General features: G+C 45.3%; 3 protein-coding genes, 1 long non-coding RNA gene and 1 pseudogene across 5 annotated transcripts; 1 reads left to right on the forward strand and 4 right to left on the reverse strand.

Annotated features, from left to right (window-relative positions):
• Positions 1 to 5,170: 5,170 nt before the first annotated feature.
• On the reverse strand, positions 5,171 to 10,067 carry LOC111765624 (uncharacterized). The gene is made up of 2 exons (XR_002797920.3): positions 9,752 to 10,067; positions 5,171 to 6,213 (listed from the first exon to the last, which is right to left on the reverse strand). It is a non-coding gene; the product is annotated as an uncharacterized lncRNA (long non-coding RNA).
• On the forward strand, positions 7,700 to 26,219 carry HNF1A (HNF1 homeobox A). 2 transcript variants are annotated; one of them, XM_004464637.5, is made up of 10 exons: positions 7,910 to 8,271; positions 15,634 to 15,833; positions 19,250 to 19,436; positions 19,911 to 20,152; positions 21,175 to 21,326; positions 21,444 to 21,645; positions 22,315 to 22,506; positions 23,560 to 23,678; positions 23,757 to 23,901; positions 24,826 to 26,219. In XM_004464637.5, exons 1-10 carry the CDS (start codon positions 7,943 to 7,945, stop codon positions 24,951 to 24,953), a joined length of 1,896 nt encoding a protein of 631 aa, XP_004464694.2. In that variant the 5' UTR covers positions 7,910 to 7,942; the 3' UTR covers positions 24,954 to 26,219. The 2 variants fall into 2 exon arrangements, with proteins under 2 accessions (XP_004464693.2, XP_004464694.2); XM_004464636.5 differs by having other exon boundaries at positions 7,700 to 8,271; positions 23,560 to 23,901.
• A 384-nt stretch (positions 26,220 to 26,603) lies between these two features.
• On the reverse strand, positions 26,604 to 36,486 carry C19H12orf43 (chromosome 19 C12orf43 homolog). Its single transcript, XM_004464638.4, has 6 exons — positions 36,309 to 36,486; positions 31,504 to 31,546; positions 31,290 to 31,388; positions 28,780 to 28,853; positions 28,117 to 28,207; positions 26,604 to 27,583 (listed from the first exon to the last, which is right to left on the reverse strand). The coding sequence occupies exons 1-6, from the start codon at positions 36,451 to 36,453 to the stop codon at positions 27,247 to 27,249; spliced, it is 789 nt and encodes a 262-aa protein (XP_004464695.1). The 5' UTR covers positions 36,454 to 36,486; the 3' UTR covers positions 26,604 to 27,246.
• A 9,722-nt stretch (positions 36,487 to 46,208) lies between these two features.
• On the reverse strand, positions 46,209 to 83,259 carry OASL (2'-5'-oligoadenylate synthetase like). Its single transcript, XM_058281001.2, has 12 exons — positions 82,830 to 83,259; positions 78,928 to 79,213; positions 77,649 to 77,824; positions 74,091 to 74,332; positions 73,474 to 73,615; positions 70,111 to 70,578; positions 62,427 to 62,861; positions 58,790 to 59,072; positions 57,369 to 57,544; positions 52,396 to 52,637; positions 49,389 to 49,536; positions 46,209 to 47,832 (listed from the first exon to the last, which is right to left on the reverse strand). The coding sequence occupies exons 1-12, from the start codon at positions 83,160 to 83,162 to the stop codon at positions 47,329 to 47,331; spliced, it is 3,435 nt and encodes a 1,144-aa protein (XP_058136984.1). The 5' UTR covers positions 83,163 to 83,259; the 3' UTR covers positions 46,209 to 47,328.
• Positions 83,260 to 94,871: 11,612 nt separating this feature from the next.
• On the reverse strand, positions 94,872 to 95,855 carry LOC131274442 (motile sperm domain-containing protein 1 pseudogene; annotated as a pseudogene).
• Between the last annotated feature and the right edge of the window lie 47,103 nt (positions 95,856 to 142,958).

A 142,958-nucleotide genomic window follows, 5' to 3' on the forward strand; every position in this document is an offset into this window, starting at 1 on the left:
TGACTTAGCAAGACCAAGGCATGGCACTTCCTGGTCCCATACTTCAGGTATGTGGAAGGCAATCCATGAAAACTCCATGGAATCCCGCCGGGCTGGCAGGCTGCATTTGGCCCTTCAGCTACTTTTTGGACCCACTCAACTGGGTGGGTGGTCTGCCTTTTCCAAAGGAAGCCAAGTGGCAACTTCCACAATTCCCGACAAGACGTTGGAGGTTCATTCCCGTGAGACTGTTTCCTCGTAGGGCTTGAAGTCAGGGTTCCTGGTTTCAAATCCCAGCTCTATCATTTCCCAGCTGTGAGAACTTGGGCAAATTGCTTAACCTCTCTGCCTCAGTTTCCTCATCCGTGAAATGGGGGTAATAATTGAACCTACCTCATAGGTTGTTGTAGGCACTAAGAAGTGAATAAATATAAAGCACTTAGCACCAGGCTGCATAGTAGGTGCTAAAAAGCATGAGCTGGTGGTGGACTTGGCCCAGTGGTTAGGGCGTCCGTCTACCACATGGGAGGTCCAAGGTTCAAACCCCGGGCCTCCTTGACCCGTGTGGAGCTGGCCCACGTGCAGTGCTGATGCTCACAAGGAGTGTTCTGCCACGCAGGGGTGTCCCCCGCGTACGGGAGCCCCACGTGCAAGAAGTGCGCCCCGTAAGGAGAGCCGCCCAGCACGAAAGAAAGTGCAGCCTGCCCAGGAATGGTGCCGGACACACGGAGAGCTGACACAACAAGATGTCGCAACAAAAAGAAACACAGATTCCCGTGCTGCTGACAACAACAGAAGCAGACAAAGAAGATGCAGCAAATAGACACAGAGAACAGACAACCGGGGAAGAGGGGAAGGGGAGAGAAATAAATAAATAAATAAATAAATATCTTTTAAAAACAAACCAAAAAAGCATGAGCTATTTTTAGCAGGATGAAAACATTCAAATACCTGCTTGCTATCTATACACATACCTGGTTGCCATATACTCAATTTCTATTTGAAAAATTAAAAAAATAATCATGGCAACATATATACAACACAAAATTTCCCATTTTAATCACTTTCATGTGTACAGTTCAGTGGTATTAATTGCATTCGCAGTTATTGTGCCACCCTCACCACCATCCATTACCATTACTTTTTTTTTCCCAAAACTTTTTTATCATCCCAAACAGCAAGTCTGTACCCATTAAGCAACAACTCCCTCCCTCCCCACTGGCCCCTGGTAACCTATAATCTATTTCTGTTTCTATGCATTTGGTTATTCCCTAGGTAATTCATAAATGTGAAATTTCACATCTGTTCTTTTGTGTCTGGCTTGTTTCGCTCAACATGATGTCTTCAAGGCTCATCCACGTTGTCGCCTGTATTTTGTCTCCTGTGTCGGACTTGTCTCTGGGCACCCAGTTACCCTTTGAAGACCAGATGCCACCTCTGAACTGGACCGAGCTGCCCTCCAAACAGATGTTTTCCCGGGAGGAAGGAGGACAGCCCACAGAAACCCCTGAGGCCAGCGGGGCTCAGGCAAGGCCCTGACCCATCCTCAGGTTCCAAGCATATAGACAAACAGTGCGGCAAGGTCCTGGGGACAGACCCCTCTCTGTCCTGCAGGAACCCTGACATCACGACAAGTGAGCCGCCTTCTCCCCTCAGTGAAAACGTTAGTGAAGAGGCCACCCTGGCAACTGGATGACTTCTGAAACCCAGAGGACGAGTGTGGGAGCAGGGCCAGGATCTCGGCAAGGAGAATCAGCTCTTTCCCTTAGCAGAGAACTGGGTGCTGCTTGGCCTCGGCCCCAGGTCCCCCTGACCTAGTGATGCTTCGTGCCTTCTTACCTTTCTTTCCTTGGGAGACTGAGGAAAAGCTTGTTTTCTTTGAGTCCCCCTAAACTCTCAACTCTGAGACTGAGAGCTTGATTGTGTCTTGTGTGTTTCTTGTGTATTAAGGAAGTAGTCGTAAAACAAAACAAAAACTCACAACAACCACGTGGGAGTTAGGCCCCACATTATCCCCACTTCAAGATGGGGAAACTGAGGCTCTGAGTGGTTACAGGACGTGTACAAGGTCACCCAGCTAGTACCTGGTGCAGCTTGCAACGATTTGCTCTGTGGGCAGTGACTTCAGCTAATCCTGAGACTGAAAGTGTGAAGTCCCACCTAATTTCTTTATTTGCTCATTTTGATTGGCGTCCTTGTGGTATCATAGTATGTCTCTCTAGGCTTTTGCTTGTTGCAACCAGGTTATTCGCCTATGCTTATAAATGTCCTGAGGGATCCAAGCTTCAAAAACTCATTTGATCATAAGAATTGCCTGAGGGTCTTGTTAAAAAAAGCAAAAAGAGATTATTTGGCATTTCCTTTGGAGAGTCCGATTCAGGAGCAATAGGGGTGGGGCCTTGGAATCTGAATTTTTTTACCCTGTGACTAGGGGAATTCTTAGGATAACGCAAGGTTAGAAACTTTTGCTGTGTGGAAGTGGAGCGCCCTCTGCTGCCAATGAAGAGGATGACAATAAAACAGACATACTTCCCTGCTCTTGCCCCTTCCCACCCGGCTTTTCCCTTTCTGAGCCTCAGTTTCCTCATGCTAAGTGGGGATAAAATCCCCTGTAAATGGGGATAAAAGTACCTACCTCATGAGTTTGTTGAGGGCTGGGATTAGATCATGCATAAAAGTATTCTGTATGATACCGTAATGGTGGTTTTAATTTGTCAAAACCCACAGAGCTGTACAACATAGAGTGAATCCTAATATAAACTGAAGACTTTGCTTATAATAGATCAATACTGGTTCATCAGTTGGAACAAATGTACCACACTAATGCAAGATGTCAACAATAGGAGAAACTGTGTGGGCAGGGGAGAGGGGGCTCTATGGGTGCTCTGTAGTTTCTGCACAATTTTTTCTGTAAACCTAAAATTGCTCTAAAAATTGAAGTGTATGTTTAAAAATTTATTTTTTTAATTTGTTTCAACCCCCCTCCCCCCATTGTTGTTTGCACTCACTGTCTGCTCGTCTTCTTTTTAGGAGGCACCAGGAATCAAATCCAGGACCTCTCGTGTGGTAGGCGGGTGCCCAACGTCTTGAGTCACATCCGCTTCCCAAGTGTATTTTAAAAATTGCTCATTAAAGGGTAAGGGGTGGAAATGGGGACAGAAGGGAGAATTATCCAAGTAGGAGTTTAGGAGGGTCCTGTAGCATTGTCTGGATTGAGAGCAACAGCCAGGATGGGGGCAGTACAGCTGAATGCCTGGAGAGTCTGCGACTGGCTGAAGGGGTACCCCTCTTATTCTGGCTCTCAAGGTCAAGGAGAAGTCTTGTGCCCTGCCTGGACCTCAAAATCTTCAGTCTTGCAGACAGCTACTCGCCCAGGAGAAGAGGATAGTTATAAAGCTCACAGCTACCATTTATTGAATACCTCTTATGTTCAAGGAGTCACCGTTAGATCCACGACCTACCGTCCTCAAGCCGAATGCTGAAATGGCTCAAGGCACCGCAGAATATGTTAGAGGATTTTTTGAAGGAAACGCAGCGACATCTGTTGGACATCTTGCAAACTACCAGCTCAAGGTAGATCACGATTTCGTTGTTAGATGGAGCCACATTCCTGCCAAAGATGCCATAGCTTTGTGAAGCGGTGTTTATGGCAATTGCTGTGTTTAAAAGGCAAGTATCTTGCAAAAATCAGCGCAGAGCAGGAAAGGAGGCTGTTTGGGTCCAATGTGATTCCAAGGTTTGAAAAGCAATGCACGCGTATCCCATTAGTGTGTTCTTAGGTTATTTAAAAATAAACTGAAACAATTATTTTTTTTTTCTATTTATGTGCATTATTTTTCTCAGGTGACTACACAATTGTTCAACCATGAATACTTATTGTTTTGAGCTAACCATATACTAAACATAACTTAATTTTCTTAGTGGGGTAGAGAGGGGTTAGGGATATTGTGAAAAAGCTACTGAGACGCTAAGGGCCTCTCGAACCAAGCAAGTCTGGGATCTCTTTATTATGCTTTTTACAAAATTTGTCTTCTAGCAATCCTATGAGATCCATATCTTTATTTTAGGGTAGAGTCAGTAGAGACTAATTGAGCGGGGGTGAGGGGGTGTGTGGTGGGTGTCCATGTGAAATTTAAACCTGGTCCTGTGTGATTGTCAACCCGAAGTTATGCCCTAGGGGGCTGGAACCAGACCTTTCTGCTGGTAGGGTCTCAGGATCTGCTGAGAAGCAGGGTCAGGTTTCATTCACCGGGAGAACCCCAGCTCAGTGGACCCAGGACAAAGGCCTCTGTGTGTGTTGGGAGCTGAAAGGCCCCAGGGAGCCCTCTCCAACCAAACTCGCTTTCAGTGCTAGAGTCACCAGTCCCGCTGCCTGGTGTCCAGCATTTTGTGAGCTCAAAAGTCGTGCAAAGGGGGGAAGCAGATGTGGCTCAGGCAGGTGAGCACCACCTACCACGTGGGAGGTCCTGGGTTTGGTTTCCAGTGCCTCCTGAAAAAAAAAAGAAGACGAGTACGCAATGAACGAACACAGAGAGCAGACAGCGAACACAAACAACGAGGAGGAGGAGAAATAAATAAAATAAATCTTTTTTAAAAAAGTTGTACAAAGGGGGAGTGGATGTAGCTCAAGTAGTTGAGCACCTGCTTCCCATGTACGAGGTCCTGGGTTCAATCCCCAGTACCTCCTAAAAAAAAAAAAAGGTTGTGCAAAGCATCCATCCCACCCCCCCTTGCTCCTTCCCTCCTGTTCCCTGTTCTAGATGAATAGTCCCTGAGGGACAAAGATCAACTGCAGGTGGCAAGCTGCCTCCTGGCAGGGGGTAGTAAACAGGAGAATCATGAAGCAGGAGAATCAGGAAGGGACAACACACAGTTTCATGTCTGTCCTTCAGACCAGGCCAGAATTCCTGGGCTTGAGAATTCTGTCCCCAGCAGCAAGCTACCCGGCCCCAAAGCACCCTTGCCACTGATCACACTGCACGGTCACACTGCCCAGGCTTAAACCCTGGTGTTGCGAGACTGGGAGTGAGCCATTTATTTCCTCGGAGCCTCTGTTTCCTTCCCTGCAGACTGGGAATAATAACAGTATGTACTTCATAGAGTTGTTCTGAGGATCAAATACATTACTAAAAGTTAGCACAGAGTTTAGGTATATATCGTCAGTGCATAATAATGAGCTTGAGCTACTCACTCATTCATTCAACACATTTTTATTGAGCATCTACCATGCACTATGGGGATTGGGGATTCAGCAGTGAACAAGACAGACAAAAGCCCTGCCCTCATTGGGCTGCCATGTCAGCCCAGGGACATGGGCCATAAGCAATAAAATAATACATACGTAAATGAGAGAGCAGTGCTGTCCGATAGAAATATAATGTGAACTACATAAGCCATTTAACATTTTCCAGCGGCACCATTAAAAAAAAAAGTAAAACAAAAACTTAGGTGAAAATATTTTTTTTAATTTTTAAAATATTTTAAATTAAACCTTGTACTTTTTTTTTCTTATTTTTAAATTTAATTTCTAAAAATTTAACGCAATATCACCAGAATATTATCTTAAGTGACATTAGCCATATTGCCAAGTGTTCATTAGCCACACCAGTTGTCGAGATACTCGGAGATCATGAGAGCTATGCAAAGACGAAGAAGGAAAGCAGGGAAAGGGGCTGCAGCGCCACTGTGTTGGGGGCCCAGACGGAGAAGGTGGATCTGAGCGGCCTTGAGGGCAGGGCGCTGGAGGACCGTCGTGAGCCGGCGCCCTGTGCGCTGGGCCGCCCTGGCCCTCGGGGAGGACGCCCGGGCCAACGGCTCCTTCTCTCATCTTCCTTTGCCAAGCGTGGCCCTGACTCCGCAGACGCCTGCAAGATGCTCATGGGCTGCCTGGAAATGCCCCAGCCCGGGGACAGCCCCTCTGCTCCACGCTGCCTACTCCAGGAATGCTGTCAAGGCGGAAGGGGTGTGAGGGGTGTGGGAAGGACGAGCCCTTACCCAGGGTTGGCATCAGGGTGAGGTGAGCGAGGCAGGTCGTGCAAGTGCAGGGTCGGAACCCGGCTTTGTTTAAAATGTGCACGTTTTGTTCATCGTGGATTTTTTTTTTTGCATTCGTGTGCTGGTGTACAATTCACCACCATAAAACTCATCCTTGGGAAGCACACAGCCCCGTGGTGTTTAGCATCTTGAGAGTGGCACAACCATCACTGCAATCAACTTGAGAACATTGTCATCATCCTAAAAGGAACCCCAGGGAAACGGACTTGGCCCAGTGGTTAGGGCGTCCGCCTACCACATGGGAGGTCCGCGGTTCAAACCCCGGGCCTCCTTGACCCGTGTGGAGCTGGCCATGCACAGTGCTGATGCGCGCAAGGAGTGCCACGCCACGCAGGGGTGTCCCCCGCGTAGGGGAGCCCCAGGCCAAGGAGTGTGCCCCGTGAGGAAAGCCGCCCAGCGTGATAGAAAGTGCAGCCTGCCCAGGAATGGCGCCGCCCACACTTCCCGTGCCGCTGACGACAACAGAAATGGACAAAAGAAACAAGACTCAGCAAATAGACACATAGAACAGACAACCCGGGGAAGGGGGAATTAAATAAATAAATAAATCTTTAAAAAAATAAAAAGGAACCCCATGCCCATTAGCAGCAGCCCCCTTCTCCCCCTGCCGCCAGCCCCTGCCAACCACTATTCTACTTTCTGTCTTTATAGATTCCCCTTTTCTAGACGTTTCATGTAAATGGAATCATGTAACATGTAGCCTTTGTGACTGGCTTCTTTCACTTAACAGCATGTTTCCAGGTCCATCCATGTAGTAGCAGGGATTGGTGCTTCGTTCCTTTTTATTTGCCCATTCATCACTTAATGGACATTTGAGTTTTTTCCACCTATTATGAATAATTCTGCTACGAACATTCATATACCAGTTTTTGTGTGGACAGGTTGTTAATTCTCTTGAGGGTTACGGTAATTGTGAGTTTCTAAGACATTGCATTAAGATATTTACCTTGATTACTGAGTTGGTTTTTTTGGTTTGTTTTTTAAGGAGGTATTGGGAGTTGGACCCAGTACCTCGTACTTGGGAAGCAGGCACTCAACCAAGGAGCTACACCTGCTCCCCTGAGGTTTTTGGTGTGGCTGAGAGGACTGCCTCAGTTGCCTCACCCTATTCCTGGCCCTGTGAGCCTTGTCTCTTGAGGGCCGTGTGACCTTGGGCAAGTTGCTCACCCTCTCTGAACCTCAGTCTCCTTCTCTCGATAAAGGGGATGACCCCTATAGCTTCTCGCTGTATCAGGCAGGCACAACGAAGCAATACGCCACGTCACAGACCCAGCAAAGGCCCTTGACTGCAGTAGCTCAAGGCCACAGGCTTTTCCCACGGGAGGCCTGGTGTTGCGCTTGGGGGAGGGTCCCCAAAATGGAAGTGACTCAGCCCTGCCCTTGGGGGCTGCTGGTATCCCCAAACGGAACCTGGTTTTCTGCCCTCCTGGCTCACTCCGACCCCCTAGGAGGTCCTTGGGGTGGGGCCCAGCGCGGCTCCCCCCACCCCCACCGGCCTCCCCGGCTGCCCCGGCGCCCTCCCCCCCCCTCCCCCGCCCTCCTCCCTGCCCTCTCCCAGGAAGGCCCAGGCGCCCCGCGCCTCCGAGCTGCCATGAGGCCCGCAGCCTGCGCGCGCGGCAGGGCTGAAGTCCAAAGTTCAGTGCCTTCCCTAAGCACACGGATAAATATGAACCTTGGAGAATTTCCCCAGCTCCAATGTAAACAGAGCGGGCAGGGGCCCTGATTCACCGGCCGCTGGGGCCAGGGTTGGGGGTTGGGGGCGCCCACAGGCCTTGGCCAGCGGGGTTTGGGGGCGCAGGAAGCCGGGCCTGCGCCCCTCGGCCGGCGGGTGGCCGGTGCCCGCGGCGGGGGAGGCGGCGCGCGCGCGTGGGGCCGCGGCCGCGTGGCCCCGGGGCCGGTGGCGCCAGCCATGGTGTCTAAACTGAGCCAGCTGCAGACGGAGCTCCTGGCGGCCCTGCTGGAGTCGGGCCTGAGCAAAGAGGCGCTGATCCAGGCGCTGGGGGAGCCGGCGCCCTACCTGCTGGCCGGCGGCGACGGCCCCCCGGACAAGGGCGAGTCGTGCGGCGGGGGCCGAGCCGAGCTGGCCGAGCTGCCCAATGGGCTGGGGGAGACGCGGGGCTCCGAGGACGAGACGGACGACGACGGGGAGGACTTCATGCCGCCCATCCTCAAGGAGCTGGAGAACCTCAGCCCCGAGGAGGCGGCCCACCAGAAAGCCGTGGTGGAGACCCTGCTGCAGTAAGGACCCCTCCCCTGCGCCCCGCTCCCAGAGGGACCTGCCCCCCCCCGGCCCCTCTTCGGGGTTCAGCATCCCCATGAGTCGTGGCCTTTATTGGGAAGGGGGACAGGGCCCATCAGAGCTGGGAGGGGTCCTGCCCCAGGGGCCGGAGCCCCCAGCCTCTGAGCAGCCCCTCTGCAGAGCCCTGCATGCCCTTGAACCCAGGCCCTGGGCCCGGCAAGTGGGGACCTGCCGCAGGAAGGGGGAAAAGCAGCAGAGCCCACAGCTCAGACGCCCAGAGAAGCAGAGGCTGGTAGACATTTCTAGCCACCACGGCCACGGCCATTTCAATTCCCCCCCCTCCCTGCCAGCTCCTCCGAGCCTGGCTGGGGAAGGCTGAGGCTGGAGTTTTGGGGCGTTCCCTGGTCATCTCGGGATTCAAGCCCCAGTCTTTCTTACCTGAGGGAGCTGGAACCCCGGGTCAGGAGCTGCTCCCCTTCCCGCTCGGCCGCAGGCCCCCTGCCCTGCCAGCAGGCGCCATTAGCGGCCTCCCCGTCTGTACCCCCATCTGGCGGCTGGCTCCCCATCTCCTGGAGAACTGGGTGGGTCCTGTGCTCAATGCCTCCCCTCTCCTCAGCAGAGCTGACCTGGTTACTAATTACCCAGGGGCTTTATTATTTCTCTTTTGTTTTATAAATTTATAAACGGCAAAAGGCCCTGATAAGGCCTGTGATCATTAACTTGGAGGCACGGTGGCCTGCGGAGGCCGGAGTGGACCAACCTCCCCCACGGGAGGGGGTGGGGATGGGGGCGTGGGGGTGGAGGAAGGGTGGCCTGGGGACCCGCAGGGACCTCTCCTCACGGCCTGCCTCCTAACAGCCACCTGTTTGCTGAAGGTGACCACTGGCCCGGGCCCTGAGCTGAGGTTTCCCATTTATCATTTCGGTTAAAACGTTGAGATTAACCCCTTAAGGAAGCTATTGGTAACTCTGCTTCACAGCTGGGGAAACTGAGGCTTAGGGGGGAGTAGCTTGATTAAGGACACCCGGTTGGGACTCCAAACCCAGACTATCTGGTGCTTTGGATCCTGGGGGGCCAGGGGCAGGCCAGGGGGTGGCCAGGGAGCCCAGAGCGCCAGCCCCAAAGCGTCTCAGCAGGGCCGGGTGTCTTTTCTGTCCAAGGTCCTGATCCTAGCTTGGGGTGGGGGAGGGTGGTGGATCCTGGCCTCCCCAGCGACCTCACGTAGCTCTCGGGGTCTGCCAAGACGCATGAGGGCCCCGGCTGGGGTCAGGAGAACAATCAGGGGCCCCGGACTTGGCAGGAAGAGGAGGGCAAAGGGCGGCCGGGCGGCAGGGAGGAGCGAGCACCAGGCACTGCAGGACCCAGCGCGAGGGCGAGCTGGGTGGGGTGGGGCAGGGCCGGGCCTGCCCAGGGCCCCGGGCGGGCCTGGGGGCTCTGGGGTGGGAGTGGGGGGCAGCGGGTGCCAAGGGCCCTTCTTACCTGGCTGGGTGGGGCCTCTCGATCGGCAGCCCCTTTGGTGGGACGGTGGGGGGAAGGCCAGATCCACGGCTCTTGAGGAAGGAACAGAGGTCAAAGTGCTCCCTGGGGACCAGCGGGGACCTGGGGCATTTCCAGGAAGCTGAGGGAGAGAGGGGACGTCGGGGGAGATGGAGAGAGCGGCCCGGGGAGCTAGAGCAGAGCAAAAGCCAAGAGGCCTGCGGGAGCGAGGGGCCCAGCTGGCAGAAGGGGTTGAGGCAGAGTGAGGCGCCCCAGGCTGAGAGGAGGCTGGAGTGCTTTCCCGCCTGCCCATTGGGTTTTCTTTAATGCTAACAGCATGCTATTTACTTACCATTTAAATTTGAGATGTTGCTATAAATTATCAACCAGCTCCTTGTTCCTGCGGAGTTTATAACTAACTACCTGGGTTACTTATTGTTCAGGTAACAAAAGGGAGCTGAAAACGCCCTGAGGGAAAAAAGTGGGGCCTTCTAGCCTCCGGCCAGGAGAAGGAGCCAGAGGGAGAGGTGGGGGACCCCCATAGAGGCCAAGGTGGTGGGGGAGGTCGAGGCTGGACAAGATGGCGCAGCGGCGGGACTTTCAGTGGAAGCTGTTTCTCTCGAGGGGACAAGGCAGGGGCGGGTGCTGCGTGCCAGGCCGCCTTTGGGGTGCCCTGTTTCTGAAGACACAGCACGAACCTGTGCACTTACCTTCATTCTCCACTCTTCGTTCACTGTGTGACCTTGCGCAAGACTCCTTCTCACCTTCTGCCTCAGTTTCCCTACTTGGACAACAAATAAAAGCCAAACGCCTTGCCTTGCTCCTCCTGCCAACCTCCCTGGCCTCTTAACACCTCTCTCTCCCTCACTCACTTTGCTCCAGGTACACGGAGATTGCTGTCCCTCAACACACCAAGCTGCTTCCCACCTCAGGGCCTTGGCACGTGCCGTCCTTTCAGCCTGGAGCTCTTTTTCCAGATCTTACCATGACTGATTCCTTCTTCTTCAGCTCAAACACCTTGCCAGGGAGGTCCCCCCTTGATCGCCCCATCCAAATGTGGGCCCTGCCCTTCACTGTCTTCCACTACCCTCTTTTTCCTTCTCCTACTGCATGTCGTATCTCACACCTGTGATTACCTTGTGCGTCTGTTTTCTATTTCCTGCTGTGAACACAGCAGAGGGCCTGCGTTGCCTTGTTCACCACTCAGACGCCCTACGCCGAGGGCAGTGGCCGACAAACAGTGTGAATGAATGGGGGACTGAACTCTCTGAGGTCCTGGGGACATCTGCTGCCCGTTGGCCAGGGTCCAGCCCAAGAGAGGGATCTAGACCCAGAGCTCCTCCCCGGGTGTCCTCCTAGGTCCTCCCTGTCCCTGAGCATCTCAAACCCCAACCATCAAACTCTCTGTTCCTCTCTATTGGACAGTGCCAGGGCTCATAGTAGGGCCGAGACCCAGGAAGCCAGTAGCCATGGTGGGCCAGAGGCTCTGATATCCCTGACTGAAGCCACTAGACCTGGGTTCAAATCCCAGCGCTGCCCCTTTCTAGTGTGGGCTGGTGATTGCACCTTTCTGAGCCTCAGTTTCCTCCTTAAGGTGGAGACGACACTTACCCACGGGATTAAGTAGCACGACTCTGTAGAGTAGACATATAGTAAGTACAACTAAAGGCAGCTATTACTAGTGGCCCTATTTTACAGGTGAGCAACTTAGGCTCAGAGAGGCAAAGTGCCTTGCCAAGTATCCCTTACAAAGTGGTCAAGCCAGGGCTTGGACGCAGGACCTCCTACCGCATACTCTTCCCAGGGCCCTTGAGGTTCCATGCCTTTCCTTGGCAGGTTCCCCTCCTTTTTCTCTTTCCCCAGGCATTTGCCCTGTTCAGCTTTGCCCCATTCATAGCACCATCGGCTCATTTCCCCATGGTGCATTAACTCATTTCCTCCTCTTGAGAACCCTCTGAAATAGGAAATATTATTAGCACCATAACACAGGTGAGGAAACTGAGGCACAGGAAGTTAAGCAACTTTCTCAAGGTCACACGGGTAGTAAGTGGCAGAGTAGGGATTCAAATCCAGGCCTGTAGGGCCCCACACTGATTTCCCCCTTGGGGTGAGTGGCCCTACGGGCTGGGCCTCCAGTTCCATGACCTTAGATGCACTGGACTCCCAGGGGCCAGAGAGGAAAAGGTCCAAAGGCTTGGACATCTGGTTGACCTCAGAAGAGGTGGGAGGGAGGCGAGAGGAGGGAGATGTGGGCAGACCTTCACCGCTCCTTGGCCCTCTTCCCTCTGTTGTGGGGGCAGGGGCCCCTGGACCACATCCTCGATGATGATGATGATGATGAGAACACTATTGTCCCACCTATTATTTAAATAAGGCATGGATCTGAGGTAGACGTGGGTTGATCGCATGCTTCAGAAGGGATGTGGGTCATGCAAGTTCACACAGGTGATCAGTGGCAGTGGTGGGATTTGAACCCAGGCTGGGTTGACTCCCAGCCCCCTTGGAATCAAAGCAGGAAATGCCTGGAATTTGGCATCTTTGTTGTGAGTGGGGAGAGTTGGGGAAGATGTCCTGATAAAAGCCAGGTCTTGGGGAGTGAGTGGGAGAGCAGGGATGACGGGAAGGGAGAAGGATGGGAGAAAGATGAGAGAGAGAGAGACAGACAGACAGAAACTAAGAGAGAGAGAAAGAGAGAGACTGAGATGGAAGGAGAAAGATGGGGAGGTGGGGAGAGAGAGAGAGACCAAGATGGTAGGAGTCAGAGAGAGAGAGTCACAGGAAGAGGAGAAAGACAAAGAAAGACATATATTTTGATTCAGTGGGTTCTAGAAAAAAAGGGGAAGGCAGGTTCTCTTGGCCCTCTGTCTTCTGACTGGCATTTTAAATTCACTTTTTGTTCTGTGGATTTGTTGTCCAACTCTACTAGGGATTGTTTAAAAACTGAAAGTTCACATTCATGCTCTTGAATGTTTCTGGGTCCCATTTGCACATCCAAATACCTGTCCTCTGTCTGCAGGTGCTGCTTACTTACTTGGAAAGGTGGCTGGCCTTAGCTTTATCAAGTTCAGCTTAAATGGGACCTAGGGGGAGGGCTGAGGGGGGGTGGGCAGTCAAACAGAAGAGAGACAGAAAGGGAAAGGAAGGTGAGAGAGGGAGTCAAAGACACACAGACACACCGCGAGGCCGTGGAGTCAGACGGACAGCAGTGGGTGATCATCCCTTCAGCTGAGCCCAGGAGAGACCCCGGCAAGAGGAAGCCTGAGCCTGTGCCCTCCAAGGAGAGGGGAGGCAGCTGGGGTGCAGAGGGGAGAGTGGAGGAGGGCGACGGCTGGAGTCGGGGCGGGGAGGCGGGCAGGTGGCTCAGTCCCGGAGATCTGATAAACGTGTTTGCCTCCAGGCACGCGGCTGGACTTTGTGCTGCCACCTTTGCTTCCCAGCTCTGACTGGCACCTGTGGTTGGGGCGGGAGGGAGGAGAGGATCCCAGGGGCCCCTGAAAGCAGGGGGAGAGAGGGGCCGGGAAGAGGGCTAGGGGATCGGGGGCAGTGTGAAATAGAGTCCTCTGCACAAGTGACTTCACCTTTTCGAGCCTCACTTTTCTCATGTGTGAAATGGGCAGGAGAGCAGTACCTACTTCCTTGGCTTAGTGTAAGATTTAAACGACCAGCTGTTAGCACAGTGCCAGGCTTCTAACAAACACTCGAGTTACTCAAGAAACATTCCTTCTCAGGAAGCGGATGTGGCTCAAGTGATAGAGCTTCCGCCTACCACATGGGAGGCCCAGGTTCTATCTCTGGAGCCTCCTGGTGGGGGAAAAAAAGCGTGCCCGCGATGGCAAGCCAAGTGTCTGAGCAGCAAGCCGAGTGCCCATGCCGTCAGCCAGTGCCCGCGCAAGTGAGTCATGCAGGAAGATGATAACACACCAAAAGAGAGATGAAGGGGAGAGTCAAGGTGAGGTACAGCAGAAACCAGGAACTGAGGTGGCGCAAGTGACAGGGAACCTCTTTCCATGTCAGAGGTCCCCAGGATCGAATCCTGGTGGATCTTAGAGGAGAAAAATGAGAAGAGAAGACAAAAAGACAAATAGATGCAGAAGGTCACACAATGAATGACAGACAGGAAAAAAAAAGAGCAGGGTGGTGGAGCAGGGGGAGGGGAAAAAGAAGCAACATAGCTTCTCGTGGCAGACCTTTTTACATGACTGGGACTTTGCTGTACCCACTGATGACTGAGTTAAATGTAACCGTCTTCCCTTTCCTCCCTGCCTGTCTGGGATCCACTGATAAAAAAGGAGGAAGTCAGCGGACTGAGTCTAAAACAGCCCCGTGCCCTGACATCTGAGGAGAACGTTGCCCAGATGTCAGGGCAAGGGCTGCTTCTTTAAGGAAGGAGAGATGGGCTAGGAGAGAAGGCGTGTGTGCACAGGCTTCAGAGCCCTGGGTGGTTTATTTGCTTTTTGTTTTACACAATTCAGTTTTAAATATGAAACTACTTTTTATTATTTTTATTTTGAAATTATTGATACATATTTAAAAAGATTTATTTACTTATCGCCCCCCCCCATTGTTGGTGCTCGCTGTCTACTCTCTCTTTGTTGTGTGCTCCTTGTGTGCTCTCTGTATCTGTGTCGTCTTCTTTTTAGGAGGCACCAGAAACGGTACCTGGGACCTCACACGTGGGAGAGAGGTGCCCAATCACTTGAGCCACATCTGCTCCCCTCTTGATATGTCTCTCATTGTGTTTCCTCATTGTGTCTCCTTATTGCATTATTTTATTGTGTCATCTTGTGCCAGCCCATCACACCAGCCCATCATGTCAGCTTGCTGTCTTACTCATCTTCTTTAGGAGGCACTGGGAACCAAACCTGGGACCTCCCATGTGGTAGGCGGGCACCCAACGGCTTGAGTCCCATCCGCTTCCCTGATATTTTATATAATAGTTATATAAACCACTATATATGATTACATATGATAAATAAAATATTATATGTTACATAATTTAAATGTACTGAAGAGAAATAGAGAAGATACTCTCATCTCCATTCCCTCTGGAGGAAACCAGTGTTGCCAGATGCTTGCATAGTTCTCACATATTCAAGGAAATATGTACAAATATTCTTTGCCCCACTTTTTATTTTACACAGATAGCAGCCCAGCAGATGAACCAGACAAACCATTCTGTCTTAGGGGCTGTTCCCTTTGTTTATATAGAGGAGTTGTAGGTTGATAGAAAAATCATGCACAAGATACAAAGTTCCTGTAGATGGCCCTATTATTAACACCTTGCATTAATGTGGAACATTTTGTTATAATACATTAAAGAACATTTCTATAATTTGTGGTTGCATTAAATGGGTGCACCACAATTTAGTTCATCAGTGTCCTTTCCCTGGAAGTTTAGGTTGCTTCCAACTTCCCCCCTCTGCCCCCGAAATGGCTCCCTTGTCTGTCTGCTTGTTGTCTGCTTGCTGTGTCTGCACATTTGTCAGCTCGTTGTATCAGCTCATTTTCTTTAGGAGGCACTGGGAACCAAACCCAGGACCTTCTATGAGGGAGGTGGGCACCCAACTGCTTGAGCCACATCTGCTCCCTGTTTCTAATCTTTTACTAGGGTAAATAACATGGCAATGAATCGCCTTCTACACATGCTATTTGTCACAGAAGTCTCAAAACCCAGAAGCAGAATTGCTGAATCAAGGGGGTGAGGGTGCAGGGTTCAAATCCCAGTTCTGCTAGTCTGGGCTTTGTTGTACTGAGCTGTATTTATCTACACACATTTGTAATATAAGCTCAGGAGCGGGCGAGAGATAGAAAGGGGGTATGTATTGACCCAGAAGAAGAGGCAGAGAAAAAAAAGAGAATTCCAAGCCCTCCCTTCCCTGCCCCAGGGAGGACCCGTGGCGCGTGGCGAAGATGGTGAAGTCCTACCTGCAGCAGCACAACATCCCGCAGCGGGAGGTGGTGGACACCACCGGCCTCAACCAGTCCCACCTGTCCCAGCACCTCAACAAGGGCACCCCCATGAAGACGCAGAAGCGAGCTGCCCTGTACACCTGGTACGTCCGCAAGCAGCGAGAGGTGGCCCAGCGTAAGTAATCACCGTGGCCGCGTCCTCCCCGGCGGGGCCCGGGGATGCGCCGCAGCCTTTGGGTGGGGGCCGCACGCTTCACCGCCCCCATTACACAGACAGGGAGACGGAGAGGAGGCCCGTGGGTGGCATTTATGATCTATTCCGTGCGAGGCTCTCTGGGTAGTAGGGTTGGGTGAACTGCGTTTATCCGAGAGCTCCCTGTCTAGAGGGGGAGCAGGAGACAAGGTGATTGTGGTGGAGTGACACAGGCATTACGGAACGTGATAACAAAACAGCGATGATAGCTGGGGCTCACCCGGCATTCGCTGTGCCAGACCCCCTGCAGGGAGTGACCGCCAGTGTTTCAAAACGCTGGGCAGGCTGCAGCGAGAGAGTCATCTGCCATTCCGCAGGGAGGCAGGTCCACACTGCGGCATGCCCTTTCAACTAGGTCTTAGAGGGTGAGTCGGATTTTGACCCACAGAAGAGCAGGGAAGAGTGTTCCATGTAGAGGGAACAGCCCACATAAAGGCTCAGAGGTGAGGGACATGCTCCGGGGATCCTCCGCTCAAACCCTGGAAGACTGTGCATGCTAGCATTCAAGGAAGGGCTGAGCGCCCTCACCCGGTCCCTCCACGCTGCCCCGGAATCCGAGTACATGTTCACACTTCGGAGCCTCCACCTGTCTATGTGTAATTACCTGACATTTCTTTTATTCATTATCTAGGTTTAAAAAAATGCGATACACACTTGGAAAAAAAAAGATTTAGAGTAACGATAAAGGTTTATAATAAAATTAGGTGCCCTTCCCTTAAGGCAGCCGCTGGCATTCCCAGTCTTGTGTATCCTTCTGGAGATATTTTTATGCATACTCTCCCCGCCTCCCCACTCTTTTACTGGTAAATGGGAGCACAGCCCACCGCTGTATGGCACCTTGCTGTTCTCTTAGCACTAAGCCTTGGACACCTTTTCATATCACCTCCAAGAGATTGATTTCATTAAAAAAAAATGGCTGCTGGCTATTCACAGTTCAGTTATTTGAAGGTGTTATTATCTGTTTAACTGCCCCCCACCCCGCCTGAAGGACTTTTAAGGGTTTTTCTGAGCTTTCGCTATCACAACGTACTGCTGCCAAGCACATTCTTTTTTTTTTTTTTTTTTAAAGATTTATTTATTTATTTAATTCCCCCCCTCCCCCGGTTGTCTGTTTTCTGTGTCTATTTGCTGCGTCTTGTTTCTTTGTCCGCTTCTGTTGTCGTCAGCGGCTCGGAAAGTGTGGGCAGCGCCATTCCTGGGCAGGCTGCTCTTTCTTTCGCACTGGGCGGCTTTCCTCACGGGCGCACTCCTTGCGCGTGGGGCTCCCCTACGCGGGGGACACCCCTGCGTGGCGTGGCACTCCTTGCGCGCATCAGCGCTGCGCATGGCCAGCTCCACACGGGTCAAGGAGGCCCGGGGTTTGAACCGCGGACCTCCCATGTGGTAGACGGACGCCCTAACCACCGGGCCAAGTCCGTTTCCCCCCAGGATTTCTTTTAAAATCTGTTAGAATAAGTGTTCGTTTCTGAGGGGATCTGAGTGTCTTCTCCCAAAAGCATTATTGGAAAGAATTTTCCAGTATTAAATGAAATGCATTTACATTATTGAGAGAACTGTTAGAAATGTAACCAAGGATTTCAGCCTAGAGGATTTGAGATGTGGAGCATTTAAGAATGACTGAACTGCGGGGGGGGGGGGGGGGCGGTAAAAATAAATCTTAAAAAAAAAATATGACTGGAGTATTTGGACTCTTCTTTTGTTGGCAAGGGACAGACCCCCTAATCAAACTGACTTAAGTAAAATAGGGACTGTCGGCTCATAGACATGACAAGGTCACCGCAGCTTCAGGCATGGCTAGATCCAGGGGCTCTCACAGTGTCGTCAGCTCAGCATCTTTTGGCTCTTTTATACGCTGGATTATTTTCAGGTTCTCCTCACTTAGGCAAAGCTCTGGCTGCATCCTACCAGTTTAGCACCTTCAGAGGGGAAAGAGTATCTCTTTTCAGCTACTTCCAGCTGAATGACTCTTTCATTGTTTAAAATAATGTCAACTTTTAAATGAAGTCTAACATAAAAGGTGCACAAATCCTAAGTGTACAGCTCAAAAAATTTCACAAAGCGAACATACCATTGTAACTACCAACCAGATTAGGAAAAAAAATAGAATTTACTAGCTCCCCACAAGCCCTTTTTTCCCTAGCAAGAGTAACCGCTATTCTGAATTCTATCGCCATCAGCTAATTATAGCTGTTTTTTGAAGTTTATGTACATTGAATCATACACTACAGTGGCTTCTTTCACTCAGCCTTACGCCAAGCAGGATCAGGATGATGTTTCCTGAAGAAGGAGGCAACGATACTTTGCAGGCAACAGCAGGTGCCTGCCAAGGGTGACTTCTCAGAGAATGAATAGACACTTGTCTGGATGATGGGGTCCCTACCGGAGAAGCAGCAACTTAACAAAGCTGCCCGAGTTATGAGAGGCAGCATGGCAGAGTGGCTCTGGAGCTGGACTGCCTTGGTTCAAATCCTGGTTCTGGCGCTTGTGAGGAGTGTGGTGCTTAGCAAGTTGTTTAGCCTTCCTGTAGCATGTAATGGGGATAAAAATAGTGTCTACCTCTTAGGGCTGTCCTGAGGATGAGATTTGTAGACGTGCCTGGCATTACAGAAAGCAGACGTGTTAGCTGACCAGAGCTGTCTGAGTCTCTTCACTCCTGGCTAACATTTGCATTTTAAGCCTGATTTCCAAGTCTGTAATGCTTATATGGACCTTGCATTAAGGATTGTGAGATTAAATCTTTTTTTTTTTTGAGATGTATTTAGTTAATTTGTTTCTCCCCACCCCCTCACTGTTTGTGCTTGCTGTGTCTGTTCGCCTTCCTTGTTTCTTTAGGAGGCACCCGGAACTGAACCCGGGACCTCCACTATGGGAGGGAGGCACCTAATTGCTTGAGCCCCTCTGTTCCCTGCTTTGTTGTGTCTCTCATCGTGTTTTTTTTGGTGTGTGTGTCTCTTGTTGCGTCAGCTTGCCATGCCTGTCATGCCAGCTTGCTGTCTTCTTTAGGAGGCACTGGGAACTGAACCAGGGCCCTCCCGTGTGGTAGGCAGGAGCTCAATCACTTGAGCCACATCCACTTCCCATGAGATTAAATCTTGGCTCAGTAGGAAAAGTGGGCAGGGATTGATTAGCGATGTCTGCCCTGGACACAGGTTAAGAGAGTAATTGCACATGTGCTGTGTTTGTCCTCATTGGATTAGATGATATCTCAGTTCTAGCTGTAAGCAACTCTGGCTCAGCACCCTGGGGATGGGAAAGACCCAGGGGCCTTGTGGTCAGGGGAACTGACATGGGAAGGTAGGAGTGGCCAAGGCCTTGCTCATGGCTCTCTGTGCCTACAGAGTTCACCCATGCAGGGCAAGGTGGGCTGATTGAAGAGCCTACAGGTGACGAGCTGCCAACCAAGAAGGGGCGGAGGAACAGATTCAAGTGGGGTCCGGCATCCCAGCAGATCCTGTTCCAGGCCTATGAGAGGCAGAAGAACCCCAGCAAGGAGGAGCGAGAGACGTTGGTGGAAGAGTGCAATAGGTAGTATGGTGGGCGAGTTAGTGGTGCTCATGTGGTCTGGGCTGGGGCAAGGCTGGGGAAGGGGAGAGTGGCTCTGGGCAGCAAGGGACGCTCCCTAGTCCCTGAGAGTTCCTGTTGTTGGCTTAGCCTGGCTCAGAGTTGAAAGTACTCAACTCCTACTCTGTGTCTTGGACCTAGCTCCATGCCTAGGGTTTACCATCCAACCCACCCAAACAACCCCTTGGGTGGCTGCTCATCTCATTTCATCCCCCCCCCCCACCCTATGGCTACTTTGTTCCCTTTATGAATGATGAGACCGAGCTCAGACAGGCAAAGTCATTTTCTCAAGGTCACACAGCAGAACTGGGATTGGAATCCAGATCTGCCAGCCTCAAACACTCAGGTAGAGCCTGACTTTTCAGAACTCTACCTGACCCCCAAAAGAGGGCTCCTCTGAGCGTGACCTGGGAGACTCACGGGTGGCCGTTTCTGCAGGGCAGAGTGCATCCAGAGGGGGGTGTCACCATCTCAGGCGCAAGGGCTGGGCTCCAACCTGGTCACAGAGGTGCGCGTCTACAACTGGTTTGCCAACCGGCGCAAGGAAGAAGCCTTTCGGCACAAGCTGGCCATGGACACGTACAGTGGGCCCCCGCCGGGGCCAGGCCCGGGGCCCGCCCTGTCCGCCCACAGCTCCCCAGGCCTGCCCCCACCTGCCCTCTCTCCCAGTAAGGTCCACGGTGAGTGCTGTGAGGGCAGAGGGCTGGGGGTAGGGGTACAGGGCATGTGGGGGGAGGGCAGAGGGCTGGGGGTAGGGGTACAGGGCATGTGGGGGGAGGGCAAGGGCTGGGGGTAGGGGTACAGGGCATACTGGGGGAGGGCAGAGGGCTGGGGGTAGGGGTACAGGGCATGTGGGGGGAGGCTGGGGAGGTGGGGAGGTCTGCCCCAGTGGCCATCCGAACCTCTTAGCGTTTTTTCCGCTTCACTCTATCCACCCCACTCATCTACTCCACATCATTCCAATCCATCCACTCCCTCCAATCCAATCCAATCCATTCAATTCTGTCCTTGGGTTACTTCAGTTCAATCCATTCGTTTCAGATAAAATCAATCCAATTCATGTCCGTTCAACTCAATTTCAGTTAAATGCCATTTAATACTGTTCAACTCAACATCATCCAGTTTAGTTCGTTTAAATTGGGTAGTTTAATGCAACCCAATTACCATTCAACTGATTCAGCTTAACTAAATGTAATTCAATTAAATTCAGTTAATTTAAATTTTGTAGCGCTCAGTTCAATTAAATCCAGTCTGAGTCTCTTCCTTTTGCTTTGCTTTGATTCCATTCAGCACAATTGAACTCAATCTAGCTCAATTCATTTCGGGTTCAAATCAGCTAGATTCAGTTCAATTCAACTAATTTCAGGTGTTTCTCTTCAACTCGGTTCACTTCAGTTTGACTTCAGCAGCTTCAGTTCAGTTGAGTCCAGTTGTCTTTGTTGCGCACCTACTGCGTGTTATGGTAGCACTTGGCCGTGGGGGCCTGGAGCTAATGAATGCAGTGCTTGCCTTCAGGGAGGTGGCAGCAGCCAGCACAGGCTCTGGCACCTGGTGGATGGTCAGACAAAGTTTGCTGACTGCATAAAGAAAGAAGGGGCAACGGGCCTATGCAGATGGAAGTGGTTTGGAGAGACGAGGGCCACGGAGGTGGATGGGGACACAGAAGTGGGGTGCTGAGGCTCGACAATGAACCCCATTCCAGGTGTGCGCTACGGACAGCCTGCAACGAGTGAGGAGGCAGAGGTGCCCGCAAGCAGTGGCGGTCCCTTGGTGACAGTGTCTGCACCCCTGCACCAAGTGTCCCCCACGGGCCTGGAGCCCAGCCACAGCCTGCTGAGCACGGAGGCCAAGCTGGTGAGTGTCCCCTGGCTGTGGGGAACCCGCCCCCTCCCTGGGCAGGGAGATCCTGGAGGGATCCCCAGGGAGGCAGTGTGGGGGCCCCACCTGACTCTGCTTGGCCTCCCCTTGAAGGTCTCAGCCTCCGGGGGCTCCCTGCCCCCCGTCAGCACCCTGACAGCGCTGCACAGCCTGGAGCAGACCTCCCCAGGCCTCAACCAGCCGCCCCAGAACCTCATCATGGCCTCGCTGCCCGGGGTCATGGCCATCGGGCCCGGCGAGCCCGCCTCCCTGGGCCCCACGTTCACCAACACGGGGGCCTCCACCCTGGTCATCGGTGAGCCGGCGGGCCGGGCGGGGCGCCGCGGGGGCTGACGGAGCGGGGCGAGCCCCTGGGCCTCCTTGGCTAGCGCCTACCGTGGGTTGAGTGAGCGCCTACTCTGCGCCCGGCCCTGTGCTGCCTCAGTGATGCGCCCGGGGGCAAAAGGGAAACAAAAGGGACCTCAACCTCAGCCCTCAGGGAGAGGCGGCCCGAGTGGGGAGGCAGGCCACGAACATAATACATAAATGATACAGGACCCGAACAGGCAAACGTCTACGGGAAAATGGAGCAGCAAAGGGGGGTTCTGGTTTTTGTAGCCCAGAAAGTCTGTATTTGTGGGAACCGTTAGGCGGACACGCGACACTTAAGCAGGGCGCTGCTGAGAGAGGGCTGCTAGCTCAGCCGAGGACCCTTGCCCGTCGGTGGAACCCCAGGGCTCCAGGGAACCTGGTTTGACAACCTCTGAGCCAGTCAGTGCCTGATAAGGAGCTAGAGGTGCGGAGAGAGGGAGTGACTTGCCAGAGCCAGCCCATAAGTTGGTGGCAAGTTGGTTTGAGCTGGGCCGGTTCCTGACCGCTCCCCTCCCCCACCCCATGGAGGAAGGGCCGGCGCCCCCAAGGTCCCTGCGCCGGGGAGGCAGTGGGGGCGGTGGGGGCCCGGCTGACTCCTGTCCCTCTGCCCCAGGTCTGGCCTCCACGCAGGCCCAGAGCGTGCCCGTCATCAACAGCATGGGCAGCAGCCTGGCCACCCTGCAGCCGGTGCAGTTCTCCCAGCCGCTGCACCCGTCCTACCAGCAGCCACTCATGCCCCCCGTGCAGAGCCACGTGGCCCAGAGCCCCTTCATGGCCACCATGGCCCAGCTGCAGAGCCCCCACGGTGAGCGCCCCTCACCCCCCCACCCCGTCCTGGGCAGCAACGCGGGTGCCAGGGTGTCTGCGTGTGCCTGGGACAAATGAGTGCTCCCGTGATCGAGGGTGTCTGTGGGTGCTCGGAGAGCACCTGGGGCCCAGGCTACGTTTCAGAGGGTGACTCCGATCAGCTGCACGTGTGTATTTCGATGCATGTTTGTGTGTGCACACCCGTGTGTGGCACCTTAGGTCACGGTCCCTTCTCTGAAACCCCGGGAACCATACATATTTCAGGATTCACTCATGATTTTAGATTTTAGAATGGTAATATGGCGAGTGTACCCTATATGACATTAACACTCCCAGCAGGCAGAATTCGTTATCTTTTAGATTTTAGAAAGGTAAAATGGCAAGTACACTCTGTATTACATAACACACCCAGCAGGGCTTGGGGCCACACTGTCGTCAAATCACTGCTCTTTCTGCAGCCTGAGGTGTGAGTTCCAGGCAGTAGGCTCAACGGCCACTCACATAACCTCATGTCAGGTCAGGTTTTGCCACCGAGTGAGCTCTGCTGCCAGCTTTGGAAAAATCAGAATTGGATTTGGGGATTTGGGGGAAGGAACCGTGGACCTGTAACTGTCTCCCTGTGTTCACGCTGAAAGTGTGGGTCCTTCTGTGTGCACGTGTGTGATGAGGCTTTCATCCAAGTCAGTGTGCGCACGTGTCGCTTACGTGTGCTCTCCGGCAGCATCTGCGTGCTAGGGTGGGAGAGGAGCGGAAGTGGGCGCACTTTGGAGGGCTGGCCTGGAGCTGGAGAGGTGGCTGCCCTCTGCCGGGCTCGCGCCCTTCTCAGGGGCCACCTGCCTTTCCTTCTGAGGGCCCAGCTTTCCCAGGCGGTGCCCCCACTTTTGTAAATCAGCTTTGGATCCCCAACCGGCCTTCCCTCGCAATTCTGCCGGGCCGTTTCCCCGGCAGAGCCCCCGCCCCAGCACCCGGCCTGGAAGCCTCCCGGGAGGGATCGGGGCCGGCCCAGGGAGCCGTGTCTGCATCACGCTCCCTCCGTCTCGCCTCCGGCCAGCCCTCTACAGCCACAAGCCTGAGGTGGCCCAGTACACCCACACGGGCCTGCTCCCCCAGACCATGCTCATCACCGACACCAACCTGAGCGCCCTGGCCAGCCTCACGCCCACCAAGCAGGTAAGGCCCTGCCCTGGCCCCGCCCCTGGGCGCCGCCCCCCGCCCCTGGGGGCTCAGGGCGCTGCTCTGTTGCCCCAGGTCTTCGCCTCAGACACTGAGGCCTCCAGCGAGTCCGGGCTTCACACGCCGGCGTCTCAGGCCACCACCATCCCCATCCCCAGCCAGGACCCTGCGGGCATCCAGCACCTGCAGCCTGCCCACCGGCTCAGCGCCAGCCCCACGGGTGAGCCGCCCTCCCCCCGCCTCGGGAGGGGGGGGTAGGGGGGCGGTGAGAGGAGGGGGTGCGCCAGGCACTGGGGGGCGCTCTTGGTGCCAAGGGAGGCGAGGACCGCAGGAACAAGGGGGCCTCTCTGACGGGGACAACTCATTGGACTTGGCCGAGGAAAGTTAAATGAGAGGCAGGAGAGGGTGATGCTGAGTTAAGACGGCTGGTGCCGGCCAGAAGTGACCCGGATGTGTTGCGTTTGGCTCAATGTTTAATATTCTTTGAATGAGGGGCCAGTATTTAAAACTCCGGGTTTCCGGCTGCTCTTGGAAAATTGGAAGGACTCCTGGACCCACGATGCAGCAGCGGGGTGTGGGCTCTCCAGCCCTCCACGTCCCACCTGACCCACCCATTTCCCTCATTCCCATTACCGGGTCCCAGTAGGCACCCGAGGAGGCCCCCTATGGTGCAGGGTTAAGAGTAGGCGCTTTGGAGTCGGGCTGCCTGGCTCCGAGGGCTGGTGTGGCCACTCCGTGTGTGGCTTTAGTTAAGGTGCTTGCCCTCCGGGAGCCTCAGCTCCCTCCATCCAGCACTGGTGGCAGCAGTGACATCCTGAGGGCGCGCCACGTTCCCGGAGGCTCTGTGCTTTAGCCACAGCCCTCCCCACGGCTGTGAGCCGCCTGTGTTATCACCCCATTTTACAGATGAGAAGGCTGACACTGTTTTTCCTACTAAAATGCCCTGAGGCAGCCACTCCCAGGGTGGCCCCGGAGCTTGGCTAGGCTACCCAGGGCAGAGACTGACTTTGGGGCTCCTGTTACCTGCTGTAGATTCAGGAGGGGGGTCCAGGCTCCCCCCTCCCAAGGACCCCTGGGGAAAGGCGGGTGGGTGGGGTGAGGGTGGGTTTGGTGGGGCAACCAGGAACCTCCTTTGCCCCTGCAGTGTCCTCTAGCAGCCTGGTGCTGTACCAGAGCTCTGATGCCACCAATGGCCACAGCCACCTGCTGCCATCCAACCACAGCGTCATCGAGACCTTCATCTCCACGCAGATGGCCTCTTCCTCCCAGTAACCAAGGCAACCGCCTCCCAGGGGCTTGGCCCTGGAGCCTGCACTGCCTGCCTGGGGGGTGACGAGGGCAGCGGCTGCCTTAGGGACACCTGAGTCTGCCAAACTTTGGTTGCTGCAGGGCTGCTGCCCTTCCCTGGAAAACCGCCTTGTCCTCACCCTGCTCTGCCAGCCTGAGGCTGCTTCAGTCACCAGGCACACACGAGGGGACGATGGAGAGCTGGGAGGGCAGAGCTTGTTCCTGGCAGGGCATGCGAGGGCCTGTCCCTACTGCTCAGGGTAAAATCTTGTCCTTTGGAGCAGAATGGGGCAGGCTTTGGCCCTATTCCCCCCGCCTGGGCCTGTGGAGACCCTGGGGCCCAGAAGGGAACTGTGGCAGCCACGTTCCTCAGCACACAGGCTGGTGTGGCTGTGACCTGTGGAGCTCCTCGAGGCCCTTGGGGTGAATGCAACGAGGTCTCCTTCCGTCACCCACACCACCAGGCCACCCCACCCCTGCCCTGTCCCCCACCTTCCAGCGACTGATCCACACGCCCATTTGTATCTACTGCTGGCATTCACTCACATGGGCATTTCCTGAGTAGCTTCTCTGGGCCAGGCCTGGGGCTCAGATGCTCAAGACACGGGGGAGCGAGAGCTAAGAGGGAAGGTCTGCAGGACTCTCCCAGCTTCCCTTGTCCTGAGCCACCACTTCCCTGACCCCCTTCGCCTCCAGTTTTTTGAACACTCGTGCCCCTGAGCATCACACCTTCTGATGTCAGCCTGGCATCTTACCTTGACCGGAAGCCCACCTCTGGGCTGGGAAGCCCACCTTGCTCCCATGGGAACCTTCTTGGCAGGTGACGCATGCAGGTCCCTGGGCAGCAGCTCTGGGGCCCTGCAGAGCCTTCCCTTGTTTAGGGCAGAAGCTGCTGAAAAAGGCGGCGAGGCCTGAGCAGCTGGCAGAGCTGAGGTGCCCAGAGGGAGGAGATGTGAAATCAGTGAGAAGAGCCATGTGTGGACGGGACTGATGCCTGGAGCCTGGCTGGCTGCAGGACGGGGAGACCCAGGCAGTCCCGAGCACCACTGGGAGGGACAAAGCAGCTGGGGACCCAGGGCACACGTGCTCATCTCCTGGGGACGGAGGCAGATAACCTGGCCCTCAGGGGACCAACCCCACGCTGGGATTAAGGAAGGGGTCTGGGGAGAACCAGCACCCTCTGCAGCTTGTAACCAGCTAAGGGCGCACCTGTACATTTATTTAACTTTTAGTAAAGCCAATGAGAATGTATTGGAAACCTCTCATTTTTCCACATATCACCCTGCTGGAGGCTGGGCGGGCAGGCAGGGAGCTTGCGGTGGGCCAGGGCCTGAGGAGAGATGGGCTCGAGCGTGCAGACACTCGCACAGCTGGAAACTGTTTCTTGCTCTGCTGAATCACTGGGTGAGGCCACCAGAATTTCACCTTGACCCTGACCTTCTGCTCCTTCCTGCAGAATACTCCTGTCATTATGAAACCCAATCCACAGGCTCCGGGAGGCCTGCCGTCTTGAAGCTCTGAAGTGAAACCCATCTCCTGGGGTGTAGGCAGGGAATCCCACATGTGTGATGCTTAGGTGAATGGCCTCAGCAGGACTCAGTGTTGACCGGGAGGCAGCACCCAAAGCGCTTGAAGTTTGGGGTCCCACAGTTTATTTTTGACAAGTTGGTTGACTCAGAGACAACGATGGCACATGGTATATTCACAAATGTGGAGAAAGAAAATTCTGGAAAATGAGGGGGGCAGGGAGAATCTCTGTCCTCCTTTTCCAGACGCATTTGTTATCCAAGTGATGTGGCCTGCGGGGAGAAGTACAAAGCTTGTTCTGGGCTTCGGCATCTCAGGGGCTACTTCCTTCCTTTTCTAAAGACTGTCTCTCACACTGGAGCTGAGGTGACAGGGAAGGAGAAAGGTCTTCCTTTACTTGCCCACCTCAGATAGCACCAGGGAGGTGGAAGCTTTACCACTGGACAACCAGTCTTGAATAACCGGAAGGCTCCTTCTTCCCAAGGTCATGGAATGTTCTAGTCCCACAGGTCTGCCCCAGCCCTCAGTGGGAGCAGAGAGGCAGGGCCGGCCTGCTTAAGCTTCCATCCCCAACAATTCCATCCCCTCGGCCCCTGGGCAAGCCCCAGTCCTGCCAAGGGTCTCCTGGGCAGCAGGAACTTGCCAGCCAAGTCCCTGAACTCAGAGGGGGAGGGAGGGGCTTGGAAATGGCTTGTCCCCAGTGGGCACCTCATCCTCGGAGCTAGCTGGGCCCTGTGCCCCCAGGCGGGGGTCAGTTTACAGGCACGGCTGCTGCCGTCTTTGCTCGTGGGAAGGCAGAAGCTTCACTGTCCTTCTTGACCTTTTTCTTCCTTTTCTTCTTTTTGATCCCAAGTGATGTCTGGTCCCCATTAAGCTTGGTTGCTTCCTTTTCCTGCTCCTGGACTCTGCCTGTGGCGGTGGTGGCTGTGGCCGAGGTGGTACTGGCCTCCTTCTTGGCTTTCTTTTTCTGCTTCTTTTCCTCTTTAATCACCTTGACAGGGCCGTGGATGGCTGACTCCTGGAGAATGTCGGAAGCTGACACGGCTGCCTCCTGGCACCGCTTCCACTCCTCGTCGCTGTTGTCGCTGCTGCAAAGGGAGGATAGTCTGGATCAGTTGGAGTCGGGACGGGGTCCCAAAGCTGGGGCCCACAGCCTCTCATGGCTCCCCCCAGTCTAAGCCATCAGAAAGAGGACACAGAGGGAGGCAGTGAAAGAGCTCAGGCTTGTGAGTGAGGCAGACCAGCATTCAAGCACTGGCTTCCCTCGTCGCAAGCCGTGTGACCTCATTAAGTGACTTAACCTCTCTGAGCCTCTGTGTTCTCTAAAATGGGGTTCTTAACACAGCCCAGGCCTCACGGGGATGTTCCAGGAGGCTAATAGGATAGAGTGCTATGTGAGGTGTTTGGCCCAAGACGGGTGCTTAAAACGCAGTAAACACCCAACCCAGACCCCAGCAGAAGCTCTTTGTCCTCCCTCCTGAATGCAGTACTTCTCCAGCTACCACATATGGCCCCTTCCTTGGCCTGGCCCTGACCGTAGTCTGCTGGGCTATTCTCAGCGACCAGCTGAGAAAGTGGGAGCTAAAAGTTGGGAATGTGAGGAAAGGGTATGAAATCTCACCTGGAGCTGGAGGGGAGTCGCTTTCGGCAGGGCTGGGGAGAAGCTTCCTTCTCAGGGCCTTCAGGGATGGATGTGAAGAAGAGGCGGAAGCCTAAAACCAAAGGGGCCACGGTCAACACCCCACATGCCGACCCTCCTCCTGGATGCCGAGGCTGCCCCGTCTCTGCATTCAAGTTGCTCCTACTCCAGCAGCAAAGTCCCAGGAATCATGGTCGCCTGACTACAAAAGGACACGCTGATGACCAGAGGCACAGTAACGCTTATTGTAGCCAGAGGATGATTTGCTCGAGGGGGATTCAGCTGCCAAATCAGGTCAGTGAAGTGCCCAGAAGCTTCTGGAAGCAGAGTTCCAGAAGCAGGTAGCTGGGCCCCTTACCCCAGGCAGCCTCCAAAGCGGTAAATGACCTGGGCGTGGGGCAGTGGCATGTGGTGGTAAAGAGTTCCTGCTCAGAGTTAGACAGGTGAAGTCACTTCAGGCAAGTGACTTCACTTTTCAGAGCCTCCGTTTCCCTGTTTGTAACTCAGGGTATCATCGTAAAACTGGCCTTACAGCTGGAGCTAAGCAAATGAAAACGCTAATATAACAAAACCGTATCGCCCAGCTCCAGGCATGTGGTAGTTGTTTAACAGTTTAACAACTGTTATAATAATATACCTACTCACCATCGTCCTCTGAGTGAGCTTTCTGTACCTCAGCCTTTGTTGGTTCCTTCTCTACTTCTGAGATGGTAATGGAGCTAAGGAGGGAGGAGATGTCAATTTAAGATGAGATTTAAAATAATTTTTCTTTATCATCTTTTTAAAAAATGATATAGATTACACAAAAGAGATTTTAAAAAATTTAACAAAAATTTTTTAAATTAAAAATAAGTGGGCGGATTATGTGATCTTTTTAAAATTTTTATTTTTCACATTTCTCAATTAGATGTACTGGGTACATATACATGTGATCTTAAAGAAAAAAGCAGAGAGATCCACTGGCCTGATAAGAATGCTCATACCTACACCTATAACCTAGTGAATAGCTCCTGCCAGCTCAACCTACAATGTTTCATTTGTTCAAACTCCATTTTATTCCAGAAAGGATTGAAAGAAAGTTGTAAAGATATTCACATTATAACAAAATGAATATAACTTAAAATAGGGCAAAGAGAAAATAAGGACAGGATGGACAGAAAGAGCCAGAAATGTCAGGAGGTCCTATATACTTGCTAGAGAAGGCACACATTTGTTCTGAGCTTTCCAGCAGCAAGCAAGAAAAAAGAAACGACTTCTCCCTAGAGGCAGAGAAGGACCAGGGAGAACTGCTGAGACCAGGAGCATGTCTCTGGTGAATGGTGATGGACGTGTTACTGAGCAGTGCAGAGACCAACGTTCTCAGCAGTGTCCCTGCCGCAAACACAATGCCCTGGGCTCTTTCTCCAAACTCCTTCCATATAGGCCAAGGGCACCCCCAAAGCCTGTATAGGAAAAGCAATCTGGGGAGAGGCAATGGAGAACAACTCAGTGGTTTTCAAGCCAGGGTGACACTGCCCCATGGGGGACATGTGGCAATGTCACACCTTGCCGGGAGGGGGTGCTGTTGGCATCTAGTGCATAGTGGCCAGGGGATGCTGTTAATTATCCTCGAAAGCACAGCACAGCTCCACCACAAAGAATAATCCAGTTCCCAGTGTCACCAGTGCCAAGGTAAAGAAACCTGCTCTAATGCAAGGGATCAACTGGGGCATTCTGCTGTCCACCTGGGAAGTGTCCCACTGTGGCTCACTGCAATGGCAAGCAGGCCTTGCTCACCCTGAGGCCAGTCAGGAGGGAAAGACTATGGTCCTGCAGATCAAGATGAGGGACTTCCACCCATGCCTGCCAGCATCTGCCCAACATTCTGTTCTCAGGAGAGTGCTTGGTTTACTCTATGGGAGGGCTTGCCTGTCTTTTGAGAGGACTGCTTCAAATTGTGGGAAGGTGGCCCCAACTTCCTGGCCTCCCTCTTAAAACCTGCTAGGGCTCCGCCAATCAGGAAGGGATCTAGACCAGCAGAGCCCACACGGGTTCCATGGTATGCCGATCTGTCTTCCACGAAACAAAGGCACTGTGGTCAAGTGCGTTTGGAAAATGAAGTTACAAAAGTCCCTTAATGCAGGAATTCTCAACACCTGAATATACTATTAGAAATCTAAATCTCCGAGGGTGTAGAGTGCAAATGGATGAGTATTTCTCAAACTGCTTTGCTACTGGACGCTCTTTGGGTGTTTTTTTTTTTTTTTATTTCTCTCCCCCTCCCCCACCCCAGTTGTCTGTTCTCCGTGTTCATTCGCTGTGTGTTCTTCTGTGACCGCTTCTATCCTTATCAGCGGCACTGGGAATCTGTGTTGCTTTTTGTTGAATCATCTTGTGTCAGCTCTCCGTGTGTGCCGTGCTATTCTTGGGCAAGCTGCACTTTCTTTTGCGCTGGGTGGCTCTCCTTAAGGGGCGCACTCCTTGCGCGTGGGGCTCCCCTATGCGGGCGACATCCTTGCATGTAACGGCACTCCTTCCGCGGATCAGCACTGCACGTGGGCCAGCTCCACATGGGTCAAGGAGGCCCGGGGTTTGAACCGCGGACCTCCCATGTGGTAGGCAGATGCACTATCCATTGGGCCAAGTCCACTTCCCCTTTGGGTGTTTTTTGGCACCTACATTAGGAAGGTCGACTTGTATCTTCACAGACTGTATTTTCAATGTGTGCTAGAAATGTAAGAAAGGTAACTGGCAGAAGTGCTTGGCACACAGAAAATACCCGAGAAACATTAATTCCATGTGTTTTTTGCCCTCTCCTGGAGAGAATGAGCTCTTGCTCCTCGGGGTTCCTCTCTTATTCTGGTAGCAGGATAATGCAGTGGCTAAGAGCAGGGGCTTTGCAGACAGACACACCTGGGTTCGAGTCCCAGCTGTGCCCCTTACTTCCTGTGACTTCAGGCAAACATTTCCCCTTGCTGAAAGCCTCTGTTTCCCCCAAAGGAGAAAAAGGATAATAAGAGAACCTCTCTGGTGGGGTAATTACATGAATGCAGTGAGATAAGGTAGGTCAAGGGCTTGTCACAATGCCTGCTGGCACAACAGGGGCCCAGGGCCAACGTGCGCCTTTACTGGTCCTATTACTGAGGGCAGGGAGAGAGGGGGGACGCTTTGGTTACCTGTCCAGCAGGGCTCCCAGCTTCTTGGCTACGTGGGCTCGGAATTCGGGGGTGGTCTGAAGCTCGTTCCCATCCTGTTCATGCTCATCCACCTTACACCTACAACGCACACAAAAGGACCTCACCGCCTGCCAGCTCAGGGGCTGCCGCATGCGGCCAGGGATCAGTATGTGGTGAATGGATGAATGATCCTTGAACTCAAGGTGCACAGTACCTGAGGCTTGGCTGGGTGGTTGGCAGCTGGTTATTTGTAGCATCTGCGGAAACAATGAACAGAGGCATTTATAGAGGAAACAATGACAAAAACAACAGCTGTTGTGTGCAAGGCAGAAGTTTAAGTGATTTATGTGTACAACTCACTGAAACTTCCCAACAACCCCATGCAAGGGGAAACAGAGGCAAGGAAATGTAAAATAACTTGGACAGAGTCCAATAGCTAGTCAGTGGAAGAGCTGGGATGAGGAAACACCCTCTTTACCACCATGCTGAACAGGTAAGTCTAACTGCAGTTAAAATAAATTAATTTTCAAATAGTTTTAAACCCACAGGACAGTTGCAAAAATAACACAAAATCAAGAGAGAATTCCAATATACTCCCTAGCCGATACCAATTTTTAACATTTTGCCACATTTTGTCTTTCCTTCATTCCTCCCTCCTTACCTCTCTCTCTTTTTCTAAACATTTCAGAGTAGGTTGCATACATCACTTAATACTTCCACCTATATTTCCTAAGAACTAGGATATTCACTTAATGTAACCACATTAAGTGCAGTTATCAAGTTTCTGACTTTAATTTGATTCCAGAATCAAATTACTGACTGCCTACTATATGCCTGCTGTGTGCTAATGCTGTGGAAGACAGAGAGGGTGGTTCAGTCATGTTGACCAAAATGACGTTGGGGACGCTTGGCCAGATGGCTGTCACTCAACCAAGGACTTACTGCCTATTATTACTCAGGTATTTTGTTTGCTGAACAAACTAGACAAATACCCCTGCAGTCATGGATATTCCAACTAGTTGGTAAAGACAGATAACAAACGCACAAAATACAAAATTAGATAAAGATAAGTGTATGGGGAAAAAAAAAGGCAGGGAGTTCTGGGGGGGTATCATTTTAAGGGAGGGCTTTGCTGATAAGGTAACATTTGAATGGAGATTGCGGTTGTGAGTCAAGTGTATACCTGGGGAAGAACTTTCTAGGCAGAGGACAGCTGTGTATACCTGGGGAAGAACTTTCTAGGCAGAGGACAGAGCACCTGCAGAGGCCCTGAGGCAGGATTTTAGGCCCAGCAAGGAAGCTGGTGGGGCTGGTGGGGCTGGAGCCCAGTGAGCTGGGGGAGCAGCTGAGGTGGAGAACTCAAGGCAGTCAGACCACGAAGGGCCTGGTAGACCAAAGTGAGGACCTGGACTTTAAGGGAGATGAGGATTCCGAGCAGAGGAGAAGCAGGAATTAAGGTTTTTCAACAGAATCCCTCTAGCTGCTGTGTGGAGACAGACCGCAGTGGGACAAGGGCAGAAGCCGGGAGACTGCTGCAGGCATGGAGGTAGGCAGAAGTGGTTGCAGCCTGGATACATGTATTTTGAAGACCGAGGCAAAAGGATTTGTCAATGGCCTGGAAAGAGTATAAAAAGATGAATGAAAGATACTCTGAGGTTTCAGACTTGAATAACTGGATAAAAGGTATATATAAGGGGCCAATTGAACAAAATGGCACTGGGTAACTCTGGGCCCAACTCCAGGGGGCATTATTCACACTGTGTTCTATGTCAGTGTGTGCGGGAGAACAACAACACAGAACGCAGAGTGCCCGATGCCCGGGGAGTTGGGGAACACCAGGTCCTTCTTTTTTTTTTTTTTAAGATTTATTTTATTTATTTCTCTCCCTTTCCCCCCCTTGTCTGCTCTCTTGTGCCCATTTGCTGTGTGTTCTTCTGCGTCTGCTTGCATTGTCAGGTGGCAGTGGGAAATTGCGTCTCTTTTTTGTTGTATCACCTTGCTGCGTCAGCTCTCCGTGTGTGTGGTGCCACTCCTGGGCGAGCTGCGCTTTTTTCACATGGGGCGGCTCTCTTTGCGGGGTACACTCCTTGCACATGGGGCTCCCCTACACGGGGGCGTCCCTGTGTGGCACAGCATTCCTTGTGCGTGGCAGCACTGTGCATGGGCCAGCTTACCATACGGGTCAGGAGGCCCTGGGTATTGAACCCTGGACCCTCCATATGGTAGACGGATGCTCTATCAGTTGAGCCACGTCCACTTCCCAGGTCCTTCTTCTTGAGCACATAACCACATGGAAGAGGAGTACCTCCTCTGTCATGACCATCGAGCAATGGCTGTGAGGTATTGTCATGGTACAGAAACAGTATTAGACCCCAGAGGGAGGCAAACTTCAGTTGAGTCCTGGCTCAGTCACCAACAAGCAGTGTGACCTTGGGCAAGTCACTTTCCCTCCCTTAGGCTTTCTATTCCTCATCTGTAAAATCGTGTTGGAAATAATTTCCAGAGTTATTGTGAGGACTTATTGAAGTTTTATATTGCTGTGAACACTTTGTTTGCAGGTCCATCTTCTACTTGGATTTGTAAGCTATTCCAGTATATGGTCCGCCTTGTTCATCTTTGTATCCTTAGCTTCCTGGCATAGTGCCTTAATGTGAAATAAATGTCGCATAAATGAATCAAAGTGTATGTTGGCCTCAGATGAAAGGACAAGTGGTTTCAAGGTCTGGGTAACTGGATCTTCATTGCTGGATTTAAAAGCTGTATCTGGAGGTTACCTTAATAAAACAGTGGTTGATACTTTCACCCAGTCAGGGACCAAAGTGTGGGAGCTTTGGCCCTAACAGGCACTTGTCTGCGGTGGGGACTGCTGCAGCAGTAGTTAATGGGATGGGTCTGGAGTCAGACGGATCTGGAATAGACATCTGGTCTGTCACTAACAGGCCAGATAACCTTGGCCAAGTCACTTCACCTTTATGAGCATCAGCTTTCCTATGTGTACAATGGGGCTAAAAATTCCCTCTTAGTGATACAGCTGGAAAGGTCAACCAGCAATGAATACACATATTTAGAACAGAGACATGGTGAGCGCTCAGCTCATGGTGGCTGTTATGATCAGAATTATCCAAGAATGTACATCAAGTGTCCAGCATCTTGCATGGCACATAGTAGGAACTCAGTAAGTGACAGCACTTATTACAGCAGCTGCATCTACTTTGAACAGAAGGGGATTTCTGACAGTGGGGGGAAAAAAAGTAAGTTGTAAAGCTGGTGCTTTGGGTGCCACTTGTCATTGTACATCTCTTTATATGCTGTTCAAAACAAGTTCATGTTTGAGCCTCACAATAACCGTAGGGGTCAGGCATTTTACAGATGAGCCAACTGGAGCTCCCAGAAGTTAGGTTACTTGTCCAGGACCAGCATCAGAACTGGAACTTCCTACCAAATTCTCCTTCCCCTGCCACATAGGAATCCATTCTGTCAAAGCTGAAGCCACTGGGATTCCAGCTTTCATGAAGCTTACATCACATACCTGTCATGTCATAAACATTGGTGGAGTCAGCACAGGCCAGGGTTGACTCAAGGTGTTGGGGATGCAGAGATGAAAGAAAAAAAGGGAAACAAGACAAGAGGCAATTGTAGAAGAAAAGAAAGTACCATCTATGAAGGGAATCATAGAAAGTTTGATGGTGACACAAAGAAGGTATCTAACCCATACGTGGAGGATTGAGAAAGCTTCACCAGAGGTGGGGTCTGAGCTGTATTAAAGGATGAGTGGGAGGGGGAAAGCAGTCTACACTGAAAGAACCACCACATTATTGCCACCATTTATTGGCCTTTATTTAATATGCCTCAAGCACTCTAGATGCTTCATCTCAGTTACTTCTCAACCTTATGGGATGGGTACTACAGATGAGGAAACTTAGGTACAGTGAGATTTAAGTACCTTGCCCAAGTTCTCATTGCTGGTGAGCAGTGGATGAGATGGAAAGGCAGGTCTGTAGAAAAAGCATGCAAAGAACACTGCAGAGTTATGGTAACTAGAGGTGAGCAGGTATAGTGTGGCAGACGTACAGGAAAGGAGAGAAAGGCAAGAGAATGGATCACCAAGGAGTTTATAAATTCTTTTAAACAAATGCAGGGATTCTTAACGTTGCTTTGTCATGGCCTCTTTGGGCAGCCTGAAACCTGGATCCCCTTCTCAGAATAATTTCTTCAAATGCATAAAATACAACACATAGCATTTCAAAGAAAACAAATGATACTGAAACTCAGTTATCATTATATAAGAAAGCAAAATTTGTGATATTAATATATGCGATTTTGCATTAATGCATTCAATCAGATCTAGAGGTGGGTGTAAAAACTGTTATGTCAAAGCAGAGATAAGTGTACATGATTTTTTCCCAACATTTTAGTCTGATTAAAATGCTATTTTGATATATGTGCCACGACTGTAATGAGATAAGAAAAATCTGTTAGGACAAAGTAACAGGTATTGCCAAAACTACGGTGGTTTGTCGTCGACATGCAGGACGGAAGGCGATGTTAAATTTCAGTTGGAGGTTAATAAAAGCAAAGATTCCTTTTTTTTTCACTTTCCAAATTCACGAACCCCTGGATTCTATAGGATTCGCTCCTATACTGGGGGGCTGGGGGTTTATTCCTAGGGCAACAAGCCGAAGAATAACAGGCTCAGAGACCTGCGTGTCAGAAACAGCTCAGGGTCAGCCGCAGGGTGGACAACGTGCTGGAGGCGGGGAAAACCTGGATGTGAGAGTCCAGGAAGGGGGATCATCCCGGAGAGGTGATGGCGGCCTTCCTACGGTACGGTAGTGAGGACGGAGCGAAGGAAGCAGACTTAAGAAACACTTTGACCCCTCAGTTTCCCGGCTGGATAATGGAACAACATTCGCAGCTTTACCTGCCTGCGCTTTAAATCAGAACTCCAACCAGTCCCAGGAATTCTCTAGGTGAAAACCCCAGGCCCCTCGGCCACTCTCCCCGAGCACAGCTCCCTACCGGCTTTTGGCATTTTCGGCTTTGCGGGTCGCTGCTCCAAGCCCCAAGCCGGCATCGCCGCTTCACGGCAACGCGCCAACTCCTCCGCGTCGCTACTACTGCTGCTGCTTTCGGAATCGCTCATGGCGCCAGTGGGAGCCGCCATCTTGGCCCACCGCTAAGGGTTGTGGGAAGCTCCGCCATTAACCACTCTCTTTTACGACGCTACGTGAGAGTGGAGCAGCATAGAGAATTGTGGGGATTGTAGTTCATGGCCCCCGTGAACTATCCCGGCGGGGTGCGTTGTGGGGGTGGTCTCAGAACGGGAGAGGTGGAAGGTACTAAGAGAGCAACGTCTGCATCCTTGACTCTCCTTGTGAACCCACGTACATATAATTTGTTTTCATAAATGAATTTGTAGTGTATATATTACACTGAAACGTGTTTGTTTTATTTTTAACTAAAGACAATATAGTGGAAATCTTTCTATGTAAACAGTATAGAAGGGCATAAAGCAAAGTTGAAGTTCCTCCAACTGGTCTCCTGTCTTCCCATTTCCGTTCTCCAGAAGCAGTTACTAACAAATTCTTATGTATACTTTTGGAAATTTTTTTGCATATTGACAAACATCTTTATCTTTTTTATCTTTAAGGACATGGATGATACTAAACAAATCATTACAGACCTTGCTTTTATGTCTAGCACTGTATCTTTTTAAAAAATTTTTATGTATTTTTAAGAGAGACATTAAAAAATTTTTACACACAAAAAATTAAGGGATTCCCATATGCCGCAGTCCTCACACCTTCCACCCCTCCCCACATTAACAACTTCTTTTCATTCGTGTGTTACATTCATTGCAAATGATGAACACATTTGGAGCATTGCCACTAAGCATGGATTATAGTTTACACTCACTCCCACCCAATTCTGTTAACACTATTTTAAAGGTTCTGAGGTCGTACATATACCTCTACTTCATTCTTTCTAATACCTACTAAGCATTACATTGTATAAATGTACCATAATTTATACATAATTTCCTCTAATGATGGAAATTGAGATCAACACCAGTTGTTGTTTTTTTTTCTATTTATTTCTTTTATTGTTTCTTAAATTTAAATTTTTATAAACACTTCTCTCTCCCCAGCCTGGTAACCCCAATCTGCTTTCTCTTGTGGAAAACTTGTTATTCTAATCATCTAAAGGATATACAATTTTTGTTCATATGTGTCTTGCTTGTTTCTCTGAGCATAATGTTTTCAAGCTTCTTCCATGCTACATCATGTCTCACATCTTCATTCTTTCTTATGACTGAATCATATTCCATTGTGTGTATATACCACATTTTGTTTATCCATTCATTTATTGATGGGCATTTGGATTGTTTCTAGTTTTTAGCTATTGTGAATAATGCTTCTATAAGCATGGGTGTACAAATAATCTGTTTACAACCCTGTTTACATTCTATTTGGGTATATACCTAGATGTGGGAATGCTGGGTCAAATGATAATTCTATATTTAACTTTTAGAGGAACTGTCATATTGCTTTCCACAGTGTGGCACCATTTTACATTTCCAACAACAATGCACTAGAGCTCCAATTTTTCCAAATCCTTTCCAACACTTGTTATTTTCTATTTTTTAAATAATAACCATCCTTGTGAGTGTGAAGTGGCATCTCATTGTGGTTTTAATTTGGATTTCTCTAAAGGCTAGTGATGTTGAGCATCTTTTCGTGTGTTTATTGGCCATCTGTATATCACCTTTGAAGAAATGTCTATTCAAGGCCTTTGTTCCTTTTTTAAAATTGGGTTGTTTGTCTTTTAGTTGTTGAATTATAGGAGTTTTAAAAATATATTCTGGATATTAAATCCTTAACTGATATATGGTGTGAAACTGTTTTCTCCTATTCTGTAGGCTGTCTTTCATTTCTTGATAATTTTAACTCTTATATCTAGATCCTTGAGCTGTTTTGAGTTTATTTTTGTATATGGTGTGAGGTAGGGGGTCTATCTTCATTTTTTGCATTTGTGTGTCCAGTTATCTCAACACCATTTGTTGAAGAGAGTATTCTTTCCCACTACATATACTAGATACCCTTGTAAAAAAAATCAATTTGCCATAGATGTATGGGTCTATTTCTGGATTTTGAATTCTGTTCCACTGATCCATTTACCTATCTTTATGCCAGTATGACATTCTTTTGATTACTGTTGCTTTGTATACAATCTGAAATCAGGAAGTGTGAATCCTCCAACTCTGTTTTTCTTTTAAAGATTGTTTTGGTTATTAAGGGCCCCTTGTATTTCCATACTAATTTTGAGGATCGTTTCTCCATTTCTGCAAAAAAAAAAAAAACTCCTGGAATTTTAATAGGGATGGTATTGACTTTGTATTTTAACAATATTAACTCTTCCAATTCACAAACCTGGGATATTTATCCATTTACTTAGGTCTACTTTACTTCTTTTTTTTTTTCTTTTGTTTATTCAGGAGGCACCGGGAACCGAACCTGGGACCTCCCATGTGGGAGGTGGGTGCTCAAATGCTTGAGCCACATCTGCTCCCAACTTTGGTCTACTTTAATTTCTTTCAGCAGTGATTTGTAGTTTTCAATATACAAGTCTTTTGTATCCTTAAATTTTTTTCCTCTGGTAAATAGAATTATTTCCTTAATTTCCCCTTTGGATTGTTTATTGCTAATGTGTAAGAAACAATTTTTTTTTTATGTGTTGTTCTTTGTACCCTGCCACTTTGCTGAATTTATTTAGTATCTCGTAGTTTTCATGTGGATCCCTTTGGGTTTTTTATATATAAGATCATGTCATCTGCAAAAAGAGATAGTTTTACTTCTTCTTTTAAATTTTGCATACCTTTTATTTCTTGTCTTCATGTAATTTCTCTGGCAAGAACTTCTAGTATGATATTGAATAGCAGTGGTGAAAGTGGGTGTCCTTGTCTCATTCCCCATCTTAGGACAAAGCTTTAAGTCTTTCACCATGGAGTATGATGTTAGCTGTGGGTCTTTCATAATTGGCCTTTATCATGTTGAGAAAGTTCCCTTCTATTCTTATTTTTCTGAGTGTTTTTTTTTAAGGTTTATTTAATTTATTTATTCCTCCCCTCCCTGCCCCATTGTTTGCGCTCATTGTTTGCTCTCTGTGTCTGGTAGTCTTCTCTTTAGGAGGCTCCAGGAACTGAACCTGGGACCTCCCATGTGGGAAAGAGGTGCTCAATTGCACGAGCCACCTCAGCTCCCTGCTTTGTTGTGTCTCATTGTCTTTCCTTTTCATGTTTCCTTGTTCTGTCATCTTGATTCAACAACTCATCACACTTGCCCATCACACCAGCTCACTGTCTTGCTCTTCTTCTCCAGGAGGCACCGGGAACCAAACCCAGGACCTCCCATGTGGTAGGTGGGAGCTTAATCACTTGAGTAACATCTGCTTCCCGAGTGTGTTTTTTTTTCTTCTTGTTTTAAAATTAAAGTTAATAGATCACAAGGGATGTTATATTAAAAAACATAAAAAAATAAAAAACATAAGAGGTTCCCCAATATAACCCACTCCCCACCCCCCACCACATCATTTTTGTAAATTGTATTTTTTTGGAGATATATTCATCACACAAAAAAGTTACACTAAAAAATATAAGAGGTTCCTCTAAACCCCTCACTCCCCCATCCCACTCCTCCCACACCAACAACCTCCCTCATCATTGTGGCACATTCATCGCACTCGGTGAACACATTTTGGGGCACTGCCGCACTACACAGATAATAGTTTACCCTGTAGTTTGCACTCTCCCCCAGTACATTCAGTGGGTTATGGTAGGATATATAAAGTCCAGCATCTGACCCTGTAGTATCATTAAGGACAACTCAAAATCCCAAGAATGCCCCCACATCACATCTCTTCTACCCTCTCCCTGCCCTCAGCATCTACTGTGGACACTTTCTCCACCTTGATGCTAAACTGTCTGCTATTACTCATCACAATAGTTTTATAGTAGAATATCAGTAAGTCCGCTCTAGTCCATATTTTATTTCTCCATTCTGTGGACCCTGGGATGGTGATGTACTCTCCACCTCTAGATCAAGAGGGGCTTAGATTCCATGTGGATGATGGATGCAATTCCTCTACTTATAGTTGTAGGCACTCTTGATTCCCTGGTATGGTGGTTGACCATCCTCACCTCCCTGTTAGCTGACCTGGGTAAGATCAACGAACCAGAGAGTAGGAGTCACCACTCTGCTGAGGCTCAGGGCCCAGCTGGTACATGGACTGTCCAGAGATTCAAGTTTCCTGAGTATGGATCATCCCTAGTGCCAACCACAGGTTCAGTAAAAGTGACAGAAGAGGCATGTGTAGAAAAGTCACATCTGAGTCTAGCTCTGTCACACTCAGGAGCACACATTCCAAAGTAGGGCCCTCTGACATGGCACTGAGTGTTTTTTAAGCTCCAGAAAGGGTGCTGGGTTTTGTTGAATGCCTTTTCTACATCCATTGAGATAATTATGCACTTACCCCCTTCATTCTATTTATGTATTTTATTCCACAGATTGATTTCCATATGTTGAATCACCCTTGCATTCCTGGGATGAATCTCACTAGGTCATGGTAAATAATCTTTTTACTATGTCATTGGATCAAGCTTGCTAGCATTTTGTTAGGGATTTTTACATCAATATTCATAAGGGAAATTGGCCTGTAATTTTCATTTCTTGTGATGTCATCACCAGGCTTTGGTTTCAAAATAATGCTAGTCTCATAATGAATTAAGAAGTATTCCCTCCTGTTGAATTCTTTGGAAGAGTATGTGAAGGATTGGTATTAATTCCTCTTTAAATGTTTGGTAGAATTCACCAGTGAAGCCATATGGTCCTGGATTTTTCTTTGGTTGCATGTACCCCTTTCCCCCCCTCCCAGATGGCCCCCTTATCAATTTTGCTCATTTTTTTGGGAAGATTTATTTATTTATTTATTTCTCTCCCCTTCTCCCCCACCCCGGTTGTCTGTTCTCTGTGTCTGTTTGTTGCGTCTTCTTCTTTGTTCGCTTCTGTTGTTGTCAGCAGCACGGGAATCTGTGTTTCCTTTTGTTGTGTCATCTTGTGTCAGCTCTCTGTGTGTGCGGCACCATTCCTGGACAGGCTGCACTTTCTTTTGTGCTGGGTGGCTCTCCTTATGGGGTGCACTCCTTGCACATGGGGCTCCCCTATGCGGGAGACACCCCTGCGTGGCATGGCACTCCCTGCACACATCAGCACTGCGCATGGGCCAGCTCCACATGGGTCAAGGAGGCCCGGGGTTTGAACTGTGGACCTCCCATGTGCTAGATGGACGCCCTAACCACTGGGCAAAGTCCGCCGCCAATTTTGCTCATTGTTTATGCTTGTTGTCTGTCTCTTCTTTAGGAGACACTGGGACCCAAACCCGGGACTTCCTATGTGGCAGATAGGTGCCCAACTGCTTGAGCCACATCCACTCTTGTTTTTGTTTTTTTTGCTTGCTGTCTTCTCATTGTCTTGCTCATTGTTTTTTGCTCAATGTCTGCTCTTTGCTATTACTTGTTGCTTTCTCACTGTTTTTTACTCATTGTCTGCCCATTGTTTTTGGTTGGTCTGCTTGTTGTTTGCTTGTCTTCTTTAGAAGGCACCAGGAACTGAAACTGGGACCTCCCATGTGGGAGGCAGGTGCCTAACTGCCTGAGTCACATCCACTCTCCCTTTAGGAAGGTTTTTGATTATTGATTCCATCTCTGTACTTGTTATATATTTATTGATTCCATCTCTGTACTTGTTTTCTATTTATTCTTTTGTTAATTTGGGTAATTGATGTATTTCTAGGAATTTTTCCATTTCTTCTAGATTATCTAGTTTGTTGGCACACAATTGTTCATATTTTCTTATAATCCTTTTTTATTTCTGTAAGGTCACTAGTGCTATCACCATTTTCCTTTCTGATTTTAGCTATTTGCGTCTTTTCTCTTTTTCTCTTTGTCAATCTAGCTAAAAGTTTGTCACTTTTATTGATTTTTTTCAAAGAACCAACTTTTGTTTTGTTTATATTCTTAATTGTTTTTCTGTTCCCCATTTTATTTACCTCTAATCTTAATTATTTCCTTTCTTCTACCAACTTTCAGCTTACTTTGCTCTTGTTTTTCTAGTTCCTAAAGATGTAAAGTTAGGCTATTGATTTGAGATCTTTCTTTTTTAATATAAGCATTTATAGCTATAAATTTCCCTCTGAGCACCGCCTTCTCTGCTGTTTTCAACATACTATCTTTATCCTTGGCATTGGACAGTTTGATCATAACATGTCTCAGTGTAGATCTGTTTGGGTTTATCCTGCTTGGAGGTCATTGAGCATCTTGGATTTTTATATTCATAAATTTCATCAGATTTGGGAAGTTTTCTGCCATTATTTCTTCAAATTTTTTTTGCTGGCCCTTTATCCCTCTCTTCTCCTTCCGGGAGATGTATATTGGTATTTGCTTGATGGTGTCCCACAGTGTCCTCAGTCCCTGTTCATTTTCTTTTTCATTCTTTTTTCTTTCTATCCTTAACCTGGACAATATCAGTTTTTTTGTCTTTGACTTTGCTGATCCTTTCTTCTGCCTCCTCCAATCTGCTCTTGAACCCCTCTATCAAATTTTCACTTCAGTTATTATACTTTTCAATGCAAGAATATCCTTTTGCTTCTTCCTTTTAATTTCTATCTTTTTTTCTCTCCTCCTCCCCACCCCCCTGATTTCTATCTTTTTATTGAAATTATCATTCTGTTCATATAATGTTTTCCTGATTTCCTTTAGTTCTTTTTCCATGTTTTCCTTTCATTCTATTCATTGATCCTATTTATGAACATTGTTCTAAGAACTTTGATTAGTAATTCCAGAGACTGCCTTTGCTCTAGAAAATTTTCTGTTGAATTCTTCTTTGTTTTCCTCTGTAACTGGGTCATACTTTCCTATCTCCTTGGATGTTTTGTAGTTTTTTTGGTTGAGAGCTGGAAATTCTATTACGTTGTAGTTATTCTGGGAATCTAATTCTCTCACTCATCAGTCCACAGTCCACCAGACTAAGAAAAAGAAGTATTAAAAAAAAAAAAAAAGGAAGGAAGGAAAGAAAGAAATAGAGAAATGGTGTGGCCACTGTGAAAGACAGTTTGGCAGTTCCTTAGAAAGCTACATATAGAATTACCAAAAGACCTGGCAATCCCACTATTAGGCATATACCTGAAAGAATTGAAAGGAGGGACTCCAACAGATATTTGCATACTGATGTTCATAGGGGCATTATTCATAATTGTCAAAGGATGTAAGCAACCCAAGAGTCCATCAATTGATGAATGGACAAACAAAAATGTGGTATATACATACAATGGAATATTATTCAGCATTAAAAAAGAATGATCTTCCGATTCATGTGACCATATGGATGAACCTTAAAGATACCATGTTGACTGAAATAAGCCACACACAAAAGGACAAGTATTATATGATCTCATTGATATGAACTAATTAGAATAAACAAACTCACAGAGTCAGAATCTACAATGTAGGTTACCAGGGCCTGGGTTGAGGGTAGGGTAGGGAGTTCATGCTTAAAGTGTATAGAATTTCTATTTAGGGTGATTGCAAAGTTTTGGTAATGGATGGTGTGGTGATAGTAGCACAACATTGTGAATGTAATTAACAGTATTGAATTATATATGTGAATGTGGTTAAAAGTGGAAATTTTAGCTTGTATATATGTTACTAGAGTGAAAATTAAAAGGAAAAAAATAGGACTATACAACACAATGTACCCTACTGTATATGATAGGCCATAGTTAATAGTACAATTATAAAAATGATCTTTCCTGAATATAACAAATGTACCTCACTATAGCAAGGTGTTAATAATAGAGCTGTATATAGGAGATCTGTATTTTATATATTTTATGCATGATATTACTATAAACCTAAACTTCTTTAACAAAAAATTATTAATATTAATTTTAAAAAGTGGAACCAACCCAAACATCCATTAACTAATGAATGGATAAATAAAGTATAGCCATACAATGGTATATTAGTAAGGGTTCTCTGGGGAAACAGAACTGACAGGATACACACACATACACATATATACATACAATGTAAACATTGAGCTTTATTATAGGAATTGGCTCACGCCACTGTGGGGAAGGGCAAGTCCAAATTCTGTAGGCCAGGTTGCAAAGTGGAAACTCCCGATGAAGGTTTTCTTTACACTTTAGACGGATTGTATGGTATGTGAATATATCTCAATAAACTTGCTTTAAGAAAAGAAAAAAGAGAAATAGAGGAAAAGAAGAAAAGTAAAAAAAGAAAATACTAATAAGGACAAACCTCCCCACCCACCCACCCAAAATCATGGGGGAAAACACGAGGAAAAAAAATTAATGAAGTGCACTGCTTCTCCAAGTCTCTCGTTATGCGCTGGTGGGAAGCCAGAAGCTGCTGCTTTCAAGGCTGAAACCCAAAACCCAAGGCAGCATTTCTTTTCTGCTCGTCCCTCAGGGATCCGCCAGGCCCAAATTAATAAAAGAGAGAAAGAAAAGAAAAAACAACAACCAAAAAACACAACACAAGAGAGAGAGAGAGAAGTGGTGCACCAGCTCTCTACGTCCTTGTAGCTGCTGGCATAAAGCCAGAAAATGCTGTTTCTGAGAGAAACTGAGGCTAGAGTCTGCCTTCTATGGACCAAACAACACAAAAAAGAGAAAGAAACTCACCCAATGAAAAAGTGCACTGGGTTTTTAAGACTGGTAGATGCTGGTATGAGACCAGAAGCCGCTGCTGCAGAGAGGGTCAAAACCAAGGCCAGAAAAAAAACAACAAAAAACAAAACCAAGGCCAGAGTTGATGCTGTGCGGTGCGTTTTCCAGAGCAGGAGCCACACACACACTGAAGGAAAAAAACCCAAATTCTAGCTCTTACATCCAGGTGGGTGCTGGGTGGGAGGCTGGAAGCACTGCTTCCTATAGGGCCCAAACTGAGGCCAGCCCCTGTGCTGGGGTCCTTCATGGGTCCCTCAGTCAGACCTCACCTCTTACAGGCCTTCCACTTTTAGAGGAGGAGGTTTCCTCTGTCAGCCCGGCCCTGGTCGGCCACTGCCAGAATCTTGGCCTTGTTGCCATGGCTACTGAGCAAAGAGGGCCGGTCTCTGGTTCGTGATTTTGCTTATAAAAGCTGAACTCCCAGCAGCCTCCTGCTTCTTCTGGCACTGCTGTAGTTGTTCTAATTGTCCATTCTGGTTTCAGGGTGACCATCTAGTTTATCCAGTCTCTTCCAGGGCTTTCATTTTTCTAATGCAGGAAGTGATTTGTAAAAACTTCCTTCTCTCGCGTTTTGCACTGGTGCCTTCCCTTTTCTAGCTGAGAAAAATGAGAACCAGGGAGGGAAAGGGAATTGCCTAAGGCCACACAGGATTTAGGGACAGAACAATATCCATTTATTCCAGTAATTCCCAAATCCAGTGGTGCCTCAGAAACACTTTAGGGAACTTGTTATTTGGGTCTCACTAAAAATGTAACTGAATCGGAACCTCTGAGGTAGGACCCAGGAATCTGTATTTCTGCTAATATCCTAGGACTTTGCTACTCAGACTGTACATATTTTACATATGTACATACTGTACATATTTTACATATCTTGTAAAATGCATATTTTACAAGATCTCCAGGTGATTTGTGTACACGTTAAGCTTTGAGAGGCACTGACCTAGGTGATTCTGATGCACAGTTGGATTTGGGAAACACTGTATTTTTCTAGCCCAGGACTTTCCTGTCTGTAGGTTGGAAAAATCTGGGGAGCTTAAAATACTGATTCCCAGGACCCTCCCAAGACCAACAAATTAGAATCTCCGCCATTAAGATACTCCACAACGAAGGATGAACAAAATCACCTTTATTGGTCTTTGGAATACTTTTTTTCATTTTTCCAAGACTTTATTAAATTAAGTTAACTGGCTTCAGACTTTTCTATTCCAAAGGAGAGGAAGGAGATTTAGTCATTCCTTATTAAACAAGAATTTTCCCACTGCCTAAAATGGGGGCTGGACTGGGTATGAAGAAAGATACAAAGATGTGGGCTGGCCTAGCCTGTCTACCCAATGGAAAGGAGGTGCTCTTTTTGCCCCCAAGGTCAAAAGAGGTGGGAAATATGCAGATTACTATTGCTTAATTGCCCAGAGGTTGTTGAGAACCAATGATAAAGTGCATTTTATACACTATGGTAAGTGATGAATCCACCAGAAAGCAGGGCAAAAGGGAAAGGAAAAGGAAAATTGTTACTGGTTGGTTGGGGTCAAAGTGATCACATGATACACTTTGATAATGAGGATGCGGTTATTTTCCTAAAATCCCCAGACTATCAGGTACTGTTTGTGCTTGTTTCAGGAGTTGAGGGTGTCTTAAACTGTGCCATCCTCACTCTCTCAGACTTTGCCTTTTTTCACCTCATTTTCCCTACAGTCCTCCCTTCCCAGAGTTTAGAGGTTCAAACAATTAAGCAACATCCACTAGGACAGCATTATCAACTAAGGAAATAAACTAAGCCCACCCAAATGAGGACAAGCGAGGACTATTTATTCAAGTTTCTCTAGCAAGGGAGTGAGCCACCCACCTTGTGTTTGGCAGAGACTCAAAGGTGGGCAGCAGGGTGGGAAAGCGCGATAGTGGAGAAAGGGGAGGCGTCAGGTGTGCTCTGCCTGGAGACTGTAGGCTGGGGAAGCTGGAGGTGGGCTAGCTAGAACCGGGGCGTCCTGTCTGATCGGTTAGGGGAGCATATTTGGCTTTCTGTGGTTGCTCTTATGTTGGGAGTGGGGGCAAAATTAGGAAAGGTGGCATTGCTGACCAAGTCCTGGCTGTTGGGGGCCGATGACCGAAGGGGTTGGGGTTTGACATCCTGGACTTTTTGCTGCAGTGGTTCTGGGTCAGGAACCGGAAGGAGTGGCTGCCAGGATGAGTTCCGGATTACATGGAGGAAATGCGCAGAGAGGTTTCCCAGAGGCAGCTAGCTCGGTGGAAATGGAACCCCTTTGGCTTTCTTCATGGAGAGGGTGAGGGTGTCGCTGTCTTGGATGCCATAGCTCCCTAAATCCACCCAGTCCTGCAGGACTTGGCCTCGGAACTCGAGCTGCAGCTGCTGCTGCCTGAGCAGCCCCTGCTTGTTTTCAATCTGCTGTTTCAGGCTCAGGATGAAGCTGCTGGGGTCGATGGCATAGGCCTGGCTCCCACCGCGGGGATCCTTCACAAAGACCTGGATCTCTGGGGGGAAGGTTTCCAGCAGACAGATGCGGATGTCAGAGAAGACCCCGTAATAGGCCAAGGAGCAGTGGCTGCTGAGGAGTTGCCGCTCACCGCTGGGCTCCTGGAAGGACAGACGCTGCAGGCCCGAGTAGCCCCGGCTGCGCTGGATTTTCTCCTTAATCTTCCGTATGGACTCATAAGGATGCGTCCTGAGGATCAAATCTGAGTGACCCCACTGCTCCACGGTCACCTGGATGTCCCGTGTCCCCTGGAAGAGAGATGGGGAGAGGTCGAGTTAAACCCAGATGTCCCTGTCAGACAAAAGCTCCCTTTACCTGGCCTCATCTTTTCCACAGCAGCAGCAAACATTCAGAGTGCTAACCCCTTCCGGGCCCAGTGCCGGATGTCTTTCCTCCTCTTACTGAGCTGGGTTCTACTATTATCCCCATTTTACAGCCGAGGAAATTGGGGTTCAGCAGGGTTAATTTACCAAGCATCTAGTAAGGAGCAGAGCAAGGATTTGAACTGAGGTCAGTCAGACCCCAACGCCTGCACACCCCACCGCCACCAGAGGCCACACTCAAGTGCCCGTGAGTCCCAGGCAGCTGAAGAATGCTACCTGGATGCTGGGGAGAGCCTGGCCTCTGGCAGATCCTTTTCAGCAATAACTATGCGTACAGCCCTGCCAACTCTTCTGATTTTTCAAGACAAAAATCTTCATACGGTGTTTTTTTATATACAGGAAAAATCCAGATGCATATATTTTTCAGCCTATCTTTGGGTTTCATTTGGCTGGTGGGGCCTCAGTTTATAATTTCTGCACCATATTATAGAGCCTCCAATGAAGCTTCTGCCTTCGCTCCAGGTAGTTCAGCCTGTTCTGCACGCGTGTTGCCACCCTGCCATCCTCCTCCTCACCAGCCCTTTGCTCTGAGATTTTGTGGCTCTCCCCAGCCTTTGAGGCCCAGCTTAAGCCCCAACTGCTTCTTGGAATCTTCTCTGATGACTTCAGTTAACATTGGTTCTCCATTCCCAGGGTCCCACAAAGACCTAGGTTGAATCCTAGCTCTGCTGCCTCTTAGCAATATGACCCCAGTTAATTAGCTTCACCTCTCTGATCCTCAGCTTCCTCATCTGTAAATGGGGATGAGGAGGAGGAGGAGGAGGAGGAGGAGGATGATATTTGGCCTCTCAGCTTTATAGATTTGCTGTGAGGATCAACTGAGATGGTCCCTGGGCAAGCACTTCCCAAACTGTAAAATGAATTGTGAATGTAATGGGTGATGTTGATTTTTGCCTGGACCATAGGTTTGGCATCACATTATAATACAGTGTAGCATGTTCTGTTCACTGAGTAGCACGTCTTCTCTGGCAATTCTTTCTAGCTATTCTGTGCAAGTTTATTCCATAGACTTGCTTCCTAATAAAATATGGCAAGTTCTATGAGGGCAGAGGCCATGTCTCTTTCTGTACCACTGCTGCCCTCTTGCCCCCACCCTCCCCTGGCCCCAAGCCCAGTGCTGGCACAAAGCAACCAAGTGGACTCAGCTGGACTCAGCTCATTCATTGAATTATTGGGAGCCTGGAACGGATTCTTGGGTAAGCTATGGGAAGGACAAAAAGAAAAGGAGAAAAGAATTAAAAAATAAGGAACTTGAAGCTCAGAATGTCAAATAATATTCCCAGTTTCACAGAGCTAGTAAGTGGTGCAGTCAGGTCCAAACTCAGCCTGACTGTAAAGCCCTGTTGGCTCCACTGACATGGAAGTAAATAAGTAAATACCCTGCAGGTGCCTCATTCCGAGCTTCAAGGCCCTGACCTTACCTTCACATTCCAGCTGGGGATCGGGCTCTCTGCACTGTCATAGCAACAGTCCTGTTTCAAGCACTGGCAGGCCCTCTGAGCGACTATGTCCCATCTGTACCCTTCTGCCACATTGTGGGTGGGGTCAGCTGGATCCAGGATGATAGGCCTGCAACACAGGATGAGGAAGCCCAGGCTCTTTCTGGTCTGGAAACAAACCCACAAGCCAGAAAGAGACCTTCTCAGCAATCCTTTATTCAAGCCATTGAGCATTTGCTATGTCCAGAGGCAGAGCCCAGGGGGGTCAGTCCAAAAGGGCCCCAAAACTTCACTGAAACTAACAGGATGGAGATGATTATATTTCCAAGAATTTCTTTAGGGGAGACTATTCTAGGGGTTTGCTAGGAATATTTGGGTGTGGGGGAACGAGGCCCCCAAAATGTACGCTGGAGCAATAATAGATGTCCATGCAGGCAAGTGGGCCTCTTAGGTTCAGAGCTTTTGTTTTGTTGATCAAGCTTTATAAGCTTGAGGCTACAACTGCTGAATTGCTTTGGGTAACAACACCAACAACAATTACTGATATTTATTGAGGCACTGGGCCAAACCCTATGTGAATTAACCTACTTTAAGTCTCACAACAATTCTATAAGGAGGGGATTATTATTAGCCCATTTTACAGATGAGGCTCAGACCTCCCTGTGACAGTTTGATATTATTTATGAATTCCAAAAAGACGTATTGATTATGTTTGTAAACTGGTCTGTTCCTCTGGGCATGGCACCTTTTTAATTTTATTAAATTCAGAGGTATCACTTTTACTTTACTAAATCGAGATTAGGGCTTTGCTTTGACCATGTCATTAGGGCGATTCAGCTTGAGTCCCTGCCCCCTTGGTGGGCTACATAAATGGACAGTCACATGGAAGTAGACACACACAGACGGAGCACACAGAGGAAGAGAGACAGCTCCAGAGACACGGCAGAGGCCCCAGAAAGAGAGAGAGCCTGAGAGTTTGAGGCTGAAGAGAACAGAGCAGCCGAGAAGCCCTGAGAGACAAGCCTTATGCCAGCCTACAGCTGAGATCAGAAGCTGGCCCCATGGAGGCTTAAGAGGAAGAAGGACGGCTGAACCCTCACAGACATCGCCGGCATCTTGCTTTAACATGTGGCAAATGACTTTGGGTGAGAAAGTACCTCTTATGGTACCTTGAACTGGACTCTTCAGGGCCTTGTGACTGTAAGCTTCTACCCCAAATAAATACCCTTTGTAAAAGCCAATAAGTTCTGGTACTTTGCATCTGCACCCTTTTGGCAGACTAATACACTCCCTAAGTTCTCAGAGCCAGCAGGTGAGATTCTTATCTACTGCCTCAACAGAGGAGAGGTGGTCTCTCTTCTATACAAATGTTGAATGAATGTTTTAAAGAAGATTGGCTGAAAGGGGGTCTCATAGTCTGATTGTGTTGGTTTCCAAGCTCCAGATGAAGAACTGGCCCTTGCACTACAAGAGCTTTTCTGTCTATGACTTTAGGGTGACAGAATGTGATAGCAGGCTACCAGAGTAGACTAGACAATTTAGGCTCCATGCTTGCTACTCCTAATTTCCCCTGCTCTCTGAAACAGTCCTGCCCAAAACAGTCAGGGGAGCAGCACTAGGCTGTCCTATGGGATGGGGTCATTTGACCCAAAGTGCCTCATACTGTTGACTGGCTGGTGACCCATGACGTGACCTCACATTCAGGACCTTTGCCCAGTGCTCAGACCGGTTCCTTCTGGAGTTTGGACCAGAGGTGATGGTGGGCCTTCACCAGCTTGGAGTCAAAAGGGCACAGGGCAGGTGTGGACAGAGAAACAGAGACAATGAGGGGGAAGAGCATGTGTGGCCAATGAGAGAGAGTGACAGAGAAGGTGGTCTCCAGGTCTGCCTTAGGCCCTGACAGTTTTCCAGTCTCATTTTTCTGGGCATCCTTATAATCAACCCTCTTTTCATAAGGAAGACTGATATTTCTTCCTTGCCAAAAAAAAAAAAAAAAAAAGACCCAATACTCACATAAGAGTACAGTAAACATTAGTGTGATGTTGCTTGCACTGGTCTAGAGCTTCTAATATAAAGAGTTGTTTTAGGCTGGGTTCCCCCAGAAGTTGACCCTGAGATAAGGATGTGAGTGCAAGTGGTTTATCTGGAAGGAGATCCTGGGAAGCAGGAATAAGGGAGTGAGGGAAGTGAGAATGGAAAGGGGAGGAAGCCAGTGGAGGGTATGTGCCAAGGTAATTCTACCGTGGGCAACCGGAGGTTAGTTCCACTGGGGAACTCTGGGAGACAGTGTAGAGTATGTGGTCCAGAGTCAGTCCATCTGGGATGCAAGGGAGCTGGGGTATTTATTTGCCATCCCCCACAAGTCATTGCGTAAGGGCTATTGGTGAGAGGAAAAGTCCAGGCAGGGGGATAGAGGTGCTGAGGGTCAGAAACTGAGCCAGCCTTTACTGAGCTGGTAAAAGACAAGGGGACGTGGGTAAGGCAACGACAGCATCTGTTACAATAGTGAACATCATCCAGCATCTCCCACGCGCTGGTTTCTGCAGACCATTTACCTATATTTTCTCCGACTGTCACAAAGTCCTGCATTATAGGTGCCAGTTTACTTGTTTTATGGATGAGGAACTGAGGCTCTTAGAGGCAAGAAAATGACAGAGCTGGGATTTAAACTTGGATCTCCGTGATTCTTTCTACTTTATCATGCCGTCTCTGAAATGCACTGAAATGGTCTTCTGAGGGCAAGAGGGCTAATGTAGGATAGAGGGGGTAGCTTGAGGAGAAAGGAAAAGGCTTATGGCCCCCAAGACCCTTGTGATTCTGACCCAGTCAGCTTGAGATAAAGGAATCCTGTGTCCATGTGAGATTTCAGGGCTCAGCTAACAAGGCAGCTTTACTATTGAATAAAGCCCACCCATAAAACTGTACCACCTTTCGCTCAATTCTCTTTCTTTTCTCTAGGAGACTTGGTGGACAAGCAGTGGCTCAGTACCTCTCTCTTTTGAGCTGTTTTCTGACAAAGTTCCCGATGATTGTGTTCTCGAACGTGTAGTACTTGGTCCAGTAGATGCAGATGAATTCGTATTCTTGGAGCAGTACCATCACAGTAACAAGGCCTTCATCCAAACTGAAATTCTCATTCTCCTGAGTACCCATTTCCCAGGCGTAGATGGTCAGTAGCTCGAGGGCATAAAGAGGGGGCAGAGTGGCCTTGGGGCACTTGGCTTTCACGTACTGTTGAACGAGATCAGAAGAGAGAGAGAGATCCAAGATTCTGTAAAAGGATGGATTGCACTGGACTAGAAGCCAGAAAAGTTCTAGTGCCAGTTCTGCCACTGAATGGCCAAATAATCTTGGCCAAGTCACTTTTCCTCTCTGGGCCTTGGTTTCCCCATTTGAGAATTAAGAATTTGGGTTAGTCTCATGGGTTTCAAACTGTGTTTGAGAGACGTAACTCCTGGAATGGAGCTACGAAGAAGAGCTTCAAGGGCTGAGCAGGTTGGGCATCTCCACCAGCATCCCAGCCTAAACAGCTCCATTTCTATTTAAATGTGCATATTTTATGAAAATAACTTCACGATAAGGGGAAAATTCTATTGACTACTCAGACATGCATGTCTTGTTTCAGTTTTAATAGTTGTGTTTGTTTCCTTAGTTGATTTTGCTAATATCCTAATACAGGTTAGGGAGAAATGGCACAATGTATTGCATTATATACATTTATCACTGATTTGCTTAATGTTAAGATATAGATAAACACTATTAAATAAGCAGTAATACTTGAAAAAGGAGCACTTATACCATAAGACTTAGGAAGTAATGCTTGTAATAAACTTAATTATGTTACATAAAAAAAATAAATAAATAAATGTGTTCTGTTTCTGAGAATGGTTTCCTTTAAAGAAAGGGCTTAGCTAAAGGGAAAAAAAAAAAAAGGAAACTGCAGGAGTAGACAACAACTGAGGATTCAGTGGTGAATATTAGGGTTGCCTCTCTGGCAGGCATTCCTTCCTTCCTCATTGTACAGTAGCCATGCTCTTTGGATGGCATTGACCCTCCTGACTGGCACAGGCCCATCAGCATAAAACTATTCCCCTTGTCAAATGACTGGTCCAAGGGCAGGCATGCGATCAAGTTGGCTTGATTTGAGTAAAGCCTAGCTATTTTGTTCAGTGGTTGAAGGAAGAGTTTTCTCCTGTGTGCAGATGTGAGGTCAGAAACAAATGTGGCCATTTTGCCATCATGAGGGAAACCAACCTGAGGACCAAGCTGATGTATAAAAGAGAGAGAAGCTGAGAAAACTGTAGAGAAATGGAGTCAGAGTCCTGACCAAACAGTGCCTGAAGCCCCATCTCTACTGTTATATGTTCTCAGACATGAACTAAGAATTCTCCTTTTGATTGAAGCCAATTTGAGTTAGTTTTTCTGTTTTTCCTTTAATTGCAAAAGAAAGCATCTTAACTGACACAGGTCACTTTCTGTCTTAAGAACCTCTCCAATATTCATCTAGAAAGTGAGTATTTCTGTCAAATATCTAGGTATTTGGGTTGTGGAAGCAAAACTGACATCTTGTCTCGTGCCATTGTAAATAAGTGTTACATCACTTCCCACAGTCAGAGAAAAAAACAAAACACTTGGACTTTGAAACAAACAAAAAAGATCATCTTGTCTAGCTCTAGTCTCCAAGATAAATGAAACCTTGTGCCTTTCCTGTAGTCACTGACTCCCTAACAAGAACAACTTATCCCTAGTTTTTTTAAAAAAAGTTTTAATTGAATTCATATTTAATGAATTTGTTTTGTAACTTTTGTGAATTTACACTTAACACTCAAAATAGTAAATCTTAACTAATAAGATCATAATTTGTTAAGAATATAAACCCATAGCAATATAATGTATTTTCTACAAGACTAGTGAGATTTTTACATTCTTAAAACTTAGATGATAAACTGCAGATTTTTGTAATCATAAATGTAAGCCTTGGGGAAAATGAGCTCTTCACTTCTTTTAGGATCTTTGATAGATTATTTCATGAGGGGTTCTTAACCTTTTTTGTTCCACAGACCCCTGTGCCAGTCAGTTACTAAGTCCACATTATACTGTATATTATTTAATAAATATATCACACCCATACCAACACATCCCCACAAAAACGATGTTTTTTTAAAATTTCAGTTCAAGCTCACAGACCCCTTGTTAAGAACCCCTGATTTAGTGGGACATAAAAACTAAACTGAAACAAAAGATCTATGTTCCCTTCCAAAGCTGATGTTCAGTGATGCTGTGTTGTTTTCTTGTTTTGGATATTCTGACATTTGCAACTTTGCTTTCTGAAGATATGTCATGACTTTTGTAGATATGATAAACGTGAGAAAATTTCTATTTTCCCACCATAAGCAGAGACTAACTGTAAACAGAGTAATCTTGGTAATGTTATTTCTTTAAATTTTGTATTGGATAAGTCTTTCTTTCTGCAATAATCAGATGAAGAAACAGAATCTTGACTATTGAGTTGGCATCTGTCCATACCCTACCCCTGGCATTTGAGTTGGTGAATGTACCTCCAGTGCTCCACACCTCTCTCTAACCTATCACCTAAACTGGGTCTGAATCAAACTTACTGAAACCCCTGTGATCTGCAGCAAATGGTGTGTTTCCACTTGACAGCAGCTCCAAAGGTCCCTCCATACATCCCACCTTCTAGCTCAGATGCCAGTGACTTAAGACCAGTCCAAATTCCTCCTGTGTCCTCATGCCAAGCATGGGCCCATTATAGGATCCCTGGAACCTCAAACTCAAGCCTGTGTACTTCATCCTGCCAGAGCAGGAGGGAAGAGGTGGGCAGGGGTTAGGGAGGGAGGGTCCAGGGACCACCAGACCACGTCCTCAGCACCAGTGCCTGCTGGAGCACCGACTTCTCCCCCCCAAGTGTCACATGAGTCAAGTTCCTTTACTTTTCATGACTGTGTAAGATTTACAAATGTTCAATGACAATTTGTCCTCTTTCCTGCCAGGATGTAATTAGATAAATTGAATTTGTATCTCTGCCAGAAATCTCATTCAATTAAGTACGATAAAGCCATTATCAAGAATCAAAGACAGAATCTTCATATGTAGAAATGAAGCTTATGAAATCCTTCCTGAAAACTGGCCTCATATTTGCTTTAAGGTTTATGAAAATCCAGTATTATAAATGGTAAAAATAACTCTTTTTTGGCAGGCCAGGAGCATTCACAAAATTGGGGATTACTGGAAAATAGGATATCCTTATGGTTCAGAGTCTACAGATGAAACCTACAGGAGGTAAACTGGAGGTTCCTTGATTCCTGGCCTCAGGAGATGAGCTGCAATGATAACACTTCTGACCCATAAAAGTAAATTATAACTTCAGGGACTATACAAAACTTTCAGGCAAAAATTAACTGTTAATCTTTTTAGGACTAGAGTCATAGGATTCTTGTGTTCACTACACAATATGAGCTCTTTGTGTCTTTATGTATTGATCAACATATCTTATAACAATTATGTAAAGAAAACTTATCAAATAAAACAACACATCACATTAAAATACTGAGTAAACGATGTTGTTAACAGATGTGCTGTCATCCAGGCTTTGTTGTTCATTTACAGAGCACAGGCAGAGTAGATTTAGCATACTTCTTCAAGGCCCTAGGATTTTCAGAATGGTAAATAAGCAATGGCTTCAATTTAAAGTCTCCAGCTGCATTAGCCCCTAACAAGAGAGTCAGCCTGTCCTTAAAAGCTTTGAAGCCAGGCATTGACCTCTCCTCTCTAGGTACCCAAGTCCTAGGTGGCATCTTCCAAGTAGAAGGCTGTTTTGTCTACGTTGAAAATCTGTTGTTTAGTGTGGCTATCTTCACCAATGGTCTTAGATCTTTAGAAAAAACGGCACTGACAGACTTGCTAGATGCAGGGTTGTCACAAACCTTCAATATGTAAAAAATGCAACATGTGCTAAGCATGATAAAGTAAAGCTCAATGAAATGTCTATTATTCTGTGGGCATTGCAAATAAATGTGCATAGCACTTTCATGAAGAAAAACACTGCATGCTGAAACAATCAAAAGCAGGGTCATCCTGTTTAGAGCTAGTTCTCCAACTGTACAAAACCTTGAGGATTTCCTGTAAGTTTCTGGCTTACAAACAAAAACAATTTCATCCTTGGCTTTTCCAATGCTAATGACTGAAGATATGTCCCAATCTTGGTGGGTATCATAATCATGTGAGAAAATTGCTGTTTTTCCACCATGAATAGACTAGCTATAAACTTACTAACCTTGGTAATTTTGTAATTTTTATTCCTGTAAATACGTGTTGCATTAAAAAAAAAATGGAGTTGGTCCTTCTAAAATCTGACTTTTATCACTTCTTTACAAATGAGTTTTTCCCTCCCTCCCTCCATCCCTCCCTCATCTTTTTTTTTCTGAGACTTCCTTTCAAAAGTTTAGATGACTGCATCTAGATATTTTGAAATATACTTGGTACCAAGCAAACATCATATGTGAAGTCTAAATAGTAGCTACTGTGAATAAATTCACTCAATAAAAATAACGATACTCAAGAATGCCATCATTTGGAGGGAGCCAACTCAGGGTGGAATTAAATGAATCATTTAGTCCTTAGCCAACTGTGATTAATGTCGAGAATACTCAGTTAAGTTGCTATTTGCCGCTATTAGACTGCAGCTAAGCATTCCAAGCACTTGCTGACTGAAATGCTGTGCTTTATTTTTCCCCTTCCTTCTCCATTTCTCTTTCCCTCCTAAAACCCACACCTACTTCTCCGTCTTCTTCATCAATGGCCTCCCTTTTCAGTTCAAGAGTCTAGTATTCCCTTGCTCTCTTTCTCCCTTCCAGTTCTCCTTGATGCAGTTTCCTGAGATGATATGACTGGCCACTGTCTTTTCTTCTCCCTCCTGCCTCCCCATCCTGGCAGCCCTCTCACCTGCAGGTACCAGTGTTTTATCAGCCTCAGGAAGCTTTTCAACTTGGTTGGTCGATGCTTCACGAAATTTCTCTGCAGCTCACTGAAGGATGGGGAGAAATTTCCAGGGTAGCCATTGGCCTCAATCAGACTCTCATAGATCTCAGGGGGTGGCTGAGAGTTGGGAAGAGAAGGTCCTGAAGAGAGTGGAAGTAAAGGGAGCTATTGGAGGTTTAAGAAATTCCAGGGTAATAAGTAGTCCTTGTGGGGGAAAGGCCTGCTAATTCATTGGAATTCCCTCTCCAGAGAAACCTGAGACTTCGTATCCTCAGAGACCAACGGTTTGCCTTGCTTAATCGTCCTTGTGAGATTCTTACTCTGGAGAACCAAAATTGGACTTTCCATTCCTCAGGCCACCCAAGGATTGCTGCCCTCCTTCGATGTCCTCAGTACCCCTAGTTCTTAATGTCTAGTTTGGATCTCTTTCCTGTGATTCAATGGACCCTTCCATCACCTGTAGGGGAGAACCAATTTGGAATTAGAAAGCTTGGCTCAGAGAGAGCACTTGTTGAAGGATGTGTTTCCGGCACACATAGCTAATCCCTCCCACACTCTTTCTTGCTAATGTTGGATGCCATTTCCTTCACCTTCTCGACATGGTAACTCCAGGCAGCCACTACTGTTGATAGAAGCTGGTGCCTGAGATGCAACCTATTTATCAACTGTGCTTGTGACAGATGCTAATTACATCAAACACCTAATGCCAGTGATTTGATGGCCCAGATAGCAGCCCTCAAGCCAATGACTGATGGGGAGCTGGAACTGCAGATCCCTCGACCCTTACTTGTAGGGTTATTAAGTGGCCTAAATTCTAAATTAGGGGCAGCACTATTCTGTTACCTGGAGTTCACATGGGCCAGGAAGCCCACTTGCTCAGAGGGGGTTCTTGATAATGCATGCTTTCTTGGCCTCTTTTTCTGTTGGAATTCCTCACTTCTCTATCAGTTTCCCTGGATCACCCCTCAAATCCTTGTTTTAGGGTTTGCTTCTGGAACAGTGCAAACAAGTACAGGGTCCCGCCCGAAGTAAGCTCTGCAGAAGCACCCACCTTTCCTGCTTCAACTCCTTCCCCTCCTCAGGTCCCTGCTCCCCCTGAATGTCCTTTCCACAGAAGGCCCTTCCTGTTCCCACCCAGGGCACCTCCGTGTTCTCCTCTGGGCACTCACCACCCGCTGTAATCACATACAGCTGTGTGGTTCTTTGACAGATTTCCGTTTCCCCAGTTGATCTCTAGGACAGCCGGGGCTGGGCCAGTGCTGTGTGTTGCGGTACCCCGCGTTGAAGTGGGGTGAATGAATGAATGAGTGAGTCCCAGGGAAGGGCTGAGGGAGTTGCCAGGGGAGGGCAGGTGTGTGAGGCGAGTGGGCTTCCTCTCCCCTTACCCAAGGCTCTGTAGGCGGGCACGATGGCAACGGAGACGGGCTCTGCGGTCTGCCTGGTCTGGACGGTGAGGACGAGGGCATCGGGGACTCCCTGGGCCACATATGTGTCCTCGGGCTCGAGGGCCAGCAGGTCCTGACAACGCCACGCTTTTTTCAGAATCTGGCTCAGAATGGCTTTGTGGTACTTGGCCTCCTCCTGAAAGCTGTGGAAGCAGTTCAGAAACACCACCAGCTCCACCTCTGCGGTGCCCTTGAGCGCCGTGCCGTTCCCGAAGGAGCCCACCTGTGAAACACAGAGCCCGTCACCGCGCGCACGCCTGTGGGCCAGGCGCTCCCCTCAGGGCTTCCCGCGCCTTCGCCACAACTCGGAGGGGTGAGTGGGTACTTTTATGAAACGTCACAAGGGGCACGTATATACTCCCAGTCTTAAAATAAATGCCCAATTGAAAGCAAATGGCTAATAGTGAAGTATATAAAAGTCTATCATCTCCAAGAAATGGTATAATCTCTTTTTGCTGGATTATTTTTATTTTACTTTTTACTTTTTACGAAGACTAAGAGTTGCTGCTAGTATTTTGTAAGGGTTTCACGAGTATTTCATTTTCACATAATTCTGATGCATAGTTTTGAGTGTTCCTAGATCATCTGAACTATTTCTTTTTGGCTCCCAGGTTCCATTTTAGCTTGGACAGTCTAATTTAGCGTGGGTTTGCTGGAGGTCATTCATGTTACTTGTACAGTGCCGTCACTGTGTGACATCCATATGGATTTTGGCATATATCACGTTGCATTCAAACAGCTGTGATTACGCTTACAGGGACTATAGTAACTAGATGCAGTGTGATTTTTCCCCAATAACAGTAAGTCAGTGGTTTCAATGTGATGATAGTCCTGCAAGGTGATACCTGCTAAAAGAGCTAACCTTTCTCGGCTGTAACTAAATTAAACTTATAACGCTGGGAATGAAAAAAAAAGGGGGTGGGGGTTCCGCAGGGTGACCTTGGCTGGCTGTGGAATGGGGAAGCCCGAGTTTGCCTGTGACTCCTGCCCTTGTTTGTTAGCTGTGTAAAATGAGGGTGGAACCCGGTGACTCAGGGAGGATTCAACGAGATGACATAAACCAAGCGCCTTGGTAGGGTGCCTGGCACACAGGAAATCAGCAATATATTTTTCTCCTTCCTCTTTACCTAGTTTTATCACCAACTTTCTCTGTGACTTGGGCAATCCCTTCCCCTGCTAGGCCTTGGCTTCCCCAGATGCAATGGAAGGAAGCTGAGCCGGATGATTTTGAAGGTGTCTGTCGGATGTTTTCAGAGTCTAGACTTGCTCTCCCGCCCCTGTTGCCTGCGGACTACGAGGCCCATCACGCTCTGGCTATCCATTTTTCTCACTCCAGACCCCGGAAGTGGGTTTGCTAAGGCCTCAGGCCTCTGGGGAGCCGCTTCTTCCGGTGGGCGGGGCCACTAAGAACCCCCGCTCTGAGGGGTTGAGCGCTGTCCTGTGTCAGGGTCCACTGAAAGTCCTTCCCGCACGTTATCCCTTTTAACCTGACATCCACCCATGGAAGTAGGAGCTATTAGAATTATCCCCAGTTTATAATGAGAAAACGAAGGAAGTGCGAGGATAATCAACTTGCGGATGTCTCGTGGGCTGCGGAGTCAGGGTCAGACTGGGAACGCAGGGCGTGCCTTTCTGTGGCTCCGGGCGGGGAGGGACCTGCCATCTTTCCCCCCTTTCCTTTTCATTCTTTCTCCACTTGGTCAGCTTGAGCATTTCTGCCCACCTGAGACCCTTGGGGATGGCGGCCTGTGTCGGGGGAGGGCAGGGCCCTTCCCCCTGAAGGTCGTGTCTGGACTGCCCTTTCTACCTTTCCCAGTGGGAAGATCTAGGCAGAGAGGAAAGAACCAACTAGAATAGGCTTATGACTTGCTTTGGTTTGCCTCTATTTAAGCCCAGCTCACCTGAGGACAAGCATTCACTCCCGTGGACCAGCCCAGATCACCGGATTTTCTGTGCTGGGGTTTAGAGTCCGAATAAAGGATTATTTCTCATTGGCCATTGCTCTTGGGGTATCTCTATCATTTACGGGTCTGGAGGACAGACGTGACCATGGTCTGTGAGCCGGATGTGATGGCCGGGTACACACCACTCCTGCCATCAAAATTCATTCTGTTTTTAGTGTCCTCCTCTCCCCAGTCTACCCCCATTCCATCCACTTCATTCTCAGGGTTGTCAGGAAGGGACTGGGAGGGTCTGTCTGAGTTTGAGTGGAGCCCAGGCCGGGAAGAAAGCTTGGGCAAGAATTAAAACAATGCTTCTGTTTTTGAGCATTTACCATGTGCTAATCATTTAACCTGCGTTGCCCTGTTTGTGCCGATGATGATGCCTCAGTTTCAGATGAGGAGCCTGAGAGTCTGAGAGATAAGGTGGTACATTCAAGATCACACAGCTGCTGAGTGAAGCAGCCGAGAGGCAAACCCAGCTCCCTGATGTCAGCACCCCTGGTTTCTCACCTCTAAACCATATGGCTGTAGGCCCCGGATGTTGCCCCTGTATGCAAAACAGGGATGGGTGCCTGAAGCTTCTGAAGTCTTCTCCGGGGTAGCTTCCCCTCTAGAGAGAACTAGATCCCTGGACTGGGAGTCAGGAGTCCCAGTTCAGGTCTTAACCTTTGCCACCAACTTGCTGTGTGATCTTGGATTGTCTCTCACCTTCTCTGCCTCAATTTCATTATTGGTTAAATGAGGGATTTCCTAAACCTGTCTGATTCTCCAGGGCTTTTGTAGATCTGACCTTTTGAATTTGGATCCTATCTAGGACAGGATTGGGGGCAGCTAGGAGGGCTTGGAAAATCAGATAGACCCTGGTTCAAATTCCAGTTCTGCCACTAGCTGTGTGACCTTGGGCAACTCACCTCACCTCTCTGAGCCTACAGTAAAAAATCATTTCCTTTTCAAAAATTAAAAACACATAACAAAATAGAACCAAAATATAATAAATAGCCATATACCAACCAGTTAGATGCAACAAGTCTAAATTCCTTGCCACGTTTGCTTTGTCTAACCTTCTTAAAAGTAGATTACAGATATCAAGGCACTTTATCTCCAAGTACTTCTGTATTTATCTCCAGAAAAAAGAGAACAGTCTCTCCCCTAACCACAAAACTATCCCACCTAACAAAATCAGCAACGAATTCCCTTGTATTATCTAACACCGGCCATGTTAGAATTTTACCAATTGTCCCCAACGTGTGTTTTTTGACTTGACCAAACCAGGATGCACTCAAAGACCTTGTGTTATATTCGATTGTTGCAAATCGTAAGTCTCTGGGTCTCCGTTTTGCCCCTCTGTGAAATGGGAAAGAGTAGTATCTACCTTACAGGGTGCACGAATTAGAGATTCCTTAAGAGGTTAGGCCAGTGCACCCAAAATGTGAGCTATTACGATGTGATCTCTTACTGCTTCTAGTTCTGCTCAAAGCAGTAGTGTGGTGGGGTGCAGGCAGCTAGGAGGGGGGTCATGACATGTGAGCAGTGTGGGCTGGGGCTAATGAGGCAAAGAGTCCCAGCATCCCCAGGGATGTGGCTATTCACACTGGAGTTTTCCCTGGCCTGGGGATGGAGCGGACGAGTCTCACCTTGACCACCTTCAGCACCCGAATTTCCTGGTCCGGTCCATGCTTCCCTTGGAAGTGCTCCTCTCTCAGGAACTGCTCGACGGTCCACACAGCCTCCAGCACCTCCTCCTTCCACTCCCGGCTGGGCTGCAGCCACCGAGCCACGAAGGAGTCCAGCCTGGAGGCAGGGGTGTTGTAAAGCTCCTGGGCCAGTGCCATCGCTGCCCTGCCCGCGAGTTCCACTGCAGGACAGATATAGCCACGCAGCTGCCTGCCTCCTGGCACACACCCACTTTTTAAGGGGACCCTCCTCAGCTCACCTCCAGCAGCCAATGGGATGGAGGACCGGAGGGGAGAGGAAGGAAGCCAGTGCCGCCTGGACTGCCCTGGGCTCCCCTCCTCGGGGGCCCCGCACTGTGGCAGGGCTGTTGGGGGACACCGGGCTGAGGCGGCCCACTTGTTTCCACCTTAAAGGGCCTGGCTTCTAGCCAGACCTTCAACTATTGGTTTCGATTCTCCACTCTTGAGTTTCCCTTTCCTAATGTCGTCGGGAAACTGAAATTGGCTTGAGTGTGACCTCAGAGGAGGCAACTGTCCTAGTAGGTCAGAGTAGGATGGCTTCAGAAAATCTACCTGGAAATAAGGAAACTGAGGCTCAGAAAAAGAAGGGACTTTCTCAGGGTTGGGGTAAAAACTGGGACCTCTAGAGTCAGACAGAAGAGTTTGAATTTAGTCAGCCTTTTACCAGACTCTTTTTAAAAAAGACTTATTTTCTTTCTTTCTTTCTTTCTACCCCCCACCCCCACCCCTTGTTTGTGCTTGCTGTCTGCTCTCTGTGTCTATTCATTGTGTGCTTTTTGTGTCTGCTCGTCTTCTTTTTAGGAGGAGGCACCAGAAACTGAACCAGGGGCCTCCCATGTGGGAGAGAGGCATTTTCAATTGCTTGAGCCACCTCTGCTCCTTGCTTTGTTGCCTCTCATTGTGTTTCCTCATTGTGTCCCCTTGTTGCATCATCTTGTGGCATCAGCTTGCTGCACCAGCCCATTGTGCCAGCCCGTTGGGTCAGCTTGCTGTCTTTTTAAAAAAGATTTATTTTTTAATTTATTTCTTTCCCCTTCCCCTCCCCCCACTTGTCTGCTCTCTGTGTCCATTTGCTGTGTGTTCTTCTGTGTCTGCTTGTATTCTTGTCAGCGGCACCGGGCATCTGTTTCTCTTTTTGTTGCGTCATCTTGCTGCGTCAGCTCTCCGTGTGTGCGGTGCCACTCCTGGGCAGGCTGCACTTTTTTCACGGGGGGCGGCTCTCCTTATGGGGTGCACTCCTTGAGTGTGGGGCTGCCCTATGCAGGGGACACCCCTGCGTGGCAGGGCACTCCTTGTGCACATCAGCACTGCACATGGGCCAGCTCCACACGGGTCAGGAGGCCCGGGGTTTGAACCCTGAACCTCCCATGTGGTAGGCGGATGCTCTATCAGTTGAGCCAAATCTGCTCCCAGCTCGCTGTCTTGCTTGTCTTTAGGAGGCACCAGCAACTGAACCTGGGACCTCCTGTGTGTTAGGCAGGTTCCCAACTTCTTGAGTCACATCTGCTTCCCCTACCAGACTCTTAATTTCTCTGACCCTCATGTTCTTTATCTATAAAATGGGTTTAATAATAGTACCCACCCATAGGGTTGTTGTGCAGATTAAGCATGATAAGGAAGTGGAACATTGAAAAGAGAAAGCCCTCAGTACATGTGAATATATTATTTTTCATTCACCACATCTTTACTGAGTGCCTGTTAGGTGGCAGGCTTTGTGGTAGGAAGACAAAACAAGATGTGTTTCCTGCTTGGCGGAGTTCCCAGAGCAGAGGGGGAGAAAGACAAGGAGAGAGATTCTGAGAGTCCAGTGTGATGTGGGCTTGGGTAGAAAAAGGGCACAGGAACCTGGTGGAAAGCAGGGCAGAAGAGTTTTCTACAGTCACATGTGCTGTTAATGGATACCTGCTTAAGGTGAGTCTTAAAGAATGGGGATCTGCCACAAGAGGAACATGGCATGGGCAGAAGTCTGGAAGCAGGAAGAAGCCTGGTATGTGCCAGACGCAGTGGCCAAATATGACTTGAACTTGGAGGGCGGGGAGGGGAAGGATCAGAGAGGCACCTGGACAGGTGGGCAGGGGTCAGATCTAAATGCCATTCATTCATTCATCCATCCATCCAGTAACTACTTACTGAGTGCCTGCTATGTTCCAGGCAGGTGCTGGGGAGACAGCAGTAAACAAGACAGACAAAAATGTCTGCCTGCGGGAGTTTATGTTCTAGTGTTGGAGAGAGACAGCAAACAGGACAAGTGAGTAGGTGTTCAGTCTTAAAAAAGGTGATTAGGGAAGGCCTATCATCTGAGCAAAGACACGAAGGAGGCAAGGTGTTATCCATGTGTATGTGGGGAGTGGGGAGAGGAGAAGATTCAAGGCAGAAGGAATGGCATGCGCTATGGTCTTGGGGTGGGAATGTGCCTGGTGGATTTTGGGAAGAGCAGTGTGGCTGGAATGGAATGCTCAAGGGTAAGAGTGGAAGGAGATGATGTTTAAACAGTAAAGCATGGGGTTCAGATGGTATAGGATCTTGAAATAGGGAGCCATTGGAGAGTTTTGAGCAGAGGAGGGACATGATCTGATCTGATTTTTTTTTCCTAAGAAAGTCCTTTATTTAAAAAAATTTAAAATTTTTTTTTAAGATTTAAAAATTATTTATTTCTCTCCCCTCTCCCCCCTCCCCTTGTTGTCTGCTCTCTCTATCCATTTGCTGTGTGTTCTTCTGCATCCGCTTGTATTACCATGTGGCACTGGGAAACTGCATCTCTTTTTTGTTGCGTCATCTTGCTGCGTCAGCTCTCTGTGTGTGCAGCACCACTTCTGGGTGGGCTGTGCTTTTTTCATGCGGGGAAGCTCTCCTTGCAGGGTGAACTCCTTGCACATGGGACCCCCCTATGTGGGGGTGCCCCTGTGTGATATGGCACTCCTTGAGTGCGGCAGCACTGAGCATGGGCCAGCTCACCACATAGGTCAGGAGACCCTGGGTATAGAACCCTGGACCCTCTACATGGTAGGTGGATGCTCTATCAGTTGAGCCACCTCCGATTCCCTTATCTGATTTTTAACAGGACTGATAACTTTGGCTTCTGAGGGGAGATTAGATTGAAATCAGAGAGGGCCAGGAGTGAGATGAAGTAGTAGCCTAGTAAGGAAGCTAAAATAACAGTTCAGGTGAGAGATATGGTAGCTTGAGTCAGGGTGATAGCAGTGAAGGTAGTGAGAAGTAGTACAATTTAAGTCTTTTTTTTTTTAAGATTTATTTTTATTTATTCCCCCCCAGCCCCCCTTTTGTCTGCTCTCTGTGTCCATTTGCTGTGTGTTCTTCTGTGTCTGCTTGTATTCTCATTAGGCGGCTCCAGGAACTGATCCTGGGACCTTCTGGAATGGGAGAGAGGTGATTACTCTCTTGCACCACCTCAGCTCCCTATTCTGCTACGTCTTCTTATTTTCTCTCCTTTGTGTTTCTTGTTGTGTCATCCTGCTGCGCCAGCTCTCTGCATCAGCTGGCACTCCTGCGTGGGGGCGGCATTTCCATGCAGGGCAGCACTCCTGCGTGGGGTGACATTCCCGTGTGGGCTGGCACTCTGCATGGGCCAGCTTGCCCTCATCAGGAGGCCCTGGGCGTCGACCCTGGACCTCCTATATTGTAGACAGGAGCCCAATTAGTTGAGCTACATCCATTTCCCACGATTTAAGTCTTTTATTATGAAAAGTTTCAAACATAAACGTAAAAGAATAATATCATGAACCTCCACGTCCCATCGCCCAGCTTCAACACTTACCAGCCTGTAGACTATCTTGTTTCAATTATACCCCCACCCACATCTTCCCTCCTGTGTTAGTTCAAAGTGAATCTAGACACGGTATTATTTCACTGGGTGTATTGTGAATGTAACGCTGATAAATCTTGCTAACAGAGGATGGTGTGAGAGAGTAAGGAGTCAAGGACAACTCCAAGGCTTTTGGCCTTAGCCACTAGAAGGCGGGGATTACCCTTACCTGAGATGGGAAAGCCTGGGGAAGGGTCATGTTTTGGGCATGAAGATCAGGAGCTCAGTTTTGGACTTGTGAAGGTGAAGGTGCCTATTAGAGATCCAAGTGGAGATGTGGAATGGGTCATTGACTCTACGAATCTGGCTTTCAGGGAAGAGGTCTGGGCTTGGGACACAAATTTGGGAGTCATCACCGGATAGATACGTAAAACCCGGAAACTGGATGAGATTATCAGTGAAATGAATGTAGTGAGGAAAGTAAAGGACCAAGGACTGAGCCCTCAGGCACTTAATATTAAGAGTCCGGAGAGTTGCAAGAGTCTAGCAAAGAAGACTGAGAAGTAGCCGGTGAGAAAGAAGAAAAACCCAGAGTGGAGTTTTGGAAGCCAAGTGAATATGTCATTTGAAGGAAGAAGAATGATCCACTGGGTCATATGCCAGGTGAATGGGCTCTGACATAGTGTGAGGGCAGCGGCAAGTCAAGGGAGTGACAAGAAGTGAGTTAGCATTCTGATTCCCACAGCAAACTCGTGAGGCGCGCGTTATAATCCCACTGTAGACTTGAGGAAGTCGAGGTCAGGGGGTCTGCATGACCTGCCCAAGGACCCTCTGCTAGGAAGTAGCAGATCCAAAGTGGGCATGAAAGGCAGAAGGAAAAACACAGCAAGGGCTCAGAGGTGGGAAACAGTTGATCTATTTGAGGCACTGCAGGCTGTTCATTATAAAAGTGAGAATTGAAGTGTAGAGTTTTGGGGTGGTGGGGAGAAGTGGGGCCCACTAAGGGAGACAGGATGACAAAGTGGTTAAGTGCAGAGTCTCTGGTCAGAAAGACACTAGCTTGAATCTCAACTCTGCTGCTTATTAGCTGTGTGACCTTGATCAACACTCATTACCTGCCTGAGCTTCAGTTTCCTCACGTGTAAATGGGGGCTATGGTTATCGCTCTAGGCTTGTTGTGAGAATAAAAGGATTGCCATTTGCTGTGCTATGCCTGGCACATAGAAAATGCTCAAGCACTAATAGTTCCCAATCTCCTAAATCTGACTGGCTTAGCACAGCCAATGGATGGGTCTATCCAGAGTCAGGGGACCATCCCTGATGCAATCAGCTGTGGCCAAAGGGGTGACATTACTTGATGTGACAATATCGTTGAAGGGATTGGAGAAGGCTAGCATAGGATGAGTATAGCGCTCGGATGTGCCTCTGGGAGAAGCCCAGAGAAGGTGGGAGGGAAACGGGTTCCTTCCAGATGATGTGTTACTCCAGGTGTCCCCACTGAAATGTCACGGTTCCTCTTCCACAGAAGCTGCCCTCTGAACCTCATTCCTTATCCTCTAAGCCTCAGGATTCTTATCTGTGAAAAGGAGTATTAATTGTTTATCTAACTTCCAGGATAGCTGTGAGGAGAAGAATCAAATGGCATCGTATCTACAGAGTCTCTTGGTGTAAATGTCATGTAATTACATAGAATTATTAATTTACTCAGGAAGAGAAAAAACCAGTTTTGCTGAGCTGCCGAAGCAAATCTTAGTCAACGGACAGAAAAGGACATCCGCTTTGACTCCCTCAGTGAATGGCAGCTTACTCAATTTACTTTGCTGAAAAGATACAGGGGGAATCTGATTGAAAAGGGCAGGATGAACAGCATCCTGCAGCTTCTCTTCCTCTGGGGCTGTGTGAGGGCGATGGGGTCTGTGTCCTGCTGTGTGTGGCTCGTTTCCCACTGCTGATGGCCTTCTTGCTTTGCTAACCTGTAGGCTTGGCTGGGCTTCTCACCCCGTCAAGTCCTGCCTGCACTTCTGCTCGGATATTTGCCCTCTTTTAACTGTAAGAGGAGCTCACTGTACCCATTCCCACTCTGCAGAACTCAAACTCTGGTTGGCAAAGTCCGGCCAATGGAAATATTCTATTCTGTGTCAGGTGATCACCTTTAGTCCAATTAGCTGTGGCCAGAGGAATGAAGGTATTGGGTATGAACTTGGGAACCAGGTCTACCACTCCATTATGGGGCTTGAGTGGGTGAGTATGGGTAATTTCAAAGAATGAGACATAGGCTGGAGGGCGCCCCAAACAATGGGTATTCAAAGTCATTCCTTGACTTTGAATCAACAAAATGTGCCAAGCATTTACTATTCAATGAATAAGGCACAGTTCTTATAAAGTCTTGTTAGACCAGGGAGATAGATGATTCAACAAAGGACGACAATGAGGCGTCCTGGGTGCTCTCATAGAAGTCTGACCTGGTTCTGCTCTGGGTACTGTTCTTTGAGAACTACTGTCTTAGAGGCTGAGTGTTGAAAGATGAAAACATCGAGGGGGGAAAGGGGGGATGGATAGTTTACTCAGTCTTGGAGCAGTGACTTGACATTCAGCTGGAGTATAGGGTAAGCAAGAGCTAGATTCTCAGAGACACTGAATGCCAAGCACAGGGTCTTGAACTCTATTTTGTGCAGGTAATGGGGAGCCATGGGGGAATTTTAAGGAGGGGAGAGTATGTACCCTGGTTTGGACATAGTCTTGGTCTTGGTCCACATTCTGGTGAGTATGGACCCAGAAAAAATAGGATCCCTTGAAGATGTTACTCCAAGTTAAGATGCCCCACTGAATCAGGATGAGCTTTAATCTGGATTACTGGAGTCCTGTATAAGCAGAGTGAAAGTCAGACATAGAGAGAGAAAGCCACAGGAAGCCAGAAGTCAGTGGAACCTAGAAGGGAAAGAAGACACTGCCACATGCATTGCCTTGTGACGGAAAAGCCAAGGAACTCTGATCTCGGGAGGAAACAAGCCTTCTAGCCCCTGAAACCGTGAGCCAATAAATTCCTGTTGTTAAGCCAACCCATTGTATGGTATTTTTTTTTCCTTTCTTTTTTTTTTTTTTTTAAATACATAGATCACACAAAATGTTACATTAAAAAATATAAGAGGTTCCCATATACCCCACTCCCCACACAACCCACTCCTTCCACATCAACAACTTTTTTCATTAGTGTGGTACATTCATTGCATTTGATGAGTACATTTTGGAGCATTGCTACACAGCATGGATTATAGTTTATGTTGTAGTTTACACTCTCTCCCAGTCCATTCAGTGGGTTGTGGCAGGATATATAATGCCCTGCATCTGTCCTTGCAATATCATTGAGGACAACTCCAAGTCCTGAAAATGCGCCCATATCACACCTTTCTCCCTCTCCCTGCCTTCAGCAACTCCCATGGCCACTGTCTCCCCATCAATGATATAATTTCTTTCATTGCTAGAGCCACAATAATTCTATAGTAGAATACCAGTAAGTCCATGCTAATCCACATTTTATTCCTCCATCCTGAGGAGCCTCAGCAGAGTTGCAACATCTACTCTCCGGTGTGTTGGACTTATCCAGGTCAGCTAACAGGGAGGTGAGGATGGTCAACCACTACACCAGGGAACTGAGTCTACAGCTGTAAGCAGGAGACTTCCATTCATCAGCCATGTATGGTGTTTGTTTTAGCAGCCGGGAAACTAAGACAGGAGGGGTAAATTCATATTTCTGCTTTGAAAAGATCTGGAAGGTTTGGGTGGAAAGGGGTGGGACAGAGAGGAATGTCAGAGGCAGCCTGGCCATGGCCTCTCCTGGGGACTTGCAGGCACATGTCAGGCTCTCTTAATGAGAATGATGGTGTTGCAGTCCTTGATCTGCAGGTCCCTGAGGCTGCAATGATTCCGCAGGTGCCGACCCTGGAACTTTAGTATCTGATCCTCCATGTAAGGCCCACCAGCCTTCTCAATCTTCATTTTCAAGTCAGAAATGGAGTTATCAGGGTCGATGGCATAAGCCTTGCTTTGGCTACTAGAGTGCTTCACAAAGACCTGGATCTCAGGGGGGAAGGTTTCCAGCACCCAGATCCTCAAGTTAGAGAAGATCCCATAATCTGCCAGAGTCTGCCGGCTGGAAAGCAATTGCCGTTCCCCATCTGGCTTCTGGAAGGAGAGGCGCAGCTGCCCGTGGGTGTCACGTGTCTTCTTGATCTCCACTTTCATCTTCCAGATGGGACTGTAGGGGTCCACCAGGAGTGTCCAGGCCTTCTCCCCGGTCTGTCTTACCGTCACCTTGACATCCCTTGCTGGCTGGAAGGGAGGGAGGAGCTGGTGAAGGTATCTGAGCAGTCATGTCTGTCTCCAAAACCTCCCCCTTCTAGAAACTGACTATAGAATTTATCGCCTACCAGGACACTTCTTAAAGTAAAAGGAGTTGATATCAATAATTATCGGAGACAACAGCCATAAACCAGTACTGTCCCAGGCAAAGTAGGACATTTTGGGTTATTCTCTGCCCTCTGACTCACCCAGAGAACACAGTAACGACTGGCAATACCTCTTAACCAGTCTTCCCATTGGGAACCGTTCAGAGTCCTCCCACCTTTCACCCGGGAGGAATACTTGCATCTACCGCGGGCTACCTTGGAGGGCTGTTGTGAGATTTAGTGCATGTTAGCCACTGGGAACAGTGTGCAAGGACATAGGCATTGCAGTAGCCCAACTGCAAGCACCCTAAAACTCTTATCAACAGGGTCCTGCTTCTCTAAAGTAAGGTCCTCCCATGAACTGGATTAGGATACAGCAATTAAAAAGAGTGATTAGCTCTAGGATGACTGTATATTCCCATTTGTCTAGGGCAACCCTGATTTATGTCATTGTCCTAAAATATTTTTTAAAATTTTAACTGTTTATTTTGAAATGCTACAAAAATAGTATAGAGAAAAGATAGATATTAATATATATTTATGTAGATAATATATAAATATAGATAGTATACTAGATATATACTATAGAGATAGTCTGGAAAATTCAACCAGCATCCTCTAATGTCAACAATTTATGTAATGATCATACAATGACCAGACCAGGAAATTAGCATTGGTAATTAACTAAACCTGTCCTTTTTCTGTTTCTGGATTGCACGTTGCATTTCCTGGCTGTGTCTCCTTAGTCTCCCCCAATCCATGACTGTTCCTCAGTATTTTCCTTGTCGTTTATGACATTGACACTTTTGATGAACCCTGGCTAGTTATTTTATAGACCATCACTCAATCTGGGTTTGCCTGGTGTTTTTTCTTATGATATGATTGAGGCCAGGCATGTTTTAACAAGAAAATCACAGAAGTGATGTGTCCATCTCAGTCCATCATATTAAGGGGTACACAGTGTTGACATGTCTTATGACTAGTGGTGTTCACCTCCATCGCTTTAAGGTAGCCCTCCTGGATTCTCCACTACTAAGTTACTATTCCCTTTAAAATTGATACATGTCTTGGGGGAAGATACCTTGAGACTATGCAGATAATTTTTCCTCAAAATTTCACACACTGATTTTAGTATCTGTTGGTGGATCTTGCCCGCAACAGTTATTACTGTGGTGATTGCCTAATGGTGATTTTGTATTTCCCTCATTCCTTCTTCGCTTGTTAATTGGAATTCTTCTGCAAGGAAAGAATGTCCCTTCTTCCTTATTTATTTATTCCTTTATAGCAGTATGGTCTCATGGATAGTTATTTTATTCCGTGGCATATAATCCAATACTATTTTATTTATTTTGTTGCCCAAATTGTTCTACCTTTGGCCATTGGCAGCACTTTGAGGTTGGCTCCCATTCTTTTTTTTAAAACAAATCAACTTTATTGATACATATTTATAAAGTATATGATTTAATATCACCCCCTTTAATATCACCACTCTCAAAAGTGTCCTGATGAGCACTTTGATATATGGTTATGCCTATGAAGTCTGTATATGTGGGTATAGAATTGTCTCTAAGAAAATATAATTGACTAATGAGATAACCCCCAATAATTTAAATAAAAAACAGAACTGCCCCTCAAACAGGACATACAATCAGACACAGGTATATGCTTGTACAGATCATCTATCCTTAGAAGGAGATGCAAGAAATTGATAAGTGGGTGTCTGGGAGGGGATAGAACCGAGGGAATGGGTGCTGGGATGAGAGGGAAATTTATTTTCAATGGTGTACCCTTTCCTGTTTTACTGGCTTTTGTTTTCTATAAACATGCATTACCTTTTCACAAAGTGTGAAATAATAATAATAAGGATTATTGGAAGGCATCTCAGCAGGAGTCTGAAGTATGGGCCTGTACCGTAAATCTCATGCCCGGTCAGCTGGCCATTCCTAGTCAAAGGCACATTGCTGGATGTTGGTCTCTGATGCATTAGTCATCTGAATTCTCTGCAGTATCTGAAACACCCAGCTGGGGAAGAGCTTTTTCTAAGGGGAGCAGGTTGGGGGAGTCAGATCTCTCAGTGAGCTCATAAGCAGCATTGTGGTCTCTGACTCTGGATTCCATCCACACGCAGGATTGCTGTGATCCTCGTGGGAAAAGCCACAAACAAGGAGGCCACGCAGCTGGGCTTGCTGTCTGCGGTGGGACCCTATGCTCCTTCTGTGTTGTTTTTGGATATATCTAGTTACATTCCTTATTTTATTAGCAAGGATTGAACTTTAGAACATAGCAAGGGAAACATTACCCCAGAGTAGGGGTTCTTAACCCTTTTTGTTCCATGGATCCCTTTGCCAGTCAGGTGAAAACCATGGACCCCTTACTAAGTCCACACTATACTGCGTATTATTTAATAAATATATCACACCTGCACCAACACGTTCCCACAAGAATAATGCTTTTTTGAATTTCAATTCAAACTCATGGACCCCTTGTTAAGAACCCCTGCCCCAGAGGACAAATTTATGTTAATAAATTCTCTGACCAGATCCCTCTGATGGCTACAGAGCAGGGCAGGAATCCTTGTGCCCATTTTACAGGGGGAAAAATGGAGGCACAAATGCCTTCAGCAGAAGGGGAAGAACTGCACAGCTGTTTGGCCGAGACTTCTCCAGGATAAGTGTTTCCTGTCCCAGGATTTTTAGGAGCTGTGGCAGGAGTTGGGAGGAATTCGGGTGGGTGAAGTAAAACGAGCACTGAGTCATGACTGTGGGGAGGGGGGTTATACCTGGACATGCCAAGCCTGGCTGCTGTCTCCAATCTGGCAGCAACGCTGACGCAGGCAGTGATTAGCCTCCTGGGCCACCAGGTCCCATCTCTTGTCTTTTCCCAAGTTATTGGTGGGGTCAGCTGGGTCCAGGATGACAGGCCTGAGAGATAGAAGGGGGCAGGTCTCAGCTGCACTCAGGGCCCTGGTCTCTGGAACTTGGATGGTACAGGATCATGTGTGCCTCTGGATAGGGAGAACTCCTTGCAGACCAAAAGCTCTTTGTTCAGGATTGGGGAGGTAAGCCAAGTTGGACCAATCACAGTGCACCTCGGGGATTTCGTTTAGAATGCCAGGGCATAGGTATATTGGACGGTATGTTTCCAGATGGGCGACATGGAATGTAGCCATGAATAAATTTGCATGAAGTCAAAAGTGAAACCCTGGGAAGGGCAGAGTTGAGCGATCCACAGAATGGGGCCCTGATTACCTAGTGAACACCTAGATCACACCACACCTGAAGCTTACTTTAATCTTTGGACTTCTCTGTTACAAAAGTCAATAAATTCCCTTTATTTTCTGAACCGTTTGTGTTGAATTTTCCTTGCAGCTGAAAGTAATGCAACCAACATACTCACCTGCATTCGTTCAACTGTTGTTTGATAAAGAGTCCGACAATCTTACTTCGAAAATCATAGAACTCGGTCCAGAATATGCAGATGTCTTTATGGTCTGTGAGGAGTTTCATCACAGCTACAAATCCTTCATCCATGTCGAAGTTCTCACTTTTGTCTGTACCCATTTCCCAGGTGTAGATGGTCAGTAGCTCTAGTGCATACTTTGCAGGTATTTGTGCTCTTGGATATCTAAGTTTCAAATACTGTTGAGTGAGAGAGAGAGAGAGAAGGGGGATAGAGAGAGGCACTGCTGTTGCTGTGGTACTGGGAATTCTGTTTCCAGGGCCCCAATAATATTTCATCAACTTTATTGTACATTTGAATTATGTGGCACAACCATGAAATTTTACATTAGACCCAGGGGCATGGGGTGGAAAGGAAATCATGTCCTGGGGTCATTAGGATTTCAATAAAAGAAGAAGTTGGAGGGTCTTGTGGACCTTTTTTACTTCATCAATCCACGTTATTCAGTTAGAATGTGGGAGGCAATATCTCATAGTGGATATAGGATATAACTGCAGAAAGCTAACACATGCACACACATAGAAGAATATAAAACAAGATTGGAACAAATTGAATGGTGGAGGGGAAAGAGTAATAATGTGAAATCTTCAATACTTTTAAAACTAATTTAGAAACTCACTGAAATCCCAATTAGAATTCAAGTAGATTTTTTAATGGGATAAAGGGATCTTAAGATTCATATAGGGGAAGTGGACTTGGCCCAATGGTTAGGGCATCTGCCTACCACATGGGAGGTCTGCGGTTCAAACCTCGGACCTCCTTGACCCGTGTGGAGCTGGCCCATGTGCAGTGCTGATGTGTGCAAGGAGTGCCGTGCCACGCAGAGGTGTTCCCCGCATAGGGGAGCCCCACGTGCAAGGAGTGCGTCCCGTAAGGAGAGCAGTCCAGCACGAAGAAAGTGCAGCCTGCCCAAGAATGGCACTGCACACACGGAGAGCTGACACAAAATGACACAACAAAAAGAAACACAGATTCCCGTTGCCACTGATAAGGATAGAAGTGGTCACAGAAGAACACACAGCAAATGGACACAGAGAGCAGACAACTGGAGGTGGGGGTGGGGAGGGCAGAGGAATAAATAAAAAATAAATCTTAAAAAAAAAAAGATTCATATAGAATAAGTGCCTAGGATAATTATTTTTTTTTTTTTTTTTTTTTTTTTTAAAGATTTATTTATTTATTTAATTCCCCCCCCCTCCCCTGGTTGTCTGTTCTTGGTGTCTATTTGCTGCGTCTTGTTTCTTTGTCCGCTTCTGTTGTCGTCAGCGGCACGGGAAGTGTGGGCGGCGCCATTCCTGGGCAGGCTGCTCTTCTTTTCACGCTGGGCGGCTCTCCTCACGGGCGCACTCCTTGCGCGTGGGGCTCCCCCACGCGGGGGACACCCTTGCGTGGCACGGCGCCCGCATCAGCACTGCGCATGGCCAGCTCCACACGGGTCAAGGAGGCCCGGGGTTTGAACCGCGGACCTCCCATGTGGTAGACGGACGCCCTAACCACTGGGCCAAAGTCCGTTTCCCTGCCTAGGATAATTATGAAAAAGCAAAGTAGAAATGTTGATATTTGCCTTCCTAGATATATCCTATAAAGTAGTTATAACAAAATCAGTATGCTTTTGGCATAGGAATAAACTGTAGTCAAACATAACAGAACAGAGTGCTTAGAATTAGTTCCCAGTAGACATGAGAATTTAATAATTTACAAAGCTGGTATTTCAATTTGGTGGCAAAAAGATGCATAGTTCAATCAATAATGCTGGCACTACTTGTTAGTCATTTGGAAGAAAATAAAGGTGATCCCAATATCATACTATAAACCAAAATAAGTTACAAATGGAGTTAAAGTATATATTAAACATATTAGGAGAAAATTAGAGAGAATTTGCATGTAATATAGGGGATAAGATAGGAAACCAATAACCTTTAAAACAGAAATGAGATGTGTCTATGTGAAAATTAGTAATCATTATGTTGTCAAGGATACTATAATTAAGGCCAACTGACAAATGATATATTGGTAAAAATACTTGCAATATATATGAGAAACATTTACGATTTATGACGAGATCTTAACAATTGATAAGAAAAAGACAACCCAATAGAAAAAACAAATAACATCAGTAGGCAATTCCTAAAAATTAAATCCAAAGGTCAAGAAACAAATGTCTATTTTTAAAAAGGCACACTACAATAACAGTCTGCAGGATATGACTCCATTTATGTAATTCTGTGTGTGAGCTGTGTGAGTATAGATATAAAAAAGCATGAAAGAATGGTCACCAAAAATGTTCCTGGTATTATCTCAGGGATTTCATGTGAAGTTTACATTCCTTCTCATGCCTTTTGGACTGTTTGAATTTTTTATAATGACCCCAGTGTAATATTCAAATAATCAAAAAAATTTAAATTTTTAATGAAAAATATTTAGTGTTATGATTAAGAGCAAAGGTTTGGGAGCCAGATACTTTTTTTTTTCCTTTTTCTTTTTCTTTTTTCTTTTGTTTGTTTTGTTTTTAGGAAGTACCGGGGATTGACCCTAGAATCTCATACATGGGAAGCAGGTGCTCAGCCACTCGAACTACATCTGCTCCCATTGAAACCAGATACTCTTGTGTTCAAATCTCAGCTCCATTTTAGCCTTGGTCTTCTCATCTCTAAAATGGAGAAAATGAATAATACGTACTTTAATGAACTGTTGGAAAGACTGAGAAAAAGTAGGCAGAGCACTGGGTATAGATCTTGGAACATAATTAACACTAATTGCTGATGTTATTATTATCCCAAATGTGTGAGGTCTGAAGTTTGTTGAGAATCATGTTTGTGCTCAGCGGGAACTATTGAATTGCCCTTAAGGGTCATGTCATTGGAAGCAGGAGGCTATCACAGGAGGCTGTACAGAAGGTAACTGTAGAACAACCACCACCACCAAGAGTAATGGCTAACCCTACCGCTGTCCAGTGCTCTAGGGTTGACAAATAGCTTCCAATTATATTATTTCACTTAAACTTTTTTTTTTAAGATTTATTTTTAAATTATTTTTCTCCCCTTGCATTCTCGGCAGCACCGGGAATCTGTATCTCTTTTGGTTGCATCATCTTGCTGCATCAGCTCTCTGTTTGTGTGGTGCCACTCCTGGGCAGACTGTGCTTTCATTGCATGGGGCAGCTCCTTGTGGGGCGCACTCCTTGTGCGTGGGGTTCCCCTACGTGGGGGACACCCTTGCATGGTACAACACTCCTTGCGTGCATCAGCACTGTGCATGGGCCAGCGCACCACATGGGTCAGGAGGCCCTGGGTTTGAACCCTGGTCCTCCCGTATAGCAGTGAGATGCTCTATCAGTTGAGCAAAATCTGCTTCCCTCACTTACACTTTTTAACCTGCCCCCATTCTTGGACAATTAGGTTGTTTTTATTTATTTTTTGTACTTAGGAAAGGCTGTGATGTGCCCTCCTTCCCCCTTGTGCCCCCGCTGCCAGCCTGGCCCATCCCCTCCCTCACCTTCAGGTACCAGTGCTTCACCAGCCGCAGGAGGCCCTTCAGCTTAGCCGGGCGGTATTTCACGAAGTGCCTCTGCAACTCCGTGAAGCTTGGCGAGAACTCCCCTGGATTGCCGTTGCTGATTATTAAGTTTTCATAAATTTCTGGTGATGGTTTCAAGTTTGGGGAAAAGTTTCCTGGGAGGAGAAAAATAGCTGGTCAGGAAAAACTATGCTTTGAGGTGGGGAAGATAGAGAAACGGACTACTGTGCATGTGTTCTCACCGCAGCAGTATTATTCTTCCCATTTTACAGCTAAGTAAGTGGAGGCCTAGATGACTTGGTAACATACCCAAAAGTCAGACAGATTTCAAATCACTCACATTGACCAAAGTCTTACTGTATGTCAGGCACTGGGCTAAGCTCATGGAATCCTCAGAACAGCTCCAGGAAGTAGGGAACGTTAAATGGGACCATAGGAAACTGCCATTATTGCATGTCAAACATGGTCAAGTATCATCAATTTTCTAAGGTTCAACCTTATATTATTATCCTCTTTAACAGGTTGGTACACTGAGTCTTGAAGAGGTTAAATAGCTTGCCTAAGGGAAGTCTTAGAGCCAAAATTTGAAGACATTACGAGCCCTGTTTTTTTTTAATTGAGAGGAAATTTCACATAAAATAAAGTAGCCATTTTAAAGTGTACAACTCAGTGGCATTTAGTGCATTCATATTGTTGGGCAATGACCACCTATATTGAGTTCCAGAACATTTTCATCACTCCAAAGGAAAACCCAGTACCCGTTAAGCAGTCAATCCCCATTCCCCCTTCCTCCCAGCCCCCAGCAGCCATTAATTTGCTTTCTGGATTTACCCATTCTGGGTATTTCATATAAATGGAATCCTACAATACGTGACATTTTGTATCTGGCTTCTTTCGCTCAGTGTGGTATTTTCGAGGTGAGAGCCTTGTTATACAAATTATTTCAGTCCACTTCTGTCTGATTCTAAAAACCCTGAAGTGTTCGCTGGACCTGCTGTTTCCCACAGGGTGAGAAACAAGTCTCCTCCTCAGAATGGGTGGGAAGCCATTCTTTGGGAGAAGTTCCCTTTCCCCATGAGACAGTGGGACAGGACAACACATGGCATTTCTAGGAGGACCTTATCTTCAGGGTAGAGTTCCAGCCCCAAACCCACAATAAAGAGCAAACTCTACTGTCTCCCCATCAGTTTTCCCCGAGGCTGGGGTGGTGAAGGGGCCCCGACTGGGTTCTCTAGACCTGACCTGTCACTGTGCTTACCTAGAGCATCGAAAGCCGGGAGCACATCCACCTGAATGACTTCACTGCTCTTTCTGGACTGGACACAGATGCACACGGAGCGAGGCGAGCCGACCACCTTTTTGGGCTTGGCCAAGGTGATATCGTAGGCCAGGCTCCCACTGTAGTGAGACAGTTTGTCACTGATGACTTCGATGATGTTTCCTCGGAGCAGTGCCTGGTGGTGGAAGCTGAAGAAGTTCAGAAACAAGACTAGGTCCACGTCGGAGCTGTGGTTCAACGTCGTCCCCTTGCCCGAGGAGCCGCCCTGTGAAGGATGACAACACTGAGTTTCACCTCCCCTGAGACCTGATGTCTTAAGGCACTCCAGTTGGGATGTTGACACAGGTCCCAAGGGAGCCCTTGGTATCCATCATTCACAGTGGCCTTTGCTGCAGGTGTTACTGCGGGTTTTTCACTGATTAGAAAAAAGAAATGCCTGCCAAACAATTCAAAGGATATAAACGAGTATAAAACTCCATCTCACCCCAGCCAGTAAACCTCTCTCTAGAGAGGCAACCACAGTTACCAGTTTCTTATTTATCATTCCTTAAATGTTTGACCCCAAGACCTTCGCTATCTAAAATGGCAGCCAAGGGCCATATATGGCTACTTAAATTTAAATTAATTCAAATGTAATGAAACAAAAAAATTCAGTTCCTCAGTCATTTCAAATGCTCGATGGCCGGACAACACCTTTAGAGAACACTTCCACGATTGTAGCAAGTTCTACTGAACAGCTCCTATTTTTGTGTATTTTATACACATATTTTGTATGAGTATATGCATGTATGAGTGTGCACACTTAAAAAAAGAATTTTGAAATAATTATAGGCTCACAGTAAGTTGTAAAGAAAGTAGAGAGATCTGTCGTAGCCTTCACCCAGCCCTTCCCACACCCTCCCCCCCAATAAATAAAGCAGAATTGTCTTGAAGCCAGATCAACATTGATCCAGGGTATGTGTATAGTTTTATGGCATTTTATTGTGTGTAGATTCTTTAAACTACCCCCGCAATCAAGTTCTCTTGGCACAGTGTTCTGCATCATGCTCTTCTTCACCCACTTCCCTACACCCTGGAAACTACCTATCTATTCTCCAACCCTGTAATTTTGCCGATTCAACAATGTCACGTAAATGGTATCATATAGCAAAGTGATCTTTTGAAATTGTGTTTTGTTTTTGTTTTTTTCACTCAGAATCATGCCCTGGAGAGCCACCCATGATCATCATTATCAACCTTGTTTCAGGTTGTTATTTAATTTTTTTTTTTTTTTTAGGGGTACCAGGTATTGAACTGAGGACCTCGTACATGGGAAGCAGGCACTCAACCACTGAGCTACATCTGCTCCACAATGAGAGTTGTTTTTTGTCATTTGTTTGTTTTTTAGGAGGTACCAAGAATCAAACCCAGGACCTCATACATGGGAAGCGGGAGCTACATGAGCTATATATGCGCCCCGTTATTTAAGTTTTAAATGCAATCCCCATCTGCCTGCTGGTGTTTACTTGCTTTTTGTCCTTTATGCAGAGCTTTAATTGGAATCTGTGAGATAGGTTGTAGGGGATTTGCTCCATCTTGGCCCATACCAGAAGTCCAATTCACTTTAAAATAAATGTATTTACAATTAAATATGAAAGAAAATGCTTTGTAGTTATTTATAAATAACATTTAGTACACCAAAAGTTAATAGTGCTTATTTGTGAATAGTAAGATTATTCATTTGGTAATTTTCTGTAATGTCTTATATTTTATGGCTAAAAGTATTACTTATGTAATTAAAAACGCCAGGAAGCAATTTGGACTTTACATTCCTGTAAGCTTTGGGCTCCTTGAAGACATTAAGAGCCCTGTTTTTGTTCTTGTTTTTTTGTTTTGTTTTTTTTTTAAAGAAAAAGGAAGAGTGTGGGTGTTAGATGGTGGCAGAGGTTAAGACCAGCGGGAGATGTCCTGGCAAAAGTTAGTCCTGGTCCCAAAATATTCTCCAGGGTACTCACTGAAGGAAATCAAATGGAATCAGCACATTCAACTTAAAACCAAACCAAAACGACAACCAACAGCACTTGCATCCTAGTATGGATGGACAAAACCAGGAAAAGAGGTTTCAGCTAAGAAAGTCTAGTGCTTGATGAGGTTGAGAAATGCAGAGAGAAAATAAATGTTGAATTATGTGTAATATACGTAATGTACCTCGCACTTCATAATACAGAAGCCAAATCTTGATGTTCCCTCATTGCTATTGTTTATCAGTGTTTGTCCAAGTCAGGTCTTTAACTCCATAAACGCTTGGCTCTATGCCTTTCTTTATTCTGCTCAAAATAGTTGGAATAGTTAAATTAGGGGTGTTTCAGCTTCTTCCGGAAATAGAAATCATTACGAAAGCAACCTGTCAAGGTGGGAATGAGATTTCAAGATATCAATATTTATATTAACGTACATGGCATGTCTCCATTGAAACAAACAGTATATTTGAGTCAATGGAAGAGCTTATTTGGAACATATGGTAAAATATTGGAACACTTTCAAACTCATCCTTGAGAAAATATGCATCCCAGTTGTAGTTCTGATCCTGATGACCTTTTTTGGTTTCAGACTCAGAAAGAAAAGATGATGTAGCTCTAGGCCAGAGAGAAAAGGTTGTTGGGAAAATGCCCTATAGGAAAATGCTTTGTAAAATTCGGATATATGGGGGAGTCAGAGTCTAGAAGGGTAAAGTTATATCTTTTTAGACAACTATTGCAACTTAAATTTCTTGGATTTTTGTTTTGAAGCTCACAGCTTGCTGACATCTCCCTCCTTTTTGGCTTCTTCTCTTTTTAAGATTCTGTAAGGCTGTGTTTCCTTCCCTTTCAGTCTTACCTCCAGCAGCCATTACTACCCTGCACGGCCTGATTTACTTAAGTTAATGTTAGATGTTTTCCATTTTGGCAAAATGAACAAAATCAAGACTGTGGTCAAGTAACTTTTCATTTAAGCATGATGTTAAAAACTGAATTCCAATTTAGTACTTTCTCAGTAGAAACCATGCTATATATAGCTATTGAATACCATGTCAGCCCCTAAAAACCCAGGTTGCCCATAAAGTACACTATATTATTAAACAATTGCTAGGTAGTTTCTAAAAGAAACTTTTAGAAGAAAAATATAGGAGATTATCTTTATGACATTGGGGGTGGAGCAGGGTTTCTTAAACAGGAAACAAAAAAACATAAATCAGGGAAGCAGATGTGGCTCAAGTGATTGGGTTCCTGCCTATCACGAGAGGTCTCTTGTTTGGTTCCTGGTACCTCCTGTGGAAGATAAGCAAGACAGCAGGCTGGTATGGCAAGCTGATGCAGCATGATGACGCAAGATGACACACTAGGAGACACAAAGAGGAAACACAATGAGAAACAAAACAAAGCAGGGAGCCTAGGTGGCTCAAGTGATTGAGTGCCACTCTCCCACATGGGAGGTCCCAGGTTCAGTTCCCAGTGCCTCCTAAAGAGAAGATGAGCACACAGCGAATGGACACAGCAAGCGCAAACAGTGAGGAGGGATGTGAATAAAAAAACAAATCTAAAAAAAAACCCTAAATCATATAGGGACCTGCTATTCCTATTCTGCATGACTCCTTGGGGACTCAGAGAGCTGGATCCCAACTAATAATAATGATGATGGTGAAACTGATAATCACCACCGTCCTCCAGACTGTGGAACAATTTTCTGTTTAAAAGCACCTTTGCACGCTTTATCCCATTTAGTCCTACTAAGAGAACAGTGTTAAAGACGAGGAGACGGAGGCTTGGAGAGTTAAGTGAACAATCCCGCCCCCCCGCCTCCAAGTCACACAGCGCCGAAGAGAAAGGGCTGGGATTCGAACCCTGCGGCCCCTGGGTGCTGACCTTCACCACCTTTAGCACTCTGATTTCTTGGTCCAGAATCAGCTCATCGTGGAAGCACTGTTCCCGTAAGAAGCGCTCGATCCTCCGCTGGGCGTCCTGCATTTCCTCCTTCCATTCCCGGTCGGGCTGCAGGTTCTGCTCCACGAAAGCGTCCAGCCTATCCGCTGGGGTCTCGTACAGGTCCTGGGTGGGATCCGTCTCTGCAGGCCCTAGCAGCTCCTTGGGAGAAATCCGCTCGGCTTTGTGCTCGTCCCTTTGAAGGGGGAATTTTCTAGCAGGCGAAACCGGAGAAGCGGAAGAAGACTTGGAGCGGGCAGAGACGCACTGGCCCATCGTAGGGTGCGCAGGCGGCAGTTCCCGGCGGCACGTCCCTTCTCGCGGCCGCGCTGCCTTCAGCTCTGTCGCCAGCCCTCCCGCTCGGTCCTCCCCGCCAGCCTGACGCTGGGGAAACGGAAACCGAAACCGAAACTGAGTTGGCAGTTGTGGTAGTTTCTCTTCTGGCTTAAGCTGCCAGAAAGTGGGACTTCCACACAGAAACTCGACCCGGTCATTTCCCAAAGTGTCCTGGAGCTGACCTTCTCCATTCCCCGTTTCCTGCTGCAGTGGAGAGGGAGCCCCGAGCCCTTGCGGCACGGAGTGGGGTCTGCCCCTGCGGTCAGGAGGGGCTTGCTGCCCGGGGGAGAGGGTTCTGGGGCCTGGGACTGACTGAGCTCTTTATTTTTTAAGAGCCAAAGCATACTTCGTTTTGTTTTTAGATTTTTTAGATTTTGTTTTTAGATTTATTGCTTGTTTTTGCTCTTGATTATATAAGAAATCCCTTTCCATGGTAGAAAATTTAGAAAGTGCAGAAGTACAAAACGGAGGAAAAAAACAATCCATAATCCCATCACCAAGGGGCCCCCACCACTTACATTGGGTCGTTCCTCTTTCCATTCTTATTTCTAGAACACTGTCCCCCTCCCCATTATTCCCGTCAGAAAGAAGGAGGAGACTTACATACAAGTCCTTAAACGGGATTTTTATGGAGGGAGGACAGCTCTCTCAAAGACTTCTGTTTTTTAGTAACATATCTATTATGTTGAATCTTCCCCCACCTCCCAGACGGCTCCCTCATCTTTCTTCTCATTTTGTCCTTTCCTCTTCTTTAGGAGGCACTGCAAACTAAACCCGGGGACCTACCCGGGATGCCCAGCTGCTCCCGCCACATCCAGCCCTCTCAAGCTCTTTTTGAAGAGCAGAGGACGGTTTGGGGGACACACATACATCACACTTTTTAAGTATCCATTTAATCTATTAGAATTGATTTTGTGAAAGGTGTAAGGTCTGTGTATAGATACTTTGTGTGTGTGTATGTGTGTATGTGTATGGCCATTCAGTTGTTCAGTGTGTTTCATGTCATTTGTTGAAAGACTATTCTTAGTCCATCGAATTTCTTTTGCTTTGTCAAAGATCAGTTGACCGTACATGTAGGTCTAGTGCTGGGCTCTCTATTTTGTTCCATTAATTTATGTAACTGTTTGTTTGTTTGTTTTTTTCAACAATACCATGCTGTCCTGATTATAGCTATAGCTACTTATAGTAAGACTTGAAGTTGGGTAGGGTCAATTCTCAAAATTTTTTCTTCTTCAGTATTGTGTTGCCTCTCTAGGTCTTTTGCCTTTTCATATAAATTTTAGAACAATGTATTTATAGCTACAAAATAGCTTGCTGGGATTGCATTGAAACTATAGGTCAAATTAGTCAAAAGTGACCTCTTACAATATTGAGTGTTTTAATATATGAATATGGAAAGTCTCTACATTAATTAAGTTCTTCTTTAATTTCTTTTATTAGAATTTTTTAGTTTTCCATATATAGATTCTATAGATATTTTGTTAGATTTATAGCTAAGCATTTTTTGGTACTATTGTAAATGGTATTATTATTATTATTTTTTTAAGATTTATTTTTTATTTATTTCTCTCCCCTTCCCCCCGCCCCCAGTTGTCTGCTCTCTGTGTCCATTCGCTGTGTTTCTTCTGTGACCGCTTCTATCCTTATCAGCGGCATGGGACTCTGTGTTTCTTTTTTTGTTGTGTCATCTTGTTGTTGTGTCAGCTCTCTGTGTGGGCGGTGCCATTCTTGGGCAGGCTGCACTTTCTTTCGTGCTGGGCGGCTCTCCTTACGGGGCGCACTCCTTGCGCGTGGGGCTCCCCTATGCAGGGGACACCCCTGCGTGGCACGGCACTCCTTGGGTGCATCAGCACTGCGCATGGGCCAGCTCCACACGGGTCAAGGAGGCCCGGGGTTTGAACTGCGGACCTCCCATGTGGTAGGCGGACACCCTATCCATTGGGCCAAGTCTGCTTCTGGTATTATGTTTTAAATTTCAAAATCCAAAATTTCATTATTGGTATGTAGGATCTTGAACCTACAGCATTTCTGTACTCTTTTATTAGATGCAGGTTTTTGTTTTCTTGGTCAATGCTTTGAGATTTTCTATGTAAATAATCATGTCACCTGTGATTAAAGACAGTTTTATTTCTTCATTCCAAATTTATATAGTTTTTATTTCCTTTTCTTGTCTTACTGAACTATTAATAAATAATAGTTCAGTAGGATGTTAAACAGGAGTGATAAGAGAAGATCTATGCTTTGTTGATTGTAGAAGGATAGCGCCCATTTTCTCATGATTAAGTATGAAAGTAACTGTAGTTTTTTGGTAAATGTTATTTACCAAGCTGAGGAAGTTCCCCTATAGTTCTAGTCTGCTGAGAGTTTTTATCATGTATGTGTGTTGGATTTTGTCAAATGCTTCATCTGTATCAACTGATACTATCATAGAACTTTTCTTCTTTAGCCTGTTGAGTGGTCGATTACACTAATTTATTTTTGAATATTGAACCAGCCTCGTATACCTGGAATAAATCCTACTTTGTTGTGTATAATGCATTCTTATATGTTGTTGGATTTGATATGCTTATATTTTGTTGATGAATTCTGCAGTTTCATTTTTTGTAATGTTTTTATCTGCTTTTGGTAGTAGGGTAATGCCAGCCACATAGAATGAGTTAGGATGTGATCCCTCTACTGTTATTTTCTGGCAGAGATTATGGAGAATTGTAATTTATTACATACAATAAAAATATTTAATTAAATTTTAATGGTATTAAAATGTACACAACATAAAAATCATTTTAACCTTTTTAAGTGGACAATTTTTTGACATTAAATACATTGACAATACTATGAAACTTTCACTACTATTTCCATACTATTTTCATCATCCTAAACCATTTAGCAATTAACTCCCCATTCCCCCACTTCCACTCCTGCACTATTCTGCTTTCTGTTTATATAAATTTGCTTATTCTAAGTATATTTCATATAGGAGAATTCATACAATATTTTCCTTTTGTGTCTGGCTTATGTCACACAACATTATGTCTTCAAGGTTCACCCATGTTGTAGCATGTACCAGCATTTCACTTCTTTTTAAGGTTGAGTAGATGGACGCCCTATCCACTGGGCCAAGTCCACTTCCCTTGATAATGTCTTTTGATGTACGAAAGTTTTTAATTTTGATGAAGTCCATTTTGTCTCTTTTTTTCTTTTGTGGCATGGGTTTTTTGATGTAAAATCTAAAAATCCATTGCATACAATGAGGTCCTGGAAAAATATCTGATAAGAGTTCTTATATTTAGGTCTTTGATCCATTTTGAGTCAATGTTTATATATGGAAAGAGGGAGAGAGCCACATTCATTCTTTTTCATGTGAATTTCCAGTTGTCCCAGCAGCATTTGTTTCCCCATTGAATGGGCTTGGCAGACTTGTCAAAAATCAATTGGTCATAGACGTGTGGATTTACCTCTGAACTCTCAATCTCTTTCCATTGTTCTGTGTGTCTATCCTTACACCAGTACCACCCTGTTTTAATTACTGAAGCTTTGTAATAAGTTTTGAAATCAGGAGGGGTGAGTCCTCCAACTTTGTTCTGTTTTTTCAAGATTGTTTTGGCTATTTGGGGTCCCTTGCATTCTACATATATTTTTGGTAGAATACACCAGAGAGATCATGTGGTCCTGGTGCTTTCGTTTTTGGAAGGTTATTTATTATTGATTATTACATAAATGAGCCAAAGATGGCCTCTGTGTAAAGACCCTGTATATTTACTTTTTCGTAGCAGCCTGAATCTATTAGTTAGCCCAAAAGCCTGGTGCCAAACTCAAATTCTTATCCTTCCAATTGCTTTTAAACATAGCCCAAATAAACAGCTCTTAGTCTTTGGAGCTGATCTGCTTTGCATACCCCCTGAAAACGCACCCAGCATCTGTGAGCCGCTGATAAGATAAGAACCCTGCGCTTCAAGGCTCCCAGCCACTTCCGTCCTTTGGAATTTTCTGACCCAGAGATTGCCTGTGTGTTGACTCTGTCATTGCCTACATACCTAAGCAGCCCCAATCCCATATCCCCTCTCACTAGGGAGTTTTTCCTTTCCTTCTCTCCCTTTTGAAGACTCCCTGGAACCTCCTGAAGGTCTCCTGCTGTGAGGGATTTCCACCCCTCTAAGGCCCTGGTCTGCCCCTGTAAATAGCTTGTTTATTGCTGCCATCTAGTGGTCAGATCTTTTTCTTGCTCTGCTCTGAAATCCTCTTATTTGAACACAGTGTTGATTTGATTTCTTTAATGGATATAGGTCTATTCAGGTTATGTGTTTCTCCTTGTGTAAGCTTTGATAGTTTGTGTTTTCAGAGAATGGATTAATTTCATCTTAGTTTCCAAACTTGTGGACATAGAGTTGTTCATAGTTGTTTTATAATGTGTAATTATTATAATTTTATATAAATCACATAATTATAATTATGTAAGAGGATATAATTATACAATGATATAAATTACATAGTTATAATTATATTATATAATTATAGTATGTTAGGTCTAGGTTCTTCGGATGGCAGGACTTAACACAAAGCCCTCGGATAGATGAAAGATAGCAGTCTTCGCTACTTAGAGCTGCAAATGAGAGCAGGCTGCCTGCAGGGTCACGGAGTGGGTGCACCCAGGGAGAGGGTAACAGCAAGCTGGAGCTGGAGGAGGCAGCTTAATAGGGCAAACGAAGTGGGGTTAGCTAGGTTTCAGGGGATCCCTGGTGGATTGACTAATTTGGAATAATTCCATGCACTCTGGGGCATACAGGCTGTCGCTGCTATTTGGCCCCTGGGTGATGAGGGTGGGTGCGTAGTAGCCCTAGGGTGTGAGAACCTATAGGGAGAATGAGTGGGATATGGACTTAATCAGTTGCTCAAGAAGGGGAACTGACAGATCTTCTAGCCAGGGCCTCAAAACTGTGTTCACATCATTTCATATTAAACTATATGACAGTAGTATCTCTTTATTACCCTTTTCATGTTCACTGGATCAGTAGTGCTAACCCTTTTCATTTCTGGTATTGGTAATTTGATGGGAAGCAGATTTAGCTCAACTGATAAGAGTGTCCTCCCACCATATGGGAGGTCCATGGTTCAAACCCAGGGCCTCCTGATCCACGTGGTGAGCTGGCTCACGCACAGTGCTGATGTGCGCCAAGAGTGCCGTGCCATGCAGGGGTGTCCCCCATGTCGGGGAACCCCACTTGCAAGGAGTGCGCCTTGCAAGGAGAGCCACCCTGCGAGAGAAAAGCGCAGCCTGCCCAGGAGTGGCACTGCACACATGGAGAGCTGATGCAACAAGATGATGCAACAAAAAGACACAGAACAAGGAGAACCACCCAGTGCGAAAGTGCAGCCTGCCCAGGAATGGCCCGGCCCACACTTCCCGTGCCGCTGACGACAACAGAAGCGGACAAAGAAATGAGACGCAGCAAATAGACACAGAGAACAGACAACCGGGGGAGGGGGGGAATTAAATAAATAAATCAATCTTAAAAAAAAAAAAAAGACACAGAACACACAGCGAATGGACACAGAGAGCAGACGTTGGGGAGATGGGCGGAAGGGGGAAGGGGAGAGGAATAAATAAAAAAAAATCTTTAAATTAATTTGGGTTCTCTCTCTTTTTACAGGATTAGCTTGGCTAGAGGTTTATCAGTTTCACTGATCTTTTCAAATAACTGACTTTTGTGTGTGTACATACATTTTCATTTCATTTCCTTTAGAAAGTGCAGGAGTGCAATTACTGGGTTGTATGTTTAGTTTTTAAAGAAACTGTCAATTACTTTCCAGAGTGCCTGTACCATTTTACCTTCCCTCCACCAGGATCTGGTATTGTTACTATTTTTATATTAGATGTTCTATTAGGTGTGTACTGATAACTGATCAGGTTCTTAATTTACATTTCTCTGATCCTAATGATGTCAAAGATCTTCTTTGCATGTGCTTATTTCCTGTTTTTTTCTTCATATAAACTCAAATTTTAGGATTCTTTTGTGGAGTAAAACAGAGTCTTCACTGTTTACAGTGTTATTTCTGGGTTGCAAAAATTATTTCCCCTCCGCCCTGCCCCAGAGTTTTTATTACTTCCTGCACTTGCCCCATTTGTTCTTTTTTTTTAAAAGGCGATTTTTTTTTTAAAGGTGATCTTTTTTTTTTTAAGATTTATTTTATTTCTCTCCCCCTTCCCCCCATTTTCCCCATTCCCCCTGTTGTCTACTCTCTGTGTCCATTTGCTGTGTGTTCTTCTGTGTCTGCTTGTATTCCCATTAGGCGGCTCCAGGAACCAGTCATGGGACCTTCTGAAGTGGGACAGAGGTGATTACTCTCTTGCACCACCTCAGCTCCCTGTTCTGCTCTGTCTTCTTATTTTTTTCTCATCTGTGTCTCTTGTTGCATCATCTTGCTGTGCCAGCTCTCAGCAACGGCCAGCACTCCTGCGCAGGGTGGCTTTCCAGCACTAGGTGGCATTCCCATGCAGGGGGGCACTCCTGCATGGGGCGGCATCCCCGCGTGGGCCAGCACTCCACGTGGGCCAATTTGCCCTCACCAGGAGGCCCTAAACATCGAACCCTGGGCCTCCAATATGGTAGACAGGAGCCCATTTGGTTGAGCCACATCCGTTTCCCCCCATTCGTTCTTGGAGGCCACAGTCAGACAGAAAGTGCGAGGACTCTTTTTTCTTGCAATTCTGGTGGGAACCTTAGACGCTCATATTAATGTAGTTTGTCTTTTGATCCTATTCACAGTATTTCACAGATCAAAAGTTTTAAATTTCGATGAAGTCTCATTGATGGATTTTTTTAAAAATTTTTTTATTTTTTATTGACTTTGTAATAATATTACATTAAAAATATATATGTGAGGTCCCATTCAACCCCATCCCCCCACCCCCCCTCTCCCCCCCCCCAACAACACTCGTTCCCATCATCATGACACATCCATTGGATTTGGTAAGTACATCTTTGGGCACCTCTGCACCTCATATACATTGGTTCACATCATAGCCCATACTCTCCTCCATTCCATCCAGTGGGCTCTGTGAGGATTTACAATGTCCGGTGATTGCCTCTGAAGTACCATCCAGGGCAGCTCCATGTCCCAAAGACACCTCCACCTCTCATCTCTTCCTGCCTTTCCCCATACCCTTCGTCCACCATGTCCACTTTTCCCATTCCAATGCCACCTCTTCTATGTGGACATTGGATTGGTTGTGTCCATTGCACCTCTATGTCAAGAGGAGGGTCAGATTCCACCTGGATGCTGGATGCAATCCTCCCATTTTCAGTTGTAATCACTCTAGGCTCCATGGTGTGGTGGTTGTCCTTCTTCAACTCCATCTTAGCTGAGTGTGGTAAGTCCAATAAATCAGATTGTAGGTGCTGGAGTCTGTTGAGGCTCAGGATCTGGCTATCACATTGTCAGTCCAGAGATTCAAATCCCCTAAATATATCTTAAACCCCAACATTAACTGTACCTCCAGCACATTGGCATGAAAGTCTGATGGATTTTTTTGTTTGTCAATCTCATTCTGTCCATTTCCCATCAGGAATCTGTGTCCATGGTTTTAAAAATAAAATACACATGGATGATGCCAAAATCCTTCTCTGGCCTAGATTGCCAACTCCACTGACTCCTCTTCCCCTTTCTCACACTCATTATCCACATTGTGTCCAGCATCAGTTCCTTCAAACGTACCCCAAACCTGCCTACCTTGCACGCCTCCACTGGCCCCCATCTGTCCAAGCCCCCTGGCCTCTCACCTGATCCCTGGGATAGCTCCTACTGGTCTCGCTGCTGCCCTGCTTGTCCTAAGTCTATTCTCATCCAGCAGCCACAACGATCCTGTTAAAAGCCAAGTCAGGTCATGCTCCCCTTTACTTTTTGCTGCGGGTTCCCCAGTCCATGCTCCAGCTCACTCACAGTGAAATCCAGAGTCCTTACACTGGCCGACATGATCCTCTGCCCCACGGCCCTTCTGTTCTCATGTCCTGTGCGCTCCCTCCTGCCAACGCCATCCTAGTGGCACAGTGCCTGCCTCAAGTGGAAGCTTTGGTGTCAGTGTCACCGAGTTCACCTGCCCTTTCCCCAGGGGGACTGTGGAGAAGAGCTCAGTACTAATGAGTAGGCACCACCTAGAACCTGCCAGGGCGGGAGGTGCGATGGTGTGGAGGGCGGGCTAGGAGAGAGAGGGACATGCTTACCGTCAAACCCAGCATTTCCACTCTTGGGAGAAAAGAGTATTTTTGCTCACACAAAAACCTGTATGTGGACATTTTTAGTTCCATTATTCATATCTTCTAGATATCGAACTACTAAGGTTTCCATTTTTTAAAAAAGTGAGATTGTAATTGTTTTAAAATTATTTCTCCGGGGATAACAATATGTATACCAAATTTGTCATGGTCTAGACTTAATATTTCACCAAGTCAAGGAAAATGTAGAAGCCATACAGCCTTTAGACTTTTTTTCCCCCCCAAAATAAATCTGATTTACTTGTTTGACTCAGGTATAAACTCATCTCCCAGAATATCATGCAAATGAGGTATAGACCTCTAAAGCTGACACTCCCCTCCCCACATAGCACAGGAAACTAGGAAACAGGCTTTCTTTTCTCAATCTGTTTAAGTGTTTTCATTAGGATACTTTTTCTATAAGTGCTTTTACCCTTTCTATTTAGTCTGTTTTGACTACTGGATGGAAGGAAATAAGCAACCATTTTATATAAAAAACTATTGTAGTGGATAACCAGTTATCTGTGCATTTTCTATCCAAAATAGTTTATTTTCCTTATTTATGTGCAGAGAGAAACTCGTGGGCTAAGTACACAGCACTGTTAATCCTACAGTCTTCGTCCTCCCCTCAGAGTCTACTAACTCTTGTCCTGTGCTGATGAACTGGAGGTGGCCTTTTGCAGGTTTTCAGGTAGCAGGTGGGATGATATTTGATTAGCTAAGCCTTTGTACACTTGTTTTTTTTAAAGAAAGCTAATCCTTAATTCTTGTTTCAATGATTAATTGATATAAAACAGAATGTAAACACATTTAGAAAGTTTCCTTCTAATAATATAAACCAGACCTCATCTGGGCAATTGTATTTCCATCATCTATTCAAGAATCAGTCTTTCCAAAAAGTATTATACTAAGCAAATGAGACAATATGCATGTGCAGATTGCACAAATAAAAAATTATGAGCATGGAACATTAAACAGGAAATATTAGGGATACTGATAGTTTGGCACATGAAATATCTTCATTTACCCAGACAAATCATACAAAAAATATAGCCACTACCACCTGGTGTGCTCCTTAACTACTAAAAAGGTGCAGTGGAAGATGGTCTGCTATGCCAGTGACTTTATTGTACAGTAAGAGAAATGTAAAGCACGATCCTTTTAGCGATGTGGCTGTGGAAAAGTCCAGAATCCTTTCTTATGCCAATGTAGCAAATCGACAACCTTGCTGAAAGTCGCTTGTGCCCTGATCCCCCATGATAAAGCTGCCAGGATTCCTGCTATAGAGGCTGATAGAGCCATAGGTCAGTTTCCCCTTCCCTCTCCCGCTCTTCCCCGGCAGCATTCTGCATTATTTCTCTAGGTCTCCTTTGTTATGGACAGTCTTGAGAACTGCTTCTTTGTAGCTCTCCACTTATTTACCTAAACAGCCATCTGGTGGCCTTGAGTTGGCTGGCCTTCTAGGGTGGTCTTTTATAAGGTACTGCTTCCCCTGGAGCATCAGAAGTTGATTCCCAGGTGTGGCCTGAGGCCGCCTTCTCCTCCTCTACCCACACTGCTCTGCACAGGCTAAGGAAGAAGCCAGTTTCCCGTGGAAGGCTATTTTTCTCGCTTCAGGGGAGATGTGTCAGAAAAAAAATGGCCTACAGTAAATTTGGATGTTCCACGGTCACTTAAAAAACAATCTGTGGTCCAGTGTTTTCCAAATTGTATTTCACTTCCAGAGAGGTTAGCATTCCTGGAGATATCCTTTAAAATGTGACTTTGAGTGCCAGGGCAGCTGCATGGAAATCTTAGACATGCAGGTCAGGTAAGTCGCTGTCACAGCGTCCCATCTGGAAGTGTCTTGAGAGTTTCAGAGGTTAGAAGGTATGTGTCCTCCTGGCATTCTGGATGCCAGCAACCCTTTGGTTCATGGCTTTCTGGTCACATGGCCTCCTCCCCTTTGTTCATTTTTCGTAGACACAATCCCGTTTTCCTTCGTAAGAATTTAAGGGTTTTGTTTTTAAGAACTGTTTCTCACACTTGGGACACTTGATCTGATGTTCTTTTTTTTTTTTAAAGATTTATTTTTATTTATTTAATTCCCCTCCCCTCCCCCGGTTGTCTGTTTTCTGTGTCTTTTTGCTGCATCTTGTTTCTTTGTCCGCTTCTGTTGTCGTCAGCGGCACGGGAAGTGTGGGCGGCGCCGTTCCTGGGCAGGCTGCTCCCTCCTTTGCGCTGGGCGGCTCTCCTTACGGGTGCTCTCCTTGTGCGTGGGGCTCCCCTACGCGGGGGACACCCTGCGTGGCACAGCACTCCTTGCGCGCATCAGCACTGCGCATGGGCCAGCTCCACACGGGTCAAGGAGGCCCGGGGCTTGAACCGGGGACCTCCCATGTGGTAGACGGACGCCCTAACCACTGGGCCAAAGTCCGTTTCCCTGATCTGATGTTCTTATGTGTGGTTGAACACATGCTGTTTGAGATCCTGCCTCTGCATAAATAGCTTGTCACAGTAATCATACTTGAGATTCTTCTCACCTGGGTGGATCACCATGTGGGACTCCAGATGAGCCTTCTGGATGAAAGACTTGTCACCCACAGAGGTCTTCTGATCAGCATGTATTTTTTTTTAAAGATTTATTTATTTCTCCCCACCTCCTAGTTGTTTGCATTTCCTGTGTCTGTTCTTTATGTGCTCATCTTTTTTTTTTTAAGAAGGCATCAGCAACTGAACCCAGGACCTTCCATGTGGGAGGGAGGCACCTAGTAGCTTGAGCCATCTCCATTCTCTGCTTTGTTGTTCATCTCTCATTGTGTTTTCCTCCTTGTGTTTCTTGTTGTGTCATCTTGTTACATCAACTTGCCATGCCAGCCCATTGTGTCAGTTTGCTGTCTTGCTCATCTTCTTTAGGAGGCACTGGGAACTGAACCTGGGACTTCACATATGGTGGGAGCTCAATCGCTTGAGCCACATCCACTTCCCAGAAGCCACTAATTTTTTTTTTAATATTTATTTATTATTATTATTTTTTAATTACATTAAAAAAATATATGTGGTCCCATTCAACCCCACCGCCCCCGCCCCCCACTCCCCCCACAGCAACACTCTCTCCCATCATCGTGATACATCCATTGCACTTGGTAAGTTCATCTCTGAGCATCACTGCACCCCATAGTCAGTGGTCCACATCATAGCCCAGACTCTCTCACGTTCCATCCAGTGGGCCCTGGGGGGATCTACAGTGTCCCGTAATTGTCCGTGAAGCACTATCCAGGACAACTCCACGTCCCGAAAACGCCTCCACATCTCATCTCTTCCTCCCGTTCCCCACACCCAGCAGCCCCCATGGCTACCGTTCCCACACCCATTTCACATTTTCTCTGTGGACATTGGATTGGTTGTGTCCATTGCACACCTATGTCAAGTGAGAGAAGCCACTAATTTTTGATTCACATGTTAAATGGAGGTAGAGAGGTACCAGCCATTCCACATCCCCCAGTGTAGGCAGCATGAGGGCTGCAATGCACACCACTCCCAGGAAGACAGTTAGTAAACTAGGTCCTGAGGAGACAGTTCTGTTTCCTGGTTGAAATGACTGCTCAAAAAAAACCCTTTCTGTTAAATGTTCCTTTATTCTTTTTTTTTTTTTTTTTAAAAGATTTATTTATTTATTTAATTTCCCCCCCTCCCCTGGTTGTCTGTTCTTGGTGTCTATTTGCTGTGTCTTGTTTCTTTGTCCGCTTCTGTTGTCGTCAGCGGCACGGGAAGTGTGGGCGGCGCCATTCCTGGGCAGGCTGCTCTTTCTTTTCACGCTGGGCGGCTGTCCTCACGGGCGCACTCCTTGCGCGTGGGGCTCCCCCACGCGGGGGACACCCTTGCGTGGCACTGCACTCCTTGCGTGCATCAGCACTGCGCATGGCCAGCTCCACACAGGTCAAGGAGGCCCGGGGTTTGAACCGCGGACCTCCCATATGGTAGACAGACGCCCTAACCACTGGGCCAAAGTCCGTTTCCCTCCTTTATTCTTTTTCCCTCTTCTTCCTTTTGTTGTTGTTTTGCAGATGGAAGAAGAGTAGCAACAACTTCTTTCTTTCCTAAACCTTCCTTTGCTCAGAAACTTGGATATGGAATTTGTCTGTTATCCCATCGTGAAAGGATTGAATATCCCTATGACAAACCACAATATCCACACAACACCAAACTTTACATCAACTACAACATACGTATTTGGAGTAGTACACAAAACTTTGAACTTTAAGACAAACTCATAGGAATTATACAGAGTCAACACTTGCTTATGTGTTGGCTAATCATCTGCATAAAATATTAGCTCTGTGGAAAACATAAAAATAGGAAGATTTCCTTCTGCTAACTCTGGTTGTCATTTTTGTTGATGCATTGACACTAATCCCCCTTGCTGCAGCCTCCATTTTACAGTCTTGCCCATTCTGGACTTTTCTTACATTTGTTTAAAAGAAGCATTTTGGCAACACTGGCTCCTCCTAAAACAGCTGCGACTGCTCCTCTGGTCCTTTTTCAGCATTTCTAGGCTGCACTCCCTACGACATTTTCTGAGACCTCCTGCAGAAGCTTTGACACACTCTTGTTTGAAGAGAAAGAGTCCAGAATTTTATTAAGTATCATGAACTACAACATTTGGACAGGAAGTCAAGAGATTCTGTAGTCCTCCCAGAGGATACATTTTATATTGATAATTGTTAAGGCCTAAATCAGGAGATCCTTGCATAGACACATATAAAGGTGCAATTACCTGCAAGTAAACAAGAGTATGTTCAACCAATGCCTTCAACAGTACTGTCTAATATGTTAAAGAATTAATACATAAAGACTTTTCCTCCTTAATAAAATGTATTATTGAACTTGGTGCAACTAATTATTAGGTCATAATAAACTTTTATTAATGACAAAATTGTTTCAACTGTGTAATCTCCAAAGAATTGCCTTAGCTAACCTTAATTTGGTCTTTTAAATCAGTAAACTTTTAGAAATGCTTCTTTGTCAGAATTCTAATTTAAAACCAATAATGGAGGGAAGCAGGTGTGACTCAAGTAATTGGGCTCCTGTCTACTATATAGGAGGTCCATGGTTCGATTCCTGGGACCTCCTGGTGAAGGCGAGCTGGCCCACACAGCAAGCTGGCCCACACAGCGAGCTGGCCAGTACGGGAGTGCTGCCTCACACAGGAGTGCTGGCCCATGAGGCAAAGCTGGTCCGAGCAGAGAGCTGGCGCAGCAAGATGACGCAACAAAAAGAGACACAGAGGAGAGACAATAAGAGACACAGCAGAACAGGGAGCTGAGGTGGTGTGAGAGACTGAGCACCTCTCTCTCTTCCAGAAGGTCCCAGATTGGTTCCCAGTGTTGCCTAAAGAGAAGACAAGCAGACTTAGAAGAACACACAGCAAATGGACAGAGAGAGCAGACAATGAGGGGGGAGGCGGGAAGAGAAATAAATCTTAAAAAAAAAAAAAAGACAAATAAGGAATACTTTCATTTAAGTCTTAAAAAAATATAACAAGAAAAAGCAACATTGTTCTATAAAACTGAAAGCTTTTCTATCATTGGAAGCCAGCAGGTAATTTCTATTGATTACTGTGGCACCCAATCCAATTCAAATCTCTATAGATTGCCTATAATTCTTTTTTAAAAAATTTATTTTATTTTACTTCTTAAAAACAAGTCAACCTTATCGAGTCATATTAATAAAGCATACAGTTCATCCAAAGTGTACAATCAATGGTATTTGGTATAATCACAGGGTTGTTCATTCAACACTTCAGTCATTATTAGAGCATTTTCATTATTTCAGTAATAATAATAAAATACACACACAAAAAAAAACAGACAAAAAATCACCTCTCAATCTCTATGATTCCCTGCTGTACATAGCTGCTATTTCTGCCTATTCCCATACATTTATTTTTAAGCAGCTGTATTTATTGAGATATACTCACATACCATACAATCTATCCAAAGTTTATAATGGCTTTTAGTATAATCACAATGTTGTGCATTCATCACCACAAATTTTTTTTTAAGATTTATTTATTTATTTCTCTCCCCTTCCCCCGCCATCCCAGTTGTCTGTTCTCTGTGTCTATTTGCTGCGTCTTCTTTGTCTGCTTCTGTTGTTGTCAGCGGCACGGGAATCTTTGTTTCTTCTTGTTGCTTCATCTTGTTGTGTCAGCTCTCTGTGTGTGTGGCACCATTCCTGGGCAGGCTGCACTTTCTTTCATGCTGGGCGGCTCTCCTTACGGGGCGCACTCCTTGTGCGTGGGGCTCCCCTACGCAGGGGACACCCCTGTGTGGCAGGGCACTCCTTGCGCACATCAGCACTGCGCATGGGCCAGCTCCACACGGGTCAAGGAGGCCCGGGGTTTGAACCGGGGACTTCCCATGTGGTAGACAGATGCCCTAACCATGGGGCCAAGTCTGCCGCCCACCACAAAAATTTTTTTAGAACAATTTCATTACTCCAAAAGAGAAAAACTCCACACCCCTTAACAGTTACCTCTCAATTCCTCTTTCCTTCCCCAGTGCTACATAACCACTAATCTAATTTCATCTTTTTTTTTTTTAAGATTTATTTTATTTATTTCTCTCCCCTTCCCCCCCTCCACCCCAGTTGCCTGCTCTCTTGTGTCCATTTGCTGTGTGTCTTCTGTGTCTGCTTGCATTCTTGGCGGCACCGGGAATCTGTGTTTCTTTTTGTTACATCATCTTGCTCTGTCAGCTGTCAGCTCTCTGTGTGTGCAGTGCCACTCCTGGGCAGGCTGCACTTTTTTTTTGCGCGGAGCAGCTCTCCTTGAGGGGCACACTCCTTGCACGTGGGACTCCCCTATGCGGGGGACACCCCTGCATGACATGGCACTCCTTGTGCGCAGCAGCACTGTGTGTGGACCAGCTTACCACACGGGTCAGGAGGCCCTGGGTTTGAACTCGGGACCCCCTATATGGTAGACAGATGCTCTGTAAGTTGAGCCACATCTACTTCCCTAATTTCATCTTTATAACTTGATTTATATTTGCACTTTATATAAATGGAATTATACAATATGCAGTACTTTGTGTCTGGTTTCTTTCACTTAGCCTAACATTTTTTTTTTTGCCTGATACTACTATCGTATTAACATATATTTGTTCAATTTCAAAGACAAACTATATTTCTTAAGTAAGCACTCTTGAACAAAAGTCATAGCTTTAAAAAGGAGTGGTACTCCATTACTTTTCTAGAAAAGTTAATTTGATGTTGCATTATCAATACACACACACACACTTACACTCCACGTATAATTGGACAGTTTTCATTCTTTCAATGAACTTAAACAATTTCAGTTTCCTAAATTATTTCTCTGATCAGTTTCAGTTTAAATGTGTTCTTTTATCCCTTCCTTTTGTGTTCATAAAGCCAAACACTTAAACGACCCATCTATTTCATAATTTCTCCAACCATTCTTATCAACAAATGGAAAACTGAAATAAGAATTTATTCCTGGGGAAAGAAAATCTAATTTTTAAAATTCCCTATGTTAGAATTACATTAAATGGGATTTTCAAAATAATATGGCACACCATATGGTCAAACTCAGATAACATAATTGTGAATGCCTGTTACCAATCCACTAATGCGCCAAGGAAGACCGGCAGACAGTAAGATTTTAATCCAATTTAGAGACCAACATAAGCCAAATCTTTAGGGCAGAGCAAGGCAGTCCAATGAAGAATCTGTAACGAATGCCAATACTGCACTCCTAAAATAAAATTAGTGTTATCCTTAGCTAAAGGCAGGAGGAGGCACAACAGCTGGAGGCGGGGAGCCGCTGCCTGCGGTGGCCTTGCGGCTGGAGAGCCAAGTGGCGTGGGTTGGGGGCAGCGTCGGGAATCCCAAGGAGGGAAGGCAGAGGCGCACCCCCATCCCGATTACTGGAAGGGAGCGAGGCCCCCTATCCCGGGGAGGGGGAGAGGGTGGTGCTGGGCACCTGCGGTGGCCCTGTGCTGAGCCAAGGGGCATCGGCCGCCTCTCCCCCTCCTGCCGGGACCTCCTTCTGCGTCTGTGCCCAGCGCTGGCTGGTGCTCCCGCACGGGTGCAAGCATCTCAGCTGTCAGACAGCGTTCCTGGCTGGCTGCTCTGGGCTGCCTTGTGTACCCTCTTTTCCTTCTCTTCCGAGGTACTCTCCGAGCCACCTAGGGCGCCTGCCCTTTGGCTTCTCTCCTGCTGCCCTGTCTGCCTGCAGTTCTTCCCCTGACCCGTATGAACCTCTGCTTTGCCCAGGCGCTGTTCAAGGCCAAGCGATGAGCTGAGCCTTAGCGCCAGCCGCATCCTCAGCGGGCAGGTCTTTGGCTCCCGTCCCTACTTCTTTGACCAGACTGGGCACAGTGAGGACGAGAGCTGCTCCCGGGAGCACGGCCGGGGCGTGAGCACCAGCTTGCCACGCTCGGGTGGCTGGTGTGGCGCCATTAGGCGCGAGCCGGGCTGGTCAGGGCGGCCAGACGCAGACCACTCCTCTGCTCTTCTCCCAGGTGCTGGGACTCGACGGCCACCACCAGTCTCCACCCTACAGATGCGATCCCCTCACTGTCCCCCAGGATGCTCAGACCCCAGTCCCCTGCTGCCCAGGCCCCTGGGCCACGTTCGTCTGCCACTCCTTGCCCAGGGTCCCGGGAGCTGTGGTGGCTTCTCCAGCTCCTTGGCTGCTCCTGTCCTGGTCAGCTTGGGCCGCCTCCCTTAGGTGGGGGCCTGGCCCTGTCTGCCAGATGCCCCCAGCACTTTGGCATGAGCTGCCACCTCGTGTCCACACCAGAGCCAGCCACCTCCCCTGCACTTGCCACTCAATAAACAATGTCAGTGTCCTTCCAAAAAAAAAAAAAAAAAATTAGCTGAAGGTAACAGACGTGGATAATTCTGCAGACTTTCCTGAAGTCCATTTTCATCCCGTTTCTCAAAACTTATTTTAGAGCTACAACTTTTCCATTTGAACCGATGAACAGGGGTTACAGAAATATTTAGCAAAGCCAAAGAAAAGGGAGCAGAACAAGCTTTATTAACTACAACACTTCGATTCTTCCACAGGGCATTGCACACCGTCTCCTTGAAGGGTTAAATTAACTCCTTTGTAAAATCAGTCCATTTCTCAAGTGATCCATGGGAATCTACAGAGGCCACCAGACAAACACGAGGACACTTAAGCTTTGAAATCAAATTCATTAGCTGAAAAAGGTTTTAGAAGAGGTTTTAATTGGGGGGGGGGGGGAAAGCAAAACATTATTCCACAGGCCAGAGACAGAGATTATGATGTCTGTGAAACGGGCCTCCCTGTTTAGCTCACCCAGGCAGGAACGCACCTCTGAACCTGGCAGCTGCGTGCCATTTCTGCACAGCAAGGGTTCTTACAAAGTTCTACCTGGCCTGAAATCAAGCCAAAAGGCGCACCCAGCTCTGCCCTCTGGAGGTTCTCGGATGTCCTAGCCTCAGGAAGGAAGATGAAGAAACTGCCCCTTCGTTTTCTTTGCATGGTGGGCAGACTGGCGCCCATTCATCTGCACATGTGTGTGCGGCCCATGTGTACAGGCCAGTGGGCTTCCCCATCCTAGTGTCCCCTTGTCCACCTGCCTGTCCATGCCACAGGCTGCAGCTCCAAGGCAGCGGAAAAGGTGCATTTCAAAAATAAGTCTGGCTGACACTGAGTGTACGCTGTGAACAGGCTGTTCAAAGCATGGGACTGTATAACACAGGTAGACCAGTGGTGGATGATGGACTGTGCTTATCAGGACAAATATGAGAACGTTTTCTCCTGAACGATAACAAATGTGTAATGCTAATATAGGGTGTTAACGATTGGGTGGTTGGGGGGAAAATACGTCAAGTATAAGATATGGGCTATAGTTAGTGGTTATATTTGATGTTGCTCTTTCATAGTTTGTAACTAATGTTTCACAATACTGCAAGGTGTTGGTGGTAGAGAGATGTATGGGAGCCTTGTATGATATGCATTAATATTAAAAGTCATAGTAAGAAGCAGGAATATATGTGTGGTCCAGTCAAAGGAACAAATTAAAAAGTCAGTGGAGATACAGAATTTGGAACAACTAATCAAAGATGCTCACACAAATCTCCTAAATCAATTCAAGGAGATGAAGGAAAACATGACTAAAGAGAGAAAGGATATTCTGGGTGAGCATGAAGAGGAATTTGAAAGCATGCAAAGAAACATAGATCTTATGGGAGTGAAAGACACAATAGATGAGATTAAAAATACATTAGAGGTGCAAGTTATTGGTGGTAGGATGAGATGTTATATATGTTTGTTTGATGTTAAATATATTTGTTTTGTAAGTTCTCAACAATTATACACTTATTGTTTATGTTGTTATGTATGAGTGATATATTTCAATAAATTAAAAAAATACAATAGAGGCATACAACAGCAGATTTCAATGGGGGTAGAAAGGATCAGTGAGTTAGAAGACAGGACATCAAAAATCAAACAGACAGAAGAAAAGATAGAGAAAAGAATGGGAAAAATTGAACAGGATCTCAGGGAACTGAAAGACAGCATGAAGCACACATACAAACAAGGTGACCCAGAAGAAGAGAAGGTAAAGGGGGCAGAAAGAATATTTGAGGAAATAATGACACAAAATTTCCAAACTTTTGTGAAAAATATAATGTGCATGGCCAAGGAGCCTAATGTACTCAAAAAAGAATAAATACAAATAGACCTATGCTAAGACACATATGATTAAGACTGTCAAACACTAAAGATAAAACGAGAATTCTGGAAACATCAAGAGAAAAGCAATTCATCTCATACAAAGGATGCTCAATATGACTAAGTGCTGATTTCCCATCAGAAACCATGGACGTGAGAAGGCAGTGGTAAGCTATATTTAAAATACTGAAAGAGAAGAACTGCCAGCCAAGAATTCTTCATCCAGCAAAACTGTTCTTCAAAAATGACTGAGAAGAGAGTGGATGTGATTCAAGCAGTTGAGCACCTGCTTCCCACATGGGAGGTCCCAGGTTCAGTTCTTGGTGCCTTCCTTTTTAAAAAAAGATTTATTTAATTTATTCCCCCCCCTTGCCACCTGTGCTTGCTGTCTTTTCTCTGTGTCCATTCACTGTGTATTCTTCTATGTCTGCTTGTCTTCTTGCCTTCTCTTTAGGGGGCACTGGGAACTGATCCTGGGACCTCCAATGTGGGAGAGAGGCACTCAATTGCCTAAGCCACCTCAGCTCCCTGGTCTGCTGCATCTCTCACTGTCTCTCCTCTATGTGCCTCTTTGTTGTGTCATCTTGCTGCATCAGTTCAGCTCTCTGTGGCATGGGCTGTCAGCTCTCTGTGGTGTAGGCCAGCCTGCCTTTATCAGGAGGCCTGGAAATTGAACCTGGGGCCTCCCATATGATAGATGGGAGCTCAATCACTTGAGCCACATCTGCTTCCCCTGGTGCCTCCTTAAAAACATAAAAACAAACAGCAAGCAAACAAATGAAAAACCAATTCAGGGGAACCAATGTGGATCAGTGGTTGAGTGCTGGCTTACCACATATCAGTCCCTGGCCCAATACCTCAAAAAAAAAAAAAAAAAAATGAGGCAGAGTTTAAACTATTCACAGATAAACAGAAGCTGAGAGAGTTCTTAACAAGAGACCTGTCCTACAAGAAATATTAAAGGGAGTTCTGCAGGCTGAAAGGAAAAGACAGGAGAGAGAGGCTTGGAAGAGAGTGTAGAAATGAAAATTATCAGTAAGGGTAACTAAAAGGATAAGAAGAGTAACAAAAATAAAATATGACATATAAAAGCCAAAGGATAAAATGGTTGAAAGAAGTACTGCCTTACAATAATAACATTGAATAATAACATTAATCATTAAGCTTCCCAATCAAAAGACACAGATTGGCAGAATGGATGAAAAAAAATTATGCACCTAACAAGGGTGCCCTAAAATACATGAAACAAACACTGGCAAATATTAAGGGAGTAATAGATGTCTCTACAATAATAGTAGGAGATTTTAGTACACCACTCTCATCAATTGATAGAACATTTAGATGAAGGATCAATAAGGAAACAGAGAACTTGAATAATACAATAAATGAACTAGGCCTAACAGATATATACAAAGAACATCACACCCCGAAACAGCAGGATATATATACTTCTCAAGTGCTCACGAAGCATTCTCTAGGATAGACCACATATTAGGATACAAAATTATCTCAATAAGTTTGAAAAGATTGAAAATTTACAAAACACTTTCTCTAATCATAATAGAATGAAGCTGAAAATGAACATCAGGTGAAATTCACAAATAAGTGGAGGTTAAACAGCACACTTAAACAATCAGTGGGTCAAAGAAGAACGCGGTGCTGATGCATGCAAGGAGTACCATGCCACGCAGGGATGTCCCCTGTGTAAGGGAGCCCCACGTGCAAGGAGTGTGCCCTGCAAGGAGTACGCCTTGTAAAGAGAACCACCCAGCGTGAAAGAAAGTTCATCCTGCCCAGGAGTGGCGCTGCACACATGGAGAGCTGATGCAGCAAGATGACACAAGAAAAAGAGACAGATTCCCAGTGCTGCTGACAAGAATAGAAGCGGACACAGAAGAATACACAGTGAATGAACACAGAGAAGAGACAACTGGGGTGGGGGGGAAGGAGAGAGAAATAAATTTAAAAAAATCTTTAAAAAAAAGAAAACGAACTTACAAGAGAAATCAGTAAATATCTTGTGAATGAAAATAAGAACACAACTTATCATACCCAGTGTCCAATAAACTATGTTGAGTGAAATAATGACTGATTGAATCAACTCCCCCTTACACAGGATTCTTACTCTCTTCTAAACTAAACTTATCTTTGACCAAAGATTTTTCAGATCCTCGTGTCTAAGTCAGAAAGTTAGTTGTGCCCAGTTCTATTCTAGGTTCCTCCTTAACCTCTCTCTTCTGTGACCTCTTCACCATCTCCACAGTTAATTCCACTGAGCAAGAGCTCAATGGGCTATGTTTCTGGTGTCACTGCAGTGTCTCCCTGTGTTTCTGGTTGGACCCAGTCATTCTTTTTTTTTTTTTTTTAATGAATTGTTCTTTTTTTCCCCCCCAAAGATTTATTTTATTCATTTATTTCTCCCCACCCTTTCACTGTTTGTGCTCGCTGTCTGCTCACTGTATGCTCATCTTTTAGGAGGCACCAGGAACCAAACCTGGGATCTCCCATGTGGGAGGGAGGGGCCTAATCTCCTGAGTCACCTCCACTCCCTGCTTTTTTGTGTCTCTCATTATGTTTTTCTCCTTGTGTCTCTTGTTACATCATCTTGTTATGTCAGCTCATGGTCTTGCTTGTCTTCTTTAGGAGGCTCTGAGAACTGAACCCAGGATCTCCCATGTGGGAGGTGAGAGCTCAATCACTTGAACCATGTCCACTCCCCCCATTCATTCTTCCTTCACTCGGAGACATGGAGTTCGTTCTCAAGTCTACATACCATCTCGTCACTTTGCTTCTCATGCTTTTCAATGACTTTCAAGAAAATGGCCCAGTGCCCCCTGGTGTGTTAGGCTGGCATCCCTTGTTATACTCCAGCCACCCTACCTCCCTTGGAGGAGAGCCAGTGACTCAAGCTCTCTTCCTTTCCCCCTTGTTGTGGGCTATTTCCTCATTGTGGAAATAGGCTGCTTCTTACTTCTTATTTAATCCCCAGCTCAATTCATTGTACCTCGTACCTGCTCTGTTATCCTATCACTTACATCTCAAGTTGTAGTTTTTGGTTCTTCCTCTTTCTCCCTCCATTAGATTGTAATTTGCCCCAGAAAAGAATTGCCTCTTAGCTCTCCATGCCCAGCATCTAGCACAGAGTGTGGTATACTGTCATCACTCACAAAGTGTTTTAGTAGACTCCCATGTAAAGAGTGGAGGACAATGCCTACCTAGCATTTGCCTCTTTCTGCCATTCCAACATTACTCTCTTGGTGGATGAACCATTTTAAAAGGATTGCATTTTCAAGTACTTGGATGACTGGAGATGCAGTGTAGACTTTGGATTCAGCAGAACTTGGGTGAAATAGTAATTCTTGATAGTTGCCGTGGTTTGTATTAGAGTCAGGCTTATCTGTCCTAGGATCAGACATTTACTAGCTGGTTGATTTTATACAAATTACTTGAGAAATTTATGCCTATTCCTCATCTGTAGAATTGAGGATAATAAAAAGTATTTCCAACTGTGTTTCTGTGTGATGGAGCTGGACTCAGATGTGATCTTTGTTCACAAGCCTCTCCTGTTACTTTTACTGGATCTCTAGTTGGTTTTGGGGGTTAGCATATACCCAGGGGACCTGAATCTCTGGACTGACCATGTGATAGCCAGGCCCTGAGCCTCAACAGACTTGCAACTCCTACACTCTGGTTTTTTGGACTTACCCCGCTCAGCTAACATGGAGGTGAAGAAGGTCAACCACCACACCAGGGAGCCAAGAGTGCTTACAACTGAAAGCAGGAGAATTGCATCCAGCATCCATGTGAAATCTAAGCCTCCTTTTGATATAGATGTGGAGTGGACACAACCATTCTAAGGTCCACAGGATGGAGGAATAGAGTATGGATTAGAGTGGACTTACTGATATTCTATTCATGAACTATTGTGATTAGTAATTGAAGAAAATGTGGCATTGGTGTGGAGAAAGTGGCCATGGCGGCTGCTGGGGGTAGGGAGTGGGAGGAAGAGATGAGATATGGGGGCATTTTCAGGGGTTGGAGTTGTCCTGGGTGGTGCTGTGGGGACAGTTACTGGACATTGTATGTCCTCCCACGGTCCGCTTGGTGGACTGTGGGAGAATGTGGGCTACGGTGTGGACCATTGACCATGAGGTGCAGTGGTGCTCAGAGATGTATTCACCAAGTGCAATGAATTTCTCATGATGATGGAGGAGGTTGTTGTTATGGGGGGAGGAGTGAGGGGAGGGGGGTGGGGGGTACATGGGGACCTCATATTTTTTTAATGTAACATTAAAAAAAAAGACAAAAAGTATTTCCATTTGTATAGCACCTACATACCTACTATGTTACCTAGGGTGGTTGCAAAATTTTTAATCATTTTAATAATTGACCATTTCAGCTTGCTTCTCCCCCCCCCCAATAATTTTCTCATCCATATTCCTGACAAAGGGAGGAGCAGGGCTCAGGGGGTCTCTTTGCTGTTATAAACAGATGACAAGAAATGCTTGGATAAAGTCTGAAGAAAAACTAGTTTCTGGAGAAAAAATAAAATGGAAATTAAACTTAAAAAAAAGTTAAAATCAGAACCATAATATAAAAAGTGTTAATGAAATTAAAACTAATTTTTATTTGAAAAAAAATTGCTTGGGAACATGTCATATCCTGAACGTGATTTTCATTGGTTACAAAGCAGAAGTGAGTTCTCTCCCCGGGTTCACGCTAACCAGGAGCCATCATGCTGGGCCCATATTCTCTGAGTGAGGTTTGCCTGAGTTTGGGTATTTGCCTAAGTCTGAATTAAAAGAAAAAAAAAAGTCAAAAAAGGAACTGCCACATTAAAAATACTAAACATGTTGAATTTTTTTAAAGGAGGTATTAGGGATTGAACCCAGGACCTTGTACATGGAAAACAGGCACACTGAGCTACATCCGCTCCCCTTGAATGTGTTTTGTTGTGTGCACTGGGGGTGACCTAGCAAATGCCATGGTCAGAGGTGTGGGCAAGAGGCAGCAGGTTCAACAGGCAAGTTCAATCTCCTCACCAGACCCTCCCGTTCTCTTCTCCCAGACCACTTTATCCTGAGCCCCCCTTCCTCTATCCCTCCCCTTTTCTGGGCTCATTTCATCGTGGGACCCCATCATTTAATATGAAAATACATTTTTAATATTTAGGAATCAGCCCTTGTAGTCATCAATTGTGCAACTTCCCTTACCCCGTTAGCTGGGCCACCAGAAACTTTAAACAATTTAGTCTGGCTTCACTGTCACCACTCATACACATCAATATGTTCTCCACACTTGATTTATAGAGAAAAGCCATATGAGAATTAAAGAACAAGAATAAGGCTTTATTTTATTTATTTCTCTCCCCTCCCCCCATTGTCTGCTCTGAGTCCATTCACTGTGTGTTCTTCTGTGTTCACTTGTATTCTTGTCAGCAGAACTGGGAATCTGTGTCTCTTTTGGTTGCGTCATCTTTCTGCATCAGCTCTCCATGTGTACAGCGCCACTCCTGGGCAGACTGCTCTCTTTTTGCCCTGGGCAGCTCTCCTTGAGGGGCATACTCCTTGCGTGTGGGGCTCCCCCATGCAGGGGACACCCCTGCATGGCATGGCACTCCTTGTGTGCATCAGCACTCTGCGTGGGCCAGCTCATCACATGGGTCAGGAGGCCCTGGGTTTAAACCCTGGACCTCCCATGTGGTAGATGGATGCTCTACCCGTTGAGCCAAATCTGCTTCCCTCTAATGTGTTTTTGATCTCACCTATTGTGTCATTCATTCCCATAGGCTCTGTTACTTTTTATTCAGGTTTTCAAATTCTTTTTGTTTGCTCAGTGTCTCCTTGATGTCATTTATCTCTTTAGCCATGTTGTCTTTCAGCTCATTAATTTGATTTTGGAAATTTATGTGCATCTTGCTAATTAGTTGTCTCAAATCCTGTGTCTCTTCTGGGGCTTTGATATATTCCTTTTCTTGGGCCATTTCTTCCATTTTCTTAGTATAGCTTGTAATTTTTTGCTGTTATGTAAGCATCTGATTATGGTGCTAAGTTTACTCAGATGTTCACTTTCTCTCTGTTTTGTAGGGATTTTGTGGCAGGAGGCTGTGTGTTATTTCTGTTCTTTGACTCTTGGTTCAACCTGTTCTGGGTCTTTAGGATTGTCCCTGTTGGTTGCTCAAATCTACACCCTGGACCCAGTAATGGGTTGAAGACTCACTTGCAAGGGCCTTGGGGAGGGATGTTGTAAAGTCTGGAAAGAGCCTCTCTTACTTATTTACCACCCCTCCCCCCATGGTTCCCTTGTCTGCTCACTGTTTTTGCTCATGGTCTTTGCTCATTGTTTTTTGCCCTTTTTCTGCTAGTTGTCTGTTTTTTCTTTAGGAGGCACAGGGAACAGAACCCAGGACCTCCTGTATGGGAGGTAGGCATTCAACTGCTCGAGCCACATCTGCTCCCCATTTACTTACTTTTTACTTCCTCACATGCACTTCCTTGGTCTGCCAGAAGATGGTGCTCTTTGGCAGCCCTTCAGTTTAGTGGTGTTTGCTGCAACACAGACTGGATCAGGTTCCTGCCTGGAGGCTAAGAGCCTTGTAATTCAAACTACTTAGAGGCAGTTCTCCAACCTTTGCTGGCAGCCCCCTTTCTTTTCCCAGGTAGGAAATAATTCCAATCCCCTCTGTGTCCTCAACAACCAGTCCAGGTCAGAAGAGAGGGAGATTGAGAGAGTTGGATCTCTTTAGTCCCTCGCTGGCTCCCAAGGCAAACAATGGCGCAGCCACACCCAGCCTGCAAGGGCTTGTGGGACACAGCAGACCAAATTTGTGGGTCAAAAACTGAGTCAGCCTTAGGCTGTGCCCTTCTTGCTCCACTTTCCTGGGGAGGTGGGCCCTTAGGCCCCCCTTTGTCTATAGTTGCTGGCCCTGAGGCCTGAGAATTCAAAAGTATCTATAGGGATGTCGGCATTAGCAGCTCTGGCTTTTAACTCATAGTTTTGCCATCAACAATTCTTTCACTTTGTCGCTCTTTCCTCTGGGTAGTGTCTAGCCTTCCCCTTGTATCCTAAGCCCTAGAAGATTTCTTTTCCAGGCTGTTTCTGGCTCTCCTCTAGCTATTTTTTCTGGGAGGGAAGAGAATCCTGTGTCTTTCCAGTCCACCATCTTCCCAGAAGTCCCTAGATGACATTTAATTTTAGATATTGTATATTCAATTTCAAAATTTCCATTTGCTTCTTTTTCATAGTTTATATTTCTTTACTGAGAATGTGAATCTTTCCATTAATTTCAAGAATATTTACCTTTACCACATTGAACCTTGTTATAATAGCTGCTTTGCCTGATAACTCTTTCATTTAAGTCATATCAGGGCTGACTTTTTTTTTTTTTTCTTCTAGGAGGTACAGGGGATTGAATCCAGGACCTTCCACATGGGAAGCAGGTGCTCAATCACTGTGCTATATCCATTCCCCTGGATTGTCTTTTCACTTGGAAATTGGTCTGAATTTCCTGCTTCTACGTATGTTATGTTGTGTAATTTTGGATGGTATAGCAGTTTGATATTATTACTGAATTCCAAAAAGAAATACTGGATTATGTTTGTAAACTGATCTTTTCCTCTGGGCATATTAGATTATATTGGAATCAGAGGTTTACTTTATTAAGTAATCATATAAACCTCTTGTGCCAGTAGAGTGCTGAGTCCCCAACCCTTGGTGGGTGGGGACTCACAGATAAAAGACATGGCAAAGGACAGAGTTGGGGGGTTCTTACTGTTGGAGTTTTGATGTTGGAGTTTGATGCTGGAACCCCAGGAAGTAAGCTCACAGAGGAAAGAGAAGCAAGACCCTGGAAGGGAGGAACCCAGGTAGCCTGAACCCTTGCAGACATCGGCAGCCATCTTGCTCCAACATGTGAAAATAGACTTTGGTGAGAGAAGTAGCTTGTGCTTTATGGCCTGGTATCTGTAAGCTTCTATCCTTCGGCTGACTAATACAGATGGTATCATGAACAGTTTGCTGATTAGTTGTGAGATTCTGGTTCTTATTAAAATCCTTTGAAGACTTTTGATTTTTTTTTCTTATTGTTGTTTAAGCAATCAGTGCAGTTAGGCTCAAATCACACATTCTGTTTGCGTTCTGTCAGCAGTTGTCCCACTCTCAGTGCAGTTTTTGTGCACATGGTGCACACCACTCAGGGGTTACTAGTGTTCAGTTCTCAAAGTCTTTGCTCTACTTCTTTGGGTCTGTTCTGTGCATATGCAGCTCAATGTGAACCTGGGATTTGTTTGGCAATTCCCTTCTAGCTCTCTCCTCCTCAGGAATCTACCCACACAAATCAGGCTTGCAGGGGTCCCTTTTACATGTTCCTTGGAGTGTTTTAGCACCTGTCAGGTCATTTGGTTCCATGTGACTGGATCAGCCTTTGAGACAATGCAGAAAGAGGAAGCAAAGGAAAAATAACAGGAATCTTTCTTCTCCTTAGACAATGGTGGTTCATTTACTTATTCCTTTGGCCAGAAAGACATGTGGTTTCTCAGAGTACTATGTGCCTTTTCTACTGCTGGGGTTGCAGTACAACTATGGAAATGGGCTTGGCTTTGGGGCAGAGGTGGGAGAGATGAACTAAACAAAATGAGAATACCCTTAACCCCACTCTCTGAAATTGAGTCCACCTTTCCCTCTCATTTGGCTAGAAATAGGGGGATTATCCCAGCGTTTTTATTTTCAGTACCTCCTGCACAGTTACATAATCCCACCTGGCCTTGGGTAATGTGGGAGACAAAGGAGCAAAAAAATTCACCCTAAGCACACAATTCAGCTTGTTCTTCCAGTTTTAACTTCAGTCTCCACCTACCTGTCATTGTTTAGTTTCAGGTTTTCAAATACTTGCTTTTTATCCTCTATTAACAATTTTAATTTGAATTGTGAAAGAGATAGGTTGTATGGGTTTTACTCCATCTTGGCCATACCAGAAATCTATGGTACTTTAAAAATAAATGTATTTATAAACCTATATGAAAGAAAATACTTTATAGATATTTATAAATATTTTAAATGGGATCATAGTACACTAAAATGTTAACGGGTGAAGCAGATGTGGCTCAAGCAATTGGGCTCTCGTCTACCATATAGGAGGTCCAAGATTCAATACCCAGGGCCTCCTGGTGAAGGCAACCTGGCCTGTGTGGTGAGCTGGCCCACGTGGAGTGCTGGCCCATGTGGAGTGCAGCCTCGTGCAGGAGTGCAGCCCTGCACAGGAGTGCTGCCCCAAGCAGGAGTGCTGGCCCACAAGGAGAGCTGATGCAGCAAGATGATGCAAAAAAACAGACACAGAGGAGAGACAATAAGAGATACAACAGACCAGGGACCTGAGGTGGCACAAAAGAATGATCACCTTTCTCCCACTCCAGAAGATCCCAGCATCGGTTCCTGGAGCCACCTAATGAGAATACAAGCAGGCACATAAGAATACACAGCATACGGTCACAGAGAGCAGACAGTGGAGGGAGGGGGGAGAAAAAAAACTTAAAAAAAATATTAACAGTGCTTATTTATGAATAATAATTTTATTAGATTGGTAATTTTCTGTATTTTTCTATATTTTTGTGGCTAAAGATATTACTTGTATAATTTACAGAAATCATGAGCAATTTTGACTTTACATCTGCTACTAATTTCTATGTAGCTTCAATTTAGGATTTGGATTCCTTGACCTGAGCAAACACAATAGCAGAACAAGGAAGATGTGGATGTCAGATGGTGACTGATTAAGCTGAGCAAAACATATTCTTGCAATAGTTATTCCTGATCCCAGAAACTTTACAGGCCACTCGTAGTAGGAAATCAAATGGAATCTTCACATTTCACTCTAGAAAAAGGCAGCATGGTCATCCCAATATGGGTAGATGAAATGAGCACAAGAAAGACAGAAAGAAATGCTGGCTTATGTGCAATACATGCAATGCAACTCCTTCCTTGTAACAAAGAAACTGAAACATGATGAACATGCTTCTTCATTGTTATGTCTTGTTTACCATGCTTATCCAAATGGAGTCTTTCACCTCATTTAGGGCTATTTAATATAGCCCTAAATGCCTATATTTAAAAAAACAACAACTTTGTTCCACGCATTTTTCATTCTACTCAAAATAGTTAGATCATTATGCCTGAGATGTTTCAATATCTGAAACAGAAATATTGAGAAAAAAAGAGGAAAGGTGAAATAAATTTTTTTTCTCATCAGTGACAAATTTCACTTGAGGCATATACCAAAAAAAGTGGAATGAAGGATTTTGAGATATTGGTATTTGTCATAGCATAAACAGCACATCTTCCATTGAAATACAGTACATTAGTATCAGTAGGAAAGCTTTATTTAGAACATATGTTAAAGCATTTGAACACTTCCATAGCCATCCTTGAAAGTATGTGCATTCTTGAAAGTATTTGGTCCTAACTGGGTTTTACTTTTTTTGTTTTTGCTTTAGAAAGCAAAAATGCTTATATAATTCTAGCACAAAGAGAAAGATTACTGGTACCCTGAAGAAAAAGATTTTTGTAAATTTCAGCTATGTGGAAGAGTCAGAGCCCAGAAACACAAAATTGTATCTTTATAGACAATTACAGAAGCTTGAATTTCTGTATTTGTTTGAAGGTCATGGTTTTCTAATAATGCTTCCTGAATCTTTGGTTTCCTTAATGTTGTGTGTTCTTCCTTTTCAGTCGTACCCTTGGCAGCCATTACTACCTAGTTATTAGTACTCACATTAATTTTAGATGCTTTCTATTCTAGCACAATGAAAAAAAGTTTAATCTTGTTGTCAAGACACCTTTGATGTAGTGTGACATGTTAGCAGTTGAATTATAAGATAGTAACTCTCCCAGTAGACGCTATGTTATAAATAGGTATTGAATTCCATGGTCAAACTCTAAAAATCCATTATAAAAAATGTTCCTTCTGGTATTACATAATCACTAGGTAGTTTCTTTCTTTCTTTTTTTAAAGATCTATTTTATTTATTTCTCTCCCCTCTGCGCATGTTGTCTGCTCTCTGTGTCCATTCGCTGTGTGTTCTGCGTCCACTTGCATTATCTGGTGGTACTGGAACACTGCATCTCTTTTTTGTTGCATCATCTTGCTGCATCAGCTCTCCGTGTGTGCGGCGCCACTCCTGGGTGGCTGCACTTTTGTCACATGGGGTGGCTCTCCTTGTGGGGTGCCCTTCTTGTGCATGGGCTCCCCTGTGTGGGGGACACCCCTGTGTGGCATGGCACTCCTTGTGCGTGGCAGCACTGTGCATGGGCCAGCTCACCACACGGGCCAGGAGGCTCTGGGTATAGAACCCTGGACCCTCCATATGGTAGGTGGATGCTCTATCAGCTGAGCCACGTCCGTGTCCCGGTAGTTTCTAACATAACCAGTAGGTACCCTTTTAGAAGAAACATGTAGGAGAATATTTTAACACCTTTGGGGATGAAGTGGTGCGGTAAACTGAATGATAGCCCCCAAATCAACCTCACCCTGGGAACACGTGAATTTGCCTTACATGGCAAAAGGGACTTTTCAGAATTAAGTTAAAGGTCTTGAGATGGGGAGATTATCCTGGATGACCTCATGGACCATTTTAAGTGGGAGTCTGAGTGAGATTTGACTACAGAGGAGGAGAAGGGAATTTGACCACAAAAGCAGAGATTGGAGTGAGGTGGCACAAGCTAAGGGATGCTTCATAGACTCCACTTTTAAAGTAGGCGACACCTTTCCTTTGTTTACTTTTAAAAATTTCCCTAGCAAACATTCTCACAGGAAAGACAAAGTTAAATTTCGATGACTCATTCCAAATTCTAAGTTGTTAGAGTCCAGAAGTGTCCCTATATCAGCAAGCATTCTGCAATCCCTCTCATTGACTAGTAGCTGCAGCTACCAGGAAGTGGAAGGGGTGGATTTTCCCCTAGAGCCTCAGGAGGTGGCATGGTCCTAATGACATCTGATTTTAGTTCCATAAGACTCACTTTGGATTTCTGGCCATCAGAACAGTAAGAGAGAAAATATCTGTTTTGTTTTTGTTTTTGTTTTTTTAGCTGCTAAGTATGTGGTAATTTGCTACAAATACAGAAGTGTTTTTAAAATAAGGTATAAAGAGCATAACTCGTATAGAGATCTGCTATGCATACTCCACTCATGGAGGAGGAGGAGAAGGTGCTGGGGAGTCTACACATCAGAACTAGGGGCAGGAGCGGCACCGAGCTCCCATGCTGTCCCATGCTGACTTCCCTGGACCCGCTGGAGCCTCTCTCCCAGGGACTGGGACTTGGCCTTCCTGGATCTGGCCTGTCTGTGCTGGATGCTTGGACTGAGGGTGGGTGCACTGGGGGGCTGAGAAGGGGCAGCTCCTGTGCTGGGCACTGGGGAGGGCGGTTGGCAGAGACAGCAACAAGCATGGAGAGAAGCAGGATGGGAGAGCACTGCCGAGAGGGGCAGAGAGAGAAAGGCCATGAGGGAGGGTGGTAGAGGGAGAGAATGGGACTGAGGGAGGGAAGAAGAGACAGAAAGGCACACACAAATCCTTAGAGATGTGACATACATGGAGGCGGAAAAGAATGACTGAGCAGGGGACGGGGGAGTGCAGGGGAGAGGACAAGACAGCCAGAAAGGAGAGAAGAGGTGGCAGGAGAGAAGCCGCCCTGGGCCTGCCCTCCCCAGCTCCTAACTCTCAGCCTCCTGGGCGGCTGCTCTCCCTGTGCTTGGCCCTAGGTCACACCTGAAGGTCATAACCAGTTCCTCCTCTGTGTGCACATTAGTCCAAATGAGTTTCGGCTCCTGCCTGAGAGAGTGGGTGGCATCTCCTGCCCTCTGGGCTCAGGGGTGGCAGAGACCACCAGGCAGGGTGGGGCCTGGGTCTGCTTCTCGGTCAGTCCAGGGGCCAGCCCGCACCTAATCATGGAGGGAAATGGGGGGAAAAGAAGCATTTGCTGCTCTCAAGGCCCAAAAGAAGCTGTCTAAGGGGCCTGGACGTTTGCAACTTTTCCAGGGAATGTGATCTCCCCTAATCTATGCACCTGGTTCGTGTCAGCAAGTGGTTTCCCAGATGAGTATGGTTTACTTTTATTTATTTGCTTTGTGTGTTTAGCAGAGGGAGACAGATTAGCAGAGAGAAAAACTGTGGGACTCAGACTGGGGTTTAAGTTCTGGCCCTGTCACTAGCTGTGTGTCCTTGGGTAAGTCACGTCCCCTCTCTCAGTCTGTCTTCCATGCATTATAGGGGTGTGGTGATGATTGGAGAGTGAGAGGGTGGGAAGAGCTCTTGGTAATAGTATAACAGATACTTAATACATATCACTTCCCTCTTCCCCTTTTGCCTATTTTAACTATTATAGCAGTAAAAGATGTACTTGGCAATTTTGTTACATTTTCCAGTGAAAAGAGAATTTATTTTTGTTTGTATTTCAATAAAGTTCATAGAAAAACATTTCCCATCTGACACCTTAAAATTGACCATAAATGAAGAATATAAAAATTGATGACAAAGTCTTCTCACACCACATAAATAGATCGAAGGGAAAAAAAATCACTTATTGATCATATCTATAGATGCAGAAAAAGCATTTGACAAAATACAGCACCCTTGCCTGAGACAAACACTGCAAAAGATAAGAATAGAAGGAAACTTTCTGAACATGATAAAAAGTCTCCTCAGGAAATGTGGGCTTGGTGCTTCTCTTTCTCCCTTGATACTGATGGTGATGGTGGTGTAATAGTCTGGAGCACTTCCTCTGTGCCTGCCACTGTGTTCTGTCCTTTCTATGACTTCTCTCGTTCAAGCCTCGCCAATCTACGAGGCAGATGCCACCAGAATCTCTGCTGTGGAAAGGAGATGGGAGAACACTGCGTTTACGTGGATTTTTTTTTTTTGGCAGGAGGAAGAGGGAGGAGAGCTTGTGAACAGGGGCACGAGGAGAGGCAGGAGTATGGAGAAGTGGGAACAGGGAGGGTGTGGTGTCAGTCCCTGCCCAGACCTGCTGGGACAGAGCCTCAGGGCAGGAAGGGGCAGAGCCAGAAGCCAAAGGAGTTTGCATTAGTTTCTTGTGTGGCAACTTTCTGTAACAAATTGCCACAAACATGGTGGTTGGAAACAACAAAAGTTTATTCTCTCACAGTTGTGGAGGCCAGGAGTCTGCAATCAGTTTCCCTGGGCCAAAACCAAGCTGCGGTCAGGGCTGTGCTCCGTCCAGAGGCTCTGGTGGAGAATTCGTTCCTGCAGGTGGCTGCCAGCATTCCTTGGCTGATGTCTCCATTGTTCCAATCCTCAAAGCCAACATCTTCCAATAGCCCACTGCGCTGTCTTCACATCTTTATGAGTTTGTATGTTCCATCTCCCTCTGCCTCTCTCTTATAAGGACATTTAGGACCCATTTGGATAATCCATGATAATCTCCCCACCTCAAAATCTTTAATTTACATATCTGCAGAGAACCTTATTCCAAATAAGGTATCATTTAAAAGTCCCAGAAATTAGGACCTGAGGTCTTTGGGACCACTGTCAGAGGGCTGACTGGCCCTTCCTGCTGCAGAGTGGCTCAGAGCTGCGGAGGACACGGGGTTTGTAACCTGGCACCGAGCCCCCTACTGGCTCATGATGTATGTACCCACTCAGGAAAGTGAGCCTCTGACCTGCTGAGTCACACGGCACAGGAGTGGGCGAGCTGGGATTGCACCCAGGTTTCAGTGAGTCCAAGGCCAGAGATCTAAGCACCACAATCTCCCACCGCCCTTAGCAGTTGCTATTGATTGAGCTACCACTGTGTGCTTGGCTTTATGCAAGGTTCGGAGAATGCAGAGATGAGTAAGACTGATGAATTCTATGGACGATTTCTTATGTGTCCTCTCCATTTTCGACCTTGAGGGTGGGGCCCACGTCCCCCCAGGGTCAGATGCACAGTCTCAAATGCCTGCACTGGGTGGAAGGAGAGTTTGTGTTATGAAATCTCTAGGTAGTACTCTTGCAACAGGGGCTTTAAAAAAAAACGTTCAGGAATCAAATGGGGGAATAGTTGGGAAAATGGGTCATGGGGAATAGGAAGTTGGAGGGTCCCAAAATTGTTCTGTTGACTACCTTTCAAGCCCCCACCCAATTTCTGGAGCTCAGCCTTTGGCTTCAGCTGCAACCATCTGCCAATGGCTCCTGCCCGTACCTTGGGCAGAGAGCTTCAAGTGGGTTCACACTGCAGCTGTTTGGTCCTTCTGGGAAAGGAGTCAAAATCCTTGAATTTCATACAGCCTGTACAGTGTATAACCCTGTTGATGTAAAGTTTAGAATCCCATTTTCTGTTCTTTTGCCACAAGGAAGTTATAGTAGGAGGCATTATTGATGGATGTTGAACATGCCTGTGTCTTTCCCAGCTTCTCCAGGCTCCACCCTTAGAGTGAGCTGCCATATGTAATGGTTCACTGTTGAATTACTGCAACCAGAATAACATTTTAAATTCAAAAACAATGATCAACAATTCTATAAAGCAATCATCTCTGCGGGTTACAAAAGTCACTTATAAATTAAGTGCTGAATTGTTTGGTTCTTTCTGTTGTGTAATAATATCTTAGATTTTGAAAGGTTCTACAATTTTTACGATGGTTGTAAGTACATCAGGTCTAGAGAAACATGCAGAGATGAGGCAAAATCTGTTGCTTTACTTTTGGTAATAGCAGGACTCATGTGGATTCACCTAGTTGCTGCAAATAGATATTAAGTAACTCTAGAGTAATGAATCATTTCCCCAGTTTTATGTAAAATGCACCAGACTTTTGGTCCCTCATTAAAGGAGACTTTGAGATGTGGGTGGTGGGAACCAAGCCCAGCCCACCTGCTGGGAGTCAGTAGTAGCAGTCCAGGATTTTCCCAGCTCAGGCTGGAAATGTTTCTTCAGGCTCCTCCTCCTCCAGTTATGATCGATGTGATTTCTGGATCGGATTGTTTTTCTGATTCCCACTCAGACCTAGGCTTGCTTCTCACTTGCATTGGGCTTTATTTTTTTAATTTTTTTTAAAATTTTTAAAAAATATTTATTTATTATTATTATTTTTAAATTACATTAAAAAAAAATATGAGGTCCCATTCAACCCCACCGCCCCCGCCCCCCACTCCCCCCACAGCAACACTCTCTCCCATCATCGTGATACATCCATTGCACCTGGTAAGTTCATCTCTGAGCATCACTGCACCCCATAGTCAATTGTCCACATCATAGCCCAGACTCTCTCACGTTCCATCCAGTGGGCCCTGGGGGGATCTACAGTGTCCCGTAATTGTCCGTGAAGCACTATCCAGGACAACTCCACGTCCCGAAAACGCCTCCACATCTCATCTCTTCCTCCCGTTCCCCACACCCAGCAGCCCCCATGGCTACCGTTCCCACACCCATTCCACATTTTCTCTGTGGACATTGGATTGGTTGTGTCCATTGCACACCTATGTCAAGTGAGGGCTTAGATTCCACATGGGTACTGGATGCACTCTTCCCGCTTCTAGTTGTAGACACTCTAGGCTCCATGTTGTGGTGGTTGACCTCCTTCAACTCCATGTTAGCTGAGTGGAGTAAGTCCAATAAGTCAAAGTGTAGGAGCTGAAGTCTGTTGAGGCTCTGGGCCTGGGTGTCATATTATCAGTCCAGAGATTCAAATCCCCTACATATATCTTAAACTCAGCACCAACTACAATTCCAATAAAGTAGCATGCAAGTCTTGTGAAAAGAGATCCCCTCTGAGTCCATTTCCATCACGCAGAAACACCAGCTCCAAAGAAGGGCCATCTGTCATGGCAGTGAACCCCTTCTGCCATGACCATAGAACCCGTGGGTCTCTTTATCCCTCAAAAGAACCAATACCTGGGGTTGTATCCATCCTATCTGTCTCTTAGACTCTGTTCAGTTGTACATGGGGGTATTCCTTCTGACAACCTCCAGACTCTTTTTTAGAGACTCACAGCCTTATAATCTCATTTCTCCTTTCCATTTCCCCCTTACATTAGGTCAAACTGCTTCCCGAAGTCATGTTATTATATGTAGACAGGTATATTCTGCTGTTCCGCATTGAATCTTTAATTCAAGGTCATTTTCTAGTTGCTTCTTCAGCTGGTATGTGGTAGTGATCCCTCGGTGCCAGGGAGGCTCATCCCCGGGTGTCGTGTCCCACGCTGGGGGGAATGCATCACATCTACACGCTGAGTTTGGCTGTGAGAGTGGCCACATTTGAGTAACATGAAGGCTGTCAGGAGGAAACCCCCAGGCACAATGCTACTCTAGGCCTTGTTCTTATTGCAGGTGCATAGGCTCAAAAGTGTAGCCATTAGTATCAAGAGCCCACTGTTGGGCCCTCCTTCCTTCCTGGTTCTTGCCGTTGCACCTGGAGGATTGCCACTGCTCTCCCAGGGCCCACAACAGTGACCCCCCGGCCAGGAGCCCAGTACCCCCCCAGCTGTTGTTTTTAATTGTTTCCACTATGAGTATATATAGACATTACCATATACCCTGGGCATATGCCCTGTATAACTCCCTGTCAACCATATATATCCTGTCAATAACATCCCATATCAGTATTCCTCCGCTGCCATTGTTGAACCACTCTGTGATCCAAAACTTCCCGTAAAGTGAATCCCAACATAATGTCAGCTTCAGAAGAGTCTTAGATCACCAAAATTCATATATACAATATACAGTATTTCCCCAGATCCACCATAAAACCTTTTCCCTTCCACAGCAATAATCTTTTAACTTATTCATATCATATTTCCTGAAACTGATGTACAGATTCCAAAACTATAGTTTTCAAACAAGGTAACATTTGTGCTTACTATGTGGTCCATACTTTAGGTTGTACAGTTTTCTAAATTTTTTGGTTATCCTATGTTTTGTCTTATGGTTTTCATTATTAGTCTGTCGTCCCCTATATGTTTTTGGTGTAATATTAGCTGTTTTATATTCATCCTCATGTACTCTCACATAACTCCTCTTTTGCCCCCTTATTTACCTTTGTTCTATCCATTGCATGTCCATTTTCCCCTCCCCTTAGGGCCCACAACGCCTGCCAATCTAATGCCCTGGGAGCCGTCCTTTCTCACGAGACATACAGTTCTCTCTATTCGACGGCATTAGTCTTCCCCAGGATATAGGTCCACCCCACCCAATGGTAGAACCCACCTTGGCAAAATGAGCCTTCAGCTATTCCCTCCGGAGTCCGTCCCGCATCAGACCATACCCCCTGAGCGTCCTAATCAGGTGACCCTCCTACTTATACTTTGATACGTTTTACTCAACATTTAGTTCTCAACGAACTTCTGGCACTCTCCCATGTTTGTATGTTGCCCCTCCCTCCCACCTATTTCTTGGACCATATTACCCCTCTTCCCATCCCCAGCCCCCCTCAAACCCAGAAAACCCCACCCGAAGGTAACCCCTTGCCCCCATTTTGTCCCTTCTTTGTGCTCATACTTACCCCCAGCTCATCACAGATTCCACCCCTACAGACGTTAACTCACATCCTTCCTCCACCCCCCGATTTCCTGTAAGCCGCTTTTCCAGACTCTAGCTCTCTGAGGCAGTTAACTTATTTCATATCATTGAGGTCATATAGTATTTGTCCTTCAATGCCTGGGTTGCTTCACTTAACATAAGATTCTCAAGGTTCATCCATGTTATCACGTGCGATTGTAGTGTATTGGTTCTTACAGCTGAGTAGTATTCCATTGTGTGTATATACCACATTTTATTGATCCACTCATCTGTTGATGGACTTTTGGATTGATTCCAACTTTTGGCGATGGTGAACAATGCTGCTATGAACATTGGTGTACATATATCGGTTTGTGTCCTTGTTTTCAGATCTGATGGGTATATACCCAGCAGTGGTATTGCTGGGTCATATGGCAAATCTATGGATAATTTTTTGAGAAACTGCCAAACTGTCCTCCAGAATGGTTGGATCCTTCTGCATTCCCACCAGCAATGGATGAGTGTTCCCCTTTCTTCACATCCTCTCCAGCATTTGTATTCTACTATTTTTTTCATGGCTGCCAATCTTATGGGAGTAAGATGGTATCTCATTGTAGTTTTGATTTGCATTTCCCTGATAGCTAGGGATTTGGAGCATTTTTTCATGTGCTTTTTAGCCATTTGTATTTCTTCTTTGGAGAAGTGTCTGTTTAAATCTTTTTCCCATTTTTTAAATGGGTTGTTTATCTTTTTGTTTTCGAGATATATGAGTTCTTTATATATGCAAGTTATAAGTCTCTTATCAGATATATGGTTGCCAAATATTTTCTCCCATTGTGTGGGTTCCCTTTTTACTTTCTTGACAAACTCCTTTGAGGTGCAGAAGGCTTTAATTTTGAGGTAGTCCCATTTATCTATTTGTTCTTTTGCTGCTCGTGCTTTTGGTGTGATATTCATGAAGCCATTTCCTATTACAAGGTCCTGTAGATGTTTCCCTACACTGCTTTCTAAGGTCTTTATGGTCTTGGCTCTTATATTTAGGTCTTTGATCCATTTTGAGTTGATCTTTGTATAAGGTGTGAGATGGTAATCCTCTTTCATTCTTCTACATATGGCTATCCAGTTCTCCAGGCACCATTTGTTGAATAGGCCATTCTCTCCCAGTTGAGAGGGTTTGGTGGCTTTATCGAATATTATATGGCTATATACATGAGGTTCTATATCTGAACTTTCAATTCGATTCCATTGGTCTGTGTGTCTCTCCTTATGCCAGTACCATGCTGTTTTCACTACTGTAGCTTTGTAGTATGTTTTGAAGTCAGGAAGTGTGATTCCTCCTATTTCGTTTTTCTTTTTCAATATGTCTTTGGCTATTCGGGGCCTCTTTTTATTCCAAATAAATTTCATAGTTAGTTTTTCTAGTTCCTTAAAGAAGGCTGTGTTGATTTTTATTGGGATTGCATTGAATGTGTAGATCAGTTTTGGTAGGATAGACATCTTAATAATATTCAGTCTTCCTATCCATGAACAGGGAATATTCTTTCATTTATTTAGGTCTTCTTTGATTTCCTTGAACAATCTTGTATAGTTCTCGATGTATAAGTTTTTTACCTCTTTAGTTAAATTTATTCCTAAGTATTTGATTTTTTTATTTACTATTGTGAATGGTATTTGTTTCTTGATTTCCTCCTGATCTTGCTCATTATTGGTGTACAGAAATGCTACTGATTTTTGCGCATTGATCTTATAACCTGCGACTTTGCTAAACTCATTTATGAGTTCTAGGAGCTTTGTTGAAGATCTCTCAGGGTTTTCTATATATAGGATCATGTCATCTGCAAATAATGAAATTTTGACTTCTTCCCTTCCAATCTGAATGCCTTTTATCTCTGGTTCTTGTCTCAGTGCTCGAGCCAGTACTTCCAAGACAATGTTAAATAGGAGCGGAGACAATGGGCATCCTTGTCTTGTTCCTGATTTTAGAGGGAAGGATTTCAGGATTTCGCCATTGTAAACAATGTTGGCTTTAGGTTTTTCATATATACTCTTTATCATGTTCAAAAAGTTTCCTTGTATTCCGATCTTTTGGAGTGTTTTTATCAGGAAGGGGTGCTGTATTTTGTCAAATGCCTTTTCTGCATCTATAGATATAATCATGTGGTTTTTTTCTCTCAATCTGTTTATATGGTGTATTACATTGATTGATTTTCTTATGTTGAACCATCCTTGCATACCTGGGATAAATCCCACTTGGTCATGGTGTATAATTCGTTTAATGTGTTGTTGAATACGATTAGCAAGTATTTTGTTAAGTATTTTTGCGTCTAGGTTCATTAGAGAAATTGGTCTGTAATTTTCCTTTCTTGTGGTGTCTTTGTTTGGCTTTGGTACTAGGGTAATGTTGGCATCATAGAAGGAATTAGGCAGTGTTCCTTCTGTTTCGATTTTTTGGAATAGTTTCAACAGGATTGGTGTTAGTTCTTTCCGGAATGTTTTGTAGAATTCACCTGTGAAGCCGTCTGGCCCTGGGCTCTTCTTAGTTGGGAGATTTTTAATGACTGATTCTATCTCTTTGCTTGTGATTGGTTTGTTAAGATCATCAATTTCTTCTTTCGTCAGTATGGGCTGCTTATGTATTTCTAGGAATTTGTCCATTTCCTCTAAATTGTCATTTTTGTTGGAATATAGTTTTTCAAAGTATCCTCTTATGATAGTCTTTATTTCTGTGGGGTCAGTGGTGATATCACCTTTCTCATTTCTTATTTTGTGTATTTGCATCTTTTCTCTTTTTTTCTTTGTTAGTCTCGCTAAAGGTTTGTCAATTTTGTTGATCTTCTCAAAAAACCAGCTCTTGGTCTTGTTTATTTTTTCAAGGGCTTTCTTATTTTCTATTTCATTTAGTTCTGCTCTTATCTTTGTTATTTCCTTCCTTCTTCTTCCTGTTGGGTTACTTTGTTGTTGTTTTTCTAATTCCTTCAAATGTGCAGTTAATTCTTCAATTTCTGCTCTTTCTTCTTTTTTGATATATGAATTTATGGCTATAAATTTCCCTCTCAGTACTGCTTTTGCTGCGTCCCATAAATTTTGGTATGTTGTGTTATCATTATCATTTGTTTCAAGGTAGTCATTGATTTCTTTTGAGATTTCCTCTTTGTTTTTCTAAGAGTGTGCTGTTTAATTTCCAAATTGTCGTGTGAAGTCTGGGTCTCTGTCCCTTGCAAATTTCTAGCTTGACTCCACTGTGGTCAGAGATATTGTTTTGTATGATTTCGATCTTTCTGAATTCATTAAGCCTTTCTTTGTGGCCTAGCATATGGTCAATCTTGGAGAATGTTCCATGTGCGCTTGAGAAAAATGTATATCCTGCTGTGTTTGGGTGTAATGATCTATATATGTCTATTAGATCCAGCTCTTCTAATATACTGTTCAAATGTTTTGTTTCTTTAGTGATTCTCTTTTGAGATGTTCTGTCCAGAGTTGATAGTGGTGTATTAAAATCCCCCACTATAATTGTAGATGCATCTATTCTTTCACTTAGTTTTTCCAGCGTTTGCCTCACATATTTAGAGGCGCCCTTGTTAGGAGCATAAATATTTATGATTGTTCGATCTTCTTGACAAATTGTCCCTTTCACTAAAATATAGTATCCTTTTTTGTCTCTCACAATTGTTTCGCATTTAAAGTCTATTTTGTCTGATATTAATATAGCTACTCCTGCCTTTTTTTGGTTGTTGTTTGCTTGTATGATTGTTTTCCAGCCATTCACTTTCAACCTCCATGAGTCTCTGGGTCTAAGATGTGTCTCTTGTAGGCAGCATATAGATGGGTCATATTTCCTTATCCAGTGTCCCAGTCTGAATCTTTTGATAGGTGAGTTTAATCCGTTGACATTCAGTGTTATTACATTTAGAGAGTTATTTATGGTAGCCATATTTTGGTTGGATTTGTGTTTGTTATATTTTGTTTGTATTATTTTATTTTCCCCTTCTATTTTTGTCTTTCTTGTTGCTTTTACACTCTCCTCCATCTCTGACTGTCCTGTTTTTTCCTTTCTTCCTGCAGAATTCCCTTAAGAATTTCTTGAAGGGGAGGTTTCTTGTTGATATACTCTTTCAGTTTCTGTTTATCTGTGAATATTTTGAACTCTCCATCATTTTTGAATGCTAGTTTAGCTGGATAGAGTATTCTTGGTTGGAGATTTTTTTCCTTTAGTACCTTGACTATATCATACCACTGCCTTCTTGCCTCCATCGTTTCAGATGAGAAATCAGCACTTAATCTTATGGAGTTTCCCTTGTATGTGATGGTTTTCTTTTCTCTTGCTGCTTTTAGAATTTTTTCTTTGTCTTGAGCATTGGATAATTTGACAAGTATATGTCTTGGGGTGGGCCTGTTGGGGTTTATGACCAGTGGAGTGCGCTGTGCTTCTTGGATATGTACATCTGTCTCTTTCAGTAGATTTGGGAAGTTTTCATTCATTATTTCCTGCAACACTCCTTCTGACCCCTTTCCCTTCTCTTCTCCTTCTGGAATGCCTATAATACGTATGTTTGAGCGTTTTGCGTTATCATTCAGGTCCCTAAGTCCTATCTGGATTTTTTCTATCTTTTTATTGACCACTTCTACTATCTGTTTGATTTCCAATGCACTGTCTTCCACATCACTAATTCTCTGCTCTGCCTCTTCTAGTCTGCTGATATTTGCTGCAAGTGTATTTTTGATTTCTTGAATTGTGGTGTTCATTTCCATCATATCTGTTATTTTTTTGCGCATGTCTGCAATTTCCCCTCCAAGTGTTGTCTTCACGCTGTTAACCTCTTTCATTACTTCATCAAATTTGTCGGTGATAAATGTTCTGAGATCTTTCATTGCTTGTGCGAAGTCCTGCCCCCCTTCCTGATTTTCAGTTTGTTGATTGGATTCAGCCATGTTTTCCTGATTACTGGTTTGGTTTGTAGATTTTTGTTGCTGTCTTGTCAACATTTTTTCTTGACGGGTTTAATCAGTTCCTTAGCTTCTTTGTCTAGTCTTGGAGATTAATTAGCTGTTGTTTTTGCGTAAGTGTTATATCTTCTCTTTGTCACTTTGTTCTTCTTATTCCAATTTCTTATTGCTAGTTAAGCTCACTTTAAAGGAAAGTATTAGTGCTGGGGAAAGTCAATTGTGTAAGGAAGGAAAAAGTGTGAAGTAGTATTGGTGATATATGTTTACAAAGCAACAATATGAGTTCTGGGAGGATGGAGGTTAGATCATGTAAATTGTGTAGAGTTATAGTAGTAGGAAAGTACCTATAATGAGGTAGACGACTGAATATGGGAGGAATGTGGTACGTACTAAGAGGCTATTGTTTTCGTGAGAGAGGGAAAGAGAAAAGAAAGGTAATAGTTTCAGGGACGAATACCAGATGGAAAACTAAACAAAGGTATTAGAAATTAAGAGTTAGACACTTTGTGGATCAAAGAAAGGGAGATGGAATATAGGAGAGATAGCAGATGGTGGAGGATATCAAGTTGTAGGGGAAAGGGGATAGTGTAGATAGGCTAAATCTATTCACAGAGAAATGAGGCAGTGGAGGGTGAGAAAACCCAGCAAATGTGAGGTATTTCCTGTAGGACCTATTGTATTGTTAAGGTAAAATAGTATAAGAAGAATATTGGGAACAAGAAAGAGAGGATTAAAAAAAAAAAAAAGAACAACAAGAACAACAACAACAACAAAAAAAAACAACAACAAAAAACCAAAGAACAGAAACCCCGCCGCCAGGCTCGGCTGGGCTCAGCTGGGCTCCGGTCCCCCGCCCGCCGCCCTCCGCAGCTCGGCTGGGCTAGGCTGGGCTCGGGTGGGCTCGGGTCCCCCGCCCGCCGCCCGCCGCGGCTCGGCTGGGCTCGACTTCCCCTCCCGCCGCGGCTCAGCCGGGCTCGGCCGGACTCGGCTTCCCCGCCCACCGCCCGCCGCCCCGGCGCAGCGCAGCTTGGCTCTCCCACCCCCCGCCCGCCGCCCGCCGCGGCGCGGCTAGGCTCCGCTGAGCTTGGCTCCTTCGCCCGCCGCCCGCCGCGGCACAGCGCCGCTCGGCTCTCCCGCCCGCCACCCGCCGCGGTGCTAGCTGCCTCGGCTCCGCCTACCCAAGGAGGGAGTCCTCCACACGTAGCTGGGATCTCCATGTATATTTCACAGGCGGATCCTCTCTGTTACCTTCCCTCCAAATCGATGTCCAGACACCTCCGGACCAGGAAAAATCCCGAAACAGCCGGTCCCAAAGAGTCTCCGACGCCTCCCAGCCGATTCCCCCCAGGAGCTAGTAACCGGGAAGTTCACTCAGCCGCCATCTTGCCTCCCCCTCCTGAAAAGTCCCAAATTATATCTTATAGACCAGTCCTTTCCGTTACCTTCCCACCAAATCGATGTCCAGACACTTCCTGCCCTGAAAAAATCCTGAAAAAGCCTGGTCCCGGAGAACCTCCAGCGGTGCCCAGCTGCCTCTTCCCAGGAGAGACGGGAAGGCAAGCTCACTCAGCCACCATCTTGCCGGAAGTCTGCATTGGGCTTTAAAGAGTACAGTGCTGTAAGTGTTCCTGTGTAGGATGAAGTTCTGTCTCTGCTGTCTTTTCTAAACTTTTTTTTTAAAGATTTATTTTTATTTATTTCTCTCCTTCCCTGTTGTCTGCTCTCTGTGTCCATTCACTGTGTGTTCTCCTGTGTCCGCTTGTATTCTTGTCAGTGGCACCAGGAAACTGTGTTTCTTTTTGTTGCATCATTTTGTTGTGTCAGCTCTCCGTGTGTGTGTTGCCATTCCTGGGCAGGCTGTGCTTTCTTGTGCGCTGGGTGACTCTCCTTACGGGGCGCACTCCTTGTGCGTGGGGCTCCCCTACATGGGGGACACCCCTGTGTGGCAGTGCACTCCTTGCGCGCATCAGCACTGCACATGGGCCAGCTCCACACGGGTCAAGGAGGCCTGGGGTTTGAACTGCAGACCTCCCATGTGGTAGGCAGATGCCCTATCCACTGGGCCAAGTCCACTTCCCTCTAAACATTCTGAAGTTAGGAAAATTTGTCTTTAGAATTTCTGCTTCCTACTCTCTAATTCAATCTATCAATATTCAAATTCTTCAGAGCCTAGTGGATCTGGGGGTGGATCACCGGCCTGCCGCGATGCAGACGTGAGGTGGATGGTGCGTGCCCGTGGGTACCTCTGAACCTGGTCCTTTCTTTCTTGGAATGTTATTTACTATTGATTCAAAATGTTAATGGTTGTAGGGTTATTCTGATTATCGATTTGTTCTTGTATGAGTTTTGATACAATAGTTTGCGTCCCTCAAGGAATTTTGGGCCTTACCTCTAAATTATGAAATTATTGGACATAGGGGTGTTCATAGTCTTATTTGATTATCCTTTTAGAATCCATGGAACCAGCAGTGATGACCCCTCTTCTATTTCTGATACTGGTAATTTGTATCTTCTCTATTTTATGTTTGGTTCACATAGTTGGAGGATTCTCAGTTTGATTAATCTTTTCAAAGAACAAACTCGTGTTTTAGTTTGGTCATAAGTTTTCATTTATAAGTGAAAGGTGTGCAGGAATGTTCCTGCTGGGTTATATGATGAGTATATGTTTAGTTTCATAAGAAACTGCTAACTTGTTTTCAGAGTGACTATACCATTTTACATTCCCTCAAGCAATGCATGAGATTCAGTTTCTCAGCACTTACACCAACATTTGGTATTGTCACTTTTATATTTTAGTTGTTTTAATAGTGTGTAATTATATCTCATAATGGCCTAGTTTGCATTTCCCCGATGGCTAACAATATGAAGAATCTCTTCATGTACATACTTCCCATCTATGTATCTACTATGGTGAAATGTTTGTTTGTATCTTTTGCCCATTTTCTAATAGGATTTCTTTTTTATGGTTGAGTTTTGAGAATTTTGAGAATTGTTTGTATATATTCTAGATAACTGTTCTTTCTTTGTCATATTTCGGGTTTTCAAATATTTTTCCCTATTTGTAGTTTGCCTTTATAGTTTGGCTTTTGTTGATCAGTAGTTTTAAAGTTTGGTGGTAACCAAATGCTTATTAGATATATAATTTCCATATATTTTCTCCCATTCTGTTGGTTGTCTTTTCACTGTCTTGAAAATGTCCTTTGATGCACAAATTTTTAAATTTTGATGAAGTCTCATTTATCTTTTTTTCTTTTATTGCTCATACTTTCATTTGTGAAGTATAAGAATCCATTGCCTAACAGATGGCCAAAAAGTCCATGAAAAAGTGCTCCACATCATTTGCAAATCAAAACCAAGATGAAATATCATTTCATGAGTACCTTTGAGTGGACCCATTATTAGAATGGCTACTATTAAAAAATGGAAAATTAAAAGTATTGGAGAGGGTGTAGAAGTGGGAACAATAGTTAATTGTTGGCAGAAATGTAAAATGGTGCAGCTCCTGGGGAAAAGAGTTTGGCGGTTCCTCAGAAAGTAAGTATAGAATTACCATATGACCTGGCAATCCCACTTAAATGTGTATATGCAAAAGAATTGAAAGCAGGGACTCAAACAAATATTTGCACACCAATGTTCTAGTGACTTTATTCACAATTGCCAGAAGATGGAAGCAACCCATGTGTCCTTCAGGAGGTGAATGGATAAACAAAATGTGGTATATACATACAATGAACTATTATTCAGCCATATAAAGAGTAAAGTCCTAATACATGCTACAGTATGGGTGAACTTTGAAGACATCATGTTCAATGAAATAATCCAGACATAAAAGGAAAAATATTATATGATCTCATGTATATGAAATAATTAGACCAGGCAAATTTATAGTCAGAAATCATGGTATAGGTTACCAGGAGCGGATTTGGAGTTATGGGATGGAGAATTAATGCATAAGTTGTACAGACAGCTTCTGTTTGGGTTGATAGAAAAATTTTGGTAATGGATGTGATGCAATTCACAATTACATCACAGTTAATGTAATTAACTGAATTATATATTTGAATGTGGCTGCCATGGGAAATTTTAGGTTGTATATATATAACTAGATTAAAAATTTTAAAGAAACCATGGAACTGTACAATACAAAAAGTAAACCCTGGGAAACGGATTTGGCTCAACTGATAGAGCATCTGCCTACCACGGGTTCAAACCCAGGGCCTCCTGACCCATGTGATGAGCTGGCCCATGTGCAGTGCTGATGTGTGCAAAGAGTGCCGTGCCATGCAGGGGTGTCCCTTGCGTGGGAAAGCCCCATGTACAAGGAGTGTACCCCATAAGGAGAGCCACCCAGTGTGAAAAAAGTGCAGCCTGTCCAGGAATGGTGCTGCACACACGGAGAGCTGACATAGCAAGATGACACAACAAAAAGAAACACAGATTCCCGGTGCCACTGACAAGAATGCAAGCAGACACAGACAAACACACAGTGAATGGACACAGAGAGCAGACAACGGGGGTGAGGAGAAGAGAGAAACAAATTTTTAAAAAATCTTAAAAAAAAATGTAAACCCTAATGTAAACCAAGGATGGTAGTTAATAGTATGAGTATAAAAATGTTCTTTCCTCAATTGTAACAAATGTAGCACACTAATGCAAGGTGTTAATGATAGGGTGGTATAAGAGAACTCTGTATTTTATGCATGATTTTTCTGTAAATGTATAACTTCTATTTAAAAAAAAAAAAAGAATCCATTGCCTAATACAAGGTCCTGAAGATATTTCCCTATGTTTTCTTTTTAAGTGTTTTATATTTTTAGTTATTACATGTAGGGTGTTCATCCATTTTCAGTTGATTTTTGTGTATGGTATGTTCACTTTTTTTTTTAAGGAGGTAGCAGGGATTGAACCTGAGACCCTGTATATGGGAAGCAGGCACTCAACCACTGAGCTACATCTGCTCCCCATGGTATATTCTCTTTTGTTTTTTGGCATGTGGATATTCAGTTTTCCCAGTACCATTTGTTGAAGAGACTGTTCTTTCCTCTTTGAATGGATTTGGTACCTTGTCAAAAATTAATTGGACATTGATGTGTGGGTTTATTTCTTTACTCATAATTCTGCTCACTTGGTCCTTTATATGTTTGTCCTCATCCAGTATCACATTGTTTTGATTATTGCAACTTTTATAAGTTTTGAAATTGGGAAATGTGAGTCCTCCAACTTTGTTCTTTTTCAAGATGTTTTTGACTTTGGGGTCTCTTGCTTTTCCATATGAGTTTGATGATTAGTTTTTCCATCTGTGAAGTAGGCTATTGGAATTTTTATTGGAATTCCATTAGAGATGTAGATAGCTCTGTTTAATATTAACATCTTAATGATAGTAAGTCTTCCAATCCTTGAACACTTAGGCTTTAATTTCTTTTAGTAATGATTTATACTTTTCTGCATATAAGTCCTTTACATTCTTGGTTAAATTTATTTGTATTCTTTTTGTTGCTGTTGTAAGTGGAATTGCTTTCTTGATTCCCATTTTGGATTGTTCAAATCCATGTGTAGAAACAACACTGATCTTTGTATATTGATTTTGTACCCCACCACCTTGCTGAATCTCCTTCATTCTTTTTTTTAATTTAAAAATTTTTTATTGTCTTTTTAAAAAAGATACAAAGATCACAAAAAATGTTACTTTAAAAAATATCCTTCATTCTTGAAGGATAATTTTTCCAGATAGAGAATTCTTGGTTTGACTTATTTTTCTTTCAGGATCTTATTTTATTTTTACTTTTTATTTTTCAAAAGATTTATTTATTTATTTCTCTCCCCTTCCTCCCCCCACCCCAGTTGTCTGTTCTCTGTGTCTATTTGCTGCATCTTCTTTGTCTGCTTCTGTTGCTGTCAGTGACACAGAAATCTGTGTTTCTTTTTGCTACGTCATCTTGTTGTGTCAGCTCTCTGTATGTGCGGCACCGTTCCCGGGCAGGCTGCACTTTCTTTCGCGCTGGGTGGATTTCCTTATGGGGCACACTCCTTGCGCGTGGGGCTCCCCTACGCGGGGGACACCCCTGCGTGGCATGGCACTCCTTGCACGCATCAGCACTGCAGATGGGCCAGCTGCACACGGGTCAAGGAGGCCTGGGGTTTGAACCACGGACCTCCCATGTGGTAGACAGATGCCCTAACCACTGGGCCAAGTTCGCTGCCTCTTTCAGGATTTTAAATATGTGATTCCACTACCTTCTGGTCTTCATGGATCCTGATGAGAAATCAGTAGTTAATATTATTGACTGCTTCCATATGATGAGTTGCTTCTCTTGTGTTGCTTTCAAAATTCTTTTTCATTTGGGTTTTGATGATTTGACTACAATGTGTTTAGGTGTGGATCTCTTTGAATCTATCCTTGGAGTTTGTTGAGCATCTTGGGTTTGTAGATTCATGTCTTTCATCAGATTTGAGAAGTTTGGCCATTGTTTCTTCAAATAATTTTTCTGTCCCTTTTTTGCTTCTCCTTCTGGGACTCCCATGATGCATATGTGATGAAATGCTTTAAAAGAATTGCATTTTTAGCTATTTAAATGTAGTGGAGACATGGCACAGTATATAGTTTGGGGCCAACTCAACTTGGGTGGAATTAGAATTCTAGTGGTTTGTTATTTGCCATAGTTTAGACTAGAGCCAAATTTATCTGTGTCTAGGATCTGAAATTTACTAGTTTGGTGACTTTAGACAAATTAATGGAGATCTTTGTGCCTGTTCTTTACTTGTAAAAATTAGGATATTAAAAAAAAAAATACCTATACCAGATGATGGTTGTGCAATTTAGAGTCTTTTAAAAAATTAACTAATATTAGTTTGTTCCACCCACCCATCGGTCCCCATCCATCTTTATTCCTAACAAAGGGCATCATGCTTTTTAAAAAGCAATATGGCAAGAATTGCTCAGGAATATGTTACATCCAAGATTTGTTATTTACTTTCATTACAGAGAAGTGAGTTTTCTTTCCTTGTTTGCCTCGGCTCAGGAGCCCTCATACCAGTCCCATATTCTTTAGATGAAGTGCAGTGTTTATGGATGATTTGTCTAAGTCTGAATTAAAAAGTAAGATCCCCCAAAAAGAAAAAGCTACATTAAAATTGCTAAATGTGTAGAGAGTGATTTCCTAGTGTATGTTAAGGATGACTCACCTGAACCAAGGGCAGAGAATTGGGTGAGACACACCTGATCCAATCGGCAAAGATGAGTCTCCATTTTGTTCTCTGTCCTCAGCCCATTTTATCCTTGGCTCCCACCCCTTGAATTCAGAACACATTTTCCATGACCACACACAACAAAGACTACAATCTTTACAAAAAATAATTTTAAAAAGTCATTAAGGGAAGTGGATGTTGCTCAAGCAGTTGGGCTTCTGCCTACCACATGGGAGGTCCCAGGTTTGGTTCCTGGTGCCTCCTAAAGAAGATGAGCAAGACAGTGAACAGCCACGATGGGCTGACGTGGTAAGCTGATGCAATAAGATGATGCAATGAGGAGACACAACATGGAAACACAATGAGAGACACAACAAGCAGGGAGTGGAGGTGGCTCAAGTGATTGGGTGCCTCCCTCCCACATGGGAGGTCCTGTGTTTGGTTCCTGGTGCCTCCTAAAAAAGAGAAAAAGAGTGAGCAGAGAGCAGACAGCGAGCACAGAACAGTGAGTGGGGGAGAAATAAATAAAATCTTAAAAAAAAATTGCTTTCAGTGGTACTGGTTCCTCTACTTACAATAAGTGAGCTCTTCCTGGATGGGCACTGGTGTTATAATTAAAAATAAGGACTATAGTACCTCCAAACATGGGATTATCTTAGTGGTGCAGGATCACATAATGACCATAGGGGTGCTCTGGCTTCAGGGGCCTCATTTAGTTTTGGCCCTGGCTTCCCTCCTACGTCCTTGTGGTGCTAGGAGTCCCTCTTTTTTTTTTCTCTAATGTGAAGTGCTCCAGAGGGGAGTTTGGACCTCAGGTATCCTCTGCTACCAAAGTCCTGGTTGCTGCTGAAACCCCCAACATGGAAAGAAATGGGGTAGTGCTGCCAAAGGTTGAGCAGCGCAGCCAGTTGTCAGGCCTAACACTGCCCTGAGCAGCACCTCTGTGTATGTGACAGCCTTACAACTCTTAATTTTTTTGTTTGAAACTAGGCATTTTAAATATTATAATGTGGTAATTCTTGGGATCAAATTCTTCCCTCTGTCAGGGTTTGAACTTTGCTGCTAATTGTAGGTTGTAGTTGTTGGCTTAATGACTTTTTAAAAAAATTTATTTTATTTATTTATTTCCCCCATCTCCCCATTGTTTGCACTCACTGTCTGCTCTCTTTGTTCTGGAAAACCACAGATTGCTGGGTACCACCAGAATCTAGGAAAAGGCAAAGAAAAATTCCTCCCCTTGAGCATTTGCAGAGAGTATAGCCTGTGACACCTTCATTTCAGACTTCTAGCCTCCAGAATTGTGAGAGAATAAATTTCTGTTGTTTTAAGAGGCCAAGATTTTGGTACTTTGTTATGGTGGCCTTAGAAAACTAAAACAGTACCTTTCCTGTTATGGAATGCACCAGAACCAAGGTCCATCCTACCGATTAACCCCGAATTTCTTCAACAAATAAATCAAATAGGTGTTGATGAAGTATCAGAAATGCTTAATATAAATGATGGCATATTTTTCTCCAGTGCTTACCCAAATGAGGAGAGTAGTTGGGCAGGTGAGGGAAGGAACAGGTAATTCTTTATTGTCTTAAATGGAGAATTTCTTTTTTATTTAAAGATTTATTTATTTCTCTCCCCTTCCTCCCCCCAGTTGTCTGCTCTCTGTGTCCATTCACTGTGTTCTTCTTTGACCGTTTCTATCCTTATCAGCGGCACTGGGAATCTGTGTTTCTTTTTGTTGTGTCATCTTGTTGTGTCAGCTCTGTGTGTGTGTGGCGCCATTATCGGGCAGGTTGCATTTTCTTTTGTGCTGGGTGGCTCTCCTTACAGGGCACACTCCTTGCACATGGGGCTCCCCTACACGGGGGACACCCCTGCATGGCAGGGCACTCCTTGTGTGCATCAGCACTGTGCATGGGCCAGCTCCACAGGGGTCAAGGAGGCCCGGGGTTTGAACTGTGGACCTCCCATGTGGTAGGCAGATGCCCTATCCATTGGGCCAAGTCCACTTCCCTTAAATGGAGAATTTTTGATGTCTTGATAGAAAATCAGAAAACGATAGATGAGAATAACAAAAGTAGAGAATAGGTTCACATCTCTGAATGTCAACTTGGAAGAGAACTGAATAAAGGATTAGGAAATTAAGTACGTTAAAAAGAATGTAGCCATCTCATTGAAGGAACAGCATTCTAAAGACAATTATGAGCAACACTTCAGACTTCCCATTTTTGGAGAATATTTGTAATTAAGAAGAGAACTTTCCTCCCTGCTACCTCCTCTGGGTAGCCACATAAATGAATGAATGTAGGTAAAGCCCTTAGAAAAATGGTGGTGCAGTGAGAATGCTATGTGAATGTTCACTTAGTACTTCTGAAAGGCTATGAAAAGACTTAACAGTTGGTACTTCCAGAGGCAGAACCTGGAAGGCTGCAGAACAGAGAAGGAAGGACACATAGATTTCCATGTACCTTCTTTGGTACCTTTTATTTTATTTATTTATTTGTCTTTATTTTTTAAATGTTACATTAAAAAAAATGAGGTCCCCATATACCCCTCACCCCCATCACCCCACTCCTCCCATAACAACCTCCTCCATCATCATGGGACATTCATTGCCCTTGGTGAGTACATCTCTGAGCACTGCTGCATCACATGGTCAATGGCCCACATTGTAGTTTTCACTCTCCCCCAGTCCACCCAGTGGGCCATGGGAGGATATACAATGTCTGGTAACTGTCCCTGCAGTACCAGCAGGACAGCTCCAAGTCCTGAAAATGCCCCCACATCACAACTTTTCTTTCCACTCCCTACCCTCAGCAGTTACCATGGCCACTTTCTCCAAATCAATGCTACATTTTCTTTGATTACTAATCACAATAGTTCATGAATAGAATATCAGTAAGTCCACTCTAATCCATACTCTATTCTTCCATCCTGTGGACCTTAGAATGGTTGTGTCCACTCCACATCTATATCAAGAGGGGGCTTAGATTCCACATGGATGCTGGATGCAATTCTCCTGCTTTCAGTTGCAGGCAGTCTTGGCCTGGTGTGGTGGTTGACCTTCTTCACCTCCATGTTAGCTGGCTGGGGTAAGTCCAATAAACCAGAGTTTAGGAGTTGCAAGTCTGTTGAGGCTCAGGGCCTGGCTATCACATGGTCAGTCCAGAGGTTCAGGTCCCCTGGGTACACACTAAACCCCAGCACCAACTACAGTTAGTTAGGCCAGTCATTTATTTAAATTTAGTTTTAAAAGGTGATATTTCTCTTTCTAAGAACATAATTATCAAATTATATATCCTTTCATAACCTCTGTATATGTCCTGATTTTACTTTTTTTTGGAGGTTTTTTTTTATTATTAATTTTTTTATTTCTCTCCCCTCCCCCCTACCCGAGTTGTCTGTTCTCTGTGTCTATTTGCTGCGTCTTGTTTCTTGGTCTGCTTCTGTTGTTGTCAGCGGCACGGGAATCTGTGTCTCTTTTTTGTTGTGTCATCTTGTTGTGTCAGCTCTCCATGTGGGTGGCGCCATTCTTAGGCAGGCTGCACTTTCTTTCGCGCTGGGCAGCTCTCCTTATGGGGCGCACTCCTTGCGCATGGGGCTTCCCTATGCGGGGGACACCCCTGTGTGGCACGGCACTCCTTGCGTGCATCAGCACTGCACATGGGCCAGCTCCACACAGGTCAAGGAGGCCCGGGGTTTGAACTGCAGACCTCCCATGTGGTAGACGGACGCCCTATCCACTGGGCCAAGTTTGTTTACCCTTTTTACTCTTTTTAAAAAATTAGGGAAACGGACTTTGGCCCAGTGGTTAGGGCGTCCGTCTACCACGTGGGAGGTCCGAGGTTCAAACCCCGGGCCTCCTTGACCCGTGTGGAGCTGGCCCATGCGCAGCGCTGATGCGCGCAAGGAGTGTCGCGCCACCCAGGTGTGTCCCCCGCGTAGGGGAACCCCATGCGCAAGGAGTGCACCCCATAAGGAGAGCCGCCCAGCGCGAAAGAAAGTGTAGCCTGCCGAGGAATGGCGCCGCCCACACTTCCCGTGCTGCTGACGACAACAGAAGCGGACAAAGAAACAAGAGGCAGCAAAAAAGACACAGAAAACAGACAACCAGGGGAGGGGAGGGGAATTAAATAAATAAAAAAGTAAAATCTTAAAAAAAAAAAAAATTATTTTTTAAAGATTTATTTTTTTAATTTATTTATTTCTCTCCCCTTTCCTCCCCCAGTTGTCTGCTCTCTGTGTCCATTCATTGTGTGTTCTTCTGTGTCTGCTTGCATTGTTGTCAGCAGCACCAGGAATCTGCGTCTCTCTTTGTTGCATCATCTTGCTGTGTGAGCTCTCCCGTGTGTGCTGCAACACTCCTGGGCAGACTGCACTTTTTTCACGTGGGGCAGCTCTCCTTGCAGGGCGCACCCTTTGTGTGCAGGACTCCCCGACGCGGGGCACACCCCTGCATGGCAGGGCACTCCTTTTACACATCAGCACTGCACATGGGCCAACTCACCACGCGGGTCAGGAGGCCCTGGGTTTGAACCCTGAACCTCCCATGTGGTAGGTGGATGCTCTATCAGTTGAGCCAAATCTTCTTCCCTGCTTTTTCTCTTTATGCCACTAAGTCTGTGGTCCTAGTTTTCTCCCAGTCTCTGGGATACACTGAGCATTAGCTCTAATATTGTGCACATAAAAGACTGGCTATTTGCTGAGTAATTAGGAAAAAAATAAATCACTTTATTTTTCTCCAGTGTATTCCTATGGGGAGTGAATATGTTGGATAAAAACATATAATTATGGTAAATGCAGGATATATTGGGGGTTCTGGGTCATAAATTGATACCCAGTCACTCAAAATATATTGCCTGATTATGAAAAATGGCTATAGGAAGGGAAATGACCTACCCCTACATATGTGGAAAAAAGTGAATAATTTTAGAATGAAGTGGACAGAGATACCGTATTTAAACAAATTAGGTATCCTTCATGGTATAAAATACTATAGTACAAATGATAATCTCTGCTTATTCACACCAAATTTCTAAAGCATATAAATCTAATATGCCTTTGACAAGGTATAAAAACTGCATCAATATAGATAGTGCCATATTTTTTCCCTTGATTACCAAACTGAGGGAGTTGGCTGAGTTAGTGCAGAAGAGAATTGGTAATATCATATTGTGCAAAACAGAGAATATTAAAAGCCTCCAAGTTTGACAGAAAATCAAAAAAATATTTAGAGATTGAAAAATACATCAAAACTAGAAATCAGTTTCATACTTGAATGTCAAATTAGAAAAGAAAATGAAAATGATTAGGAAATATGTAAGAAAAATTTAACCATCCTGTCAGATGATTAGCATTCAAAAAGCAGTTTTGAACTGAGTTCAGACTTCCCATTTTTGGAAAACAGTCCAATGAAGCACAGGACTCTCTTTCACTCTGCCACCGGTGTTACCAAAATAAATTAAGAATAAATGAGCAAATATAGGTAAAGTCCTTGAACTATGTCTGGCACAGAGTCAGTGCTATACAAATTTTCAATTAATAAGTCTGGAAGGATATACAGAAATGTAACAGCTGTTACTGCCAGAGACAGACCTGGAAGGCTGCAGAACAGGAAAGGAAAGAAACTCAGATTTCAATATACTTTCTTTGTACCCATTCAATTCACCTCAGTGAATTTTTCTTGTTGTTATTACTTGGCAACAAACAAACAAAAAACATACTTAACAAAATAGTGTCATAAAACAACCATTTTTACTTTGCTTATGTCCTGAGATTAGAAATTCAGCAGGGCATAGTGGGGAGGCCATTTCTGCTTTATTACATCTGGGCCCTCAGCAGCAGAAGCTCTCTAGCTGGGGATTTCTCAACAGCCTAAGGTTAGAGTCATCTGGGTTGGCGTCATTCCCATGTCGTTGGGTTTAAGCTGGCTTTGCCTGGAGGATCTATGTGACTCCTTCCCATTGGTCAGGGCTTCCTAGCAGCAGGGTATTCTCAGGGCATTCAGATTCTTACATGGTGTCTGAGGGCTCTCCAGGTGAGTGACCCACATGAACAGGTAGTGGCATGGCCTTTTCAAACATAACCTCGGATGTTAGAAAGCTTTGCTTCCAAGGCCTTCTGTGAGTGACAAGCAGTCACTAGTAGCCCTGGTTATTAGGGAGAGCCTAGACCCCACCTCTCAATGGGAGGTAAGTCAAAGAACTGGGAAACAGTTTTCTGAACCAACACATGCGTGGGCCTGTTTAAAAACACTCCAAAATATATTATGCAGGGAATGCTGCTTGTAGTGAAGGAACAAATATTAGGAAATTGTGGGTTTGACTCCTGCCTCAGCTACCGGGAGGTATCTGACAAGAAAACACAGACATTTAGGGAACATTATATAGTTATGGGAATTTGAAAAGGTAAAGTCTAATTATTTTATGTTAGTGAGATCATACAATATTTGTCCTTTTGTGTCTGGCTTATTGCACTCAATATGACATCTTTAAGGTTCATCCATGGTGTCCCATGTATCAGAACTGTGTTCCTTTTTACAGCTGAATAATATTCCTTTGTATGTATATACCACAAATTGTTTATCTGTTCACCTCTTAATGGACACATGGATTGCTTCCATCTTTAGCAATTGTGAATAATCCCACTATGAACACTGTTGTGCAAATATCTGTTCTTTTGGGTATATAACTGGAAGTGGGATTGCCAGGTCATAAGGTAATTCTGTACTTAACTTTCTGGGAACTGCCAAACTCTTTTTCACAGTAGCTGCACAATTCTACATTCCCACCAACAATGAATAAGTGTTTCCGTTTCTCCACATCCTCTCCAACACTTGTTATTTTTCATTTTTCAAGTAGTGCTTATTCTCATGGGCATTATATGGTATTTCATTGTTATTTTGATTGCATTTCCTTAATGGCTGATATTTTGGAGCATAATTTGCATGTGCTTTTAATCATTTGTGTATCTTCTTTAGAGAAATATCTATTCAAGTCTGTATTTTAAAAAAATACACTTTTAATTTTTTTAGTAAGATAATTCAATTACATAAATGTTACATAAAAAATAGGGGATTCCTATATCCCCCACTCCCTCCTCCTCCCATATATTCTACATTAACTATATCCTTCATTAGTGTGGTACATTTGTTACAATTGATGAACACATATTGAACATTGCCACTAACTGTGGATTATAGTTTACATTATAGTTTACACTCTGTCCCACCCAATTTTGTAAGTTATGACAAAATATATAATGGCCTGTATCCATCACCACATCATGCAGGACAATTCCAATGTCCCAAAAATTACCCCCATATTACACCTAATTTTCCCTCTCCCTCCCCTCAGAAACTCTAGTGGCCACTACCTTCACATCAATGATAAAAGTTCTTCCATAGCTAGAATGACAATAAGTCTATAGTAGAATACCAGGAAGTCTACTCTAGACCATTGTTCATTCCCCAATCCTGAGGATTCTGGGATGATGATGCCCACTCTACCTCAAATTGAGAGGGGGCTTAGATCCCATGGGGCAGATGGATGAAACTCTCTTGCTTGCAGTTGCAGATTTTCTCTGTTCCTTGGGACAGGCATTGTCCATCATCATTCCTTGTTATTGTCCTGGGTGAGTCCAATGAACTGGAGAGTAGGTGAATCTTTTGAGATTCAGGACCCAATTGGCACATGAATGGACCAAAGATTTAAGTCTCTTGGACATATACCTGCCAAGTATAGTACTAACTACAGGTTCAAATAAAAGGGCCAGAAGAGCCATGTGTAGGGAAACTGCAAATGAGTCTGTCACACTGGGGAGCACAAGTTCCAAGGTAAGGCCCACTGGCAGGGCACCAAACTCTTGAGCTGTCTACCCTACCTATAGTGTCCGGATTTCTCTAGAGCCCTTAAGAGTCTATTTGAGGCAATATTTACTGTGGCAGTTAATGAGATTCTGCTGAGATTTGCATATGTGTAACCTCTGGAATGACCTCCCAACTCACTTTGAAATCTCTTAGCCATATAATCTCATTTGTCTTTACCCTTTCCCTCTTTTGGTCAAGGTCTTTTTCCTGTTGCATTGCTTGGTAGTAATCCCTCAGTGCCAGGGAGGCTCATCCCCAGGAGTCTTGTCCCATGCTGTGGGGAAGGTAATGCATTTATATGCTGAGTTTGGCTTAGAGAGAGGCTGAATTTGAGCAACAAAGAGGCCCTCAGGAGGTAACTCTTATGCAGTCTGTAATATTAGGCTAAGTTTTAATTTCAAAAGCAAGGGTTCATAGGTACAGTCATCAATATCAAGAGCCTGTCAATGGTTCATCCTCCTTCACTAGTCACTGCCCCTGTACTTGGGGCTTTCTTGCTGTCTCATTAGAGAATGTGACAGAGCTTCCTAGGATGGGAATTTGATATTCTTTTGGTTATTGTGTGAATCTCCACCCACTGTGACAATACCCCGTGAACACCTGAACACATTTATATGCCTTATAGGTATGTTCCAAGTGAACCTCCCCCAAGAATCCCCCATCACTGACACCCTGCACCAATGATCCTCCCCTGCAATAGTTGTAACCCTACTGTAATCCCAAACTTCTTCAAAATGAAGCTGACAAAATAACCAAATACAATTAATAAGAAAATGAAATAATAATGATAGTTTTAAAAATAACAAAATTTAAAATTTTTGAATAACAAAAAAAATAAAAACATGAAATTAAAAAATTTTGACAGGTCTCATCACTGTAAGATCTGTTGTCTTGTATGTCTTTTGTCCATTTTTAAATTTTTTTTTGTCCTTTTGTTGTTGAGTTATAGGATTTTGTTAATAAATTCTGTATATTAAATTCTTATCAGATATGCAGTGTAGCAGTTTAATATTATTGATGAATTCAAAGAAGAAATATTGGATTATGCTTGTAATCTGATCTCAACCTGGGCATGATTGAGTTATGATTAGGAATTTGAGTCCCCACCTACCAAGGGGTAGCATGGCAAAGAACAGAGTTGAGGGATTTTGATGTTGGAGTTTTTATTTTGGAGTTTTATGCCGAAGCTGTAAGCTGGAGCCCTGGGAAGTAGCTCACAGAGGAAAGAGAAGTCTGCCTCAGGAAGAGAGGAACCTTGAACCCAAGGAGAAGCAAGACCTTGGAAGGGAGGAACCCAGGAAGCGTCAACCCTCACAGCCATCTTACTCCAACACATGAAAATAGGCTTTGGTGAGAGAAGTTTCTTATGCTTTATGGCCTGGCATCTGTAAGCACCTACCCCAAATAAATACCCTTTATAAAAACCAACCAATTTCTGGTATTTTGCATCAGCACCCCTTTGGCTGACTAATACATGTGGTTTCCAAATATTTTCTCCCATTCTGTAGGTTGTCCTTTTACTTTCATGATGAATTCCTTTGATGCACAAAGGTTTTAAATTTTTATGAGGTCCCATTTATCTATTTTTTCCTTTTATTTCTTGTGCTTTGGGTGTAAAGTCTAGGAAACCATTGTCTAATATATGGTCTGAAAATGCTGCCCTACATTTGGCTTTGGCTATTTGAGGCCTCTTACTCTTCCATATAGATGCAATGATTGGCTTATCCATTTCTGCAAAGTAGGCTGTTGGAATTTTAATTGGGATTGTGTTGAATCTGTAAGAATTGGCATCTTGACCATGTTTAGTCTTCCAATCCATGACCGTGGAAAGTTCTTTCATTTCTTTAGGTCTTCTTAGATTTCTTTTAGCAATCAAAGTGTTATAGTTTTATGTATATAAATCCTTTACATCTTGGTTAAATTTATTCATAAATATTTGATTCTTTTAGTTGCTCTTTTATATGGATTTTTTCCTTAATTTCCTCTTCACATTGTTCATTACTTATGTATAGAAACATGACTGAAGTTTGTGTGTTAATCTCATACCCTGCCACATTGCTTTATTTGCTTTTTAGCTCTAGTAGTTGTACTGTAGAAATTTTTGGATTTTCTACATATAGGATCATGCCATCTGTAAATAAGGAAAGTTTTACTTCTTTCTTTCCAATTTGGATGTCTTTTATTTCTTTTTCTTATGTGTTTGCTCTGATGAACTTGCAGTACAATGTTCAATAACAGGGGTGATGGTGGACATCCTTGTCTTGTTCCTGAACTTAGAGGGAAAGCTTTCAGTCTTTCACCACTGG

This window comes from Dasypus novemcinctus, chromosome 19 (assembly GCF_030445035.2).
Source record: "Dasypus novemcinctus isolate mDasNov1 chromosome 19, mDasNov1.1.hap2, whole genome shotgun sequence".
NCBI classification, from domain to species: domain Eukaryota; kingdom Metazoa; phylum Chordata; class Mammalia; order Cingulata; family Dasypodidae; genus Dasypus; species Dasypus novemcinctus.

Coding starts and splice junctions, on each gene's coding strand:
- HNF1A (XM_004464636.5), top strand. CDS start 7,943: ATGGTGTCTAAACTGAGCCAGCTGCAGACGGAGCTCCTGGCGGCCCTG. Junction 15,834..19,249: donor GCAGCGAGAGGTGGCCCAGC/GTAAGTAATCAC, acceptor CTGTGCCTACAG/AGTTCACCCATGCAGGGCAA. Junction 21,646..22,314: donor GGCCTCCACCCTGGTCATCG/GTGAGCCGGCGG, acceptor CCTCTGCCCCAG/GTCTGGCCTCCACGCAGGCC.
- C19H12orf43 (XM_004464638.4), bottom strand. CDS start 36,453: ATGGCGGCTCCCACTGGCGCCATGAGCGATTCCGAAAGCAGCAGCAGT. Junction 28,208..28,779: donor AGCTCACTCAGAGGACGATG/GTGAGTAGGTAT, acceptor CTTTGGTTTTAG/GCTTCCGCCTCTTCTTCACA. Junction 27,584..28,116: donor CGACTCCCCTCCAGCTCCAG/GTGAGATTTCAT, acceptor CTCCCTTTGCAG/CAGCGACAACAGCGACGAGG.
- OASL (XM_058281001.2), bottom strand. CDS start 83,162: ATGGGCCAGTGCGTCTCTGCCCGCTCCAAGTCTTCTTCCGCTTCTCCG. Junction 74,333..77,648: donor TGAAGCACTGGTACCTGAAG/GTGAGGGAGGGG, acceptor CTCACTCAACAG/TATTTGAAACTTAGATATCC. Junction 57,545..58,789: donor GCCCGCCTACAGAGCCTTGG/GTAAGGGGAGAG, acceptor CACTCTCTTCAG/GACCTTCTCTTCCCAACTCT.